At 40.8% G+C, this 138,132-nt stretch overlaps 29 protein-coding genes and 1 non-coding gene across 30 annotated transcripts; 17 read left to right on the plus strand and 13 right to left on the minus strand.

Moving 5' to 3' along the window:
• Window positions 1-7,655: 7,655 nt before the first annotated feature.
• BDB00DRAFT_726501 (uncharacterized protein) lies at window positions 7,656-8,015 on the plus strand (the record flags this gene model as incomplete). The annotated part of the gene is made up of 1 exon (XM_053118252.1): window positions 7,656-8,015. A coding segment is annotated over one exon (360 nt), but the record flags the coding sequence as incomplete, so codon positions are not given.
• A 325-nt stretch (window positions 8,016-8,340) lies between these two features.
• BDB00DRAFT_764533 (uncharacterized protein) lies at window positions 8,341-8,874 on the plus strand (the record flags this gene model as incomplete). The annotated part of the gene is made up of 3 exons (XM_053119461.1): window positions 8,341-8,491; window positions 8,548-8,650; window positions 8,715-8,874. 3 exons carry the CDS (start codon window positions 8,341-8,343, stop codon window positions 8,872-8,874), a joined length of 414 nt encoding a protein of 137 aa, XP_052979238.1.
• An 11,535-nt stretch (window positions 8,875-20,409) lies between these two features.
• Window positions 20,410-20,904, plus strand: BDB00DRAFT_908783 (uncharacterized protein; the record flags this gene model as incomplete). The annotated part of the gene is made up of 1 exon (XM_053128629.1): window positions 20,410-20,904. A coding segment is annotated over one exon (495 nt), but the record flags the coding sequence as incomplete, so codon positions are not given.
• Window positions 20,905-22,118: 1,214 nt separating this feature from the next.
• BDB00DRAFT_908786 (uncharacterized protein) lies at window positions 22,119-22,573 on the minus strand. Its single transcript, XM_053128630.1, has one exon. The coding sequence runs from the start codon at window positions 22,559-22,561 to the stop codon at window positions 22,283-22,285; it is 279 nt and encodes a 92-aa protein (XP_052979240.1). The 5' UTR covers window positions 22,562-22,573; the 3' UTR covers window positions 22,119-22,282.
• A 5,711-nt stretch (window positions 22,574-28,284) lies between these two features.
• Window positions 28,285-28,961, minus strand: BDB00DRAFT_825514 (uncharacterized protein). Its single transcript, XM_053123673.1, has 3 exons — window positions 28,613-28,961; window positions 28,460-28,530; window positions 28,285-28,375 (listed from the first exon to the last, which is right to left on the minus strand). Exons 1-2 carry the CDS (start codon window positions 28,853-28,855, stop codon window positions 28,492-28,494), a joined length of 282 nt encoding a protein of 93 aa, XP_052979241.1. The 5' UTR covers window positions 28,856-28,961; the 3' UTR covers window positions 28,285-28,375; window positions 28,460-28,491.
• Window positions 28,962-29,756: 795 nt separating this feature from the next.
• On the plus strand, window positions 29,757-31,002 carry BDB00DRAFT_872836 (uncharacterized protein; the record flags this gene model as incomplete). The annotated part of the gene is made up of 3 exons (XM_053127009.1): window positions 29,757-30,006; window positions 30,084-30,171; window positions 30,681-31,002. The coding sequence occupies 3 exons, from the start codon at window positions 29,757-29,759 to the stop codon at window positions 31,000-31,002; spliced, it is 660 nt and encodes a 219-aa protein (XP_052979242.1).
• A 183-nt stretch (window positions 31,003-31,185) lies between these two features.
• On the plus strand, window positions 31,186-32,248 carry BDB00DRAFT_872837 (uncharacterized protein; the record flags this gene model as incomplete). The annotated part of the gene is made up of 3 exons (XM_053127010.1): window positions 31,186-31,476; window positions 31,558-31,784; window positions 31,897-32,248. The coding sequence occupies 3 exons, from the start codon at window positions 31,186-31,188 to the stop codon at window positions 32,246-32,248; spliced, it is 870 nt and encodes a 289-aa protein (XP_052979243.1).
• Window positions 32,249-33,028: 780 nt separating this feature from the next.
• BDB00DRAFT_872838 (uncharacterized protein) lies at window positions 33,029-33,778 on the plus strand (the record flags this gene model as incomplete). The annotated part of the gene is made up of 3 exons (XM_053127011.1): window positions 33,029-33,118; window positions 33,159-33,224; window positions 33,332-33,778. The coding sequence occupies 3 exons, from the start codon at window positions 33,029-33,031 to the stop codon at window positions 33,776-33,778; spliced, it is 603 nt and encodes a 200-aa protein (XP_052979244.1).
• Window positions 33,779-39,210: 5,432 nt separating this feature from the next.
• BDB00DRAFT_788329 (uncharacterized protein) lies at window positions 39,211-41,896 on the plus strand (the record flags this gene model as incomplete). Its single annotated transcript, XM_053120791.1, has 5 exons — window positions 39,211-39,749; window positions 40,620-40,736; window positions 40,793-40,819; window positions 41,160-41,341; window positions 41,868-41,896. 5 exons carry the CDS (start codon window positions 39,211-39,213, stop codon window positions 41,894-41,896), a joined length of 894 nt encoding a protein of 297 aa, XP_052979245.1.
• BDB00DRAFT_825517 (Spc98 family-domain-containing protein) lies at window positions 41,849-44,005 on the minus strand. The gene is made up of 2 exons (XM_053123674.1): window positions 42,988-44,005; window positions 41,849-42,883 (listed from the first exon to the last, which is right to left on the minus strand). Exons 1-2 carry the CDS (start codon window positions 43,664-43,666, stop codon window positions 42,069-42,071), a joined length of 1,494 nt encoding a protein of 497 aa, XP_052979246.1. The 5' UTR covers window positions 43,667-44,005; the 3' UTR covers window positions 41,849-42,068.
• A 391-nt stretch (window positions 44,006-44,396) lies between these two features.
• BDB00DRAFT_409852 (uncharacterized protein) lies at window positions 44,397-45,129 on the minus strand. Its single transcript, XM_053117281.1, has one exon. It carries the CDS (start codon window positions 44,984-44,986, stop codon window positions 44,489-44,491), a length of 498 nt encoding a protein of 165 aa, XP_052979247.1. The 5' UTR covers window positions 44,987-45,129; the 3' UTR covers window positions 44,397-44,488.
• Window positions 45,097-46,356, minus strand: BDB00DRAFT_825522 (uncharacterized protein). Its single transcript, XM_053123675.1, has 4 exons — window positions 46,064-46,356; window positions 45,563-45,989; window positions 45,414-45,474; window positions 45,097-45,316 (listed from the first exon to the last, which is right to left on the minus strand). Exons 1-4 carry the CDS (start codon window positions 46,338-46,340, stop codon window positions 45,188-45,190), a joined length of 894 nt encoding a protein of 297 aa, XP_052979248.1. The 5' UTR covers window positions 46,341-46,356; the 3' UTR covers window positions 45,097-45,187.
• Window positions 46,357-46,402: 46 nt separating this feature from the next.
• Window positions 46,403-52,310, minus strand: BDB00DRAFT_976303 (uncharacterized protein). Its single transcript, XM_053129922.1, has 20 exons — window positions 51,950-52,310; window positions 51,718-51,862; window positions 51,543-51,634; window positions 51,351-51,406; window positions 50,878-51,210; window positions 50,419-50,654; window positions 50,045-50,321; window positions 49,689-49,912; window positions 49,402-49,475; window positions 49,272-49,325; window positions 49,142-49,186; window positions 49,024-49,083; window positions 48,902-48,955; window positions 48,467-48,784; window positions 48,184-48,404; window positions 48,024-48,110; window positions 47,861-47,929; window positions 47,680-47,763; window positions 47,482-47,614; window positions 46,403-47,412 (listed from the first exon to the last, which is right to left on the minus strand). The coding sequence occupies exons 1-20, from the start codon at window positions 52,272-52,274 to the stop codon at window positions 46,622-46,624; spliced, it is 3,678 nt and encodes a 1,225-aa protein (XP_052979249.1). The 5' UTR covers window positions 52,275-52,310; the 3' UTR covers window positions 46,403-46,621.
• Window positions 52,311-53,205: 895 nt separating this feature from the next.
• On the plus strand, window positions 53,206-54,619 carry BDB00DRAFT_976304 (uncharacterized protein). Its single transcript, XM_053129923.1, has 6 exons — window positions 53,206-53,550; window positions 53,641-53,766; window positions 53,835-53,917; window positions 53,990-54,090; window positions 54,185-54,257; window positions 54,341-54,619. The coding sequence occupies exons 1-6, from the start codon at window positions 53,314-53,316 to the stop codon at window positions 54,435-54,437; spliced, it is 717 nt and encodes a 238-aa protein (XP_052979250.1). The 5' UTR covers window positions 53,206-53,313; the 3' UTR covers window positions 54,438-54,619.
• A 336-nt stretch (window positions 54,620-54,955) lies between these two features.
• On the minus strand, window positions 54,956-56,762 carry BDB00DRAFT_872847 (integral peroxisomal membrane peroxin-domain-containing protein; the record flags this gene model as incomplete). The annotated part of the gene is made up of 4 exons (XM_053127012.1): window positions 54,956-55,132; window positions 55,205-55,965; window positions 56,056-56,541; window positions 56,654-56,762. 4 exons carry the CDS (start codon window positions 56,760-56,762, stop codon window positions 54,956-54,958), a joined length of 1,533 nt encoding a protein of 510 aa, XP_052979251.1.
• A 504-nt stretch (window positions 56,763-57,266) lies between these two features.
• Window positions 57,267-58,945, plus strand: BDB00DRAFT_410110 (uncharacterized protein). The gene is made up of 4 exons (XM_053117282.1): window positions 57,267-58,151; window positions 58,224-58,442; window positions 58,661-58,699; window positions 58,793-58,945. Exons 1-3 carry the CDS (start codon window positions 57,462-57,464, stop codon window positions 58,676-58,678), a joined length of 927 nt encoding a protein of 308 aa, XP_052979252.1. The 5' UTR covers window positions 57,267-57,461; the 3' UTR covers window positions 58,679-58,699; window positions 58,793-58,945.
• On the plus strand, window positions 58,342-60,393 carry BDB00DRAFT_410117 (uncharacterized protein). The gene is made up of 3 exons (XM_053117283.1): window positions 58,342-58,442; window positions 58,661-58,984; window positions 59,060-60,393. Exons 2-3 carry the CDS (start codon window positions 58,742-58,744, stop codon window positions 60,221-60,223), a joined length of 1,407 nt encoding a protein of 468 aa, XP_052979253.1. The 5' UTR covers window positions 58,342-58,442; window positions 58,661-58,741; the 3' UTR covers window positions 60,224-60,393.
• Window positions 60,394-61,012: 619 nt separating this feature from the next.
• Window positions 61,013-61,274, plus strand: BDB00DRAFT_764558 (uncharacterized protein; the record flags this gene model as incomplete). Its single annotated transcript, XM_053119462.1, is given in 2 exon segments — window positions 61,013-61,105; window positions 61,125-61,274. Coding segments are annotated over 2 exon segments (243 nt in total), but the record flags the coding sequence as incomplete, so codon positions are not given.
• A 5,409-nt stretch (window positions 61,275-66,683) lies between these two features.
• Window positions 66,684-67,319, minus strand: BDB00DRAFT_825547 (uncharacterized protein). Its single transcript, XM_053123676.1, has 2 exons — window positions 66,942-67,319; window positions 66,684-66,843 (listed from the first exon to the last, which is right to left on the minus strand). Exons 1-2 carry the CDS (start codon window positions 67,251-67,253, stop codon window positions 66,754-66,756), a joined length of 402 nt encoding a protein of 133 aa, XP_052979255.1. The 5' UTR covers window positions 67,254-67,319; the 3' UTR covers window positions 66,684-66,753.
• Window positions 67,320-67,352: 33 nt separating this feature from the next.
• BDB00DRAFT_976310 (uncharacterized protein) lies at window positions 67,353-68,854 on the plus strand. Its single transcript, XM_053129924.1, has 5 exons — window positions 67,353-67,437; window positions 67,536-67,644; window positions 67,761-68,215; window positions 68,318-68,400; window positions 68,468-68,854. Exons 1-5 carry the CDS (start codon window positions 67,416-67,418, stop codon window positions 68,750-68,752), a joined length of 954 nt encoding a protein of 317 aa, XP_052979256.1. The 5' UTR covers window positions 67,353-67,415; the 3' UTR covers window positions 68,753-68,854.
• Window positions 68,855-70,590, minus strand: BDB00DRAFT_825552 (PapD-like protein). The gene is made up of 6 exons (XM_053123677.1): window positions 70,434-70,590; window positions 70,176-70,337; window positions 69,973-70,085; window positions 69,673-69,846; window positions 69,468-69,576; window positions 68,855-69,398 (listed from the first exon to the last, which is right to left on the minus strand). The coding sequence occupies exons 1-6, from the start codon at window positions 70,474-70,476 to the stop codon at window positions 69,001-69,003; spliced, it is 999 nt and encodes a 332-aa protein (XP_052979257.1). The 5' UTR covers window positions 70,477-70,590; the 3' UTR covers window positions 68,855-69,000.
• Window positions 70,570-71,795, plus strand: BDB00DRAFT_825556 (Emopamil binding protein-domain-containing protein). Its single transcript, XM_053123678.1, has 4 exons — window positions 70,570-70,697; window positions 70,789-71,236; window positions 71,338-71,550; window positions 71,647-71,795. Exons 2-4 carry the CDS (start codon window positions 70,835-70,837, stop codon window positions 71,737-71,739), a joined length of 708 nt encoding a protein of 235 aa, XP_052979258.1. The 5' UTR covers window positions 70,570-70,697; window positions 70,789-70,834; the 3' UTR covers window positions 71,740-71,795.
• Window positions 71,796-71,965: 170 nt separating this feature from the next.
• Window positions 71,966-72,475, minus strand: BDB00DRAFT_872855 (uncharacterized protein; the record flags this gene model as incomplete). The annotated part of the gene is made up of 1 exon (XM_053127013.1): window positions 71,966-72,475. The coding sequence occupies one exon, from the start codon at window positions 72,473-72,475 to the stop codon at window positions 71,966-71,968; it is 510 nt and encodes a 169-aa protein (XP_052979259.1).
• A 289-nt stretch (window positions 72,476-72,764) lies between these two features.
• Window positions 72,765-74,356, plus strand: BDB00DRAFT_872856 (uncharacterized protein; the record flags this gene model as incomplete). The annotated part of the gene is made up of 2 exons (XM_053127014.1): window positions 72,765-72,828; window positions 73,065-74,356. The coding sequence occupies 2 exons, from the start codon at window positions 72,765-72,767 to the stop codon at window positions 74,354-74,356; spliced, it is 1,356 nt and encodes a 451-aa protein (XP_052979260.1).
• Window positions 74,357-74,496: 140 nt separating this feature from the next.
• BDB00DRAFT_788340 (uncharacterized protein) lies at window positions 74,497-74,856 on the minus strand (the record flags this gene model as incomplete). The annotated part of the gene is made up of 1 exon (XM_053120792.1): window positions 74,497-74,856. The coding sequence occupies one exon, from the start codon at window positions 74,854-74,856 to the stop codon at window positions 74,497-74,499; it is 360 nt and encodes a 119-aa protein (XP_052979261.1).
• A 712-nt stretch (window positions 74,857-75,568) lies between these two features.
• BDB00DRAFT_929328 (mitochondrial carrier domain-containing protein) lies at window positions 75,569-77,995 on the minus strand. The gene is made up of 5 exons (XM_053128962.1): window positions 77,081-77,995; window positions 76,835-77,003; window positions 76,546-76,727; window positions 76,197-76,472; window positions 75,569-76,131 (listed from the first exon to the last, which is right to left on the minus strand). The coding sequence occupies exons 1-5, from the start codon at window positions 77,594-77,596 to the stop codon at window positions 75,802-75,804; spliced, it is 1,473 nt and encodes a 490-aa protein (XP_052979262.1). The 5' UTR covers window positions 77,597-77,995; the 3' UTR covers window positions 75,569-75,801.
• A 22,338-nt stretch (window positions 77,996-100,333) lies between these two features.
• BDB00DRAFT_788342 (uncharacterized protein) lies at window positions 100,334-100,969 on the minus strand (the record flags this gene model as incomplete). The annotated part of the gene is made up of 3 exons (XM_053120793.1): window positions 100,334-100,456; window positions 100,548-100,732; window positions 100,813-100,969. The coding sequence occupies 3 exons, from the start codon at window positions 100,967-100,969 to the stop codon at window positions 100,334-100,336; spliced, it is 465 nt and encodes a 154-aa protein (XP_052979263.1).
• A 6,339-nt stretch (window positions 100,970-107,308) lies between these two features.
• Window positions 107,309-107,964, plus strand: BDB00DRAFT_788343 (uncharacterized protein; the record flags this gene model as incomplete). The annotated part of the gene is made up of 3 exons (XM_053120794.1): window positions 107,309-107,335; window positions 107,502-107,748; window positions 107,828-107,964. 3 exons carry the CDS (start codon window positions 107,309-107,311, stop codon window positions 107,962-107,964), a joined length of 411 nt encoding a protein of 136 aa, XP_052979264.1.
• A 25,981-nt stretch (window positions 107,965-133,945) lies between these two features.
• Window positions 133,946-134,018, plus strand: BDB00DRAFT_t58. Its single transcript has one exon. It is a non-coding gene; the product is annotated as a tRNA-Phe (tRNA).
• A 3,587-nt stretch (window positions 134,019-137,605) lies between these two features.
• Window positions 137,606-138,038, plus strand: BDB00DRAFT_825630 (uncharacterized protein; the record flags this gene model as incomplete). The annotated part of the gene is made up of 1 exon (XM_053123679.1): window positions 137,606-138,038. A coding segment is annotated over exon 1 (274 nt), but the record flags the coding sequence as incomplete, so codon positions are not given.
• Between the last annotated feature and the right edge of the window lie 94 nt (window positions 138,039-138,132).

A 138,132-nucleotide genomic window follows, 5' to 3' on the forward strand; every position in this document is an offset into this window, starting at 1 on the left:
TTGCATTGTATCCGAAGTACCATTGTGAAACCAACTGGATCGAAAGGTACTAGGGCGCGTCGAAACGTATTGCAAGAAAAGAGTGTAATTACTCTTATTCTTCCTTAAAAAATAATCTCGATGGCTATCTTGATCGCACGTCTCCTCCTGATGATCCTCCTTTGGCAATACGTCGATACTACAACCGTTGCTGGCGTTATATCCAAGCATACAAGGATATGAAAGACGATCGTGAAGCTGCCAAGATCGTAGAGAAATTTACTTCTAGAAGTTACAAATCCCACCGCAGAATTGGAGCAAGTGATTAGTTTTTATTTTTACCTCTGTTATTTCTGACTTCCATAAATAAATGATTATAGCTATCGATCATGTAATTTCCTGACCAGTGCAAACATAGAGTATGATATATGAAGAAACATATCGGGTGTTTCGGGTGCAAATTTAGCCGCGGCGTTTCAAAAATTCTCAATTTTCGACAGCTCACGGTTTAAGTCAGTATGCACCATAGTGGAAAATCGCAGCTTTGAAGACTTGTGTAGCCCATACTTGGCCAGCAAAAGGGCTGGATATATTTGCCCTATCAAGCCGAGGAATCTGGATATGTGCGCGGACGGATGTGTTCTTATCACTGGCAGTCAAGACAAGTGCCCAAAGTGCGAGAAGCCTCGTTATTTGGAAAACGGGAAGCCTGCACAGGTCATGAGATATATCCCTATCTCACACCTTTTTGCAAGTTTGTTTGCCACCGCTATGAGTCGCGATACTTTAAGATTTGGCAACAAGAGTGTAGGAGAAGAAGGCGTCACGACTGATATTGTTGATGGGCGTGCCTTCGAAATCTGCCGCCATTTCTTCGATGGAGAGTATGACATTACGCTTGGCTTGTTTGTGGACGGTTTCATGCCATTCCGTCGAGGCCGTAATAATACAATATCAATGACGATTGTCCACCTTGTAGTCTTCACGCTTCCTCAATCCAAAAGGTATTCTAGCAACGTATAAAGGTTTGATTTGGCACTGATATAAACCAGATACTATATAGATACAAACTGAAGAATATGCTCCAAGTCGCCATTATCCCTGGACCATACAAGCCCAAAGACATTCATAGCTTTTTAAAGCCTTTGATGGATGATCTTCAGGTTTTGGGAACAATTGGAATGCGAGTGCGTTGTCCTGGCATTCCTGCGCCGATACCAGTAAAAGCGCATCTCATGCTTACATCTGGAGACACACCTGCTGTCACGGATCTTGCATGTCACTCAGGACACACTTCGTACTACGGCTGCAGAGTATATGTTATCCTTGCTACAAGTTGCGTCAGTCCCAGTGGCAATGGCCGAGCCAGATATTTCGTTGGTGGAGCTCAGCTGGACCAAAGCAGAAGCAACCGCGAGTATCTTAACGGAGATACGGTAAATATCTGAACATATTGACTATGATATAGAGGAATACATGTGTTACTCAACAAAAAAATATACTAGCGACGCGGTTTGTATGGGACACCATTAGCAGCCTTACCGACATTCCATGGTGCTACATTTTTTGGACTTGATGAGATGCATTTAATTGGCCAGAACATTGCACACCAATTGTACAGATGGATCACGGAAGCCTATGCCAATGCATAATTACCATTTGCCCTCAGTGATACCGCTATCAGACAGATGGGTATAGCTATGTCGGAATCTGTGGCGAGTCTTCCTATAGGATTAAATGGTGCATTATCAGGTAACAGACATATGAATGTGTGCGTGTTTCTCTTTTGCATAACATATCGATATATATACTCCTTTTAGATATCTTTACCCGTTCTGTAAGTGCACATGCAGTTGACTAGATTGATTTCCTGTCACTCACTCTGCCATCACTAGTGTTTGAGCAGTTGAACACTGTTGGATGTCAGCACATCGAGCAACTTAATAATCTGGTTATTGCGTGTGCCTTGGCTCTTTCTTGAAATATAACCGACGAGCAGCTTATTGACATAGATAAGTAAGTTACACTCATTTGATTAACTACTTAACTTAACCAACATTTCTTTTTAGCCGCATCAATTCTTGGCATACGTTTCTCTCAGGTCCCTATATGCCCAATAACATGTACACCATCTGCCACCACCTTCTGCGACATGCGCTAGATATCATTTGTATGCTCGGACCTCTCAGATCGATTAGTGCACGTCCCATGGAAAGAGCCGTTGGTAAGTGATGTTTATGTGTAACTGTCTACTTTATTTTTAATGGAAACTTGCAGCTGAAGCCAAAAGACGTATACAATCAAGGAAGCTTCCAGGAGTTAATGCCTAGAATGCAAATGTCAAGACTGCCATTATCAGGCTCTTGGGCAGAGTCCTTGATTTTGAGCAATCGACGACTAGCGACGACAATAAGGCGAATGACGTGTTTTATGTTGGTTGCGATGAAAACGGGGTGAATGACTGCGATGATGAGGATGCGCCAGAATTGAGAGGGCCTCGACTGAAAAGGGACGCCAGGTTGACAGACTATAGTCATCTGAGACTTAAGGCTCATCTTAAACAATATTACAAGAGACTGCAAGCTGGCATGGAGCGGAATGAGGGAGATAGGATGATTATAGATGGCGAAGATGATCTGATGGGGCTCGACGAAGTTGGAAACGCTCTTGAAGAAAGCATAGTTGTCGCACCAAACCTTTTTGTAGACGGCACTGTCTATGAGAGTCTAGGTGCTGGAAAAGTGTGCAGTAGGATGGCACACTATATCCGGCTCGAACTTCCAATGGACAAACACTACCATTTCGCAAACAGGGAGCAAGAGACCATTTGGGGTGATTTCTTCGGCGACCTTCATCTTTCATTCGCGCACACATATCGAGGTTAGGAACTTACACTGAAAGGATATTAATCACTTTTGGAGTGTTATAGGGTAGGCGTTTTTTTTAACCAAGATTGTGGTGTTTTAGGAATAACCCGCATCCTTTGCTTGGTGGAACTGAAGCGCGAAGTGAAGCTTTCTCAATGGGGTTACCCTATAGGCTCATCACGATCAAATACAAAATGATATGTCACAGAAGCCCAAAACATCCAAAGTTTTGCAGATACGATCAAATCATCCATTTCAGAAAACGGTCTACATTATATATATCCTAGATTAGTCTCTGGCTATGTGAACCTCGGAGACATTAGAAAACTCTGAAATCCACAACTGACTACACTTCTACTGTATCTATCCATTCACCCACAAAAGCATAACGAAGGTTTGCTCAATTCCTGTTACTCATATGTGTTACTCTCTTTATTATTACCTTTAACACACCCCTTTCCTTTTTCAACTTTCACGCCTTCCCACCACAGAACGTATTATCTGACTCGTGCCTCTTATATAGTTTAAAATTTTCATTATCAAAGACCTAGCTCGTCGAACAGTTCATCTGTGGTCTGGAGTTTTCGTATTGTTTCCTCAGCAGAGATGCTATGTTTTTCGAAATCGTTAGTACCAGTCGAAGGTATTGTTTCTGGCGCTGAGGAATCGTCGACAGGAGAGTTTGCACCATACAAATATAGGAAGGAGGGTGAGTATACTTGAGTGGAGCCAGATCCATTGCTGCAGGTATTTGATGGCGGTTCTCTATGTATACAGTTACAAAACTTATTTACTACAGTGACAACGAATGACAGTGTGAGATCGCTATTTACTTACCTTTGGTCGCATATAAAATGCGAAAGATCCAAATCAGAATCATAATCACCTCTCTTATATTCTTTGTTTATAGCGTCCAAAACGTCATTGCAGTGTTCTGCCAAGTTTTGGCATGGAACACCACGCGTTGCTTCGAGCAAAGCTTTTATTCTATTTGGATCGTGAAAGTTAAATAAATAAGGGACTATGATAACGTTCTTCTTTGCACATACAATAAGCGCTCCCTGTTGTAATGTTGACGCAAAATCCTATTCACGTCCAAAACTTGTTCACGGCAAACGCAAGATCGGCTGTTCGTTTCCTCAGTAGTTTTGTGCAAAGAGAACATAGCAGCAGTCAAATGAATAATAAATGTACCCAGAGCATTTCAACACAACTACTGGTTATTTAACTTAAGCTCACATCACGATAGTACTGTATAATCACAAAAACATCACAAGAATCCACAAGAATCCACAAGAACCACCAAAGAAAATTGGCGACCCAGAGCAGGCAGTGACAGATGTCACAAATTTACAAGAAATCTACAAGAATCTACAAGAATGAGGCCGGCGGGGTCCAAATTCACAAGAAATCCACAAGAATCTACAAAAACCACAAAAAAATTTGGCAACCTAGAGCAGCGTCACAAATTTACAAGAAATCCATAAGAAATCCACAAGAACCACAAGAATGAGGCCAGCAGGGGTCCAAATTCACAAGAACTTCACAAGAACCATAAGAATTTTCCTACAGTGCTGGAATACTTGAAGCAAGTCATGCTGCTAAACCAACTGTCGAACGATACCCTATTCGAGCACATCTTCTTAGTGTCAGCTCAGCAAAAATCTATCTTAGAAAAACGCTTTGGACCAGCCACAAACTCGACGAAGCAAATTGAGGGTTGGGTCAACAGCTGTAACGTATGGGGTGAACGTACATCAAGAAAGTTAGATGGCAAAAAAGTGGAAGGTCGCTGGGGGGTAATGGGTTTAAAACGAAACAGTTATTTACATATCCTCCTTTAGAAGGAAAGAAAACAAACATACTTCTTTCCTTCTAGATAGGATCTTATTCAGACATACCTTTTCGAGGTGGATTCTATAAGTATCATTATTTAATGAGAAACTAAATGTCTTTATTTTTTAAAAAAATAATATTATTTAATTGATGCTATCTAATTTTATTATAATATTATTTAATTGATGCTATCTAATTTTATTAATTTATTGAAAAAATGTTTAGAAAAATGTCTTCTAAAATTTTAGTAATCGCCCTATTCCCCCTTCGTATCCTACGATTAACTTGAAACTTAGTTTGGGTTATTTCTAGTTATTAGTTTAAAATACTTATTTATAGATGTAATAGATTATTACAAACTTATTATTCTTTATTACAGAATAATATTCTATCTATTATTAAGTTTATTAAACATAAGTATTACTATTCTACAGATAAAAATCATTTTAGATTTGCATCTGTATTTTTAATTCCTAATATTCTAGTTGATTCTATTCATCTTTATTTTATAGGATTTATTCACTTTTTTAATGATAATCTCTCTAACATTTTTACAGGCTCTTTAGGTCTATTATTACTAGGTTTATTAGTTTATATAAGTTCTGCCCCTAATTCATCTAATATAAATCCTTCATTAAAAAATACTTTTAATGTTAATTTTGGAGATAGAGGTGCAGCGTCAAAAAATCATCCATCAAATAGTAATTCTAATAATAATAAACTAATTACTTCTCCTGGAGTTGCTGCGGGAATTATTTCTGGAACAACAATAACTGCTGCAGTTAAAATTGCAAAAACAAATCCTAGAAATGGATTGTTTTTAGGTATTGTTGGTACTATTAGTGGTTTTGCTACTTATGGATTAGGTGAAATGATGAATCATAACTATGAAGAAAGAAAAAAATGAGAGAAATGTGTGAAAGAATGTATTATCACTCTATTAAAAGATCTGGTAGTCCTCCACCAGATGGAAACTTCAAAATTAATTCTCTAAATGAAAATAGTAATAATTTTGTAGAATTAATTTCAAAATTTATTGAAAATCCACAAGATGTATTTAATTTATTAAATGAATATTTTAGAGGTAGTGATGGAAATCCTACTCCTATTTTAACTTTATGTGTTTGTCTATTTACATTTATTGGAATTCTTAGTTGTTTCTTTTTAATTATAGGTATGTTAAGTAGCCTAATTAAAATTGAAGAACGAGAATTTATTAAGAATAGACCTTTATTATATAAATTAGTTTGCCTTATTATTTCATTAAGAGATTGGAATAATTTTGTATTATTAATAATTATGTTATTATGTCATATTGGAATTTTAGTTATTTGCTATTATTTAAACGAGTCATTCTGGGTTGATGATTCATATAAAAGATTGTTATTATTATTTTATAAAAATAATAAATAATCTCCCATGATATCAATATTTATTATTATTATTTTATAAAACTCTCCCCCGGTACCTTGTGGCGGTACTGTAAGTAGAGATAATTAATCTTGAAACTAAATAAATCATTACTAAAAATTAGATGCTATCTAATTACTTACTTTAAAAATATGATGTTTACAAACTTATTCTATATTTTTAGCGATTGCCCTATCTTCCCTTCGAATACCTGCGATTTAAACTCTTTTACAGAGCTTATTTCAAGTTATATCAGGATTAAAACACCTGATGGTTTAATTACTAGTAATATCTGGATTAATACTCCAGTTAATTTACTTTTAGCTTTATTACCTTCAGTGGTATATATAAATAAAAACCCTTTAGAAAATAATATTTTAAATTCAACTTTTAATGATTTAAAAGACTTTTCTCTTACAAATGAAAATCTAGTGGTTATATTACTATTAAAGAAATTTAATCAAACGATACTTTATCTCTTAAAGAAAAACAATTAAATTTAGAAGAAAAATTACATTCTTTATGGTTGAAAAAACTAGAAAAAATGAGTAAGTCTAAGGATTTCTTAAATACAAATCCTAGGTTTAGAATATTTTTAAATAACTATAAGTTGTTAGAAGATGACTTAAAAATGTATTTTGAAAATGAAAAATTTATTAGAAACAAAAAATATCTTTTTATGTTTAAAGAAATAGATAAATCCTTGATGCTGTTCTTGATTTTAAGTTTGTTAATCCCCTTTATTATGAAATATGAAGATAATAAAGAACAATCAGTTGCTACCTTATTTCATAGATTAGGAAACACTTTATATAAAGAATGTTTATATCAAAAATATATTAAAGAAGTTGATGATAAATCTAAGGATATTGTAACTTTTAATTTATATTTGAAGAATTTTATAATGAATGAAGAGAATTTTATTAATATTGGTGGTACTGTTATTAGTTATTTGGATATGAAAAGTGATCTTTTTAATATCTTAGAATGAATGATGTTTAAAGTAAAAAAACTCATACAGAAATTATTCCTAGTTACTAATTGAAAAACTATATTAAATATTTAGGTATGATTGATGGTCATGAATTACCTATAGTATATCCACCTATTTATTGGGAATTAAATGATAACAAAGAATTTAAGACATATAGTAAATATATTACTAATAATATTAAGAATCTTAATCCTTTAATTAGAAGTAGAAGATTTACTGAATCAAATATTAAATTTATAAATAAAATAACAATTAAAATGGTTAATTATATGTCATCTATTGGTTTCAATATTAATCTTAAAGTATTAGATTTTCTAATGAATCTGCTACTTAATAATGATTTAGTTATGAGAACATTACATAAGGAGACAGATGAAATGAGTGAGATTATTAAAAAGAATAATAAAGAAAAAGAATTTGAAATTACATCTCATAAAAGTAAATTCTTATATAATAATTTAATTTTAACTATTGCTAAGCTTTATAGAGATGTTGAACAATTTTATTTTACTTTCTTTTTAGACTAGAGAGGAAGAGTTTATTGCCAAGGGGGTGAATTAAATCTCTAAGGTGGTGAATTAGCAAGATCATTAAAGTTATTCAAAAAAGGTGATGTATTATCTGAAAATGGATTAAATTCATTAAAGGTTTATGGAGCAAATGCTTTTAGATTAAATAAATTATCTATTACCAAAAGATTAGAATGGGTTGATCAACATTTTTCAGAAATCTTAGATTTAAATTCAGGATTATCGAGAAAAGCTGATGAACCTATGTTATTTTTAGCTTTTTGTTTTGAGTTACAAGGTTATAATAAGGATCTATTAAACTTTATTTCTAGATTACCAATTTATTTAGATGTAACATGTAATGGTGTACAACATTTAGCTGCAATGATTTCTGATTTTGATCTAGCTAGTAAAGTTAATTTAGTTGAATCTGATATGAAAGATGATCCTAATGATCTTTATAGTTTAATGTTAAATCCTATTAATGAAGAAATTAAGAAAATAGAGGAATGTGATTTAGAGTATGCTAGATTAAAGGGCTTAAAATTAAATAGAAAGATTGTAAAAAGAAGTTTAATACTAGCTGTGGGTCTTGTTAGACAAGTACTTAGATGTCAACGTTATTGAGGACCTTGCAAAATACGAGCGACACTGCCGTCACTATCCGATGTCAACAATCAGCTATGCCCGAAAATCAAAAGGAGGAAAAGAACGTCTTAGCACTCGATGCAACCTTCTAAGCAACATGGTTCATCGTTTGCGCACAAGAAGCCTGTGCACCAAAGTTTTTGTGTCGCCCTATTGCAACGCAGATGAAAATATGGAATCTTGTGACAGCACCGGAAACCAAAAAAATCACCTGGCTTTGGTTAAGAACTGCAATGGGGATATGACAAGTTATGTGAATGACTTTTCTATTCAATGCACAGATACTCATTCTTTCTTTTTTCAGCTTTAATGCAATTGCTGAAAACAAAGTTCAAGCCCATCTGTTTGGCAGTCATAGATTTTGCCGGGTTAAGCACAGAGCCAAATGACATTCGTGCATTCGTCAGGTAGAGTAGACATATTATGAGGCTATCCGTGGATAAAATCAACTAATATGATACTGAAAAATAGGAAATTTACACAAATTGAAGAGATTGTGGTGGACCGCGGATTGACTTCCGACGTATTTTTGCGACATGACCTGCTGACGAAGGAAGAGATAATCAACCGTTTCGACTGTCGCACTGACTGTGTCAAACGTTCGGCAATTCCTCAACTTGTACAAAAATAAAGAGAAAAGAGAGTAAAGAAGAAGAAAAAAAAGAGCTCCCTTACCAAGCCTACCCCTCACCCCTCGAATTTGCTTTTACATTCGACACTTCCTTACCAAGCCTACCCCTCACCCCTCGAAGTTGCTTTTACATACAACACAACGTACAGACCCTGCAGATAAGGTTGAAATCAATAATTAGCGATAAGTGCAAATTTTATAATAAATACAAATAAGAGTATGTTTTAATGTCCTGCAAAAACAAGTTGTTTTTTCACCCTCCCGTTCGCAACAATAGCGAAGTAAAATTATATTCCAAAAAAAAATTGTAGACCAAATAAGGCGTCGTTCTCTGGACTTCCTATACGATTATGTTATTCAAACATGGTGATATTCACTTTTTCGTGCAGTGCAAGTATAGTTGTAATGCTTTGTCGCCATAATCCATCGTACATTCGCTCTTTTGGAGCTTGAGACGATAAGATAGCATTCATTGCTGTATGATCTGTGTGGACTGTAGGTTGGGCACCATGCGTATAACAATGAAAGTACCATAAAGATTGAATTACGCACATCGCCTCACGTCCAGTCACACTATATTCTTCTTGGCTAGTGCCAACGTTTTGCTAGCATATAGGCAACTGGTCTTGAGTTTTGACAAAACACTTCCAATAGCGACATCCGAAGCGTCACAATAGAGATCGTATGGCAAGTTAGGGCCGGGATAATATGCTAGCGTTGGAAGTTCAATGAGCCGTATTTGATATCTTGAAAGGCTGCTTCTTCTTTGTATGCCACTGCCATTCCTCGCTTTTTTGTAGTAATTTGTATATGATAAATCTTTTCTTGCTAATCTTGACTGTTGGTTGGCAATGATATTCATGACATGCTGCTGCTTCACACGTAAGGCTTCCGGGAACGGTCCTTCGCCTTCCTCGAGCTGATACCACAGGTTAGCATCTCTACAAGTTATCATCATAGTTTTGCTTTACATGTATAGATGATACTTACATATTGAAGTTCTTTATCAGTCAAACGCAGATGTTCCTGAATTTGATCCCACTCCAACTTGTTATTGACAAGTTCTTCGATCCATTTACGTGTTTCAGCAGGGAGTTGTGAGCGAGTAGCATTGGTTATCTCGGTAGGGTCATGGTGTTGATGTTGCCAGTGATATACAAGTTTGATTTTGCCTGAGAATAAGTATTGAATACGGTATCGAGCACGACAATTTACTTTAATAGATGGTTTTGCAAGTCGACGTTTTTTTAAGGGAGCAGGTTCAGTTGAGTCTATAGGCAGAGCAGGGATAGCTAGAGCCGATGTTTCTCTTGAGTGATCACAAAAAAAAGTGATACTACGTTCAACTGTCTGAGGACGGCCGGCATTATTTCGGCGTGCATCTGAAGCCTTGGGTACGGAGATGTACTTGTTGTTGGTGATGAAGTTGGCATGCTGCTTGGGGTTTTCTTTAACCCACTCGTCAAGTTGTTGCTGGTTGTCAAAAGTCTCTGTAACTACTTCGGTCGGGTAGGTGGGAAAGACACAGACAAGGTATCCAAGGCTATCAGATGCAGAGGCCATTGTTGTAGGTGAGCAATTGACAAAACAACAAAGGTACAGTTGTGACGCGTCGCTGTGGGAACTTGAAAAAATTTTACTCAGTGATTGAAAACTTCTCTGATGTAATTTTTCTTGATGAATAATGAAACTGCCCCCAGATGGGTGCACCCCTTTTCGGGTTCCTCAAATAAGGGGATGCAGGGGATGCAGGGGCATCTTTTTCTTTCTTCTTTAAGCTACAGCATCTTTTACTTCTTTAAGCTTGTTCCGTCAATGTTTGGATGCACAGACTTAAGTTTGTCCCAGGCAGCATGCTTAGCCCTTGGATTACAACAAACCAAAGAACAATGGCTTCAAGCAGTTGCCAGAATACAAGAGTTGGATATGGTGCCTGTACATGTTATGGGCGCCAATCTACTGTTTCTGTGCCTGGTGTCAACGAGGGTACAAGAGATGAATCCCTTTGTGTACATTACATATGCAGACGATAGTAAGTGTGTTTGTAGTCTCATTAATAGACCTGTGGCTGACATAAATGTATTCAGGTGACCAAATTGGCGACTCCTCATCTTCTACCCCATGCACTACATCATCGACTGTTGTTACTAAAGAAAGTATCAATGCTTCATCTTCGGCAAGTGATACAATTGCATATCAATACAAAGGTAAAAGCAGCTTTTTTCTGTTATAGGTCTCGTGTTTTGTAACGTTTTGTGTAGTCACTGTTTCTAAACAGGAAGCCCTGCACTGTAGGAAAATTCTTGTGAATTTTAAATTCTTGTAAACACTAAGTAAAGTAACAAGAATTCTTGTGGATTCTTGTGAATTTAAAGTAGCGGTCACACGTTCACAAGAAAATCACAAAACATTTTGTGGAATACCAAAGCGGTCACACGTTCACAAAACATTTTTGTGGAATATTCATTATATAGATTTTAAAAAATAGCTTTATTCAATTACATGATACTAGCTAAGGTTTATTTGTTGATGGAATACTGGTCGACGAGCGTATATAGATGAAAACCACCCCTTTCTCTCTCTATATATATCACATACACTCTCGCTATATATATACGTGTATGTGTGTGTGTGTTTATACAATAATCAACTTTCTGATACTTTAACTTACCTTTTAATTATGTTTATTTTTGTGGGGGGGAGCAGCTCCGAGCCGCTTTGTAGTACGACGTCGTTTGGTAGACTGCGTGGAGGAAGGAGTAGGGGCAGGGGCAGGAAGAAAAGCAGAAGTGGAGACAGGAAGAGAAGCAGGAAGAGAAGCAGAAGAGACAGGAAGAGCAGAAGCGGAAACAGGAAGAGAGGCAGAAGAGACAGGAAGAGCAGAAGAGACAGGAGGAGAAGCAGGAAGAGAGACAGAAGAGACAGGAAGAGCAGAAGCGGAAACAGGAAGAGAAGCAGAAGAGATAGGAAGCAGCAGGAAGAGAAGCAGGAAGAGAAGCAGAAGCCGGTTCTTGTTGTCTACCTGAGAGTTAATATATATACAATTGTGGTTGCTCTAGTGTAGTAGTTATCATACCTCAACTTGCTGGATCTGCCGTAGTTATTCCAGCATTCTTGGACGATGTGGCGAGCTGCCCACTGGTCCTGGCAGACAGCAAAATCAATTCCCTGCTTCTTTGCCAGGTTCGTGAAAAGGCTGATAGCCCAGTTGCTATCCTTGCTTTGCAGCTTAGCAAAGTAGCAGGTCGCGCTGTTGTCAGCACGATCCCGCAATCTCTTCTCCAGAACAACCACAACACGCTCCTGGATGTGCTTGATGTCTGTCTAGGCTTTGATCAAAGCACCACCTTCAAACTGGTGGTAGCCTTGAAGGAGAAGGCGCTCGACATCATCCTTGTTAGCTTTCTTCAATATCTTCCCCTTGGTATGTCTCAGCAAGTTCTGCTTCATCGACAACTGGCACCTCGACTAGGGATTGCGCCGTTAGCAGTTGGTCGAGCTTCTCCAGAATGATTGCTTGATTCGTCTCTACATTGATACGACGATGCTCCATACGAGTGAAGACTTGGAGGAAATTAAGGTTAGCGTTGGAAGGTGTTTGGTTAGTGTTCATTTTTTTAAAAAAAAGTTTTTGGGAAGAAGAGAAGAAAGAAAAAAAAAATTGCAGTAATTTAAAAGTATTTGTCACCTTAATTAACCAAGTGGCTATAACATATCGTTCAATTAAGACTTACCTATCATTTCATACTCATCGTCCACCATCCACCATGCCCATATATTGTTGCAATAACTGCGATGAGACCTTTAGGTCTGCAATAAAGTACAAAAACCACGTCAAAGAACACAAGCGGGAACAGTGCCGTAGCAGCAGCAGTTCGCCTCCACCAGTTACTGCGTTGGTGTTAGCACCCGACCTAACGAATGCCGATCCTGGTACCTTGATGGGAAACGCTAATCTCGAGGTCCCTCCTGAGATCATTGCGGCTGATCGCGAAAGTGACAGCGTAGACCACGAGACCAGTGACAACGAAAGCTGTGGCGAAAATAACGACGAAGGTAGCGACGTCGAAGCTATGCTTCCACTTGAGGACGCGCCAACTCGCATTAATGAAGGGGATATTGAAGAAATCGATGTTTCAAATATCGAGCAGCAAGCCGAAGATAACAGATGGGATCTCGAACTATTGGCGATTGTTCTTAACTACAATCTTCTGAGGGATTGTCATGACAATCTGATTAGCTTTTGCATTCGCTTTGCGAAGCACTCTATCGACAGCTTCAGTAAGTAAATGAGTAGTGATCAATGTATATACATGTTAAACATTTTTCGTAGTGGAAAATCGCAGCTTTGAAGACTTGTGTAGCCCATACTTGGCCAGCAAAAGGGCTGGATATATTTGCCCTATCAAGCCGAGGAATCTGGATATGTGCGCGGACGGATGTGTTCTTATCACTGGCAGTCAAGACAAGTGCCCAAAGTGCGAGAAGCCTCGTTATTTGGAAAACGGGAAGCCTGCACAGGTCATGAGATATATCCCTATCTCACACCTTTTTGCAAGTTTGTTTGCCACCGCTATGAGTCGCGATACTTTAAGATTTGGCAACAAGAGTGTAGGAGAAGAAGGCGTCACGACTGATATTGTTGATGGGCGTGCCTTCGAAATCTGCCGCCATTTCTTCGATGGAGAGTATGACATTACGCTTGGCTTGTTTGTGGACGGTTTCGTGCCATTCCGTCGAGGCCGTAATAATACAATATCAATGACGATTGTCCACCTTGTAGTCTTCACGCTTCCTCAATCCAAAAGGTATTCTAGCAACGTATAAAGGTTTGATTTGGCACTGATATAAACCAGATACTATATAGATACAAACTGAAGAATATGCTCCAAGTCGCCATTATCCCTGGACCATACAAGCCCAAAGACATTCATAGCTTTTTAAAGCCTTTGATGGATGATCTTCAGGTTTTGGGAACAATTGGAATGCGAGTGCGTTGTCCTGGCATTCCTGCGCCGATACCAGTAAAAGCGCATCTCATGCTTGCATCTGGAGACACACCTGCTGTCACGGATCTTGCATGTCACTCAGGACACACTTCGTACTACGGCTGCAGAGTATATGTTATCCTTGCTACAAGTTGCGTCAGTCCCAGTGGCAATGGCCGAGCCAGATATTTCGTTGGTGGAGCTCAGCTGGACCAAAGCAGAAGCAACCGCGAGTATCTTAACGGAGATACGGTAAATATCTGAACATATTGACTATGATATAGAGGAATACATGTGTTACTCAACAAAAAAATATACTAGCGACGCGGTTTGTATGGGACACCATTAGCAGCCTTACCGACATTCCATGGTGCTACATTTTTTGGACTTGATGAGATGCATTTAATTGGCCAGAACATTGCACACCAATTGTACAGATGGATCACGGAAGCCTATGCCAATGCATAATTACCATTTGCCCTCAGTGATACCGCTATCAGACAGATGGGTATAGCTATGTCGGAATCTGTGGCGAGTCTTCCTATAGGATTAAATGGTGCATTATCAGGTAACAGACATATGAATGTGTGCGTGTTTCTCTTTTGCATAACATATCGATATATATACTCCTTTTAGATATCTTTACCCGTTCTGTAAGTGCACATGCAGTTGACTGGATTGATTTCCTGTCACTCACTCTGCCATCACTAGTGTTTGAGCAGTTGAACACTGTTGGATGTCAGCACATCGAGCAACTTAATAATCTGGTTATTGCGTGTGCCTTGGCTCTTTCTTGAAATATAACCGACGAGCAGCTTATTGACATAGATAAGTAAGTTACACTCATTTGATTAACTACTTAACTTAACCAACATTTCTTTTTAGCCGCATCAATTCTTGGCATACGTTTCTCTCAGGTCCCCATATGCCCAATAACATGTACACCATCTGCCACCACCTTCTGCGACATGCGCTAGATATCATTTGTATGCTCGGACCTCTCAGATCGATTAGTGCACGTCCCATGGAAAGAGCCGTTGGTAAGTGATGTTTACGTGTAACTGTCTACTTTATTTTTAATGGAAACTTGCAGCTGAAGCCAAAAGACGTATACAATCAAGGAAGCTTCCAGGAGTTAATGCCTAGAATGCAAATGTCAAGACTGCCATTATCAGGCTCTTGGGCAGAGTCCTTGATTTTGAGCAATCGACGACTAGCGACGACAATAAGGCGAATGACGTGTTTTATGTTGGCTGCGATGAAAACGGGGTGAATGACTGCAATGATGAGGATGCGCCAGAATTGAGAGGGCCTCGACTGAAAAGGGACGCCAGGTTGACAGACTATAGTCATCTGAGACTTAAGGCTCATCTTAAACAATATTACAAGAGACTGCAAGCTGGCATGGAGCGGAATGAGGGATATAGGATGATTATAGATGGCGAAGATGATCTGATGGGGCTCGACGAAGTTGGAAACGCTCTTGAAGAAAGCATAGTTGTCGCACCAAACCTTTTTGTAGACGGCACTGTCTATGAGAGTCTAGGTGCTGGAAAAGTGTGCAGTAGGATGGCACACTATATCCGGCTCGAACTTCCAATGGACAAACACTACCATTTCGCAAACAGGGAGCAAGAGACCATTTGGGGTGATTTCTTTGGCGACCTTCATCTTTCATTCGCGCACACATATCGAGGTTAGGAACTTACACTGAAAGGATATTAATCACTTTTGGAGTGTTATAGGGTAGGCGTTTTTTTTAACCAAGATTGTGGTGTTTTAGGAATAACCCGCATCCTTTGCTTGGTGGAACTGAAGCACGAAGTGAAGCTTTCTCAATGGGGTTACCCTATAGGCTCATCACGATCAAATACAAAATGATATGTCACAGAAGCCCAAAACATCCAAAGTTTTGCAGATACGATCAAATCATCCATTTCAGAAAACGGTCTACATTATATATATCCTGGATTAGTCTCTGGCTATGTGAACCTCGGAGACATTAGAAAACTCTGAAATCCACAACTGACTACACTTCTACTGTATCTATCCATTCACCCACAAAAGCATAACGAAGGTTTGCTCAATTCCTGTTACTCATATGTGTTACTCTCTTTATTATTACCTTTAAACACACCCCTTTCCTTTTTCAACTTTCACGCCTTCCCACCACAGAACGTATTATCTGACTCGTGCCTCTTATATAGTTTAAAATTTTCATTATCAAAGACCTAGCTCGTCGAACAGTTCATCTGTGGTCTGGAGTTTTCGTATTGTTTCCTCAGCAGAGATGCTATGTTTTTCGAAATCGTTAGTACCAGTCGAAGGTATTGTTTCTGGCGCTGAGGAATCGTCGACAGGAGAGTTTGCGCCATACAAATATGGGAAGGAGGGTGAGTATACTTGAGTGGAGCCAGATCCATTGCTGCAGGTATTTGATGGCGGTTCTCTATGTATACAGTTACAAAACTTATTTACTACAGTGACAACGAATGACAGTGTGAGATCGCTATTTACTTACCTTTGGTCGCATATAAAATGCGAAAGATCCAAATCAGAATCATAATCACCTCTCTTATATTCTTTGTTTATAGCGTCCAAAACGTCATTGCAGTGTTCTGCCAAGTTTTGGCACGGAACACCACGCGTTGCTTCAAGCAAAGCTTTTATTCTATTTGGATCGTGAAAGTTAAATAAATAAGGGACTATGATAACGTTCTTCTTTGCACATACAATAAGCACTCCCTGTTGTAATGTTGACGCAAAATCCTATTCACGTCCAAAACTTGTTCACGGCAAACGCAAGATCGGCTGTTCGTTTCCTCAGTAGTTTTGTGCAAAGAGAACATAGCAGCAGTCAAATGAATAATAAATGTACCCAGAGCATTTCAACACAACTACTGGTTATTTAACTTAAGCTCACATCAAGATAGTACTGTATAATCACAAAAACATCACAAGAATCCACAAGAATCCACAAGAACCACCAAAGAAAATTGGCGACCCAGAGCAGGCAGTGACAGATGTCACAAATTTACAAGAAATCTATAAGAATCTACAAGAATGAGGCCGGCGGGGTCCAAATTCACAAGAAATCCACAAGAATCTACAAAAACCACAAAAAAATTTGGCAACCTAGAGCAGCGTCACAAATTTACAAGAAATCCATAAGAAATCCACAAGAACCACAAGAATGAGGCCAGCAGGGGTCCAAATTCACAAGAACTTCACAAGAACCATAAGAATTTTCCTACAGTGCTGGAATACTTGAAGCAAGTCATGCTGCTAAACCAACTGTCGAACGATACCCTATTCGAGCACATCTTCTTAGTGTCAGCTCAGCAAAAATCTATCTTAGAAAAACGCTTTGGACCAGCCACAAACTCGACGAAGCAAATTGAGGGTTGGGTCAACAGCTGTAACGTGTGGGGTGAACGTACATCAAGAAAGTTAGATGGCAAAAAAGTGGAAGGTCGCTGGGGGGTAATGGGTTTAAAACGAAACAGTTATTTATATATCCTCCTTTAGAAGGAAAGAAAACAAACATACTTCTTTCCTTCTAGATAGGATCTTATTCAGACATGCCTTTCCGAGGTAGATTCTATAAGTATCATTATTTAATGAGAAACTAAATGTCTTTATTTTTTAAAAAAATAATATTATTTAATTGATGCTATCTAATTTTATTATAATATTATTTAATTGATGCTATCTAATTTTATTAATTTATTGAAAAAATGTTTAGAAAAATGTCTTCTAAAATTTTAGTGATCGCCCTATTCCCCCTTCGTATCCTACGATTAACTTGAAACTTAGTTTGGGTTATTTCTAGTTATTAGTTTAAAATACTTATTTATAGATGTAATAGATTATTACAAACTTATTATCTTTATTACAGAATAATATTCTATCTGTTATTAAGTTTATTAAACATAAGTATTACTATTCTACAGATAAAAATCATTTTAGATTTGCATCTGTATTTTAGTTGATTCTATTCATCTTTATTTTATAGGATTTATTCACTTTTTTAATGATAATCTCTCTAACATTTTTACAGGCTCTTTAGGTCTATTATTACTAGGTTTATTAATTTATATAAGTTCTGCCCCTAATTCATCTAATATAAATCCTTCATTAAAAAATACTTTTAATGTTAATTTTGGAGATAGAGGTGCAGCGTCAAAAAATCATCCATCAAATAGTAATTCTAATAATAATAAACTAATTACTTCTCCTGGAGTTGCTGCGGGAATTATTTCTGGAACAACAATAACTGCTGCAGTTAAAATTGCAAAAACAAATCCTAGAAATGGATTGTTTTTAGGTATTGTTGGTACTATTGGTGGTTTTGCTACTTATGGATTAGGTGAAATGATGAATCATAACTATGAAGAAAGAAAAAAATGAGAGAAATGTGTGAAAGAATGTATTATCACTCTATTAAAAGATCTGGTAGTCCTCCACCAGATGGAAACTTCAAAATTAATTCTCTAAATGAAAATAGTAATAATTTTGTAGAATTAATTTCAAAATTTATTGAAAATCCACAAGATGTATTTAATTTATTAAATGAATATTTTAGAGGTAGTGATGGAAATCCTACTCCTATTTTAACTTTATGTGTTTGTCTATTTACATTTATTGGAATTCTTGGTTGTTTCTTTTTAATTATAGGTATGTTAAGTAGCCTAATTAAAATTGAAGAACGAGAATTTATTAAGAATAGACCTTTATTATATAAATTAGTTTGCCTTATTATTTCATTAAGAGATTGGAATAATTTTGTATTATTAATAATTATGTTATTATGTCATATTGGAATTTTAGTTATTTGCTATTATTTAAACGAGTCATTCTGGGTTGATGATTCATATAAAAGATTGTTATTATTATTTTATAAAAATAATAAATAATCTCCCATGATATCAATATTTATTATTATTATTTTATAAAACTCTCCCCCGGTACCTTGTGGCGGTACTGTAAGTAGAGATAATTAATCTTGAAACTAAATAAATCATTACTAAAAATTAGATGCTATCTAATTACTTACTTTAAAAATATGATGTTTACAAACTTATTCTATATTTTTAGCGATTGCCCTATCTTCCCTTCGAATACCTGCGATTTAAACTCTTTTACAGAGTTTATTTCAAGTTATATTAGGATTAAAACACCTGATGGTTTAATTACTAGTAATATCTGGATTAATACTCCGGTTAATTTACTTTTAGCTTTATTACCTTCAGTGGTATGTATAAATAAAAACCCTTTAGAAAATAATATTTAAATTCAACTTTTAATGATTTAAAAGACTTTTCTCTTACAAATGAAAATCTAGTGGTTATATTACTATTAAAGAAATTTAATCAAACGATACTTTATCTCTTAAAGAAAAACAATTAAATTTAGAAGAAAAATTACATTCTTTATGGTTGAAAAAACTAGAAAAAATGAGTAAGTCTAAGGATTTCTTAAATACAAATCCTGGGTTTAGAATATTTTTAAATAACTATAAGTTATTAGAAGATGATTAAAAAATGTATTTTGAAAATGAAAAATTTATTAGAAACAAAAAATATCTTTTTATGTTTAAAGAAATAGATAAATCCTTGATGCTGTTCTTGATTTTAAGTTTGTTAATCCCCTTTATTATGAAATATGAAGATAATAAAGAACAATCAGTTGCTACTTTATTTCATAGATTAGGAAAAACTTTATATAAAGAATGTTTATATCAAAAATATATTAAAGAAGTTGATGATAAATCTAAGGATATTGTAACTTTTAATTTATATTTGAAGAATTTTATAATGAATGAAGAGAATTTTATTAATATTGGTGGTACTGTTATTAGTTATTTGGATATGAAAAGTGATCTTTTTAATATCTTAGAATGAATGATGTTTAAAGTAAAAAAACTCATACAGAAATTATTCCTAGTTACTAATTGAAAAACTATATTAAATATTTAGGTATGATTGATGGTCATGAATTACCTATAGTATATCCACCTATTTATTGGGAATTAAATGATAACAAAGAATTTAAGACATATAGTAAATATATTACTAATAATATTAAGAATCTTAATCCTTTAATTAGAAGTAGAAGATTTACTGAATCAAATATTAAATTTATAAATAAAATAACAATTAAAATGGTTAATTATATGTCATCTATTGGTTTCAATATTAATCTTAAAGTATTAGATTTTCTAATGAATCTGCTACTTAATAATGATTTAGTTATGAGAACATTACATAAGGAGACAGATGAAATGAGTGAGATTATTAAAAAGAATAATAAAGAAAAAGAATTTGAAATTACATCTCATAAAAGTAAATTCTTATATAATAATTTAATTTTAACTATTGCTAAACTTTATAGAGATGTTGAACAATTTTATTTTACTTTCTTTTTAGACTAGAGAGGAAGAGTTTATTGCCAAGGGGGTGAATTAAATCTCCAAGGTGGTAAATTAGCAAGATCATTAAAGTTATTCAAAAAAGGTGATGTATTATCTGAAAATGGATTAAATTGATTAAAGGTTTATGGAGCAAATGCTTTTGGATTAAATAAATTATCTATTACCAAAAGATTAGAATGGGTTGATCAACATTTTTCAGAAATGTTAGATTTAAATTCAGGATTATGGAGAAAAGCTGATGAACCTATGTTATTTTTAGCTTTTTGTTTTGAGTTACAAGGTTATAATAAGGATCTATTAAACTTTATTTCTAGATTATTAATTTATTTAGATGCAACATGTAATGGTGTACAACATTTAGCTGCAATGATTTCTGATTTTGATCTAGCTAGTAAAGTTAATTTAGTTGAATCTGATATGAAAGATGATCCTAATGATCTTTATAGTTTAATGTTAAATCCTATTAATGAAGAAATTAAGAAAATAGAGGAATGTGATTTAGAGTATGCCAGATTAAAGGGTTTAGAATTAAATAGAAAGATTGTAAAAAGAAGTTTAATACTGGCTGTGGGTCTTGTTAGACAAGTACTTGGATGTCAACGTTATTGAGGACCTTGCAAAATACGAGCAACAGTGCCGTCACCATCCGATGTCAACAATCAGCTATGCCCGAAAATCAAAAGGAGGAAAAGAACGTCTTAGCACTCGATGCAACCTTCTAAGCAACATAGTTCATCGTTTGCGCACGAGAAGCCTGTGCACCAAAGTTTTTGTGTCGCCCTATTGCAACGCAGATGAAAATATGGAATCTTGTGACAGCACCAGAAACCAAAAAAATCACCTGGCTTTGGTTAAGAACTGCAATAGGGATATGACAAGTTATGTGAATGACTTTTCTATTTAATGCACAGATACTCATTCTTTCTTTTTTCGGCTTTAATGCAATTGCTGAAAACAAAGTTCAAGCCCATCTGTTTGGCAGTCATAGATTTTACCAGGTTAAGCACAGAGGCAAATGACATTCGTGCATTCGTCAGGTAGAGTAGACGTATTATGAGGCTATCCGTGGATAAAATCAACTTATATGATACTAAAAAATAGGAAATTTACACAAATTGAAGAGATTGTGGTGGATCGCGGATTGACTTTCGACGTATTTTCGCGACATGACCTGCTGACGAAGGAAGAGATAATCAACTGTTTCGACTGTCGCACTGGCTGTGTCAAACGTTCGGCAATTCCTCAACTTGTACAATAAAAAAGAGAAAAGAGAGTAAAGAAGAAGAAAAAAAAGAGCTCCCTTACCAAGCCTACCCCTCACCCCTCGAATTTGCTTTTACATTTGACACTTCCTTACCAAGCCTACCCCTCACCCCTCGAAGTTGCTTTTACATACAACACAACGTACAGACCCTGCAGATAAGGTTGAAATCAATAATTAGCGATAAGTGCAAATTTCATAATAAATACAAATAAGAGTATGTTTTAATGTCCTGTAAAAACAAGTTGTTTTTTCACCCTCCCGTTCGCAACAATAGTGAAGTAAAATTATATTCCAAAAAAAATTTGTGGACCAAATAAGGCGTCGTTCTCTGGACTTCCTATACGATTATGTTATTCAAACATGGTGATATTCACTTTTTCGTGCAGTGCAAGTATAGTTGTAATGCTTTGTCGCCATAATCCATCGTACATTCGCTCTTTTGGAGCTTGAGACGATAAGATAGCATTCATTGCTGCATGATCTGTGTGGACTGTAGGTTGGGCACCATGCGTATAACAATGAAAGTACCATAAAGATTGAATTACGCACATCGCCTCACGTCCAGTCACGCTATAATTCTTCTTGGCTGGTGCCAACGTTTTGCTAGCATATAGGCAACTGGTCTTGAGTTTTGACAAAACACTTCCAATGGCGACATCCGAAGCGTCACAATGGAGATCGTATGGCAAGTTAGGGCCGGGATAATATGCTAGCATTGGAAGTTCAATGAGTCGTATTTGATATCTTGAAAGGCTGCTTCTTCTTTGTATGCCACTGCCATTCCTCGCTTTTTTGTAGTAATTTGTATATCATAGAGGTGCCGGCAAGTGGGCTAGATTTGCGAAGAACCGGTGATAAAAATAACTCATTTCTTATAATCGCTGTAGATTTTTTTGTATTGACTGGGCGTGGGTATACCACAATCGCTTCAACATGTTCTGGGTCTGATTGTACACCTCCATTGGTCACGATGAATCCAAGATACTTGATATCTGGTACCATAAATTTGCATTCGTGAATACTGAGCTTAGATTAAATGTTGTGTAGGATCTGGAGCACGTCCTCCACATACTTGAGATGTGTTGCCATATCTAACAAAAATATTAAAATGCCATCAATATAAATCTTCACGTAATAGAGATGCCCTATAATTTGTTGTCCAAAACGTGCTCCACATGCTTGAGATGTGTTGCCATATCTAACAAAAATATTAAAATGCCATCAATATAAATCTTCACGTAATAGAGATGCCCTATAATTTGTTGTCCAAAACGTGCAAAGGTAGACAGTCCATTGATTACTGCATAATGATAATACGACAAAGTCCCAAAGTTTGTGATTTGTTGCAAATGCGGTTTCGGGTATGTCATTTTCGTGCATTGGAATTTCCAGTAGCCATATTTGAGGTCGCAGATGGAGAAAACTTTTGCTGGAAGCAATTTGTCGAGTAAATTCTCGATGCGGCACAGTGGAAACTTGTCTTGTTTTATTACTGCATTCAGTGGTTTATAATTGATTGCAACTTTTTTTGAGCCGTCAGACTTGGCGATCAACAGTGGTACTGAACACCATGGGCTGTTGCTTGGTTTGATTACACGGCGTTTAAGCACTTCCTGAATTTGCAGATCCAAGGCGGCCTTTTCTTTTGGTGATCTTCTTAGCAATCGGCACTGAACAGGTCTGCATCGCCAGTATCATTTTGATGACATACTAATGCATTCAAGGGCGTGTCATCAGACAGATTTGGCATTTCCTGCATAAGCTTTCGCACTTCTATTGGAACATTAGCTTGGAATTTGTGCAGGATTGGAAATTGCGTTGATTTGCGCTTTCAAGTGCAATTTAGACAAAGCCCGCTTATTGTCTACGACTAGCAAGAGAGATTTTTCTAACATCGAATCCATGCCAATCATTACTGCTATATTTTGGTGCTCGACAACTCGAAGAGTCATCGGCCATGTTGTGTGCTCGATCTGAATTGTTGTATTACAAGCTAGAAGGGAGATTTCTTTTATCGAGTTTCCATATTGCAGTCGCATCGGCTCTTCTGGTAGCAGAGAAAATTGCTGCTTGTACCGTTGCTTCATCCAACGATGTTATCTCTGCGCCGCAGGCGATTAGTACTTTGATGCACAAGTCACTGATATTATAGTTGCCCAAACAGCAAATCTTGTTGACCATTCGTCGTCGTAGCTGCTTGCCTGTGATGATTGCTTTACCCGAAGTTGTATCAGTAATTTTGGTGGTTGATGTTTTTTGTAATAAGATTGAGAAAGTTGGCTTCGTAGATGCTGTCTGAATCCGTCGTCGTCAGGGCCTCAGTAATTTTGAAATACTGCAATTGCAGTAAATTTTTGCGGCCATTCGCCCTACCCACGTCTTCCATATGAAGATGGGTCGAAGCTTCCATATACAAATGCTGTGCCACCCCGACTTCAACAAACAACACGCGATTCAGTGTCTGCGCATGCATACTCGCCTCCGCATCAGCCATAACTGCACTACAGACCCAATGTCCACATCTTAAACCAATTGCCCCACTCCCGGCCGCGATAACCTCGACGCATCCAGCACTTACGCGCCACATGGCCTATCATCTGCAAAATACTTGCTGAACTAGATGCGCACCAACACCCTGGCACTGATCTACAGTAGTATCTTGATGCTGACCCTGGCGTCGACCTTCTCAAGTGAAATGATTCTCCACCTCCTGCTCCTGTATAGTATATATAAGTTTAAAAATAAACAAAAGAAACATAGGAAAAAACACAAAAGTGTTAACCTGCTCCTTTTCTATCCACTTTCCATATCTTTATCATAGACTCTCTCCCTCCCTTAGATTTCTTTTCTCTTTCTTCGTCCTTTTCCCTGTTTCCTCAGATCAGGGTTTTTTATTCCTCGCTTTTGAGACCCGGACTAGAGCGGAAATGCTTTCACGAGCGCAGCGTTCATTGAGTCATTAATAAAATCGAATTTTTAACATTCGCTTAATTGACTATCTGACAGTAATCATTGCATAGCGCAGTATCGTTTAACGCTCATGCATTATGTATACTGTACCCGGATCAATGCTTTCGCGCCATTAAATTATTTGCTCTGTATAAGTGGGTCTAACATCTGTTAGCTAAATTTATTTGTTCTGAAATATATTTGCTGCATTCGGTCTGATATACGTGCTCACTTTTTTATTATATTGGATCATGCATTCGTTCCATTCCTCTATTTCTTTTCTATTATTTCTTGCTTCACACTTTATTGCATCTGTTAGTTTCATTCTCTCATTTTGTTATGTGCGGTTCAATTAGCAGCGTTTACCCGCTGTGTATGTTGCGTTTGTAACGTTTGCTCGCCTCATTCATTTCATTTGTTAGATTTGCTTGTCACGTTCGCTTAATTCGTTAGATTTACTCGCCACGTTCACTTCATTTATTGGATTTGCTCGCCGCGTCTTGTTCGTTTCATTTGTTTGATTTGCTCGCTACGTTCGTTTCATTTGTTGAATTTGTTCGCTGTGTTTGTTTTATCTATCAGATTTGCTTGCTCTGTTCTTTTCAATTGCTAAGTTTGCTCGCTACATTTTCTTCATTTACCATACTACGATGCTTAATCCATTGATTGTGCATCTTCAATTAATATAGCTATCGATTGTAACTATTCATTCGTCATGTTTGTTGCGTAGTCCCCTCTTTATGCTCGCTCATTATATAAAGCTATTCTTGCTGCATTTAGCCGCTTCTAGATAAGCCCGATCTGCATTTTTTTGGGCTGCATGGGATTGTGCATACGATCTAGTCCCCAAATTGACTCGTAGCATACATCAGATATTGCTCCATTACACTCGCTGGTGTCTCGTGCAGAGCAAAATCAACTCCTTACTAGATTGATATCAATACAGTAGCTACCGTTTCAGCAGAACGTAGATAAGCAGGAAAAAGCCTTTCTCAATCACTACAGATAGAGTTACCATGCGATGATGTGTTCTCTGCACTAGCTTCTCGGCGTCTTAACTTTTGTCCAGACTAATATAACTTACGAGAGCACAACATTGCTATATACCTGTTTTATTTTATCCATTATACTCTCTACTATCATTTCTCCTTTTGATAACGATTACTAAGGGAATGCAAGCATAAAGCTAAAGCTGACATCGCTACCATACCACTACCGTCATCGCCACCACAGCAACAACAACAAACAATGCTACCTTTTTGGTCATCCTTTTTGCCCGTTCCTTTACCATCACCTTTTCCGTTCGCTGATCGGCCTATTGTGCCAAACCTGGATATGGTCTGCGATGCAATTCCTCGCACTGCTGTGGATTTAGTGCACAATCCGAATCCAGATGGAAATCGTGGTCCCCGCTCGTTGGCTGTTGCTTTACTTGGAGATGAAAAACGATATATTGTTATCAAGGCCGGAATGCGCGAGTTCTTTATCAACAATCGCGGGAAAAGTATCTTTAGGGTTTCGACGCTGAAAGGGTGCTAGGTGTTCTTGATCCAAACGCACATCATTGGTTTTACTACCCAGAGTGTGCTCAGCTTGCCTCGGATGCTTATAACACGCCTATAGCGTTCTTTGGCACCGAATCCTCGTTGTTTTGCCCCTTAATGAGCACTCATCCCAAGCAATACGTACAGCTCCAATCGTTATGTGGCTAATTTATGACCATATCATTTTCATCCAGCTCAGGCTGGGTGCATTGTTTGAATGGCCTGCCTGCTACCCTTATTCTCGAGGTAAAGGCCGCAAAGATGGTGGTGCTAGAATCCGAGGTGGTCAATGGTATCCCTTATTCCCAAAACGCATTTGAAAGCATGATCCAAGTGGAACCACCCCTTTCAGAGAATTTTGACGCTCATTCTCTTTCATTTGGATCTGAAGCAGAACACTCTGACACTGAGCATTTGACCTAACTGGACATTATCCACCTTAGTAGCACAATGTCTCTTCTTGCCCGTTCTTTCTTTTCTCTCTGTTTTCTTCCTTTACTTCCCCCCACTCCCTTTTTTTGATATTCATATAATTAATCCGATATACACATGCTTAAGCCAATATATACACTAACGAGGAATAGGTGAGCCCACGAGACTGCAAAGCAATAGGTCATTCAATTAAATGGATAATCTGATGATACATACCACTTCCTTTATGTAATTTTCGTTGACAATACCTTCTGTAACTTTATAACAGCTTTATTCTGCAAATCCTCTATTATCAGCATGAGCAGTAGCTGCCAATGTGTCTGTATGCAAAAAAACCAGCAAACCCTTGTGCACCTACTCGTACTCTTTAGTTCCTTGAATATGTCGGACCATACAGGTGTCTGTTCAATGTTAGAGTTCAACATCTTGCCATCTAGGTTGTAATAGCCAAGGGAAAAAAGCAGTTACACTCGCATAGTTCGTCAAATTTAACTAGTGTGTAGACAATGTTTCAAGTATAATAACATCTATTAGCAGTTGTAGTCATCATTTTCATCTTTGAATTTTGCTTCGTCGTTTTCAGATGAAAAAAAAATTAGAAACGATCACATGAAAGATGCCACACAACGGCCAATTGCCTTTTAATCACACCACTCTGGTTTTTTTTTCGTCTAGTACATTGTTGATTTGTCCGTAAAGGAGCCGCCGTAATACGGACAAAAGAAGCCAAAGTGCACGAAAAAGTAAACAGGAATCAGGTTACTTTTGTTAACAGAGCTGCTCGAGCGACCAAACTTTTTCCTTGCGTAGACCAAATTTTTACATATAGGAGTTTAAACATCCGTTACACATGTCCCCTCTACTATCTTTACTAGGGGTCGCAATTGGACGGGTCGGGTCGGGTCAAGAAAACACTGACCCGACCTGACCCGTTCAACCCGACGGGTCAAAACTCGGGTTGACGGGTCACTACTGATTTTGATTTGGTGACAAAGGAGGTGTCAATCAACCTGAGCTTGAGCACTGGAAGTGCAAAACTACATGTATACACAGCTCTCTAAGATGATGGCACGCAAATTCCTAGCAGTGCTAGCAATATCTACGTTTTGTGTGATTATTCTTAAAGGTAAAGGGTTTGTGCCATAACAAAAGAAATCGTTTGCGCTCACATGCATTAAAGAAAGCATAATGGTTAAAGTGTGGTTAAAAATCGACTTCCTTTAAATGCCCGTAATCCTTTTTCCTTTTCCCTTTTCTTTTCATTTCTTCCTTCTTCTTTCATTTCTCTTTTCTTAATTCCTTCTACGTCTTTTGTCAAATCTCGTCTCTCACTGCCACTCTCTATTGTCTATTCTCATTGTACTATTGCTACTTCTTTACTTTGCTACTTCTTTACTACTATTACATATATTGCTTATAGCTTACTTATCTTACACTTTTGAATATAAAATATGATCCCACAATGAAAAAGAATATAAGTACGTTTTATGTTACAGTTCTATAGCAGACATATTGACAACTACATCTTTAATATAATGATCCTTTCCAACAAGAAGATTGACTACTTGAATACAAGTACCTCATAGATATCATATGTATACACGGGTCACAACGGGTCAACGGGTCGGGTCAAGGGTTAGACGGGTTGACCCGCGGGTCAGAAAAGCATCAACCCGACCCGTTGACCCGTCCTCAACCCGCGTGTCGGTTTTGACCCGCGGGTCAGATTGCGACCCCTAATTTCTTTACTCCTTCGGCAGACCAAACTTCTCCCCACACCAATTTCAGATTTTTCTTACAATCTGTAATTCCTTGCGTAGACCACAAAAAAGTGGAAGTGTAATTCTTTGTGTAGACCAACTTTTATTATGTTGCCTTGTAGTGACGTTCAGTAAGTGAGATATAATATCCAGTGGTAGCCATTTACCACGCAGGTTTGCATTGTATTCCATTATTCTTTTTCTTTATTTATTAGAAGAATATATAGAAAGAGAAAAAAAGAGAAGATTAAATGAAAGTGTATAGGGATATGTTGGAGAAGATAAAGTATGGTTCTGCTTTTTATTCATCAGAGTATATGATGCTCTTGGTCGCCCTACTCTTCACTGTCTGAGTCATCGTCATCTAGATATTTAAAACAGCCGTAGTCAACGCTACGCTCTATGTGGATAAGCGCCATATTGCTAAGGGGACTGTGTTCTTCTGCTAGGCTAATGGTGCAATCACAATCTTCTTCTGACTCACCGGCCGACTCAAGATCTTCCCTAACTAGACGCATACCGACCTCTGGAACAAAAAAAGAGTCTATATATTCCGTGGTATCTATCGGTTTGATGTGCTCATTCGCAGCACCGATCTCGTGTACCAGCATGTCTTGGAGTGTTTTTGCGATAATTTTCTTGCCTTTAAATCCATAGTATCCAGGCTGTAAAATATAAAGATAATTGTTATTATATCATAGGATCTACTATATATACATTTCGATGTTGCTGTAAAATTTCGTATTGTAAAGAAGTAGCTGGCGCAGCAATGTTTCAAATAAATTCTCGAGTGTTTGTGTTTGCAGCTAACAAGTTGTAATGGAGTGTTTGCTATCACTATTAATTTTTTTTTTTTTTTGATCTACACAAAGAATTACACTTCCACTTTTTTGTGGTCTACGCAAGGAATTACAGATTGTAAGAAAAATCTGAAATTGGTGTGGGGAGAAGTTTGGTCTACCGAAGGAGTGAAGATAGTAGAGGGGACATGTGTAACGGATGTATAAACTCCTATTGTAAAAATTTGGTCTACGCTAGGAAAAATTTGGTCGCTCGAGGAAGCTTTGTTTTTGAAACCCCCTATTGGGACAATTTCTGAACAAACTGAACAATCTGAACACTTCCTGCAACACAAGCTTCCGTATTCGTACTGTGGAGGATAAAACATTTGAGAGAAAAATATTTTTACAACAAAGGTGTATTTAAACTCTTTGCAAGATCTGTAAGACTAATGTCTCCTGGAACCATCGTAGGATGATATAAATAGTATCTATTATCCACCAGCGATGATTTGAGCATTCCAGCAGGATTCAAGATGTTTTCTCCTTCAGGCGTGCTTCAGGCATGGAACTTTCAGGTGTACGATGTACATGTGGAATTCCGTTGTATTGTCGTTTTACTCGTCTTACAACTGGACTTGTGGACCTGACCTCTTACGCGTTTGATTATCTTACTCCTATTTTTTCCCCACTTTGTTTAGTTACTTTTAACTTACTTTACTATTTCTTAGGAATGAATCACTTCCAGCATCCAACGTTTTTACAAAACGATCCGTACCTCACTCTTCTTACAGAGATTCGCGACATTGCGTTGCGTCTGGAAAGTAGCGTGACCAACATTGAAAACGTGTTAAGTCTCAATCCGCAGCAACAACCTCATCCGCAGCGACTACAACCCCAACAACTTCTCTCTAATGAGCAAGATGTACGTGAACGCATTGCGCAGTCGTACCAACCTTCGCATACTGCTCTACTCTTTCCAAGTGAGACGATCAGAAGGCACAGTACGTGTGTAACAGCCGATCAGTCACCAAGCTGCACATAGTGCAATCTTTAAAAGGCTTCGGTAGTCTTGATCAAGAAAAGGCCGTAGCCATGTACCACTCGCTCAGCGAAGAGTCCAAGGCTCATAAAGGACGGTTGCAGAGGTACAAGCTAAAACATATCGCGAAGTGCCCGAACATGTCAAGAGGATAGAATGGAAGACATTCGAAGATAATGTCAAATACATGTACAAGTTGCCTCTTGATCAATGTGAACAGCATAGGGTAGTAGATTATTTTATCCATGTTATATTTAACGCGATTACCAGGTAAATGTAGTGTCATGATATTAGAAACAACACCAATATTTCTGATGCTGGTTTCATCGCTTGGTGCTCGGTCTGCAATGTAAGCAAATGAATAGTCAACAGAATCTTGTGGATTATATTATAATAGAGTCATATGGACCTAACTAGCCGGCGAGGAGCTCTCCATGCACCATTGCAAACTGATGGGTCATTCATGTCAATGTAAGTCATATACGAAATTATGTTAAAGTATGCTTTTATAGGACAAGAAGTGGTCAAACTAAATCCTGCTGTTCTAAGATCTAACGTAAGTAATAACAAACTAGCATATACAATTTATCATTCTCTAATCAAATCATTTTGTAGACCACTCCTTTCAGAATCACCATCCATCCCAATGCCATCACCATCTTTTTCTTCGACTCGTCAACAATCCCAACTGCCCCTTCCACCACAAGAATCCGAACAATCTACCACTGCTTCTTTATCCGTTCCTTTATCATTCATTCCTCCATCAGCTCCTGCTCTACTACAAAAACCTACTTCTTCGTCATCCGCTGTCTTCTCCATTCCTTCCTCCATAGTCCCCTCACCACAACAACCTGCTGCATCACAAACCACTAGATTGCAGCAAGGAAAGCACAAAACTCCCTTATTCCCACCTCCACAACGCGAACGTCAAAACTAATATGAAAAACTACATGAATAGCTATATGAATAGCTAAATGACAATATTCATAAGAAATGAATTATGATCAACCTATATTGATGAATGGTGCCGCTCTTATGTTTGGGTACACAATTTGCCAAATACAGATAGTTCTCTCAGCTGGTTTTGAATACCAAGTTCAGATTGTTCAGCAAACTTCCCATGTTGAACAGAGTGGTATATTATATAAAGAAATACCAACAAGCTTCCAATGCTAAATTCAACAAGGCTAAAACCCAAGCCATATCCTTCAGTGGTTTACCGCAACCTGACTGGAACACAAGGTTACAACAATTTGGCATTCCAACATGCCATGACCGCACCAAGCCAGACGCTATCGTGTACCTAGGATACCCACTTTCCTCATCCAACCCACAACTGCAGACCTTCATAGATCATCTACTCGCAACGATTAAGAACCATTGCAACATACATCTGGGAAGAGGATTATCGGTGCGTGGCAGGGCTATGGTTTTGAACACTCTTATACTGTCTAAACTATGGCATGTACTCCGTGTCATTGACGCGCCCTAGCCAGATTCCACAGAACGCTCAAAAGCATCATTAGCAATTTCGTTATGCATCGCATGTTCCCCCAGTAAAGCGCTGAATCCTAGCTTTCAGGAAGTGAAGTCCAATGACATCAAATCCTTCGATAATAGTTCATTTTGGGAACCAGATGCGATCACAGATGTCGATTTCCGTGCCCTTCGACAGTTCATGAACGTAGAACGCGCTACTGAGGAGCTTTTGTTGTATCGGTAAACCTATTTATGTAGTATAAAGACGTCAGATATGGTTGACGTACTGATTGCAATGTAAAACTGCTTTTTAGGACGAAGAAAACCAGCTTAAATCCTATGTTTTAAATAGATGTAAGCGAATCTATAGAGCATTAGAAGAAGAAAAACGCGGGGAAGCATATCAAAACCTCATTTCCCGCAAGTTACCAGCGGCTGAAAAACTCTACAAGAAGGTGCACGGCCATTCCAGGCAATATTACCAGCAACAACATGAGCAGGAAGAGCCTTTGGTTCTCGAGAGAATCGAAAACGATGCGGAAGAGGATGACGAGGAGGAAGAATGTCCTGAGGACAGATTGATGATATCTTTCGCTGATATCATTATGAGATTGATGCTTGCGCAGAGCGGGCAAGAAAACGTTGAAGACTTGCAGCGCGAGCTCGGCATCCACGAAAATTTTGATACCAATGATGTGCCATAGTAAAGACCTGTATTACTGTATACGCTAATAACTGTACTTTACTTATGCCTCGGTATTATGTTTATACGCCCTTACTTGCTATTATGTTACCTCTCACATTTCAACTATGCAAAGAATCCATTTTCCATAAGCTATTTGTTTGTTTATATTTATAACTCATATGATAAATGGCTCTTCTCACAATTTTTTAATATAACAATGAGCAAATAAAGAACACTTAAATTGTCTGTCTGTTAGAATCAATAGATAGTAAGCTGTAGTATATTAATTCCATTCATGTCTTTCTTATCACATATATACATACAGTCATATGATACCTTTAGGCTGCTGTAGAGCAATTATTTTGAGAGTAAAAAAGTACACATTGTATGTGATGACATACAATAAGCATCATTATATGTGGGCGGAAAAATGGCCCCTAGGCAAAAGGGGATAGTCAGCTAAATTGAAAGTTAGCAAAATTAGTGATTAACTCTGGTTCGAAAACTGCTAACTTTCGCAAATAAAAGGTTTTACCGGGCAATTTTTAGCAGGGAATTTTGTGCGCCAGTGGTGCAATAAATTGTAGACACCCAGTTCGCCATCTCAATGAATTGTAGACACACGGTTCGCCAAGTCAATAAATTGTAGACACACGGTTCGCCATCTCAATAAATTGTAGACACACGGTTCGCCATCTCAATAAACTGTAGACACACGGTTCGCCAAGTCAATAAATTGTAGACACACGGTTCGCCAAGTCATGCACCACCGTGTACCTTTCTATTTCATTTTAACATTATGTCAAAAACGTCCCCTGTTACTTTTTGCGAAGAAAAACTTCACTTCCCCAACGGTAGCTATACTGTTGTTGTAGCCGCTGAATTTGACGTAAATAAACGCGAGTATGCGAAACACAATCTGAACATAGGCTGATGGCAAGACGCGTCGAATCGGCAAGAAGTGCGACTTCAACGGTGGTGCGATCAGACCTGCCGTGAAACCAGCTGCTCTCGAGAACCAGCTTAGAAAAAGCTTGCGATGAATGCGGTCATCGTTTTGAATTAAAGACCTTTCCTGCCAAAGTTCACTTCTATTTCTCAGGGTGACCAGTGTAGAGTGCTCCATGAGGGTTGCCGTTCTTACGGAACATATATCGGGAAGCATCTTTCTCAAGAAAAGAAGGCTGTGCTTCTGGAATTGCCCCGCGATAATCCTGCTTTGAAGCTATCAGAATTGAAGAACGGCACGAACGAGAAAACAGGCAAAGTCACTATGGCTGGCGCCGAGTTTGACCTTCTTTTGGGCTCATTGGATAGATGCGGGTATCATTTAGAAATCGCGAAGGAGACCGCAAAAAAAGCAGATTTCCATGAGCTGGAGGATGCTACGTTGTCAGCTCGAGTGTCTCCAAATTTGGCTCTATCATATCCTATCGAGCATGCGAAATCAGCAACAGCTTCCTCAACGACAACGTCAGCAACAACAATAACGACAACACACTTTCTAGCACCGGAACAGCAACAAAACCTATCCCTGACGAAGAAATAGAGCAGCTACTGATGTCGTTGGTTAACGATGATGAATAGTCAGAAAACGAGGATCGGCACGAGATACAGCATATACCGTCATCGCAAAGTAATAATTTATCGCTGAATCCGAACAAAGAGATGTCCTGTTATATTAATGCAGTCGTGGAGGCATTTTGGCACTTGTTATTAGCGTACATTGCTCGCTTCGATCCTAGTTCTTTTATAGAGCCATCAAACTACGACATTTTTGCACTAACTTTACACGAAACGTTAATAGACTGTCAGTCCGGCGATCGTAAGGTCTGCATCATCCAGGAGAATGCGAAACTTTGTCTGGGGCCTTGAAGTGTCAGAATATGACGACCCGGACATTGGACCCGCGAGGGAAGACAGACCAGAGTTTCGATTTAGAAAACATCTCAAACATATGACCAAAAAATATTTTACAATAAGCGACGCTTCTTATCTTCAAACAAAATACGTTTCTTTTTATATACGTAAATAGTTTAAGTGGGTCTGCTAAACAGTTTAGCATAGGGAGAAAAAAGCTAAACACCTAGATACTTTTGGAGAATCGCTGTCGCTTACTTGTTAAGCTCGTTTAGGCTAAGACCAAGAGCATTGCGCCTTTCTTCACCCATTGCTGCTGCTGTCGTTTCCGAAATCCCATTAGCAGGGGCAAATCGCTCGACCTCCTTAATGATCTTGAATTTGCGACTGAAGAACTTACGATCGCCGTTTCTCCATTTTGCACCCCACGTTTTCACTGCATAGCCCCCAGCAAGCCCAACCGACCACTCTGCCCAAAGGTCAGTGACAGTCTTGATCCCCCGGTTCATCATGTAAAATGGGGCTCACTCGTTGCATCAAGATCCAGTGACTCAAAAGGTGCTGAACTCGGGATGGATGTAACTGTTGCTGTTGTTGGCTGCTGCTCTGGATGGTGCTGCTGCTGCTGCTGATGGCCAATTGATGCTTAGGTATACCGCCGCACGGCTGGATACCAGGTCAGGAAGTTTCTCGGTCATTTTGCCTTCTGCTTCTGCGTTGCATTCAAACGCGAAACCATTTCAGTGTTCATCGTGCTCATGCGTTGCTCAAGGTTGGGTACAGCACGTTGCAAGAGCAGATCTTGAAGGGGTGGCATCTTCTCGGATGGATCGTTGAGGATCTCTAATAGTTAAAATAGTAACAACAATAAGTACCATATTGATGATCATCTGCATTTTTTTTAAATCAACCCTTACGCTTTAAGCTGGATGTATAGCGGCTCTTTGAATATTTGATGGTCAACGGCAGTACGAGGCAAAAAGAAGCATCCCTGTTGAGTAGGAAAGCCGGCCAAGACACGCATGACTTTGCGAGGAGGACTTGTTAAATAAGCACCATTCATCGTGGTGTTGTTCCAACTGCCTAATCTTCTTAATTGCGCCTCATCAGCACCATCCAAATCTGCCATCTTGCATGAGGAGCCACGGGCCGCATGGGTCTTGTTGGAGGAGACAATGTTACATTTGGCGAACGCCTCGTCGATTGCTCGAAGTTGCTCCTGATATGAGATTTCGGTGGTGTTGGTGGCGGAAGGAGAAGTGCCCTTGAGCAAGCGGATATCATACCAATATCGTTTGTGAGTGAAGAAGGGGAATGGTGGTTCGTTTTCGACATGCCAACGCCAGAAAAAATAAAATGAAAGAGCCATGAAGGGGCATATTTCGACGCGGGTGTTCCGGATGCAAGCTACAAGTTCCTAACGACCGTGCTTGTTTGTCTTTCCTTGCTTGGTGATCATCATGAGGGAATGGCATTTGGACGGGCCTTCAAGCTCCAGTCCGACACTGTGCATGTCGGGTATAAAGGTGGCCTTCCGGGCCGACTCGCTATGCAACAAACAGTAGTGAGAAAGCAAAAATGCAAGAGCATTGCGCAAGAGGACCCTTCGTTCTTGGCTATGTAGTAATCGACAACGTCGGCAATTTGATCGGTGGTCGTATATCCATCGATCAATGTTTCAAGTGCGCGTTCGTCGTAATATTCTCGTCGCGGATTTGGACGAGGTCGATAAGTTCCTTGACAGCGCTACGTGGATGAGGATGGCTATTGGCAAACGAACGAACTTGTTGCTGATATAAATCGACAATGGCTGCAACGTAGCTCATGAAAGTGGAAACCTTGATTTTTATGAGCTGCGCCGATCCTTTGCCCTTGCGACGAGCATCACGGCTCGTGACCTCTTACTTGAGATTGTATTAAGTTAAGAAGCAGTAAAGCAAAACCATGAACTTGAAGTCGCACAATTCAAAATTGTCGTACATACCTCTTCCTTTAGAAACAAATGAAGTTTGTCGCCATAAACAATATAACGAGCTTCTGCAGGCAAATTTTGGCATCATTGTAACGCACCATTTACGGTATCCCGCTTTTTATTGACTAAGGTTTTTTTGGTGTTGGCTGGGCGTGCTTCGAGTACTTCACGGTGCATTTCATTAGAGATTCACACATAGCCATTTGCGAGGTCTGATACGTGGAAGAGCTGACAGTGGTGTTGGGAGACATATTTTTTTATGGAGGTTGTTCGGCCTCGAAATAAGTGAATTTATCTGCATGCCCGAGTGTCTATGACAGTGGCTGGCTGTGTGCGAAACTTGTAGTACGGATTGACAATACGATACATGAGCGTGACTATGGCTAAGAACAATAAGGTGCGGTTGAATAAGGAGTTGGAGATTAAAGGGAAAAGGGATAGATTGTATCTATTTTTTTTTTTTGTGTGTGGGTTGTTACAGAGAAGAGATGGTTATAAAGGTGGAGGTCTAAAGCGGGCTAGCAGAGAAGAGACGCGGGTGGTGACCAGGCGTGGTACGAATGGCTCATCATGGAAGATAAAACGCCAAAAGGCCGCCCAGATTGTTTGTAGGATACAGGCAATGATAGTCGGTGTGGTGATTGGGCGTGTAGGTGACTCGTCGGGTAATGTGATTTGATAGAGGAGTGACAGGATCGAGTTTGAGTTAGGATCCGAGTACCGAAGGCGGCCCCAAACTAGTTGCCACACTTGATATTTGCGAGGGCAGTCAAGTAGGAAGTGGGTCGTAGTATCGTTGTTGGAGCGACAAAGATGACAATCTGGTGATGTAGCATGAGAGATATGGAAGCGATGAAGGCGTGATGAAGTTGGTAATGTCCCGTGGATAGCGCGGTACCAGACGTTGCGGGCAGTGTGTGACCAAAAGTTGGACCAATGTTGAGTAGTAATGCCAGTGACACTATGTAGTGGTGGTGAGCAGGTGTGGCGATATCGTTTTGTCTGCCATTTCGGCAAGGTGGTATGCATGCGGCGAGAGAGTGGTGATGCATCAATTGCGCCAAGACGCCCAGAGTGGCTGTTGCCTGAAAATGCTGGGGGGAGACAGAGACGTGCAAAGCCATTGATCATGAAGAGTCGTCCTTGAGCCAGATCTTTGAAAAATCGATTAGTGAGAATCCGCCGTACAATACCATCGCAATTGAGCGACGGTGGAGATAGCCATGTGAGTCGTCGAAGTACAGATATCAGATACTTTCATTGTTTTGAAACCAGGACGATGTAGGCGGGTGTTACCGATTTTGAGGCCCAAATGGCGTTGAGTGGGAGTTGGAGGACTGATGCGGCAGGGAGGTTGGAGAATAGCCAGTCGATTGAAAGTTGATCGATAGCACGATACAGCAGGTAGCCGACGGTGGTAGAGTCCCTTGCATCGAGACCACGTAAACAAGGAAAAACCAGAATGAAGCGGGGTCGACAGGGATGCCAGAAGTGACCACAAGGTGGTGCCAAAGACCGGTGGTAAGATATCTTTGATGAGTTGAGTCTTGGCCGAAAAGCGACTCCATGAGAGACATAATAGACAAAGATGTATTAAGAAAAGTGAATTACTACGCGCACGACAAAACGTGACCTCGCGCACGACAAAACGTGACCTCGCGCACGACAATTTCTGTGGTAGTTTAGTATTCTGCAGCTGTCGTACGCACCGTCTCTTGCACAGTTTGAAAGACACGACATAGATGGTAGATAGATACTGGTAGTATGTACCACAATGAATCCGGAAAAGCTCACATGCGGGCGATGGATTATCAAAGTCAGCTATCAACTATCTCAAACATTCTGGCTACTCAAGTCTGTTATGTGTTGAATGTAGAGGAGGTGTTTATCCGTCGTGTTCTTCCTTTCTTTTTTTTCTTCGCAAAGAATACAATGGGATCCATTACTGAGCTGTGTTTCGACACTTTAGACGATCCAAAAGAAGCAGTAACCGGCTATGCGAGCAGTAACGGGTTTTAAGTCAACAGTAAGGCTACGAATAAACGTGCTTGCTCATTACTTTGCAAACATTGTGGTGCCTATAACCGCATCGAGCAGCGCAAGTGGTTAAGATGGCAGTAAATGATTGTCAGGTATGGTTGTTACACCCAAATAGGCGGTACGCATGTGCAACTGCCAAAAAAAAAATTGCGTGCGTGACGTCAAGTTTAATCGTGCGCGTAGTAGCTCCCATAGACGAAATACATCATAAATGAGATCACTGTTTCAGAAGTATGTAAAGCATACAGTAGATACACGGATTGATGATATCCAACACAGTAAACTAAATATGATACTGTTAAAGAAGCGAAAAAATGAAAGATCGATAGGATATACTACGAGCAATGTATGGGCCATGGAAGCGTATCAACAAGGAATCAGATTTGTAATAACTTATTGTAAAACACTCCACTAGAATAGACGATCGAGGTTGACAAGCCATACAATTGGCACCTTAACGAGCGGCATAATTTTCCTCTAAACATCTCCATGAATGATCCCAGAGCCAAGAAGATACTTGGCGATCAAACAGCCAAACAGACGACCGCGATGAAGGCTTTGAGAGAGAAATACGATATGCAGACCTTGCTGAATGCTGTGCGCGCAAACTCAGGCCAGGCACTCACAAAGCGTAATGCCATCACAGAAAGAGCCCATGCATATACACATAGAAAATGGGCCGGTGTGTACTTGTCCTTGCATGCCCATGATGACATCTCGTCCGAACAAGAGCTTGCTTTGGTGGAAGAGGCTTGGAAAATAGAATCGTTCACTCCTGGTTCCTTCCTTGCCTCTTAATTTTTCTTGAAAGAAAAAAAAGAAAGCAAACTCACAATGACGACTGTTGTAGAAACCATATCTGATTATTTGACCTTAGGTGCGTCACGACTCGGAGGTCGTGTCCATGAATATGGCATACTACAACAAAGCACTTTGCGAGACGAAATGAAGCGTATCCTGCATGAGGTGAGTTTTGAAGTAGCACTCTTACAATAAGTCAAAAAAATATACTGATGAATGACATTTGTCTGCTTTAAAAGAAGGCGAAGCGAAGAAATCCAGGCTGGACAGTTCCGGACAGTCTTTACATTGCTACTCTTGCGACCTTGATGTTCTTGCGCGAGCAAGAACTTATCGACAACAGTGGCCGAGCACGAGCTGTGGCGAAGTCTGCCGAAGTGCATATGGCCTTGAATCATATTATACACCATGGCACCACATGTGTGTTGGATCAACTACAAAACGCGGCCGCCCTGCTCAACGGCTTCCTCACCGGGATGCGACCAAGCAGCATTGTCCCGCCCTTGATTAAAGACCATGAACACAACGTTCTACGTTGGAAGCAAGTCATCATAAGAAGAACAAGACGAGATAACAATGGCGATGTTTTTGCTGTACGCCTCGAGTTTACCCATATGAAAAAGCGTAGCAATGATGCAACTGCTCGTCACCGCAACGAGACAAGAACAATCCAATCTCCAAGTAGCTCCTTAGACCTTGATTTTGGCTTGACACTTATTGCTCTTGTCGTCAAGCGTGGTATTGCTGATACAGAAGTCCATGAATGGTACAACTCCGGTCAGAGTGTCTTTCCAAACAAAAATGCCCATGCGAATGACCCTGTATTTCTACAGATGAGCAGAAACCGGTGAGTAAAAAGAAGGTTATTATTACTGCAATTGAACATATAACGGGGTATATTAACACAAAAGTTTATCAAAACTATTTTAGTCGATCATTATTGCAAGGCAAAGCCGCAACAAGTGAGCACATAGCGAACACTTTTTTAGAAAGTGCGAAGGCCGTCGGACCGCCGCTTAAGAAAGTTTCTTTAGCCTTGCAATCATCTGTACATGAAAGGTTTTGTTTGTTAACATTCAATGTCGGCTTTATCACCTATCTTTTCTGCAGCTCATATACAATGGTATTCCTTGCTCGCGGGATTATAGATCGCACAATCTTCCGACTTTGATGACCATGGCGTACGTCGACTCGCTGGCCATGCGGATACCAGCATCACTTTCTGGCGGTCGTACCAAGATCGAATGGAAACCTTTGACATGATGTCCTTGCAACTAGAAGGAAGAGTCAATCGCTTGATTGACCCAGATATCTAGACTCCTGCCGAATTCCGCATTTCCGAACTTAAGGCTTTGGCTTTGACAAAAAGAAGAAAAATACAAAGCCAACGAAACAGAGCCCGTGAAAGAAGCGGTTGCAACATTGAAGACCTTGGAGATGTCAACTGAAGCTACACCACAAGACATCGCCAGCCAAAAGGCAATCGTACACAGTCGGAATAATACGGCATACAGGATAGCCAAACGAAACAAAAGAACAGCTACATTTGTCAAGCTGCAACAAGATATAACCCTTGACAGCAAGGGAGTGTTGCGTTTTCCGACATGGGCAGTGGTTAGTGAAATGATGATGATCAAAGGTACTTGACAGTGTATACAATGGTACAGGTTTTTTACTCTTTTTATTGATGTACCCTGAAATATATCGACATATTTAGTCCGCAACAAGATGCCGTCGAATCTGCCCATGAAGAATCTGACCATGAAGAATCTGACCAAGGACCCGCGCAGATACCGCCAAGAAATCTTAACGATCCAAGGGTGGAGCGTTTAGAGTAAGTAAATATTCGTTTACATCAGATCGTGTAAACGGCATGCTGGTATATAATAGCAATAAACTTATCTACAATGTATATATGTAAGTTTTCTATTGAATATACCCCAGAAAATCCACGGGCCCTTGAGATGCTATATTTGCTCTGACGATGGCAAAAAACCATATTCAGGAGAAGCAGCCGTAGTGAAGCACCTTTGGAAATCATACCAATCCTCACAATGGCAAATAGCAAACGCGTATGGTGCTATGGATGGAGTGCATACACGGCTTAAGGCCTTCATGACCGACAATGTGACGCTAAACAGGAATAGTTACAACGTTTGTAACTAGTAAGAAAATGTTTCTTTTATTGTATACCAAGTATCAGCTTTGGATTGTTGTACGGGGTAAATGCTAATTATATATGCTTCTATGCATATAGTGGAACGAAAAACAAGAAAGATATGATTCTTCATTTCACGAATGAAGACGACCTTGAAAATCCACCTGAGGATATAACCATGGAGGAAGTCAAGGAACATATCTTTAACTATTTCCGCCAGTATCACAACTATGACCTTGAACCAAGCACCCTGGAGAATGTGATACAACAACATAGAGGAGGTTAGTAAGGGTGACTTGCGGTCAACCTCTTGTTGAATAAGGAGTAATAGGCATAAATATTCTAGATAGAAGTATGATGTAGATCAATATTTAGACGGTAGCTAGCCCCATATTACTCTACGTATATATAAGACAGGATCCTGAGTTATATGGATCCCTACCGTTTTATCCTTTCATATATTTGAGTCTCACCTTATTATATTGATTCATACTGTCTACCCATTCACGCTCCCAATAGTAAGTATCTGAAGTCGGCAGAGAGATACTACAATCTTTCTTTGTCGAGACACTTACCAAAACATTTGACAGTATGTGGAACAAAACCTTTGAAATCATTTAAATATAAGCTATCGCGTGCTTCACTGATCCTAGTCATTAATGTTCCTTTTTCCAATATCATAGCTTATTTCGCTTCACCTTACTCTTAACAACAGACCAGAACTGCTCAATTGGATTAAGTTCAGGAGAATACAGGGCACATGAACGCGTCTTTATTTTTGGATCAGTTGACATTGTTGTCGGACAGACAACTTTTTGGTACGACATCAAACTTAAAATCAGCGAGTTTACTTTCTGAAATGACTGTATGCGCACATGCGCAGTATGGTTTTATAGTGGGGAAATTAGTATATAGATAAAGTGCGGTGCACCGCAAATTCCAATCTTTTTTGAATCGATACACTAAGTTTTTTGAAGCAAATGGATGTCTATACTATATTATGAGGGATCATGATTGTAAATAGTTTTGATTTATATCTAATCGAGTTAAAAGTTCCTGAGCAAATGCACCTTGTCCACTCTTGGCATCCAACTTGTCATGAAAATCACCAAACACACCAAAGCTGCCCTCTAAATTCCGCGAGTTCATCACGTTGCCCAGACGTCCGATCCCGCGGTCGTGCAGCTTGCTTAGAACCTTAATAAACTGATGTGCATGCTCCATGAATTGCTTCAACAGTTGCTCTTGTTGTCTCATTTGATTACCGTCAGGATGTGTCGTCCGTTGCCGTAACTGTTGTTCATCCAGTACCATAGCAAAGGCTAATACATCCTCGAAAACTTGATTCAACATGTGCTTGATCGGCTGCTGACTTTTTTTCAAGAAGCATTGATAGAGCATTCGATCCAAAACGTGCTCGTGGTATTCGCCAAACATGATTGGATCCATCGTCTGAAACAAGTTATTGCTACTGTCTTGTTGCTGCTGCTGCTGCTTCTGTTGAATGCGTTTGATCATTGAAAGCCAGGTACTGTGGATCGCTGTATCATATACATATCCGCTCAGCGTATTCACAAACTGTCCGACTTGAAACCGCATTCGATGCTGTAATAGTTGAAGCGGCGATGATGTTGAGGAAGAGGAAGAATGGTGTTGTGTGCGTAGTTTTTGGTAAATGTATTTGACTGTAGCATTGATCCGATGTAGTTGTAACAGGAATGTAAACATGCGATTGTACTTGTCCAGCGTGCGGTTGTTGATTATAATGTCCAGCGGATAAGGAACTCGGTATTGCAAACACAAGAAATCCAACGCATCAATCTCTATTATGGTAATAACATAGTACAGTGTCCATATTAGAAACATTCTTTCCCGCTGCCCCCACAACACCCCCAACCCCAACCCCAACCCCAACAAAGAAACTTACTGCGTGCATCACACCACCGTTTGCTGTTGCCATGGTCTCCTTGTTCTTCTCGTACGCCAAACGTTAAAACGTCATCGATATCTACAGTGGCCTGATCCAACGACTGCTGCTGCTGCTGCTGCTGCTGATGTGGCTTGCAGATATCCCCCTGAATATCAGCTGGCATCTGTGCCAGACTTTCCAGCAACACGGCTCTCAAGGACATGTTCAAATCCGATGTACGTGGAGGCCATTGTTTTGTCCTCCCATGTAACTTAATTCCCACCACCACTGCTGCTGTTCTTGATCCACTGTCACCAGGTTCTTCTTCATTATCCGCGCCAGTACTGAATAACGCATCCACCATAGCACTAGTGAATCGATCGTCGCCGAACAAAAAGAACCGGCGAATCAACTCGAAATGAGCTTGAATGTGGAACTTTTCAATAAACAGTTTCATGGCTGATTCGTTCACGAGTGGACACCATATTGCCAGAGGCTGATGCACGCTCTGATCTGTGATGGTGTGTAACACCGGGATATACTGCAAATTCTTGTCGGTCCTGTGGGAGTCATCGATTGGGTGACACAACAAGATCGTGTCAAGCGTTTTGTAAAAGTCCGTGACGAGTTTGATCTCTTGATCCAGAGGTTTGAGCGTGGGGATTAGATTATTCGTTTCTTGTTCGGGCTCTTGCATTTCAGCATCGTCATCGTCAACGCTGCTGTTGCTGTTGAATGGTTTTGCAAGATCCTAAAAAAGAAAGAAACTCAGTTCACCATTATATTTACACCCACACGTGCCCTCCATCCATCCTTTACTAAACCATAGAAATCCCCTCATTTTTTAAAGCGTTCACTGTAACATACTGAAAATGATATAGATGCAGGATCCTCATTGTATTGGCGAACAAGGCGAGCAAATGCATGCAGCTTGTTGATATATCTAAATAAAGGGCAATGAATAAAATTTACAGTGGCAAGTAAAAAAAGTACACTCTATGTAGAACACTTACTCGTGACTTTGTGCTTCTAGGGGCATCCAGCGTAGCATCAGCTCTGAGCTATTTTGATCTTGGCCTCCTCCTGTGATGCAGCACAGCGGATGTTCTGGTTTGAAACGGCGTAACAGCTGCAGGGCGTTGCCCGTGCGTAGAATGACGCCAGCCTGCATCGAGTTGAAAAAGTGGGGCAATTCATCCTCTTTTCTTGGCTACAGTAGAAGAAGAAAAAAATTCTCTATATCAGTCCGTATATATATTACAGAGCAAAGAGAATGGACTACTACAGCCCTAGAGAGTTTATACCTGAAAACGGTCCACCAAGGATTCTCTTGAAGGATGCTCATCAAGAAGAAAGAATTCATGGTATGGATCACGTACGGGCGAGGCATCCAGAATATCCTTCCAAACGGTCTCCACTGCTGCTGAGCTTGATGATGTGGTACTTGAAAAATGGTCGTCGTTGGAGGTGGTACTCAAAAAGGTTTTACTGCTTAGTCCAAGCCATTCACTAAGCATTGTCAGGTATGGAATACTGGAATGACATAGCATGGCGAGACACAGGTCCCGATAAAACGCCGTGTTTCCTCCAGACACGGCGTAATCAAGGGGCGTGATTTCTTCGCACAGTCTCTCCAGTAACTTGCTGCCCGTGGGAATGTAGAAACCAACTTGACACATATCTCGAATCGCTTCAGGAGATGCTGCATTCTAGTTATATATATAATGAAAAAGTTAGTTTTATAAAATAAAGCGGATACTATATAAATCTGTCTCACCTCGACTGGTGCAGCTACACCATCCAAATGAACAAGGTGAGCAAGTCGATTGACCACATTCGCTAGTGTTGAAACGTGGTGATATACTTTCAATACTGTCCAATCGTTTTCTACAGCAAAGACGGTACCTAACGAGTGCTGAATCTGTAAATGCAAGTCTGCTAAGCAGCACGCGAACGCAGTGCCTGTTAAGCCATAGCGCCTATTATGTTTGCATTTTGTGTTACTAGTGTTCTCCATCCGTTACACGCACACATGATGATCATTTTTCTTTTTCTTTTTCGCTTTTCACCTTGGGTTTGTTTTGCATATCCGTATAACACGTTCCAGCTTTTTCATTTGTGTTCCAAATTGAAGCAACTCCTCAACAACTCTAGATGATGATGATTATTAACTTTGCTATTCTCAAAGGAGGTTTTTATTATTTCGGGGGTCTAAATCTTACGTTTGCATAGCAATCATGCTCACACCGAGCATTCGTACAAGCGGTATACTGGATTCAAATGCACGTGAAGTGTCGTTCCATTGGAAACAAACGGATGGATATCCTTGGAGTGTTTGCATTAGACTCTACGTAAAAGGTCATACAATACGATTTGTTACGTATACCCAATCAAAAACAAGTATACATTATAGATGTGTACGGACACACAGAAAGTAGACTTACCTGCACGAGTTGTTGTTCTTTGACAACGGGTATATTGGTTTGACCCTCTTGTGCTGTTTCTCTGGGATTTTTTTTATATAATAAACACAGTGTCTAATTTAATCCATGGGAGCTATGGTACGAGGTCTCTGTTGATTGCAAATTGTTACCTCGTTTGAAATATTGCCTCAGAGACGTATAAAGGGAGTTCTGTCAGAAACGGTTTTGTTGTTTCTACACGATCATCCCAGGTCAACAATGATTTCGCGTTTGTTTCGCCTTGCTGTTGCTGTTGCTGCTGCTGCTGCGGCTGTAAAGGTTGCTCCCATATCGATTCCATATCATCATCATCATCATCATCATCACGAGTATCTTGTTCTTGTTGTTGTTGTTGTTGTTGTGGAACATTATAAGGCGAAATAGGCGTTTCTCGCAGTAGCAGTAGTGTTGTTGGTTGCGATTCGACTGCGCGTGTTGTTGTTGTAGTTACAGTAGATCGTTGCTGCTGCGCTTGTTCTTTAGCAATGACGCGATCAATTAAACTGACACCGGTTTGAGAAAGACCGTCAAACGTTTGTGCCCAAGAGGTCGGTAGATCTGTATATATGTCTATACATGTGAGACTTTGATACGATCACCAAGTTTCAGTCATTATAGAGAAGAAAGTTAACCTAAATCCAACGTTGGGAACGTCGTGTTGTTATTGTCGTCGTCGTTGCTGTGATTTTCAACATGTTCATTCCACGTAGAAAAGTCCAGATGCGGTGGCTCAATGAAAGGACGGGTTCGGAACATGGCAGGCACTGAAGCTGCTCGTGCATTGGTCTTTTTGGTTTTATTATGCTGGCTTGATAGTTTTAACAAAAAAATTGGAGGAAAAGAAGAGAAGCGGAAACGAGCATTCTTGCAAAAACCGAGGTCAGTGGTTGGGTTTTGATGTGAAGCCATACTCTTCGGTAGCTGGCCTCACACCAAAAGATTAACAATTTCATCTTTTTTGCCTTTATATAGATTGTTTATGTGCGAGAATGTCTTGGAAAAGAGCATCTTCTAAAATGCAAGAAAAAAAGAGAGAGAGAGTGTGTGTGTGTGTGTGTGAAGGGTTGGGGAAGGGGGATAGACATGATATATGTACGCGAAGATTGGGTGGCTAATAGATACAACAAAATGAAGGAGGATAATATAGAGATATAGATGAATGTATGTATGCGAGGTAGGTAATATATAAACTACAGTGTACTGGTAGTAGTAGTAGTAGTAGTAGTAACGGGTGGTGGTGGGGTCATTGATTCAGCTTGAAGGTGCTTCAACAGATCCTCGGCTGATATCTCAGTCATCATTGGCTCCTGTTGTTCTTCATCGTCGTCTTCGGGCAATGGTGATGTAGGCGACTGTTGTTGTTGCTGTTGTTGCAACATGCGTCGTTGCTGTCGTCGTCGGCGCTCACGTCGTTGTCGATTCCCTGATTCACCTGTGCGCAACTTTTCAAGCAAATTATCCATCATGCGACGATCATCTTCTTTGAGCGTACCACCAGGACTTGTCGGTGGTTCATCGTCATCGTCACCAAAAGCAGCTTCATCGTCAGCTTCCTTGAGAGCTTTCAATCTTGCTTGCCGTGCCTCTTCAGCGCGCTTTCGCTTCGCCTCACGTTCAAGTCGTTGCACTTGCTTGTCTTCAGCAATGCTTGCCTCTTTCCAACTCGCAAGAAACTTTGTAAATATACTAAAGAAGTCATCCGGTCGCATCGCCTTGGGGTTTTCGCCGTAGAACGTCATGACATCTTTCCATTTGGCATCCATATTGATATACAGAATTTCGAGTTCCTCGAACCGTTCAGATGCTGCATTTCGATGCTTTTCCATGACTTGAAGGAATCGGTCGTCTTTGTCAAGCTCGATGTCACTGTTGTCCTCGTTCTTCTTCTTCTTCCATTTGGTGTCTAGTTCTACATCGAGCTTTTTCAGGTTCTGGCGCATGTCCGTGTATTGTTCTACCATGTCATTGACAGTCGCCATGACTTTATAGAGTATTGTTAGTTTTCACAGCTTTCTTTTCTTCTACCTTTCTTTTTAATATTAGTTATTACTTCGAGCAGCATGTTGAACATTCCGCAGGTCATGCTGGAATCGCTGGATATGTGGGAATTGGCGACGTGTAATACCGACCAATACATTCAGAAGCGTCATCGAAGAGTTGCTTGATGCTTTGGTGTCCGACAGCTTTAAAAGTGATGAGTAAGTTGGTAGGCCAACTTCTTGGGGTTTTACGCTTATTCTGAATTTACCTTGTTGATACTTGTTACACGCATACCGAACGCACCACCTTGTAGACTTGATGCGTTCATGTAGTTACCGAGCATCAGAATCAACTAGTAGAGACAGTATAACACTATCAGCCAAAACGATTTTTTTTCCTGTTGATATATTTACACCAGCATCACTTGCTTAGAAAAAAGATATACTTACGCAAAGCAGCTCCTTTAGGCTCGATGAATTGCGTAATGAATCGCATACTTCAACTACCATTGTCATGTTCTTTTTTTTGTTGTCACTAAGCATCAGTAAACTGCAAAAGCCTCTACTGTTATCTGCAGCAGCAACCACAAAAAAACAGAAAACAATGGATTACCTTTGTCAACTGATCATAGCGTTCCCAGAACTGAATTCGGAAAAGCATAAACTGCAGGCGTGCTTCATATCTGTATATTTTCATCATCTAGTAGACAGGATGGAGTTCCTATGTGAGCATTTGCTGATCATAAAACACAAAACTGTCATGTTTATTTCACCTCGATAGTAAACTGTTCGGGAGTATCCAAGACTTTGCGTTCTTCTTCGGTCGCCTTGATATACTTTTCCATGCTCTTGAGATCATCATCCTTGCTTGGCGCATAAGCAATCAAATTGCCCAACAAAGTTTCGGTACAGAGTTGATCGTCTACTGCAAGAATATGCTGACGGACTTGAACGAACGAATCGAAATGCTTCAAGCGTGGAAGCACCGCAATATCTTAAAAACAAAAAAAATTAATCTTTCTTGTAGAAAAGAGGAAATCAGAGAGACACACATACTCAGGTTGCGAGACTTTTCCTTGCTCAAAAACTTGACAGCATCCCGACGTTCTTCCATCTTTGCCTTGAGTTTACGTTCAAACAACGTATTGACCTTGGCAGCAAATTGACCTTGGATTTTCTCCAGTTCTCCCGTGCGATGCAATACGTCTTCAAACTCGCTTTCGTCTACACCTTCCATCGTCCAAATGGTCTTGTCGACATTGTGCACTTCCAGTTTTTGCCATTGAAGGTTTTTGAGTTTGATTTCTGGATAGTGGTGTAGTTCTTTACGTTTTGGTCCGCTAGGAACAGGTGGGATGTTGTTGTTGTTTTCAGCTACAAAGGTGTAAAAAAAATTGGGGGGTATGATGTGTTTAGTATATTTTTTTCGGTCTTGTCAAGAGATGAAAAGAGAGAACAAACCTTCTTTTTTAGTAATGGTCTGCGAAGAACCAGGTGGAGGAGGAGGAGGAGGTGGTGGTGGTGGTGGTGCCCCACTAGCCGGTGCTATTGTCACAGAAATGTCAGTATCGACGTACCCGGATCACACTGCTTTATGTGTATACGAAACTTACGTGGTGGCGGTGGTGGTGGTGGTGGTGGAGGAGGAGGAGGAGGAGGAGGAGGAGGAGCACCTGAGGCTAGAATGATGTGTTAGTAGAGAGACGTTAGACATATGTTCTTTGTATTTACCAGGAGTAGGTGGAGGTGGTGGTGGTGGTGGAGGCGGTGGAGATGCTACAGATATTGGTATGGTTAGACCTGGATATGCGTTAAAAAATGATAAAACATAGAAAAAGGGCTTTTCGACTACCTGGCGTACTGGCTGGTGGAGGTGGAGGAGGTGGTGGTGGCGGCACTGGAGCAGAGGGTCGTGCTAAATATTAGCCAAAGTTATAATACATCATGTAAATTCGACATATACTGTTGAGAAGTATTACCTGGTACAGGACTAGGTGGACTTCCTGAGCCTGGTTGGAACAATGGACTGTCGCTAGCATGGTTCATGTTATGTCCCGCAGAAGAGCTCGTCGTGGTAGAGGTGGATGATTGGGACCCTTTTCGATAAACATATCTTCCAGTCGAATCTTTGCGTAATGGTGCTGCTGAGCGTAGACTCGTTGGAAGATTCATTCCAGCTGGACCCACCTTTGTTGGCTTCAAATTGCTAGTTTTGACAACTTCTGCTTGACCCTAATCATAGAAATGTTTTTATTTTGCAATTAGCAATTTCGTCCACCTCTTTGTTTTCTCTCGGGGTAGAGTATTGGATACCTCTTGGCGTGGGTTCAAGGTAATAAACTTCTTTCGGGCCATCTTCCATTCTTCGCCTAGTACCAGGCCCGGTACGGATGGATCCTCTTCCCTTTCGCTAATGGCATCCATTTCACGTAACCGTTCTTGCAGCATGGCAATCGTTGATCTGGATGTCTTTAAAAGATCTCTCAAAGAGGCATTTTCTGTCTTGATGGCTTGTATTTCTACAGTGTATGGGTGGTGAGAGAGGAAAACAGGTGTGTCTGTGTGTGATGAGGAGGATTGCAGTGTTATGTGCTTACGATTTGAATCATCCTGGTTTCCAGGCATAGCTCGTACTGACACAGCATCGGATCGAAGATGCATCCTCATGTCTTGTAATTCAACCTCCAATTCTCGTTTTTCCGTCGTCAGCTTCATCACTTGCTCTCTATTATATGCCGCTTCATCCTCAAGCTGCTGGAGCCGATCTTGGTTGCTGAATTTTTGGATCAATGTATTGACGGACCCGCCGTATATTGAGCTAGTGTCGTTATCGCCTCCTCCGGAAGCATTGGTACGAAGGTTTAGCACGAGTTGCCCGATAAAGGCACTTACAATTTGGTAATAGTGTTCTCTATGACACAAGCAATTATAAAAAAAAAAAAGTTGAGTGTGGGGCACACTGCATGGACCAGAACAAAAAAAAAGTATCCCATCTTTCTTATACTTACTTTGAGCCTATCTCGCCCTTGATCAATAACAAGTTGCGTAATATGGCCAATAACGAATCACTTGCATTTTGAGATTCGGAAACGTTCTCGACAATTAAATCAAATAGTTCGGATGGTTGTGAGATATCGGAATAGAGCGAAAACTCGTCGCCAAAAGCTTCGTCAAAATCATTCTCGGATGCAATCCTGTATGTATCAATTTGGATATTGAGCAAGTGGTAGTCAAAGCTTTCTAGCTTGGGTAGAATACGCGATTGCATTCCACCGGTATTGAGTTGGTTTCGCAGGTATATACGGTCATGGATTTCTTGTGGTGTTTTCGTCAAGGTATTGGCGAGAATCATATTCGATAGCTATCAAACGAAACATGTATAAATACGCAGATATCAGTTAGACATTTTCATCTTTCTCCATCTCCATCAATATCCAGTATGTCCATTTTTTTTTTTGAATCCATACCGAGTATTCCATGAGATGACTATCTGCGCCATTATACGTGCCAAACCGCTTGAATTCTTCATTGGCACCCACAAATGTACCCATCCGTCCACGTCCGTCCAGAGTGCGTTCAAAGTCCTTTAGCCAAGCATCAAACATTCCCGGATCCTGCCGAAGTTGTTGCAATAGCTCAAACCCTTTCAGCACGTGATTGTATCCCCTTTTCCGGTGATAGTAGCATAGAAACACAAGCAATTCGCACACCAGTTTGCGCGTTATCCAGTGGGGCGAGACCAATGAAAAGACGACGGTATGAATATACTCTGGATTGGCCATGATTTCGTGGCCTCCTCGCTAATTTTAGAGTTTCAGTATAGATTAATAATAAAACAAGGTTTTAGTTGATTGATTATTATTATTAGGGTTCTATAAGAAATTAATTCTTTTCCTATAGAGACTGCCAGTAGTGATAAAAGCCTTTGCGTTTTACATACCCGAGTATTGATCAATGCCTTGATTGCTTTAATGATCTCTATCTCTATTTCCAAAGCTTTGGCTTTCCTAGTAGACGTTCGAACGAAAACCATTATAAATTTCTATCTGTTACAGTCCGCATAGACTGCCTCTCTCTCTCTTCCCTTTTTTCCCCTCCTCTCCCCCCGAAATTGTTTAATAGAAAACGGAACTGGATCCTAACCTGTCTGGCATTCGATTCAAAAAAGCAAGATTTTGTGCCAATACGTGCAAACCCTTGAGTTCGATAAATCGAGCAACCCAGCTAAAAAGGAAGATCTTTGAGTGGATGTCCTCTTACTATCATATCGCAAGAGAAGAGGAGAAAGGGAGGGGTTACACACTTACTCGATGGGACGAGTTCGAAGACTGACTTCTAGATGCGCAGCTATCGCTGGCGAGACCGCCCTTAGATTTGTTTCCATGAATTTTCGAATGAAATATTCCGGCGAATTCTTGTCACCAACAGGTATAGAGTCGAGCAAGACTGTTGCTTGTTGTGCTGCTTGCAATGAAGGTGGGGGCATCGTGCTTCCATTCGAAGAACGTGGACTCGTGCTGCTCCCACTGCTAGTAGTACTACTATTGGTTGTTGTACTGCTCCGACTTGCTCGCAATGTGCCTGCACTACGTGATGGTTCTGGAAACGGCTGATAACCTCGGCGAGAATGATGCATGGTATCCGGTGATCGCACCATGGTCGGCGTATTTGACCACATCATCTTTTTATTGTCTCCAGACTTTTCTGTCCGTATTGGCGGCGGTTGTGGATGAGCGGTACTAGTAGTGATTGGATCGGCCACTTGGAAGGTCGTCGCAGTAGTAGTATCTGAACTGGCAAGCATTTCGGCTTGTCGATCCTGGTTCACCATGAGCCATTTCTTGTTAACATCCCAAGCACGCATGGTTCGTCGTATCTGTTCGTCATGAATCCCTCGTCGATCCTAGAGAGCGCGCGAGAGAGAAAAAGAAAAAGATGAAGTTTCCCGGTGTTTATATACGTTTTTTGTTGTTGCGTAGAGGACATCGTACAAAAATGTTATATAAATTTGATATTTATTTAGCGTTAATATTTGATTATTATAATTATTACGTTATTCCCTCTTTATTTTGTTTGCCCTACGTTGGGCGAAAAAAAAAAGACTTACGAGCATTTGGTTGAACATTAAATCTAGCTTCTTTTCGGCAGGAATCGTAGAACGTGGTGGAATGCCATTATTGTTCGTACCACCGGAATCGTGGTTCACTGCTCCGGTAGTGGACCGACCCGTCGATCGCCATGACGGTGACACATTGATTGTTCCTCCTCTCGATTCTAATATTATGCAAAAGATATTAGAGATATGTGTGTGCTCAGGTCAAAAGAAGGGGAGGGGGTGGGGGAAGAAACGCACGGTCCTTTGTAGTGGGTTTTCATTGTTTGTCGTCTATGTGTGTGTGAAAAAAGAAAAAAAATATAGAGAGCGAGAGAGAGACTTACGGCCGTTAGGCTCGGTGGCCGTGCGAGAAGGTTTTGACTTTTTTCTACCAAGGCGATCGAAAAAGTCGGCCATACAGTGTCTATTTGGTGCTGGTGATAAGAAAAAAAAAGAGTAAAGAAGTGAAAAGAGTCGTAATGAAAAAGGATGGGCGAAGAGAGAGAGAGAGAGGAAGGGGGTTGTGTGTGTGCGTACCTTTGGTGGGGGGGTTGGGCAATTTGTTTCACTCAATGCCCTTTTTACTGCTGCTTTTTTTAGCACAGCCCATTTGCTGGTAACATGTGGAACATGGCAAATGGCACACGCGAAATAGGGTTCCTGTATACATGGAGCCCTCAATTTCATCCGCTACGCGAAAGCGCGTCGCGAAAATTCGTGTTCCTGACTTTATTTTTGTTCTAAAAACGTTGTTTTTGTTAGAGAGAGAGAGAACTTTACGTCTTCCAACTCAACTTTTTTAAAAAAAATGTTGGGTGACGACGAGAACTCTGCATCACTACCTTCCAGTTTCAATGAATTCAGCAGCACACAGGCTGCCCTATTTGAAGGAGCTTCTTCACTCGGCGATGCTGTTGGATTGTTAGAAAGTGGAGACACCATTAAGCAATTGACCGAAGCATGGATGAATGAACGGAATGCACCCGAATTACTTACCTATAAAGGATACCTCGTGAATGAACTTGTCGAAGCACTTGATTTCCAAGTAAATTTTTTATTTTAAAACGTTCTGTTAACCACGCACACATGTACACACAAGAATTTAATTGCTTCTTCTTCTTCTTTTGCTACACAGGTAAATCGTATTTTAGAAACGCCAATGACAACCCATCAAGACAAACTAAATTCCATGTTATACCAAAACGAAATTGAACGGATCAAATTCATTATTAAAAGTTATTTAAGAACAAGACTTCACAAGGTAATTTTACAAATATATCGGTTTGTAATTTTTTGCTGCTGTATTCTGTTGACTAAATATTTGGATAGATTGAAAAATGTACATTGGATCTATTACGGCATCAGGAGAGTGAACAGTTGATGTCTGACAAGGAACTTATTTATGCTCGAAAGTAGGTACAGAGCGAAGAAACATGAGCGCTATGTAACTTATTAACAAAAAAACGGGGGACATTTTGTATTAGATACCAACAACTTGTCGAACAACATCATTACGATTCCTTCCTGAACACGCTACCAGAAAAACAACATAAGCAGGATGAAAAAACGGGTGAATTAGATATGGGTAATGTGATTTCTTTTTATATATACTCTTTGACCGGGACAAAGTTGTAAGCTGATATGTTACTTTTCTTTTTTTACATATCAAATTTTGACAGTGGTAAAATCCAATCTTGAAGCACCTGTATTTATCAAAGTACTGGATTGGTCTGGCAATGTAGAATTAGCAAAGTAAGAAGATTGCTGTGTGAAGGGGGGGGGCGGTTCGGGCTCAAAACATAGAAGCATATGTTGTACTGATTGTTCTTTATTAGGGATGAAATGGTGTTGTTTGAAAAGGATGATATTTTCATCCTGCGTTATGGTGATGTTCGCTCCTTATTATTGGATGGCAATATTCGACTATTATAGATCAGATCCCCAGTACATCAAACCACCTACTACTCCAATACAACAACAACACCAACACACATTGACCCGCGAATCGATTTTTCACTACCCGCTCTTTTCCTTGTTACATAACACATGCGTCGCGCAAAGAAACAGGCATTGTACATAAATAAAGAAACAACAACAATTAAAGAAACCAGCGTTTATTTCTTGCTAGTATTTAGAACGGATGTGTCAAGAATTCTTCTTGATCCTAACCACCCTCTACTGCTACTACTGATAGTTCTTGACAATCTCTGATCCAGCGCCGACGGCGGGTTTTTGATTTCTCAGTGGGTTCTTGATGCGGGTTACACCAATTGTCATCCATGTAGATCCATCCTTCTTTGTGCTTTTGCGGCTTTACAGCAACCTAAAAACGGTGTCATTTCTCTCTCGAAATCAGTATATAAACATCTAGCTCTTGCCCGTCTTTTACGTACTTCTAAAGAAAAGAGTGTGTGAGCGAGGGTTAGTATTTGGTAATGATTTTGGATTCTTTAAAAAGAAATTTTCATTGCAATACCGATTTGGAGTAACTCGTCTATCCATGGTCCGGTCTTGTCTACAGCCCAGTGATCAGATTGCTTCCAGCGATATCCTTCCGGTGGGTCCACTTGTTCCGGAACAGACAATTGGGTAGTCCCATAGAGGTTTGACCAAGGTACTAATGGATCCTAGTGGTGTGTGTTATTATTAGCTATGTACACTATGCAACCCGTGTCGCGCTTGAAAGCATGGTTTGATACCTCTACAAAAACAGGTGTGTCATCACGCTCTGCTTCTTTCCTTCTTGTCTGGTTTTCATAGACAGACACTGTCCGATAGTCACTGCAAGGCTGACGACTCGTTTGTCTTTTATACCATTTTTGAACTGGCATCGTCTTTTCCGCCGCAACTGCAATAACGTCTTTTGTGGCTGAATGATCATGGCGAACACGACGTAAACATACTTTGACAAACGGAAGATTGATTACAAAAGCGAACCATCCGCAAGCCAAAAAGATATAATTGAGCGAGATAAACCGTACAGTAGCCATTGTCATTGCCATGGAGACGACCAACAGCTGTATGGTAATGTTGGCGTTGTCCGTTCTAACGTATCTGTTCCTGTAGACAATGATTTGGTCATGGATGAAAACGTATTCACCCATCATGTTTTGGATGTTTTGCAGATTGTTCCTGTATTCGGGCGTGCCATCTTGGCTTGTCAATAAAGAGACGAGGGTGGCTGTAAGACTGCCGCCTGGGGTACTTGCAATGTTTTTTGGAGATCCCATTCTTGTCTTGTCACTGCTGTTAGCAGGGCTTTCGGATCGGCTCTTGTTGTTGTTCCTGTTGATATTTTCTGTGGAAGGAGAGGACTGGCTGCTTACAGTAAAAGTAGTCGTGTTAACGTGATTGATGTTGTTGCTATTGCTGGCAGTGGTAGCACCAGCAGCAGATTCGGAGAGTACAAAGTATAACAGGACGCACTGAGGAACAATCAACAGTACTTTTGGATAGCAGCCTATTGAAAGGAACAACAAGTAGGAACAGTCAATAGCAGCTTCTTCTTTTTCTAACTGCTATAGAAAGGACAAGAATTTTTGTAATTTACACAAGATCGAATATACCAAGACGGCAATCCAGGTATTGACAGGATCATCCCAACATAACAAGAGAACGACAGCGTTGCGGATGTCAAACACAATAGAGCATCGGGTAACAAATTTTGTAAAGTTCTTTGCTGTGGTATGTGGTTGTAATGGTGGTTGATTGCTTAGATACTCGCTGACTGATGGTTGATTATAATTGTCTGATGCTTCGAGTGCAGCTGATACAACGAGGTCTTGCAAAGAACGCATGATGTGATTGACCGGTCTCTTCTCCTCTCGCTGTTGTCGCTGTTTATGCCTAGCACCATCTGATGATGCTATGGGCGCAAACGATGAAGATGGCTGCTGTATAGTTTCGCTACCTTTGAGTTTTTGCTGGATATGCAATAAGGAGTTTTCGGCCGGTGTTCTTTTCTCTTTCTGTTGTGTCGCATGACATTCTGCGGGTGCGTTATCCTGGCAATGGTAATGTGCCACGTAGTCGCACTCTATTTTGTTTCATCATGCGTACACAGCAAGGAAGGAAAGGTTAAATGGTATATGATAGTGATAAATGGGATCGAGCCAACACCTTATTGTGGATGATGATAAGCAACGAACCTGAGCATTGTACTCCCTGTTGTGCTACTCCCCAAAGAAACTTGGAGCAGTATTGGCAATAGGTAGGACGTAAGAATGTAGCTCGTTTGAAGGAATGGGATATAGGCATATGGTATAGTTGCGAGAGAAAAACAATGCCAACCAAAGAAGAACAGCCTTTTGTGTAAAAAGTCTGCTGTGGAAAATTTCATGTTTTTATTTTTCCTTCAATTTGAAACGAGTGTCTCGCATCTGCTGTATTCAGGTCGGCAGCCTGTTTCTATCATCTTCTCACCAGAAAGAAGGATGCCGTTTACGGGAGCGGGTTGTGATTCTTTACTACGCAGTAGCTAGTATTACAGTAGCGGGGTATGGTGTATCACTCAAAGCGACAATCACGTGCACCCTTATTGACAGCTGACGTGGCAGGATGATCAATGAACGATCCTCTTTATATCTTCCAGTGTTTGTAGATGAGCGAACAGCGACGCCAGCAGACAGGGTCTGGAATTCGCACTGGCGTATCTTTACTGACTCAAGGAGTTGTTGATAGTCTTCCTGGCCGTTCGCTAATAAGCGCGGGTCATAAGGGGATCGACAAAATAAGTTAATGCAATTCATGTCTCTTTGCCTGATTTGCTATCAAGTGCATTGTGACACATTTCGAACCCAAAGTCTATTTTAAAAAAAACACCCACACACATTTTTTTTTCTTTTTCTTTAATCTCGACCCGTCAAAGAATCGTTGCAGTAGCGTTCTCTCTTCCTTCCTTCCTTTCTTTCTTTTTGGACCTTTTTTTGAGAAAACAAAAGAGAAAGTGTTTGCTTGATGGCGTCGAATCCGAATAGAGCAAGCAACAACAGTGCTGCTGCTGCTACAAAACGGCGATCGACCTTGGCCGAGCTTGGCATCAAGCCGTTGGGCGCGACAGTCGCGCCTGCTTCTTCACCCAAGAAACCTACACCTGCACCAGCTCCTGAACCCACTACTGCTGCTACTGGTGGTACTACCGTTAGACGAGCAGCAAGTACGACACGAGCTTCCAAAACACCAGGGACTCGAGCTTCTAAAACGCCTGGAACAACAACACGGCCACGACCATTATCCATGGCAGGTACAGCGACATTATCCTCGGGATTATCCTCATCAGGAAGTGTTGGTCATCGCACTGCCCCATCGTCTCCGACAGTTCAACGATCGTCGAGCAAACAAGCACCTGTACGCAAAACACCTGCTGCTATCAACACTGCCAAAGCAGCAGCAGCTTCTCCTCCTATTGGTGGTGCTCCCAGAACACCTACACCAACATCAGCAGCAAGGCGTCGGTCCATGATATCGACATCGGCATCTTCTTCTTCAACATCCTCCTCCCAACAACCAGCAACAGGACAACCTTCACCCTTGTTACGTCGTGGATCGACAGCGAAACGCATGTCCTCACCTGCTGGACCATCGCCTACTGCATCCTCGTCGACGTCTAAACGAACCATGGAACAACTCAAAGAACTCCAGAAAAAGGTGAACTTTTTTACACGACGGTCTCTCTGCGTAGAAGTCTCTGTGTCGACTCACAAAAATTGTTCATATTAGCTGGCGGATAAAGAAAAGACTTTGGAAGAAAAAGAACAATTCATTCAGGAGCTGCAAATGAAATTGACAGATATGTCAGTTTCCGACAAATCGTCTGATCCTGCGACGCCCTTGTTGTCTTCATCATCCATGTTGATCCCATGCGATTCCTCTGTAGAGTCTGAGCGTGCAGTAGACAAGGCTACTCTGCATGAAGATGTAGATAAGATTAAGCATGAGGTAACTTTTATCATCACAGCAGCAGAAAGGAGAAAGGAGAGAGAGAGAGAGAGAGAAAAAGGCATGTTGATGGGACTCTTTTGCCTGTAGTATCAGCATGAAATCGAGTCGATCCGTAAGCAGTTGAAACAGGCTAAAGAAGAAAAGGAAGCCGTTACAGTGGAAGCAGTAAGTAAAGTCTAATCGTTATGTTTCTGATTTATTTCGGACTGACACAGGTTGTATTTGTTGTATAGAAGGATCAAGAAACATTAAAGGTACGTACAGGTAGCAGTAAGATTAATGAGCTAGGTATTATTATGGCACCAAATGACTGGAATTTATTTGTTTTGTTTTTTTTTTTCAATAAGGCTGAAATTCGCCGTCAGGTGGATGAAGAGGTCAGCGCTGCACACAAGAGCGCCATGGATCTTCTTATTGAAGAGCAGGAGCGCAAGTGGCAAGCAGAGATACAAGGTATCCGTAGCGACCATGAGAAGGCACTGACGCAACTCGAAGCCAATCATGCCAAGCAACTGGCTGATGCTGAGCATGCTTTTCAAGTACATGCTTTTCTCTTTCTGTGCTCTCTATTGCAGTGTGGAATGTCTCCTACTAACACCCTGTAATTTTCATAGCAAAAACTTCAGACTGCAGGTGAAGAGAAAGAACATGCAGTGCAAGAACTGCAGACGCGCATGGCCGATATGGAGAAAATACTCGACGACTCTCGAACTGTTAGTAACTTGCGTCGTCTCGAACGACAGCTCAGCGAGAATCGAGCAGCCTTTGACGAATACAAACGCCAAGCAGCCCAGGCGACCGAGATTCTTGAACGTCGTTTCCGAGATGAAATGCAGCAATTACAAAGCGGCAGCGACGATACTGCGGAGGTTTGGTTGGGCAAGAACCGAGCTGCACAACAAGAAATTGATCGTTTGCAAGCTGCATCCATTGAACTGGAGCAGACGCACGCAGCCAAATTACAAGACACCAAAGACGATTACGAAGAACAAGTGAATGATTGGAAGACCAAGTGTGAATCACAAGAGAGCGAGTTGGATAGCCAGGCGCATCAAATTGAATCCTTGTTGACACAGATTGATGACTTGCAAAATTCACTTGAAGCAGCGACGAAGCGATTGGAGCGCAATACTACCAAGAAACAACAACAGCAACAGCAATTGATGGAGCCGTCTGTATCAGACGAGATGACAGTGCATCGATTGTGTGAAGAAAAGTTGCAAGCTCAAAAGCAAGAGGTGGAGGAACTGCATCGCAGAGTTTCGGATTTGAAGCAGTCGCATGAGACCCAGCTGAATCGTTTGGGCCATGAAAAGGCACGCGAGCTCCAGGAGTTGCGCAAGGAAATGCAAGCTGTGCAGGATCTGTTGGAGACGACAAAGACAGCTAGTGACGAGCGACTTTCGGCGATTGCGCAGCAGCATAAAAAGGAGATCCACGTTATGCATGAACAATATCAGAAGTTGGTGGAGTTCAAGGACCGAGAGCTCGAAGATTACTCGTATCGCGTCAAGGCGCTAGCGGCTGCCAAACAAAAGGAGATGGACCGAGTTCGAGAGGAAACCAATGAAAAGATTGGCGAGATAGAAGGCCAGATAGAAGGCTATGAGGTGAGTTTTCTTCTTTCTACATCTATTTCTCAACTACTACCTTTTCTTTTTGGGGAGAGCTGGAAAGAGACCCAAGGGAGTGAGCCCGGTTTTTTCATTTGTATCTCATTTTCTGCTTCCTTTCCCATTTCTTCTTTTGTGCTTGACTTACTGGGGGGGTTTCTCTAGTACTATACAATGATGATCTGATCTCATATTACTGTTATTTTCTTTATCTATAATCCAATATACCCCCCCCTCCAATGCATCATCCATCATCTTTTGCATCCTACACCATCATCATCATCATGCACTACCACTACCATTCAATAGACACGTATCCATCAATTTGAGCGACAAACAGACGAACTTCAGCAGAAATGTGCAGCCCACCGTGATGAAAATGCCCAGCTTGCCCGTTTGATCCACCAGCTTCAAGGCGAGCTTCATCGAGGAGGCGCTTAGCAACTTCCTGCCAAATACTATATTCTTACTGCTACTGCTAATACCGCTTATTAACATCCCAAAATGTTGCTAATGGATACCACATTATATACTGTACCTTGTATCCCCCATCCCCTTTTCTATCTTGTGCGCGATACCCTTATAACCCGCCCACTACCCAATATCCATTTTTTGCTGTTGTATAATGTAAGCTTCTTATCCCATCATCAACGAGAATTTCTCGGCGCCTTCTCTTTTTTGTTCAAGATGGTCATGAAAATCACTATTACGCAGAAGGGAACTATGCTATGGATGAGGATGATGCTGATGAACTAGAGAGCCTGGTAACTTTGTCACGCTACGAACAGCGCAAGCCAGGTACATTTGATCCAGCCAAACGTTTGAAGAAGAATGAAGGGCAAAGCGGCAGTGACCAAAGAAATTGAAAAGTAGGCCAATGCAACAAAGCGCCCAAGCAATTCATACACGGACAAGCAAAGACATCTTTTTATTTTGGTTACCTAAGACACATTGTTAAGCGCCGCAGCAGCAGCTCGTGAAGTCGGCGTTAGCACACGTACTGGGCAATCATGGGCCAAGGCATACAGAGATGGTCCTGAGAAGAAAGTCCCTATGCCAAAACTAGATAAAAAAACGCGGCCCCAAACCTACCTTCCTAGCAACAGAGCAGCAAAGCCACCTCATCGACTACATCGACGAAAATGCAACAGCGACCGTCAGCGACGTTGTGGACAGTCTAACGAATGTATTCATGGACACGAAGCTCACAAAATGAAGAGAACAAAAGGGCAGATCTATTTGCACCCTGGCCGGCCCGGATTGATAGTTTGCACACCACCTCCCTCGTCCCACCGAACCATTTCGTGCACACCACTTCATCCACATTCCTCAATCATGGATCGAATTGAAGCAATATTCATCACAAGATCAAAGAAAAAAGCATTAGCATCGGACCAAGTAACATAAAATGAGAAGCTATAAACTAAGTGTATACATTTGCCTTTTCTCAGATAAATTGTCAGAACGAGACACACATACGCACAATGAAGTATAGCACTGGCAACTGCCAAGTACTTACATGTGTGGAGAAGGGTGTTTAAGATGCATGTACAGGATTTGCGTGTAATATGCTGGTGATGACACTGAAAAACGATATAGAACAGAAAGGGAGGCCAAGAGGATTATTAAAACAAACAAAAGAAAATAAAGTTTTGATTTGACACGTCTTACATAATGCATATGAAACCGAGGCCGCATTAATATAAAATATAATTATATTTATTACGTACATAGTCCGTATATACATAGTCCATATACACATTAACCTTTACGTTATTGTGGTCGCTCGCATCATGTCTGGTACTACATGGTACTCAGGAAGTAAAGATGAAAATTGGAGCGTATCTTAACAATTGCTTCTTTTACTTCCCATAAACAAACAAGCATATTTCTCTGAATCTCTCAACTCAATTCCATCACAATGTCAAAAACTACAAGTGCAGTACCTGAAGAGTTTCGAGTCACTTATGACGACTTTGGCTCTGCCAAGCAAGCTTGCGTCGACTGGGGTAAAAAGAATTAGGTTTCCCTCCGTACCTTGAAAAGTACGCGTACAGGAGAAAACAGAGTCCTCTGTCTTGTTTGCAAGCACGTTGGACAACCTACCAATCAAGAGGTGTATGACGATGGCAAAATTACGACAGTGGAAACCATCTTGGCGAACGACAATGGTGATGTCATTTCTGTCCAACAACAAGGACAGCAAGAAACGGCGCGCCAAAGACTCCCAGCGAATTGGTGAGTTCGAGATCAAGCTGCAGCCATTGAGCAAGGCTAGCCAGTAATGGCACGTTGTCTCTTTTACGACGGTGAACACAATCATGAGATTGCAAAGGCTCGTCGTGGTATCCAATGCTTCGTCAGCTCGACGGGAAGCAGCACGACATTGTTCTTAGCATGATCAATGGGCACACCAGTAATACTGTAATTGTGTCGTGCCTTGCTGCTAACAAAACGGTTGTCAACCCCAAGGACATCACGAATATGCGACATATGGTATTCAACAACGATCCCGATCATATCAAGTTCAAGCTTATCAGCAAGCTACAGGACAAGGATTACGTCGTTGAACGGGAATCGAAGCAAGATGGGGAAAAACGGTTCCTGCATTCTCTCTTTTGTGCTCATCATTCAGCAACTTCACTTGCTCGCCAATTCCCTGAAACCATCATCATGGCTGCCACGTACAAAGCAAACAGACATCCGCTCCCTTTTGTGAATGTCGTCGGTACTGGCAATGCTGGTTATCTAGCCTTAAAAGCGTTCTGTATTGCTGGTGGATGGGTGTCTGAAGAAATGGATGACAGCTACGACTGGTTTGTCAAAAAGCTTGAGCAAGTTGTTTGGCCAGCTGAGCAGCCAGTCTCCCCGAAAGGCTTTGTAATTGACAGCTAATCCGCGTTGATGAAAGCCTTGGATCACGTATTCCCCAACTCGAAGAAATTGCTCTGCACCAACCACATCAGACGCAATTCTCAAGTCAAGCTGCAGAAACTTTTTGAAGTTAAAGAGGACTTTGAGGCGCTCCTGAAAGCCATCAACTACTTGATGGCTGATGAATATGATGATAAGTTTCAGAACAAGCGGCTGGTTCCAGATGAGGATTTCGAGCAAAAGGTGATCGGCATGTACAATGAGGCTGCAATGAAAGCCAAAAAGCCGGAAAAAGTGAAAGCATACCTCGAGAGGTAACTATATATTGGATTCTTATCAGAGATCGTTTGCTTGGACACTGTGCTTATGTGTATACTTTCGCTTGCAGTAAGCTTTCCAATAAAGAAAAGTGGGTCGGCCGATACCTCGCAGATGTCAAACATCTTGGGAATAGTACCACCAACAGAGTCGAAGGAACGCACGCCAATATGAAAAAGGCCATACAGTCCGCCAGTGGTAATCTATACCTTGCTTTTGAGCAAATCGATGAATTCTACAGATTAAAGGTACATATATTCATATACATACATATATGTTGGTTGATATTTACCTACAATCCTATTCTACGCACTTTAACTGCTAATTGTGCTCACTGTGTGTTGCTTTTGCCTGTGCAGGATCTAAACTGGGATCGTCAATTGGATAGCGAACACTTTGGTGTGAATTACCATATCCCGCCAAGTCAAAAAGAAAGGCTGGTAGATTTACAGCGCCACATATTAAAGTTCGCTTTCAATGCAATTCGCAAGGAGCTTGTATATCCAAATCCGCTAAGAACCGACAACTGTCGATGTGCAATCAAAGCTCATTACGGGATTCCTTGTTGCCACCTGATACCATCCAAAGGAAAATTTCCTTTGAGGATTATCCCTAGACGCTGGCATCTCAATCCTGGAAAAACAGCTCCAGAAGGTATAGATAGCTTGATACCATTCTTACTCGCTACTTTAAACTGTGGTAACTTTATGTAGAGGAGAAAACAGTCCACCGTAGCAACAACACTTTAGCGATTTCAGAATTATTTTTTGCTGCTACCATGGAGAGTCAAATCGAAGCTGAGCTCACGCGTATCACCACTATGTTTCATCGATTTCCTGACCAAAAGTAACGTTCAACTCTTCTACGTCATTTGCAAGCCATCAGCGATGATCTTTTTATGGACATCAAGCAACTGGAGCGGCCGAAATCTCTACCGACAAAAGGTAAACCTTAGCGCAGCTCTAAGCGCGATCTTATTGCTCTTGAACACCAACAGAACGAAAGCAACAAGAAAGCCAAAACACACGTAGGTCGCGAAGCAGCTGATATTTGGTAATTAATAGTATAATCATTGCTGTAATTGATCTTCTTTTGCTATTACACATACAGTACTGACTAGGCTTACTCAGGGAGGGCAAGCATAAAGCCAAAGCTGAGATCACTACCATACTACTACCGTCACCGCCACCACAGCAACATCAACTTACAATGCCACCTTTTCGGTCATCCTTTTTGCCCGCTTCTTTACCATCACCTTTTCCGTCTGCTGATCCACCTATTGTGCCAAACCTGGACATGGTCTGCGATGCCATTCCTCGCACTGCTGTGGGTTTAGTGCACAATCCGAATCCAGACGGAAATTGTGGTTTCCGCTCGTTGGCTGTTGCTTTACTTGGAGATGAAACACGATATATTGATACCAAGGCCGAAATGCGCGAGTTCTTTATAAAAATCGCGGAAAAAGTATCTATGAGAGTTTCGACGCTGAAAGAATGCTAAGTGTTCTTTATCCAAATGCCCATCAAGCCATCATTGGCTGTACTATCCAGAGTGTGCTCAGCTTGCCTCGGATGCGTTCAATACGGCTATAGCATTCTTTGGCACCGAATCCTCGTTATTTTTCCCCTTACTAAGCACCCCATCCCAAGCAATACGTACAACTCCAATCGTCGCGCAGCTCATATCTAATCATACCATTTTTATCCAGCCCAGGCCGGGTGCATTGATTGAATGACCTGCCTGCTACCCTTATGCTCGAGGTAAAGGCCGCAAAGATGGTGGTGCCAGAATCCGAGGTGATCAATAGTATCCCTTATTCCAAGACGCATTTGAAAGCATGATCCATGTGGATATTCCCTTCCGGGAAATTGTATTTCTTTCATCTAGTTCTGAAGCAGAACACTCTGATTTTGAGCCAGTTGATCTAAATGGACCTTAACAACCTTAGTAGCGTAATGTCTCTTCTTGCCCGCTCTTTTTTTCCTCTCTCTTTTTCTGATATTCATATAATTAATCTGATATACAGATGTCTAAACTAATGGATATATTAACCAGGAATAAGTGAGCCTATAAGGCTGCAAAAGTACCAGGTCATTTAATTACATGGTTAGTCTGATGATACCACTTCCTTTATTTTTTATTTTTTTTTTGTTAAAAATCCCTTTTTATCTGCATGAACAGTCAGCTGCCAATGTGTGTATGCAAAAGAAGGAGCAACCCCTTTAGCACCTACTTGGACCCTTTAATGCCATGAATATGTCGGACCACCTGTATGGTATCTGTTTAATGTTGGAGTTCATCCGCCGTCTAGGTAATAGCCCAGGGGAAAAAACAGATACACTCGCATAGTTCGTCAAATGTAGTTAGTATGTACATAATGTTTCACGTGTGATATAATTCAATAGCAGTTGCAATCATTATTTCATCATCAATATTTGCTTCGTCATATTCAGATGACTATTGAAAGAAGAAAAAAGATCAGAAACGACGATCATATAAAGATGTTCCTCTTCCTGAGACATAGTTCGTTACTGCACCAACGAACTTATAAAGCCCAGCCGCACAACGGCCAATCGCCTTAGAATTACACCATTTTATTATTATCTTTCGTCTAGCATAATGTTGATTAGTTGGTAAGGGTGCCGCCGTACTACTGACAAAGAAGCCAAAGCGCTTGAGAAGATTGAAAGGAAACAAGTAAGCATATTGGATTGCTAATTTACTACATAGTAGTTTCCAATTGTCCCTTTGGCATCCACGATGAAAGCATTGAAGGCTTGCATAAGTGTTCGAGTCTTGTTAACTAGAAACATAAAAAGCAAAAGAAAGCAACTTTGTTCATTCTATTTGAGATCGTTGCTAAGACTATTAATCTTGTAGCATAAACTTTATCTACCCGTTTTCTCTTTGTCCACACACGGCTACTTCCGACTCATTTTTCTAACAGGAATTACTGGATGAGTGCCATGAATGTTCTTGTCATTGTGTAGAATGTTTAAAAGAATGTGGTTAATGAACGAAAAGAGCTCGTCAAAGAGCGACTCCTTCTCTGCATAATGAAGGTGTTTCGGTGGAAGGGGAGGGGACTAACCACTACAACTAACGAGGAACCATTCACTATAACTAGTCTACAGTCCATTCAACAATTAGTTTCGCATTAGTAAAGTCTTACAGGACTTTGCTATCGTTTTGCACATTGTTGAAAAGGCTCGCATATAAAATTTGACAAATGCCCTAGTTCTCTAATGTTGACGAGTCTATTAATCTCTAGTACATGCAAAGCAAATAACCTGTGCAGATTTGGACAATGTCACTTCTTCACCAATAATGCTATCTCTTGGTTGACATCATTCTCTCTCTCCCTTCTTTTCATTTCTTCTTGTTGGATGAAGAAAACGGCAATCCAAATAGAAAACAATAAACCAAGCAAACATTATATTACATTTTCCGCTAACCTGTCCCTTATCCCATCATCAACCCTCCCAAAAGAACAGTTTATTGTTTTAATCTTGAGGGCTTGATTTTTCTACAAATGCTTGCAACTTTGTGGAGTCTGCACAATCTACTTCGACCAATCTTTCACCTGGTCCACTCTACATAAATAGCAGCAAAAGACATTGGAGCAAAGCAGACGTTATAATCAACAGCTAACAACATGTTTCACACGTGGGGGTTTTTCTTTTTGTTTTACCTTTGTCCAATGAATTAAAGTTGGAATAGCAGTCAAAGAAAACCTTGAGCGGTAATGGTTGGTATCACTTCTCCATGCGTCGCGAAGACCCACGGGGACTTCCAATAAAGCAGACGACTTGGAAGAAGCATCATGGTCCAGGACGGCTTTACGAACGCGAGGATCGGCAATCACGCAATCGGGACACCAGGATTCAGAGGTCTCGGGTAATTCGTTACCAAAGAACAAAACAAAGACGGGGGAATGTTCTTGGAGTGTCTTTTGTAGCGTCTGGTCAAAGGTTGCGGCAGTGTTGATGCGAATAGCTTTCATGTTCTTGATCGTTTGCTCAAGGAAAAAAGCGCGGGAAAGTTACTAATACTGCTACTACTATAAACGGGAATGAGTTCGAAACCATTTTTTAAGCTTTAACTGAAAAGTCGGAGAGAACCCTTTCGTTTGCCCCCCCCCCAACTCCTTGTCATTTTCTCCAACATGTTTGACACCATCTATTCCAGTAAGTTCATGTCATTCGTCAAGGAAATCAGCAGCTTCCCGGACGAAATCTATCTGTAGAGCACACACACAATTCATAAGCTGACATGCAAAGCACAGTCTTTTTCTGGATAGGCTTTTTGGCCGTGGTTCCCTACGTTATACTGGTTATTTATGGCGCGTATGGTTGTAAGGAACAGGACTTGAAGAAAAAGTACAATGCCAAGTGGTGAGTTTACTCTCTTCTCTTCATTCCATCTGTTCAAAACCAGCAACGGCATATGCAAACGAAAACAAGTGGGTCGAGAGGGAGAAGCCAACATAACTTTACATTTTATGAAACAGGGCACTTGTCACTGGCGGTTCATCGGGTATCGGTGCCGCCCTTGTACGCAAACTGGCCGGACAACAACTCAACGTGGTGATTGTTGCGTTGGACGATCAACTGTTCAAAGACTTCAAGGCCAAAATCGTTCAAGAATTTCCTAGCCTGGAGTTCCGATTCGTTGCATGCGACCTTTCGACAGCATCAGGCGATGCGTACCTTGACGCTATCAAAGCAGCGACCAATGATATTGACATTCAGATCTTGTGCAACAATGCTGGTTTTATTACGACCGGATGTTTTGCAGATACGGCTGAAAAGCGCAACATGGCCAACTACCATACTAATGTCACCGCCTGCTTGACCTTATCGCATCATTTCTTGAACCGCATGTTGGATAAGGGACTCAAGGGACTGGTCACCTATACTTCGAGCAGTGCTGGCTTCATTCCCAATCCTATGGGTGCATTGTATGGTAAAGAATAATAAGCTTCTGTCTGGTGTGAGGCTCGTGGACGTTTATCAGTCTTATCTATCTGCATATATACAAGTATACTGATCATTTCTCCGTCTACAGCTTCGACAAAGGACTTTTTGACTACGTTTGCTGCCTCTATTGCTGCCGAACATGTTGAAGATGGCATTGATGTGCTTGTGATTGTAAGTAGAATGGACGCCTTGCAGATAAGTAATAAGGAGAAGAAATTGACAACATTTCTTGTTGTAGCACCCATCGCCGATCAATTCCAACTTTTACAGCAACGCTGGCAAAATGTCTGCTCTCCTGTCTGCCCAAAAAATCTCATCGCCTCCATCCGTGGTCGCCGACACTGTCTGTCGCAATGCTGGTAAAGTGGTCGTTGCCGACCAAGGTATCATCACAGTCCTCATGAAGATTGGCTTGACCAAGGTGTTGGACTGGAATGTTTTCACTGAAATAATGAAGTTGGCCATTCCATTCAATGGTGACTACAAGGCCATGAAGGTCAGACGTGAAATCAAGCGTGATTGAAGAAAAGATCTCTCTCTCTCTCGGGTAATAAATGATTATAATTTAATATTAATGGTAGTAGCATAACCTATTAAAGGTGCATCGAGTGAAAGCGATTCTTATTATGTACATGTTTTTATCTGTGTGCAGTATATAAAGCTTTGTTGTTGTTATTGATTAGATGAAGGAAAGGGCGAGGGGGCTGCATACAGTATATGTATACATTCCATCGTTTTGTACATGTTTTGTCTTTCTTTATTTTTTGGGAGCTATGAAGTGATATGGATCACCAGGTAGGCAAGTGCGAATGCAAGAAGCGCAACGATGACCACAGCTGATGCTGGATATTGTGCAGTTGTCATTGGTTGAGTTCTCGTTGTTGTTGTTGTTGGTCGTAATGCTGCTGCATACTGAGCACGCGGTTTCCACTGCGTCCGACGGTACCGCAAGTGGGCAAGCTCATCTTTATACGCGCTCATTTGATGATTCATACTGTTAACCATCTGCTTTAATTCATCCATTTCGTGCATATCGATTGGAGATAGCTGTCGGTGATGATCAGAAGATGATTGCATGATTCTAGCGGATATATGTTGTTGTTCTTGTGGTGGTGGTGGTGGTGAATGAATAGGTTGTTCCGCTTGATGTTCAATGAATGCTGCTGGACCTGATGATAATTTCATACTTGTTAGCAACTGAAAATATACGTGCGCATATATTATCTATTGATGCTGACCTTGATCGTGGAGAAATATCGGTGAACGCGCCTGTTGAACTTGCGATAGTGATACTGGAGCTTGCGCTGGTTCGGCTAGCATGGTTGTGGGTTGTTGTTCAAGTATCTCCTGATACACGAATAAGAAGATTACATGAGTTTTAAACAGACGTCCTCATACTCACAACAAACAAGGCATAATAAAACATGGATTATCTTTCGTTACCGCTTCAGGTTCAAATTCAGGTCCTGATTGTAATGCATGATCGACATCATCGTCTGTCAGATACATAGGGGCTTGATGCTGGGCTTCGGTGGCATCCTGTCCGGGCTCAAGGAATTCACACCGAAGCCGTTTTCGAGATATGCGTGCTTTATCGTTTGCTTCAACGTGTGTCCACTGGAGGGAGGGAGAAACAATTTATAAAGTTTAGACTCAATTGTCAACGCTATTATTAGAGCTTATCCATAGGTGCTGTTCATGATAAAAGTAACAAAAAAAAACAGACGAAATTTAATCTCTTACCAAGCCATGCAGTTCCATAATATTTTGATGAGCTGGATAATCGATACTCATGCTCAAGACAAGAAATTTGTCATCGCGTTGACGTCGTTCATATTGATCAGCATGGAAATGGACTGATTGAAAGAAGAACAAGGGTTGTCAATTTCGAATTTGCTTCTTTTTTCTTATATACTTTTGAACGCGTCAAAAAACGACCAATTTACTTTGAACAACTCGAGATTGCAAGGGATCAAGAAATCCAATATTGGGTCGTACGCTGTAAGTTCTCGGTGCAGTCGTTTTGATTTTGAATGTGACCACTTGATTACCCGGATTTTGCAGTGTGATGGTAACGGACTTCTTTTCGTGCAAATTAGTGGTGGGATCTATTTAACGAGTTTTTCAAAAAATGAGTATAGAGAGTACCATTCCACTATTAGAAAAGAAAGTGTGAGGCGTTGAAACGGGCATGATTAACTTACGTGGAAAGAACAAAGTCTTTTTCGGTTGGACTACAAGAGACATTGCTGAGGTTCTTGTAGGTCTCGGTGTTCTTTTTTTTGGTCTAAATGGACAGCAGTACAAGTATAAAGAAGGTGCCGAGAGAAGAGCCCCGCTGCTGCATATTCCCTTTTATATACACTGCAGCGAAACCATAAATTTCCAACGTTGAGTAAGGAATAAGGTCCAGCCTTTATGAAGAGCTGATAGCAAATATCTAAAGGCTCGATTGATAAGTACTTGCTGTAATGCACTAAGAGTATCCTCGAAGTCGGGACCAGAGAAGAAGAAGATCGAATAGAGAGACAGGTCTCGCGTTTGACACTGAATTTTTAGGCTTTCGAGGAAAAAGAAAAAATTGTATCCTTTTATACATACAACTATGGAATTCCGCAATGCACAAGAAGGGCAACAACAACATCATCCCTACTACCCTCAGACACTCAGAATTAATCACTATATACCGAATCGTATACCCATGGAGTCGCTTTTGCTCACTGTCGGTTCCGTCATGGCGCTCCTCATTATAACCTCATTTGTACTTGCAGCAGCACGGAAGAGCAGTAAGACGAACAAGAATAAGAAAGGCGAAGCCTTGCGGTTCACGTGGTTCGTTCTGTGTATTTTCTTGCACTGTGGATTTGAAGCCTATTGGGTCTACCATCACAAGACTATTGCAGGACAATCTGATCTGTTGGCCGAACTATGGAAAGAATATGCTCATGGAGACTCTCGCTACCTTTCCAGCGACCCTGTCTTGCTTGCACTTGAAACGATCACTGTTGTATGTCGACTTCTTACCCCGGCTTTCTTTATAGCAAGATGCGCCGTGTGTCCCAAAAATGATACATATTGATCGAAGTTTGTTTTGTCGTGTATTTGTAGTTTGTGTGGGGTCCACTGTGTTGCTTAGCAGCCAGGGCTATATGGATGGATGATTCAAAGCAGTATCTCTGGCAACTACTAGCTTCCATGGCTCATTTGTTCAGCACCACTTTATACTTTGTCATGGACTTACCCACAGGGTTCGCCAGTTGCAATCCGCACCCACTATACTTCTGGGTCTATTTCGTATCCTTTAATTCGCCTTGGTTTATTGTAGGGCTTTTTTTTCTTTGGAGGGTTTCAAGAAACGATACGAAAGGACTTGAATTAGTCGAAGGCTAATAACAAGGATGTAATTCTTTTAACCAGGTTCCTGCCATTCTTCTTGTACAAAGCTTCAAGACCATTTCATCCTCCCTGTCAGTTGCAGCGCACGATATGGATGTTAAAAAATGCTCCTAAAAAGCATCGACCACCAGCAGCAGCATATAGCGGATAATAATAAATAAAAAAGTTTACTTGGTTACATACAAGGATAATATACTACAAGGTGGGGCAGCGTACCCAGTTTAAATAGGCTGCTTTAACATACAGCATCAAAATTTGAATCGAGTGATGGGGCTTAAAGAATGCTACATATACAAAAGATTGATAAATCTTTTTAAATACTTGATAATACCAATAAACTCTATCTCAACAAAGCAAGAGTAACATCACCGTGTACTCTTGCCTTGAGCTCGATCTCGACATCGAGATTCAAATCCAAACGTAGTTTCAATGGATTATCGTCGCCGCCACCACTTGCAGCCTTGTTCACGGCTCCTGTCGCTGCGTTGCCGACCTGATTTGCAGTATTTCCAACCGTGTCTCCAACGGTATCCACTGTGTCACCAACCGTATCACCAACATTGTCGAGCGTTCCTCCAGGTTCATCCAATTGTGGGACTGCACCACCGCCGCCGCCAGATCGTCGCTGGGCTTGTGCTCTTCTTCGCTGATTACGTCGACTTCGTCTTGCGCGGCTGCTAGTTTGCGAAGGCGTTTCAGAAACTTGTGATTCTGCGTCATTGTCGTTGTCCATATCGGATGGATAATAACGCTGCTGGACACTTTCTGCGTCGTCCGATCCAATGTCACCAGCTCTTTGACCTTGGTTTCTATTGTTACGTCGTTGCTGTGAAGGGCTTCTGGCTAACATGGTTTTTTCCTTCTTAAAAAAAACAGGTTTTTTTTTCTTGTTGTTTGTCTTGGTGAATCTAAGAAGAAGAGAAAAAGCGAATTCTGGGAGTGGAATTCGAGTCACTTGGCGCTATTTATTACCGTCTATTCTAAAATGTATATATATATCGTCTTTGTTCGTATGACGAAACGCATGTGTGAACAGACTAACAGTGTTCGAGACATTTTAGTTAGCAATGAGAAATTGACGTAATTGAGAAGCACAGTGAGAGTGAGAGAGAGAGAGAGATTTGCGGATGTTACACAGCATGGATCTGTTACCATGCAACGAACAACAAGCAAATATGTCATCTGAGCGATCAAAAAAACCAGGTGAAACTGAAAGTGATAGGGCTCTAATGATCGGAGCTTCTCTGTTGTAGTTGGCGGTGATGATTTAGTAGCTTTAGTGCGACCTGACGACATTTTTTCTTTTGATCTTAACCAACCATGGCAACATGCATCCATGCATTTCTTAGACGACTAAATCTGTTCACCTGGGTAACAAACTGCACTTCTTTCCGCAAAAATTCTACTTATACTCCTTTTACTGTACGTGCGGTCCAAAGTACCCAAAGAGCCGCAAGAACAACAACAAGGACCTGCTGCCGTTCCTACATCACCGATTGAACAACAACAACAACAACAACAGAACGTCGACACTGATCAACAAGACCGATCACCGGAACATAAACCAGTTGACCAAGAAGATCGTCATCAAGAGCAAACCCAACAGAAAAAAACATCTCCACGACCGCATTTACAGCCAGAGAAACGACCAGTAGAGCAACAACGACAACAACAACCAAAAGAAATACCTGCGTCCCGAAAAACAAGTCGAGCGAAACGAAATCGTGCTAAAAACCAGAAACAACCGAAAAAGAACATGTCTAGCACTGCACGATCGCCATCTGATACAATGACATCTCCTGATGACAGTAAACAGCAATACAAAAAGAGCCATCCGCGCAGGCCAGCAGATCGAAGAAAAAGAAGAACCGTTCCACGCGGTGAAAGTGTTAAAGAGCCAACAATAGTATCGCCATCACCTCCACCATCACCATCCCTGAAGCAGCAACAACAACAACAACAACAACAACAAGCGTTGATGTCGCGAAGACGTGGAGACAAGGCTTCTCTCTGTGATGATAACGCCGAGGATCCTTATCAGCTTCCATCGGTGAACGAGGGCGCCATCGTGGATCCTTATTTAGGCGATGACTACAACGATAGCAATTATGTACACAAAGAAGACTGGAAAGAAGAAGGTCAACAAAGTCCAATGGTGGAGGAGCCATGCAGTCAAGATGAGCCGTTGAACGCCCCATGTAGTCAATACGATCCAAGGAGTTATGTTAAGCAGCAGCCACAACAAGAAGATGATATGAGATTGTCGCAACAGCACTCGACAACAGCTGGAAGCCATCACCATCTGCAGACACATCAACTGTCTGCAGAAGAACTTGGACGCTTACTACAGAATAACCTTCAGTTCGACCCTCCACGGGAGGAGGTGAATTTAACAGGAGAACGTCTGGATGCCTCTGGGAACGTACTAGACAGTGAAGGCAACATTATTGGTACCGTAGTTAAGGATGACTGGTCTCATGTAGCAGGGAAGAAGGTGAACGAACACGGCGAGATTGTTGATCTAGCGGGCAATGTCTACGGCAAGGTTCGACCGAGCACTTCTACGAGCAGACAACCGTCAAAGGATAACAATAGTAGTGGTACTGATAGTAAAAAACGTTCTGGCATTAGCTTCAGCAATAGCAATGGAAGTAGTGATGATCTTGTTGTCAATGTGGATGCAACTAAAGGTGGCATTTCATTTTCTATTCATATTCCTCGGCCGCAATAAATAATTTTGAGCAAATTTATAATAACGATGTCTTCCATGAGTGCGTATAATATAAGATTATCTTTGTACTTGAAAGAGCTTGCGATCAGCAACAACAACAAAGTGTTTTGTATACATGGATATTATAAAGTCTGGTTTGTTTAAAATATAGCCAGCGTAAGATCACCGTGAACCCGGGCATTGACTTGCACCTCGACGTCCAGATTCAAATCCAATTTAAGTCCACCTGTTGATTTTCCTTCTGGCGCTGGATTTCGACTTTGAAAAGGTTCTTTCAAGCTGACAGGATGAGGAGGAAGAGGAGGAGCAGCAGCTACAGACTTTGATGATGACACCATCTGCTGCTGTTGCTGGTTTTTCGAATGACTATCCTGTCGCTGCTGTAATGGAGCAGAAGACGTTGATGTGTGCTGTTGTTTTCGTCGTCGCGGCAATTGTTGGTTTCTTAATCGCGTTGGCGATGGTGACAATTTTTTGGACGTCGAAGCACGAGTGGGCATTTCTGTCAGAAGTATAGGGCTTACTCGTATATAAGGCACAAAATAAATAGTTGGATGGAAAAGGTAGCGAGCAGGGAAGACGGTCGAATAAAGAAAGAAAGCGCAAGATCGAAAGAATAAGAAAAATTGGGGATACTTAATAGCAGTATTGCCACTAGCTATCATTACCACCATCATCATTGAAAGCACTCTAGCGCCATCCTCTTTCATTGGTAAGTGAGTTTGCTGCTTTCATCAGTCGTTTCTAACTTGATTTGGGCTCAAACTCAAAGTTCTGCGCTATTTGTTTTTTTTCCATGAACGTCGATTGTCGATCAAAATGAGTCATCTGGCCGCACAACTGATACTCTGTAATCGTTATTTGTCTGTTTATGCAGCTTTTGTTGGCATCTGATGAATCATCACCAGCTCAATCAGCCCTGATCATTGTAGTTCGAATAAGGAAAAGTCAGATGATTGCACAGTTGTCCTATATTTATTCTCACATCATTCATTGCATCTTCTGGTCCAAATAAGTATATTGAATGCTCGCCATCATCGTCACAAAGGATAATATATAGACTGCTATTTGCTATGTGCTGTTTCTGCTATCTCCATGTGGGATATCAAGTCCATGCATCTTGCAATGTCGTTAAGCGCGGGAAATTGTTGGCATGGAAAGTCGAGAACTCCGATAGTTACAATGACGTATTTATGCAATCACTGTTCTGTTGTTTTCTGATGGATCTAGGCCATTAGCCCTTCATATTACTTGGTTTTTATTTACTAGAAGACTGAAACAGATGTGGCGAGGAACAAAGAGAAAAGATTATAATTAAGCGAAGCAAATCGTCGAGAAAGCAAAATGTATATTCTACATGACAGAGACTGGGGAGGGGTATATGTACAAGGGGAAAAGCAAAGTAAATTTACACACACATATTATGGTTTCGGAGACGTTGTTTTCTAAGGATGTGATGGATCGAGTGTTTCATATTCCTCTTCAAAGGCTGCTATACTGCGAAAGTCGACCTCCCGCTTGACGAGTTCAAACACTAGAAATCCAATGCTAGTTGCAGGAACCACCTTGATCACGGTACTGCCAAACTCCTGGTACATGAATTTCCTCCAGCTTCCGCCATGCATTCGTACTTGCAGCTTGCATTGCTCCCATGTTTTCCGATAAAGCACCCGCACAGACTCACGCTTATCTTTGTGGGTAAATTCTGATTGTCCTTCTTCAATATAGAATATGCTATGTATCTTTGACAATGGGTGCTCAATGATTTGGTATGCCTATTACCATAAATTATATTGTTAGTCACTACAAAACATGATTTCAGGGGTAAGGGGTGTCTTACTACTGCTGCCGCTGCACCCGCCAAAATGACAAAGATCGGCTCGAGCATCAATGGCGGTCGTTCCTTGGTAGCAATATTTGATGGATTCGCGCTTTTCTCGGTGGATATAGAATGGCTAATATCTTTTTCGCCATGATGCCGATGCATTCCTTCCAGTTGATGCAGTGTTTTCCGAGAATCCACTTGTAGACCATACATCTCGTCAAGAAAGTAATAATACCCCTGTTGCTTGACCCATTCGAACGTGGCAAAAAACAATCCACACGACAGCGAGTCCTAGAATTAAAAATCAGTTACCTACTAGGTCTCTCAGAAAAAAAAGCAGATGAAGGAAAAGATTGCAGCTTACACGCACTAGCGTCAGAGAAAACCCACGGTATGCGCTTGCGATGCCCAGCTCTTTAAGGGTTGATTTTGCAAACTGATACATTGACCGATGTTTTCCTTCCATTAGATCGCTCACTTCAAACCGGATTTTGACAGAGTCCAAGGGAGCAGCAACAATGGATTGCATTGCGCCGGCAAGGCAGCCTGATTCATATCAGACCAGAGAGCAGGCACGAGAACGGAAGAGTATGGTTGAGGTTACAGTCCCTTCACAACACGTACAAGCAAATGATGATCGAAGCACTACTTACCGGCCATAAATACGGATGAGAAAGGAGGCGGAGGAAATGGTCGGTGTAGCTGGAACGAAGAAGCAGGATGAAACATGGGTAGCGAGGCAATGTATGTTGTGTACAGTACTGTGCCTATCATTGTATTTGCAAGCAGTGGTGGCAGGATATGACGAGGTATAAAATTCCACTACATAAATTTCTGTTTAGCTAAACTGTGTATTCTTACTCTGTTTGAAGTCTGTTTTTTTTTTCTTTGCTTTTTACCCCTTGCTTTTTTACTGCGTGTGAAATCATGCCAATCGACGTGTATCGAAACGAGAATCTTTTTGTAGAAGCTTCATCGACCGGTGGTAACAATGCCCTGGCCATCATTAGATAATCGATTCGTAGCGGTCTAAACAGCTTTTTTGTGTACAAATCGTAAATCAGCTGGTTTCCGACGGGTAGAGACAGTTGTAAATATAAAATATACAGAAAGCGACATACCTTCACAGGCGTCCTGTAAAACAAGTACAGTCCCTGCATCATGAGGGAACGAGCAATGGCTGTACTACCGCCAACTGAAGTTACTTCCTTTGCTTTTTTGCGCTTGTTTTGAACTGTTGTTGCCATGCTGCCATAAGGTTGTTGTGCGTATTTGATTGCTGCAGATTGCACTGATCTACTGCTAGCTGGAAGGGCAGCGGACCAAGACGAAGAGAAGTCGGTCGGAGGATATACTGCAGTAACGTCGTTGGTTCGTCGCAGAGATTCGGCAGCAATTGTCGTTGGCGGTGTCATTCAGTTGCACATTGAGCAAGGTACGACAACAAACAACCCACTATTACCACCACGACCTGTTGTGTTTGAAAGTTTCTCGGAAAAACCAAATTGCCAGCTCCACAACCACAGACACGAAACTTAGCTTGTCCTGACGTTACTTACAAGAACGTCGTGCATATGTGGTTAGAAGCACACAAATACTATATACACGCATCAATCTTTATGGGCATCCATGTACATATATAGTCCTACATATGATCACCATTTTTTGGTTGTTGTGCTGCGACTATATAAGAATACGTCGAGACAACACTGGTCCTGTTTTCATTATTATTTCCGTGCTTCGATCCTTGCTCCTAATATCTACACCAGCCAATCTGCGAAATGCCTTTACTCTACGGCCTGGCATATTCAGGCTGTGCATCGTACCTTCTTACTTTAATATATTGCAACAAGCATTCCTTTATGAAGAAACTGGACCTTACCAGTTAACGATCGACACCCATAGTACCGCCACAACCGTACACACTGCAGTTGCATGGTAAAAAGCAAGCAAGTTTGAGATCCTGATACTCATTTTCTTCCTTCTTTTCGTTTCTATTAATCCTGCCCATATTTTTTGTCATCTCGTGAGAACTGCCAAAGATAGAGAATGTGCGTTATGCCATTTGCTGCTTTGTCGCTTCTGTTGGGTCATTAAAAGAGTGCAGCAATAAAGACACACCTTGTGACAGATGCTTCTGTACTTTTCACCACTTTCTTCGCTCCCAATGTTGGACTCGCCCTTTGCTACCAACAGGTCATCGCAACATTTTGCAAGTCGTTATCCACAATTTTAGAAGTCGAAAAGCATTGCAAGTTGATTTTGAGCTGGGATACGTAAGGTACTGATGATTATTTAAAGTTTCACGAAAGTGGCTATACTCATACTCTAAAAATATCTCTACTCGGCGTTTACTTACCTCTTTTTCATTTCAGTTGTTTTGGAAGTCTATTAAATGCACTCTGTCTACGACGACGTCTCGTCAGTAGCAGGATACTCGTAATTGTTCTAGCTGAGAAGCTGTACGGAGGGAGCTAGGAAGAGAGCGATGATAGTGTACGTGAGAAGTATCCTTCAGTGCTCGGTAATGGCTACTTTTTTAAAGGCTTGAAGCTCAGGGCTACTACTACTATGTAGTCATTATCTCTTCCATTAAATGTGCTATGGGCGTGTGATGCCTCACTTGGCTATCTCTGCCCTCAATCAGCTGCGGATGGTATTATACGGAGGATCCTCACTAATCGATTTTTCAACGCTCTGGCTCAAGGACGGGTCTTCATGATCAATGGCTATGCACATCTCTGTCTCCCCCAGCATTTCAGGCAACTGCCACTCCGGACGTCTTAGTGCAATTGATACAACACCTCTCTCTCACCGCTTCATACCACCTTGCTGAAATGGCAGACAAAACGATATCGCCGCAACGCTCACCACCAATACATAGCGTCACCGGCATAACTGCTCAACAATGGTCCAAATTTTGGTCATGGCCCATAGAACACACTGCCCGCAATGTCTGGTTTCGCGCTATACGGTACATGGGACACTGCCAACTTCATCACGACTTCATCGCTTCAATATCTCTCATGCTTCATCACTTGACCGTCGTCTTTGTCGCTCCAACATCGATACTACAATCCACTTCCTATTCGAATGCCCCCGCAAATATTAAGTGTGGCAACTAGTGTTACGGTGAATTTGGGGTATTCCAGGTAGTTACGTAACGGTTTAAGTGTATGTTTTGTAATGAGCACTAGTAATAATATCGTTTATTACAGACGGGTTGTGAAATGATATGAGAGTAAAGTAAAGTAAAAATGTGTATGGTTTATGTCCAAGGGTGGAAATGGTAGTGAGCTGTTGTCTTGATTAAGCTCAGTGAGTAGAAATGAGGATCAGGGATGTTACGTCTGTCCAAAATGAATGAGGAATAAGGATCAGGAATGTTACGTCTGTCCAAGTAAATGAGAAATAAGAGCAGGAATGTTACGTCTGGTCTTAATATAAGAGTTTATTTAGCTTCAGTTACGAGCAATAAACAATATGTAAGATAAAACAAGCCGTGTTTTAGGTCTTGAGTGATTGAAAACAACACTTGAAAAGTTAAGTCAAAAGTGGGAGGTAAAAATTCAATGTCTTTATTCAAATAAAAATGATGGGGTATTTATATCTTTCTGGTTATTTAATAATGTCTAAGATAACTCATGCTGCGGTTGCTGCGGTTGCTGCGCAACGCCAATGCTGCGGTAACTTGCTGTTACTGCGGATGCTGCGGTAGTTGTTGTTACTGCGGATGCTGCGGTAATGCTCTTATTCAACAAGCTGTTCTTCGAATCTTTACAAAGTAAAGGGTTCGTTCTATTTATAGTTGTTCCTTTTGATAATTTTGGGGTGCAAGAGAGTTGTAGAGTTGCTGCGGTTGCTGCGGTAGTTACGTATTGTATTCTGATTGCCGCTTGGTGTGTGGTTCTTTTGTATGTTTGGTTTATTTGTTATGGGTGGTTCTCGGGGTAACACTAGTTTGGGGTCACCTTCGGTACTCGGATCCTAGTGCACATTCGATCCTTCTGCTCCTCTGTCAAGTCACTTTACCCGACGAGCCACCTACACGCCTAGGAATCTGTATCAAAACCGTAGAACCAAACCGGAACTGAACCACCAGTTCTTTATATGTAGAACCGAAGAACTGAGAGGCAGAAGATCACATTCAGCGATCTTAGTAATTATTATAAAGTAGGCTATAATGAAAGTTACAAGCACAATGTTATTCCGAAGAGACCAGGGAGTAATGTATTTGCAAGTCATACTTTATTTAAAAACTTAACAGAACCTATAAAAGCAAAAGGGAAGGAAAAAATAGTAAACAAGAGTACAGAAAAGAATACAAGGAAGAAATAAAAGCAGGGAAAGATCAAAGAGCTAGGGAAAAGAGGCATGGAAAAAAGGTGCGGAAAGGAGGTACAGATACGAAGAAGCGGAAACGTTCCGAAGGAGCACCACGAATTTAAAAGCATTAGCATTTCGATAGTATGCGGTTGGAGGCGGTATCACGTGTGCGGCAGGAGAAGTTGAGTTTGGGAAAAGCAATGTTCGGATGGTGTCGAAGTGACTGGGACCGCCAAACAGCTTGCAGCCATTGCAGCCATGTTTGGCCACTGGGGCTAGCATTTTCAGTATGGAGGGACCAGTTGTTCTTGTCCTTTCTGGTTTGGTACCGCTCTTCTTAATCGCTCGTCCAAGTAATCCTCTAGTCCGTCACCAGCCGTGGACGTCATATATAGGCTGTACAAGCTCTGCATCTCGTCATTCACTTCGGGCCTCATAGCAGCGCCTTTCGGGATTGCTGCCCAGGCCTCGTGCACCATCCGCTGGCTCATAACTTGGTATCCGTCTTCCGAACTTGCTTGGCGCCACCAAGAAAACTTCACCTGCGGATCCAAGGCCGTCGCAGCTGTATATACATCCGTATCGTCTACCTTGCAATAGTACATCTGCAACTTGTCGAGGCCACGTCTCGCCGCCTATTTTAATTCTGGTGGATAATCATTGCTGACAACGTATTCTAGAGAATCAATCAACTTGCTGTAGTAGACAATCGCCGTGCTGATGGTGGAGTGGCTCGTACTGGCGGACAAGGCTTCGGTCGACTTATAGAAGGGCGCTAAGACTTTCTTTAATTGGTCGATGCGCTTCCATTCTGTTGTCAGCGTGAATGGTAATAGCTCATCATTGGTGCTATTCGAGCACAGCACGTTATATGGTACACGTAAGGCTGCACGGTCAACCACGTCATACGTCGAATTCCAGCAGGTGGCCACGTCGAGATGGAGGGTGGGCTGCGTGAAGCAACCTGAGTTTGTTGTCGCACGGATGGCTCCATGCGCTGAGGCGAAGAACTATGTGTAATCAAACGTATAATAAGTAAATGGTGCCAATGATACCATCGAATAGGGAAATAATTGCTTGTTGATAGTAATCACTCACGGAATATTTTTGATTCCTTTTCGTAGCTTGACCAGCACATTCATTGCTTCGATCTCTTGCTCCTCCAAAGCGCGTTCTGCGTTTACCTCGAAGGTTGCATTGACATCGACTTCGTCACTTTCGTCCTCGGCATCACTATCACCAGTATTGTCGCGCAACATTGGACCTAGGCCCCAACGTAGGATGTCTTGGACCGCCAAGTTCAGCACATGGCCAAGGCATGGGATATGGTGCTGGCCTGCACGGAATGACCTAATACAGATGATATTGTATAAGCTCATGAACCGATATTGCCAAATATTTCAAATTCGCATTTATACTCTTGACACTTACCATCCATTGTAAACAGCGTGGTGCTCAACGATCCGAACCATTTTCTTCATATTTGAAGCGTTATCTTTCGTGATAGTACAGTACCCGCGCGTTAAACCGATATTTCGTAAAACCAATCACTTCCCCAAAATACCAGCTTGGTAAGCAGTATGTATGTCATATAATGGACCCTCAATCTTTAAACTGGTCATTCGTTAAACCGATCACTTTCTCGAAAAACAGAGGTGATCGGTTTAACGAGCGGGTACTGTAAATAGTTTGGGTCCTAGGCCGACTCATTCAAAACACGGATAAAGGCATTGGCAAGATTTTCCGCTGAATTGAGCCCCTGCAGTGGTACAAATCCGGGGATGATTTCATGCATGGTCCAAGTTGATGGCGAAATCCAGTGACCAGTAACAGAAAGGAAGGAATCGTTATAGAGGCTTGTCCAACCATCAAGTGTGCATGAAATTGCAGGAATCTTGTCCAACGTGGCGCGCAACGTAATTTGCACAGGCCGTACTCCTCTTCGGACTAAAGGTAAAATATGGGGCATAAGAATTAGGCTTTTGATACGGACACCCCTTCTATTTTTAATCTCATCGGGCTCCACACATCCTATACAATTACACTTGTGGGGGTGTCCGCAAGGTTGTGTACTACCGAAGTGGTTTGTTCTTTGTTTCCTATACCATATAATGAGATAGCCATAAAACAAAGTAAAAATATAATGTTCCTTTAAGGTATAGAGTAATTCTGATCAACATCGCTATTTAACTCATACTAAAATATATAAATACTGAATATTTGGTTTTTCGCACAGTGTGCTGTTGCTGCTGAGCAAGCTGAGAACGTAAATCACGTACAGCCGACACAAGCTCTTGCAGGATTTCTGTTTGATTCGGTGGATCCGTCATGTGTGAGTTGGGAGTGACGAAAAAGGGAGAAAAAGAGACGCGTCCTTTTTTTCCTGAAAAAATTAAAATCCCTACTACTGTCAAATTTTTTTTCGCGTTTGACATTTTCGCGTTTTCTTAACTGTTTGACACAAGAATGACAGCCAGATGACGAACGTAACAATAGACTTTATGTTGCCGAAGCCGATAACATTGATTGTCGAGTTGGAACTTTACAGTCGATCAAATCGCCTCAGCACAACGTCTTTTACGTGTATCCTGGGATTCGGCCATATAGCTCAAAGCTTGGTGATACATCAAGAATTTGAAAGCATCATTATAGGTAGTAACCACCCATTTTTACTAAAATAAACCTGATTTCACATATTTTCACCCTGGTGTTCACTATTTTTCGCAATAAAAAATTTGGTTGTTTGGTTTGCAACCTTTGTTTACTATGTTTTACACAAATTCACCTCTTTAACCAGTTTCAACGTTGATTCACCAGTATTAACTAAAGCATATTCAACCAAAATTTACAGAGAAGTGCTTAGTGATTTCTGGTCGCAACCGATCGTCCCTCTTATTAACCAGTTATGACAGAGTTTAACAGGACATCACCTATATTGACCAGTATTAACCTAAAAATTTCCCGTGGTGATAGTATACCTCAAATTGCCACATAGCTTTTTTTTTCTTTCAAGCAGTGTTATCATTACATTGAGCGCAGTGGCTTTATATTTGATTTAGCCTCTCAACTTTGATGCATCACTATAACCCTTCGTCTGGTCCTTTATCCTCGTTACTTGGAGCATAACACTCCCAGTAATTTTGGCTTGCATGCTACAGCGCACAACGTGATGTACTTGCCCAGTACCCATCTTCATTATATAAGTATCTTATGTCTCTAACGATCGTTTTTACTACGAAATATGTCACATCTAATCTTAAAGTGATCATTCTATATCCATTTATTTACAATTTTACTATATGTTGAATTTATCCATATATTATAATGTTAGTCTACGTCTCAAAAACTACTTCTAAGGATGGTCTAATATGTGTGGACTGTTCTTACATTTAACAACTATAGAGGAGAAGACTAGTACAAAAAGAAATTAAAGCTTTTCATGGAAAGTAACTTTCCAACTTAGGTAGGGGAGGCATTGTAAGTGAACCCGTTCTCATGGTACTGATCCTTCTTTTGCATGTAATATGTGTTTCTCGATTTACAAAACAATCTTTTTACTTTTATGATAAGTAACAACTTTATTCACTTATGTATGCCTATATCTATATACTCCTCGGTTCTACGACGCTTTATCTCTTTTCCCAACTTGTCTATGCTGATACCAAGATCACGACGTTCTTCTTCCAACTGGCTTGCAGCAGCGGTGGTCGATATATGGTTTTCTTGTGCCTTCCGCTCGACTTCTTTATATATCAACCTTCTTCAGCAGAAAAATCTCGACTCCGTGGGATCTTTCCTCCATAACGTGCGGTACGTTTCTTCCAGAAACTGGACTGAAGGCTGTCCAGCAAATCCAATGGTGTACTCGCGCCAGACATCAGTGACAGTTCTAAGCTTTCTGTTGAGCTTATAGCTTAGTGGAGGTGGTGACGGCTATGCCAAAGGTGAAGTTTCCATTGGTGCGGCAGTTTGATGATTGACTTCATTGCTTGCGATGCCAACTTCTGATGTCGGAGCCATAGTCGGCAGATCGCGAGAGAGGTACAATGGATTGGAAAATATGGAGTCAACAGCTTCTAAGGTACTGGTAAAACCTTGTAGCTGTGACGATCCAAGAGCCTCAATGTCGCTTCTAATCCCACTGATGTCGCTGTTGAGGCTGCCTAATGAAAATCGTAGCAGTTCCATCAAATGTGGCATGGCCCTTTCGATCTGTGTGCCTAATGGTTCCTCTTCTTCGCGGGTTCTTGCAAGATAGCACAACATGTCCAATTCGTACTGTTTGTACAACGGATCGTCGAATATGGCGTGAGCCCACAAGAAATGGGTTGGATGAAGCTTTTTCAAAACCACAGAGTCCTAAAAAATGGTATATCATAAATACTTTAGGGACCTCGCCTCGAAGTTGTGCTTTATAATATAATAAATAGTAGCTATATACCTGAATGAAAACGATCCTCAATTACTTCAAGAATTCCAGAAAGTTTGGACCTGCGAGATCGTTTTGGACAGTCCTCGTCTCGAACTTGCTTTCCCAGTATTCAATCTGGGAAGACTTCTTGTAGTAAGCTCTGTGGCGGATCGATTTTGGCCCGCGGTAACCAAAAAGCACCTGCTTTTTGGGCATAGAAGCCAGCTAAAGCACGAATTGTCGGGTTCGGAAGGCTTGTCAAGTAACATCTGATCATCTTGTCCGAACCCCAACGTCCAATTCTGCGTTGGTCACTGTCAGAAACATCCTGTTCAGCAATCGACCTCAGAGCACTACTGTGGTTGATGTGCGTAATTTTGCTGGATCAAATACTGACAGCTCGGAGCGCTTCCTGATATCCATCTCTTTGTGTATTGTACATGATAGCTTACATATGGTTGGCACCCTTCAAAACGTGAATGTCATAACAATGTCGATGTGATACAAAATCGGGGAATTCTTTGTTTTCAATTTGCCAACGGTAAAAAAGGTAGAATGCCAAAGCTCCAATCGCACAAACTTCTGCACAGCGGTGTCTGATGGCAGCTCCGTACTCGACTCTTATATGATGTTTGGTCTTGCCCTTATTCATAGTGATAACCAGAGCAATATACTTGTTCGGGCCTTCGTCCTTGAACTCGGTGCCGAACAAATCTGGCAGCTGCATAATACACTTGATCTCGCCTCGATCTAGTATCGCATGGCCGAGCATAAAATCCAGTCAGTTGCGCAGATGATGAGGTGTGTTACGTCCGAATTGATAGCGTGAAACGAGCTTCAGTTCGTCGAACGTATATCCATCGTTAAGTGTGTTGATGCCACGGTCCTCGTATTCTTTTCTTTTGCGCACTGCATTTTCGCGGTCCTAGTCGCTCAAGAAGTTTTTGACAATCGTTCCTCGGGCTGGTGGGTGCATATTTTCAAGGACACTGGCTTGCACAGCTTGTAATGCTATTACTGCTTCGGCATATGCCTGTAGTGCTTCTTTATCCAAGCGCTTGGATTTGCCGTCCGGGAGCTTATCTTTCTTGTTCTTGATATTACCATTGGCTACTATTTCTTTCAAGAAAGCAACGAGTTTGGCTTCAGTGACGGTGTCGCCATCTTGAAACTCTAATTTGTTGCACTACGACTTAAAGGAATAAACAAACAACAACAAACAAAAAACTAGTGTTACTGTACTGGTCTTGCTTTCTTTAAAAGTCGCAAGCGCCCTAACTACTAATCAACACACCTTCCAATGCGCCTGCCTCAAAAGATACATGTTTCTGGTGTTTTCTGCCAAGTTCTCGAGATGTCTTGTCATCGCCGATTGGACTTGCTCCTCGATAAATGCTTTGTTGTGGTCATTGACAATGACCTGAGTGTTATTAACAGTCTCAGGTGAATTCAGAGTAGGAGTGCTTGACATGTTGCAAATGATTTTGTAGCGATGGGCAGGAGATGGTTTTATTTGAGAGATGAATGGCTTTATTTATGAAGGCGATGGCGATCTCTATTTATTATTATCAGAAAAATCTGAGTTGCTGATATCAGACCCGCTTTGAAAAATACCATATGTATTTTCAAGGGCTATTATATCTCTTCTATTAAATAGAGCATGGTCCTTACGATTTCAATCCCAGCATAAAATCCAGATTTGGAAATTTCACTTTGTAACGACCATGCTTTTTTAACGTTGCACGTTCCTGGGAGACTTGGGTAAACTTCAACTTTGTGCCGTCTTCCTAGACTATTACCACATTGCATCTCTCAATATGAGTTTCGAAGAGGTGTGCTACTTGATTTCATCTGCCATCAACGACATTTGAGGTCTTTCTGTAAATATCGTTGAGCATTTTCCACTGTTAGCCGGGATTCTGATAGACTGCTCTAGATGAGCTACAAATTTACTAACTAATTTTTTTCTGCACATTTCTCGACAAAGCAGTCGACCGATCATGCCTGTCACTGTGGCTCGGAACGCAATGAGCCATGTCCAGTGCATTCTCGCAGTGTTTCAGTAGGATAGGCAACGCATATTTTAACCATGTGTATTTGAATATTACTACTGCAGCTGTTTGCTTACAAAGCTACAGATAGTTCGTTTTTGTAAAAACTTTTGCGCCTACGTTTTGTATCTGTGGCTCGAGCACCCATCGTAGGCAGTAGGCGTAATCATAGAGAATGCCCACTTAACCCTATCAACTGCGGTACTGTGTACTTACTAATTTTTTGGCGATAATGCAATTTTGCTGAAAAGATTACAAACAAACCTCCTCCAATACTCGCTATAGCTACTACCTTGCCACGATCACCTTTGCCTATGATCAATAGTTCGCCTCCACCAACTTCTCCTGCTGTCGCTGCCCCACCTTTTAGAGCTTCGGGTTTAGAGTGGGGCAGCGCCCTAATGGGAGGGTCAGCGGGAGGGAACGTCCTGCAAATATAATTATCAATGTCATATTAGCAAAAGCATCTAGATCGTAACAAATAATAGAATCTCGGATCTTTGCTTTGGTAAGTAAGTAGGGCGAGCAAAGCGAGCTTTGTTTAGGGTGTACGGTCACATCTTTAGTACGTAGAGCGAACAAAGCGTGCTTATTTTAGGGTGTAACAATCACATTTTTAGTAAGTATGATAGAGCGAACACAACGGCCTAGGTTTAGGGTGCAACAATCACACCTTTCATGATGTCCCAGAATTTCCACCTCAACAATTGTCCAATACCCACCTCTAGGATTCTGACCTGTAAATTTTATGAAGAAACTGAACACGATCTGTTCAGTTGCGAGGATTGCCCGGGTATTGGACATGAATCGTCTGAGAGTTCGGAGTGCATTAACTCGAGTAACTGATACAGTAATAATCTGAAAGAGGTATTGCCTTTAGGCATTTTTAGTGCAGTGACGACAATGACTTCAAGACCAAAATTATAAAAAACACCATTCTCACTCCTGTCAAGCAGAACAAATTTTCAGCATTGTTTGAAGGTAAAAGGGGGGTGGTAGGGGGCATTGCCCCCACCCGGGGTCTGGGGCAGAGCCCCAGTAAACTGGTCCCTGGAGGACAGATGCTGACACGCAGCGAAGCGGAGGGGCTCACATCGTCCGGAAGCGAAGCGGAGGGACCAGTTTATCTACTCTGAAAGAGAGAGAGGCCGTTACGATTCAATCCCAGCACTATCCTTTTTTAGATACCTCAATTTGCAACACCCATGCTATTTTTCCTTACATGTTCCTGAGAGACTTGGGTAAACTTCAACTTTGTGTCGTCTTTTTAGAGTATTACTATATTGCATTTCTCAATATGAGTTCCCAAGAGGTGTGTTACTTGATTTCATCTGCCATCAATGACATTTGAGGAGTTTTTGTGAAAATCGTTGAGCATCTTTCCCCATTTGCCAGGATTCTGACAAAAGTTTACTAACTAATTTTTTTCTGCACATTTCTCGACAAAGCAATCAACCGATCATGTCTGTTACTGTGGCTCAGATCGCAATGTGCCATGTCTAGTGCATTCTCGCAATGTTCGCCGTAGAATAGGCAACGTATGTTATAACCATGTATATTTAAATATTACTGCAGCAGCAGTTTGCTTACTTTGAAAGCTACGGATAGTTTGTTTCTGTAGACCCTACTGCGCCTACCTTTTGTGTCTGTGGCTCGAGCACCCATCGTCGGCGTAATCATAGAGAATGCCCACTTAACCCTATTAACCGCGGTACTGTCTACTTACTTATTTTAGGTGATAATGCAATTTTCGCTGAAGATTACTGACAATCCTCCTCCTACACTTCCTATAGCTACTACCTCGCCACCATCACCTGCACCTATCATCAACAGTTCGTCTCCACCAACTTCTCCTGTTGTCGCTGCCTCGCTACCACCACTACCCCCCTTTGTTGCTGCCTCGCCTTCATCGCCTGCTCCCACTGTTGCCAATCCTCCCTCAACAACTACGCCTACTCTTAACACCACTGCACGAGTTATGCGTTGCACCAGTTGTTGGGCACCAACGCACACGCGCCGCACCTACCGCCTCTGCCCTTTTAACCCAAGCAATGACCAGCATGAGCATGGGGCACAATACCGAATTGCGTGTGGAGCCACTTTTGATGCAGAAAATGTTTTTGGGCCAAACATATGCTATGCTGTGGGAGATTCCTTCCATCATCATGTGTTGCCGCGGATGAATTCCCGTTGTCCATTTTGTGGTGCGCTGATGTGGTTGGATGAAAAGCTCAAGGCATCGTCCATACGCAATCCTCGCTTTAGTCTCTGCTGTCTTTCCAGGAAAATTCAATTGCTACTTCCTCGCGCTCCTCCTGCTCTACTTTGCGACCTCCTAACGAATCGTGATCGCAATAATTTCGTTAGTGTCAACTTCCACACCAACATTAGGGCATATAACAGTATATTTGCATTTGCATCCATTCTTGGTGGTAACGTCGATCCAGTCCTAGCAAGTGGCGCTGGCGGCGTGCCCACTTACTGTATCAATGGTACAATGTACCATGCTGTTGGTGCACTGAGACCTGACAACTAGGCGCAAGCAAATTATTCGCAGATCTATTTCGCGGATACATAGGAGCAACTGGCAAGGCGTACGAGTTTGTTTTCCGGGCTTCTTCGTGAGACGATCCAATTGCTGTAAGGTGTCATGGAAACACACAATCCTTTGGCACGCACCTTCGTTTCTGCTATTGAAGCTCTTGGCGACCAACCACTTGGAACCCTTCAAGCTGTCATCCGGCAAAGCGATTTGGGCTGTCGCTATGACCAGCAGGGTTACCCTGAAGTAGCAGCAATGGTGGTAGAACGTACTGTGGATGGCACTGCACGGAGCATGACTTCGTCATTCACGATCGTGCAGAAGGTCTTCGTCGTATCAGCTCCTTGCATGCATCGTATATGCCGCTCCATTACGTCCTGATGTTCCCATTTGGCGATAATGGATGGTTCCAAGGTTTGACTTGCGAGTCGGTGTCGCACGACACGATCCAAGTAACGCTGCGTGAGTACTGCACGTACTTGCTCATGATCCGTAATAGCGACCGCGAATCGTTCCTGCACTACTATGGGCGTCTCTTCCAGCAGATGGTGGTTGACAACTATGCACGTGTCGAATTTTCCCGCCTTAACTTCATCCTCACCCACCAACGAACGATACATGCTGAGTTGTATAGTGGTGTTGGTGATAACGTCGATCCCAGGCAAATTGGTCGTGCAGTCATTTTGCCAACGTCGTTTACAGGTGGCCCTCGCTACATGAAGCAGATGCTACAGGATGGGTTAGCAATCGTTCGCCAGCGGGGTAACCCAACGCTTTTCGTTACGTTTACTTGCAATCTAAGATGGCCTGAAATCGTTGCCGAGCTTCTTCCTAGCCAGCAAGCATACAACCGACCAGATATTGCAACTCGGGTGTTTCACCTCAAACTCACCCAGTTGCTCAAGGATATCAAGGAGTCGAAATGCTTTGGTCAAGTCGCTGGATACTTGGCAACTGTCGAGTTCTAGAAGCGTGGTTTGCCGCACGTCTATATCCTGGTCATTTTGGAGCAAGAAGACCGTCCACGCAACCCCACTGACTACGACTAATTTGTATCTGCTGAGTTGCGAATCCCGTCACACAACTACAGTTGTATCGCACAGTGACAGCGTGCATGATACACGGCCCATGTGGTCCAGGCACAACCGCTGTATGTATGAAGGATAATCGTTGCTTGCAAGGCTATCCAAAACCATACAACAACGAAACACGCGTCAATCGAGATGGTTATCTAATCTATCGACGCCGTGAAAACCAACGTAACTATCACCACTTCCCCGCATCCAACTTTCTCGCCGACAACCGACATATTGTGCTGTATAGCCCCTATCTTAGTCAAAAATACGATGCACACATCAACGTTGAGATTTGCATATCTAACCGCGCCATAAAATATTTGTGCAAATACATCACGAAGGGCACCGACCGAGTGCAAATAGAAACAACACACGTCGCTGCCACCACCACCACTGATAATGCTGCTGCCGAGCCGGTCAATGAAGTAGAGCAATTCCAAAACGCTCGATACATTGGTCCGTGCGAGGCTATCCATCATACGTTCGAGTTTGATGTGCATATGCACTATCCAACAGTCGTACGTTTGGACCTTTACTTACCTGGCGAACAGATTGTCAATCTACGTGACGATATGACACCACAAGAAGTTCGAGCAGCGCGTGATGTGGCAGAATCCGGCACGAAGCTTCTTGCCTTTTTCCGCCTTTACGACGAAAATCGTGCAACAGAAGAGTATCTTTACTCAGATATCCCTCGGCACTACACCTGGGACAACAGAAATCGCCGTTGGAGCCCTCGCACCAACCCTCCTTTCCAAAATGTTGTCACACGTATATTCCATGCTTCCCTCTCGAACATGGAATTATATTGCCTTCGCCTCCTTCTGCTGTCTGTCCGTGCTCCCACTGGATTTGTTTCTCTGAGGCAGTATGAGGGAACAACATATGCGACGTTCTAGGAAGCTACTGTTGCCCGTGGTTTGTTAGAGTCCGACGAGGAATGGGATCGCTGTATGGCTGAGGTTGTCCAGGTTGCCCCATCAGCTGCAGCAATTAGACAGCTTTTTGTCTATATTCTGACAAATTGCTCTCCCTCTGACCCAGCATTACTGTGGACCACATATTGCGAGCGAATGGCAGACGACTACTTCTTTGAGATGCGCAGGACGCTCTCTCTGCCCAATGAAGTTGAGTTATCTGAGCAGCAGCTCGAGCAGATTTACCAGCGTGCACTTGGCGACATCGAAACCTGGCTGCAGGTCACCAGCCATCATCTTCCGAGTTTCCGTCGTTGCCGCAGACCTTCGTCACTGAGCTGGATCTCCTACCACGACTTCAAGGTCTGGCAATCCTTGAAGGCCGTGAATTTGATGTCAATGAGCAGTCTCGCGTCATTGAGACGCTATTGTCAACACTCAACGAAGAGCAACGAGCTGCATATGAAGCCATCACCGATGCAATGGACGTCCTCGCCCCCCATTATTACTCCCGTGTCTTCTTTGTCAACGGAGCTGGAGGTACCGGCAAATCCCAGTTGTTTAAGACACTGCTGAGTCGTGTCCGCTCGCGTGGTGAAATTGTACTACCTATTGCTACGTCTGGTATTGCTGCAATCTTGCTTCCTAGTGGCCGTACCGCGCACAATCGTTTTAAGATCCCTTTGAACGCTGATGCCGATACTACATGCAATCTTCGCCTTGGTGGTCCCCACGCATATCTTATACAGCAAGCCTCTCTCATTATTTGGGATGAGGCTGTCATGTGCAGCAAGCACAACTTTGAAGCTGTTGACCGGTCACTGCGTGACATCATAGGTGCTATTGATCCAGTATATGGACAAATCCCTTTTGGTGGCAAGGTCGTGGTATTTGGTGGTGACTTCCGACAAGTGCTTCCTGTGGTAAAGAGGGGTACTCGGTCAGAGATAGTAGGCAACACTATCTGCGCAACGTCGTTCTGGCAGCATCACGTTCAAGTCTTGCATCTTACCACCAATATGCGCATGCGTCAGGCTGGCCCTAATGCCGCCGCATTTGCTGATACCCTTTTAGCAATTGGTAATGGGCAACTGCCTTACACTGAAGCTGTCCAAATTCCTGAACGACGGCGCATGGATGCAAATGACATTATGCTACTCATTGATGTCGTATATCCAGCGATCCGCTCTTTCAACCCCCAACCAGAGCATTATCATGGTCGCGCTATTTTGGCAGCAAAGAATGTTGACGTCGACGATATCAACGAGGCTGGATACACACTTTTCCCTGGTGAAGGCCGAGAGTACACCTCTTCCGACCGCATTATTGATGCTGATGATCCAGACTACGCCCGAGCAAACTATCCCGTCGAATTCCTGAATAGTTTGAGTGCCAGTGGTATCCCATCCCATTCTTTGCAGCTCAAGGTGGGTATGCCATTGGTGCTTTTGCGCAACATCAACCCGGATGCAGGTCTGTGCAATGGCACAAAACTTTTTGTTACCTGCCTTCTCGACCATTGCATTGCTGTTAAGTGGATCGACTAAGGGCATGCAGGGCAGGTGCATTATCTCCCTCGCATTAATATGTGTATGTCTGAGGGTGATTATCCTTTTATCCTTTGCCGCCGTCAATTTCCTGTCCACCCAGCCTTCGCAATAATCATTCACAAGGCGCAAGGCCAAACACTCGAGCATGTTGGCATTCGCCTTCTGGAGCCTGTCTTTGCGCATGGTCAACTGTATGTTGCACTTTCCCGTGCCACCAATCCCAACAATATCTGCATTGCCATCGACCTCCAAAATTCTACCGACCTTAACACAGCTTCCACCACCAACATCGTCTACCATGAGGTGCTCCTAAATCCTCCTCCTCCTCAACAACCGCAACTACAACAAACACAACCATCACAGCACACACAACACACTAGCACCGACGAGTAAAGCTTTACGCTGCTCTACCCATCCTCACTACTACCACCATAATCACAATATAGATTTCGTTTTTCTTCTGTTATTTCTATTATTATCATTATTCATCTATTTCTGTCTATTCCACTGTCAAGCATCATCTGTCGCCCTGTTTTTTGATTCTAAAATACAATATAATTAGGTAGGGGTTCGGGCTTAGAGGGGGTATTGGGGGGACGCAAATATGATCATCAATGTCATATTATCAAAAGCATCTCCAGATTGTAACAAAGAATAGGGTTTTGGTCTTTGCTTAAGTAGAGCGAGCTTGGTTGAACGTGTAACCATCGCATCTTTCATGAAGTCCGAAGTTTTCTATCTCAACAAAATGTCCAAGACCCATTTCAAGAGCAAGAGATTTCTACCTTTGAAGATTCTAACCTGTTGCGAGGTGTACATCGAATTGCACGACCACCTCATTATTTGCGAGGATTGCCGATGTGTTGGGCATGAATCATCAGAGAGTACGGACTGCATCAACTCAGGTAATTAGCGTTGACACGGTAAAATGATACAAATATTCTTACTGTGTATGAAGTATTAACTTTGGGCATATTTTAAAGCAGTGACAGCATCGTTTTTTAACCAAACAATAAATTTCCACAACTGTTTTCGACAACACTTTTAAGCAGAATACTTTGATTCATATTTTCAGCATTGTTTGAAGAACACTTGGGGGTGGTAGGGGGGCATTGCCCCCCACCTGGGTCTGGGGCAGAGCCCCAGTAAACTTGCTCCTGAAGGACAGATGTTAAACGCAGCGAAGCGAAGGGGCTCACATCATCCAGAAGCGAAGCGGAGGGGCGAGTTTATCGCAGTTGAGAAATACATAGAGTATTATGCAGCTACCAGCCAAAAATTTTCAAGACTCGGTCTGAGATTTTTCAGACCCACACCCTAAATACAGCACTATAAGCATCATTTGAGAAATCGACTAATACCAGCTGATGGGCTGTACCACTTGTTTTTCAAATAAACGAAAAATTGTCAAAAATGAGAGACGGGAGTGTTAAATGAGGCGATTTCGGCGAAAAGCCAAAGGCGCGTAACCTATTCTATTTGCTTCAAAACGGCTTGTTTCGATAAGAAATTATCTCTGGTCATTTTGATGTTTTTACCCAAGGTTATAGAGAACGACGTGGCAAACACAATGATACCAATTACATTGCTTTGAACGATCGTCATTGTCTGCACAAAGGATTTTTTTTGCATCGTTTTCGTAAGCCGCTCATTTTGTCAAACAGTCCTTCCTAAAACAGGTATCGCGGTATAGCTGTTTACATCTGATGAAGCATCTTCTATACTTTTTATATAGCTTCTGCTGTACTACTGAGCTGGCACAATTCGTATATGCTGTTATGGGTTTTAGCTTAATTAAAAATTTGCTTATAACATAGTAGGATGTTTTTTGGCGTGTATGCATTAGAAAGCGCCTATCATCGAACTGACGGTGGGGCATCTTCACGTTGCGCTATGTCTTAAGACATTTGTCAGAACAGATAATACCTACTTATAATTGCTCCGGTGCACATTAGTACCACGCGAAAAGTCCAATATTAAGGGCTTTTGAAAGACCTTGATATTTGTATATAAAGAGGCAAGGTGGGCCTCCACAGAAGTTGGGGGGGTTTTGGAGATTGGATGCGGTAGTTATGCATGAAGTATCCTGTTTGTGTATGTAAATTTACTATATTGGTACAAAAAGCTCCCAGTATATGCAATAGCTACAAGAACAGAACTTCATATTGGTTATGCAACTACTTCATTGGCTGAAGCACACCGAGTGTATGCTTTGGCTACAAAGAGAAGTCTTTTATGAGTTTTCTTTCACATACACCAGCATGCACCATTCGATGTACCTATAAAATGACAGGTCTCACACTACCACTGTTCTGCATCATCTTCATAATCCCCCTACAGACCCTTGCATCAAAAGATCATATGTACTTTCTATAGTGCTGTCTTACAAACATATACAGAGTAGCCAAAAATGCCGCTCTTGTATACATAATTGATATCATGCCGAAACCAATTGGATCTTAAAAGGACGCTATGATGCATTTTATATATACAAACATTCTCATCGCGTATTACAAGGCAGCACATATTTTACGATGCTTATTGAATGTGTTTATTTTTCATACTGTTTTAAATGACGATTGCGATCAAGATGAGGTTCATAAAAGTAAAGGTATGGTAATAAAGTTGCACAATATAAAATGCGCTAGGGGAGTAATCAACGGTCTCAGTTGATCGTCTTCTCTGTATATATACTTAGACTGCTTCCATGCATTATTTCTTACACTTCCTTTTTTTCTGCACGACCTGTTACTTTTCACTACAGTCATGGCTTTTGCACAGGCCACTACTTTCTACAACGCTCTAGTATTCAGTGCTAAGGGAACGCCAAGTGGATACAACTTCGTCATGCCTTCATAACCTCAGGTGTAAGGTGGTAGGTAAAGTTGGTGTAGAGAAAGATGGATGAAGTATCGGTCGGTGATGACTTGCTAGTTGCATAATCTGTTACAAATGTTTGTATCGGATTTTGTGAGTATGCATATATTGAGTACTTTTTAAAGGTTCTTTTCTTTGGTTCACTGAAATCCCTTTCTCTTCCTCCTCCTTCTTTGATTTTTATTTATGGTCTTGTTGGAAGGTGATCCTCTTGGCTCTTATCCTTTCCTTACATTTCCTACGACCTATATTGCTAATACTAGTGCACGCCTTCACTATACCATTTCATACAACAAATTTCGTACTTTATGCCTTTTGAAGCTGCCGTCGCTGCCAAATGTTATATACTAGCTAGAAGAGTGTAAGTTTATCTTTTTTTTATTATAATTATATATACCATTTATCCATAACCCTGACTAACTACAATGTACCATTCCTCTCACCATGCCGTATGTACACTACGAACTTCTTCATGCCTTGCTAATGTTTCCTAACGTGATGAAATGGAGTGCTACTATTATGGCTGACTCATATGGATGATAAGGATCAAGGCCACATATGTATGTATATCTTTATTAGTACTTTTTTCTTATGACATATAACGAGCTTCGTTATCTCCGCACCATTGGTAGATATCAAACTGCTCCTTTCGCGGCCGGTCTTAACTCCTTCATCCTGTGAATAATGCATTCTGGATTCTTCACTAACAATCTTCAATGTATCTTTTAGGTATGTCATCTCCAAAATCGTCTATGAACATCTCCTTCTGCGCTGTTTTTGTTTTCACTTATAAATTGACTCAACATGCATCTTTCCATAGTAGGATTGCTGTCCTTTGCACTAGCTCTTCTCAACTACAGCCTTCCTTTTAAAATGATCACATACTGTAGACTTACATTTGATGACGTTCTTTTAATGTTCTATCAAGCATAATCTTGTACTCGATTTTTGATACGAAATATAATAATAAAGACGGTTGTGAACACCTATAATAATATATATATTACACCATGAATATAAAAATCAATAGCATGCTTTGTCCTTTTACTATATGTGTAAGGGGATTAATTCTTAATCGTAAATCTTTAAAAGGTTTTATTAATTAAAGAAATATCATTGTTTAAAGATATATATGGAAAAATTAAAAATTATATTATAATTTTTTTATTTTCGAAACTTTTAACTTTTTTTTTAACTTTTTTTTTAATTCTTTAAAAGGTTTATATTTTGTATAAATCTTTTTAAACCTTTTAAAATATAATATCTTTTATTGTTTAACTTGAAACTTATAGTGGTAGAACGGTAGTGAGCATCCCCTCCTCTAAGCAAGGAATACATGGACGCAGCTTAGCTTAACTGTGAAAGGAATAACTAAAATTAATTTACTGTTTACAGTAAAATTAATTATTATGGATTGAGCCTCTAATATAAGGAACAAAAATATGCAATGTGTAATACTTCTTTTTACGAACCTACTATAGAAGGCACCCAGTCCATATGCAAGGTATGGTAAGACCGTTATAGATGTCTACATGCATGATGTAATCAATCGTAAGCTTGGGGGACTATATGTACATAAAAATATTAAGGTGTAAAAAGACCTTAATATTTACTCGAAAAGCTAAATATCAAGATGTTTGAAAACATCTTGATATCTTATAATAAAGCTGTATATCAAGATAATATCAAGCTTTTTTCTACCCCTTGATATTCCCCTGCAAGCCCAGTGTAGTATTAGCGATTCTCTCACTAATAAAAGCCCTAGTGCAAATATGTGCAGACAATGTTCTTCCTATTATTTATTGCGGGAACAAAATAGCATAAATTACTGAAACTAGGCTAATTTTTATATGAGAGAGAGGTAGATATTGAGTACCTATAGTAGGGGTATTCAATTACAAAAATGAAAATTTCATATGAAATGAAAAATCTTGCTATTACCAAATACAGTTTTCATTTCAAACCCAATAATTGGGGTACTCAATTACTCAATTTTTTTTTCATTTTCATTCAACTTCCCCTCTTTCAATTCTTCCATCAAAACATTCACCTTTGTTCCCAAGTATGCCCAGATACAGTGAAAAACAGCAAAATGAACGTGTCCTGGAAGTTTTGGCATGCTTACAGCAAATCGAGAGTACGATGGCCATGATTGACGATGATGAAGATATGTCAGGCGACTCTAATAGCGATAAAGATGATGTCTTGCTAATGCATAATCTACTGTTGTCTATTCCTTGGACGGAAGTGTATAACATAAGTTGCAGTCGCCGATACCTTAATAGAGCACAAAAAGTCGCTTGTGCTCCTAGTAGGATCCACTGGCTTTTTAACGAGTTGGACGAACAACGATTTATCCAAGAAGTTAGGATGTCTAAAGATGCATTCTTCTTAATTCTCGATTTGATTAAAGAGAATGCAATCTTTGTTTCAAGTGGCCAGAAACCACAAAAACCTGTATTTGTGCAACTGCTTGTTGCTTTGCGCCGTCTTGGTTTCTACGGAAATGGTGCAAGCATTGGGAATGTTGCCAGATACTTTGGGATTGGAGGTACTACGCATAATAAACTTAGTTGTATACATATGTCTTTACACGTGAGACTTATGTAAGGTAATACGTTTTAGAGGGCTCTGTGATCAACTACACAATTAGGTGTATTGAGGCTATCTTCGCTCTTGAAAGTACCTATATCCAATGGCCTAACGATGCAGAAAAGTCCTTGTCCAAAAGTGATCTATAAGTCGTGGATCCGCTTTTGAAGATTGCATCGGTATCATTGACGGCACTCTTTTTCCCTTTGCAAGCGAGCCTTGCATTCAGCCGCAAAGCTACTTCTCATATAAAAAGAAGTATGGTATTTCTGGCATTTTGGTATGCAATAGCCAGAAAAAAATCATCTATTCATATGTCGGCTGGCCAGGCTCTACCCACGACAGCCGCATCTTCAGCAACAGCGCTCTCCGCCATCACCCTGGGCAATACTTTAAGCCTGAAGAGTACCTTCTAGGTGACTCAGGTTTTGAGTGTTTGCCAAACGTTATTGTTCCATTTAAAAAGCCACGCAACGGCAGCTTGACAGATGAACAAGAAATGTTCAATTACAAACTTAGCTCGGTAAGAAAGTATACAGTATGGTGTGCTGTAAGGATATAATTGTATTCACTTAACATTGCGTAACATCAAAGGTACGAATTCGGATCGAACATATGATTGGAATGCTGAAGATGCGCTTCCAAAGCCTTCGGGAACTGCCGCTGCGCTTGATAGATGAAGAAGATGCGAAGCCAATAATCCATTGGATTAAGGCTTGTTCTGTTCTACACAACATCATAACTAAGCACAATCTTGAAGACATGTACGACGACGAAGAACTTCAGGCTGTCGTTGATGATCAGCAAGAACAACAACCTGAAAACAACGCGAGTTAGACAACCCCGAATAGTGATAGAATGACACCAGGAAAGGCCAGAAGGGAAGAGCTCTTCCATCATATTATTCACAATCACAATTAGATCATTCTATCTGTCATTATGTATTGTATATTTGCTCTATCATTATTACTATCATTATTCTCTTTATCGTATCAACATCAATCTTCTACTACTACTACTTCTTCCATCACCTCCTCGTCGCTGTCATTCTCGCTGTCATCATTGCCGCCCTGATCCTTATCTACAATCTCCTGTAGCTCGCTTGCCAATGACTCGTCATCATCATCGTCAAATACGGCTTTTTGTATCGCATTGTTGGTGAAACCAGCTTCTAACATTATCTTCATCATTGCTATTTGGTATCACGATCCTAGATCCGTAACTTCTTCGCCTCTAATTGCTGCCATTGACGATCCATTCGCTCTTGTTGTACTTGTTGATGAATATCTAGCTTGCGTTGATACTCAAAAACATCCATCTTGTGCTTTGCGAGTTCTCGCTTGAGCTTCAAACTTTCTTCCATGAACCGCTTGCTGTCAATATTTATATCCCAGAGTGTTGCTGCTAAGGGGTTTTTTCTTATTTTTCGGATTTCTTGGATTGGGCACGAGTCGGTTGTGACGATGAGGCTTGTTGGTGCTGGTGCTGCTGTGGGTTGCCCTCATCAATGTCTTCGCCGTCATCGTCGCCGTATATGTTGTCAAGGTCATTGTTGAAGCTTGGACGGTGTTGAGTTGGTAAAGAGGGTAATGGTGAAGATGTTGTTATGGCTTCACCTGAGCGGTTTGTTGGCAGGTGCAGAGTTTCTGAAAGATAGAGGGGGCGACCAGCGTGGTTATCGCTCATTATCTGTTCCAGCTCGTAATAGTAATTGAAGGCGGCTTTAACGTTTTTGTCTATATATTTTGCATATAATGTGTTAGCTTCAAACAAGTATACATTGGTCGTTAGTTTGTTCTAATCATTTTGATTACTGCATACCTGTCTTGTCTTCATCAGCTCCATTCTCGTCATTGTCAATAGCCCCATCACCATGAGGTCCGCCGCCACCGGTCTCTCCAATCAAGTCATTGGCTTTGTTAAAGTTAGTGATCTATTCGTTTAACTTGCACGAAACATGGTGTGCTGTTCGATGGGTTAAACCATGACTGTGCAGCTCTCGGACGATTTCGGTTAAGTATCACCTTTCTAGTGTCCTTCAAATTGCCCTTGCTTCCTTGCGTCTTCGAATTTTTGGCCATATTGCTGCCAGTACCTCGGTAGCGTTGGTAGTTACCAGGTTCAAGCAACCATTCCAACAGTATTGTCTCAGATGACTTGCTGTTAGGGGTAACGTTATCTTTACTCCATGATTTAGTCTTCTTCTTCTCTGTTATATTAAATGCAATGTTTGTAAATATTAGAACTATACACAGCATGACAGCAATATGACAGAAAAAATCATGTTACCTGAAGACTCGTCCGCATTAGATGGACTTCCCTTGCGCCGCTTATTCTTGTTTCCATCGTTCGATATTGAACTGCTGTTACTGTTAGATGTAAATAATTGTGATTCCGGGATGACAGTCGCCAAGGATGGTTCAGTGATGGAGTTTTCGCGTTGCATGATGTTGATGTATAAGGCCAGAAAAATCAGAAGAGTATGTTTTTGCAAGATATTAAAAAGATATCGTTTACTTACGCGACAAACAAAGTATTTATATGTTTGCTAACCCTGCTGCGGATCCGATGATTAATGCAAAATGTTAAAGAAAAGATGCAATATTTTGCTAAGGTATGATGTAATTGTCGACTGCGCATACTTTGCTAAGCTATGATGTAATGGTCGACTGCGCAACACAAAAGAAAATGGCTGCGGTAAAGGTATCACGAAATACCAGAAAAGGGAATGGGTTCATTTTCATTTTCATTTTTTGATTTCCTATACGTCCTTATCCAAATGAAAACTGAAAATGAAAATGAAAATTTTCGAGTACCATTTTTAGAAACTGTTCGGATTTTCATTTCATACGAAATTTTCATTTTTGTAATTGAATACCCCTAGTGTATAAGAAAACATGTAGCTGTAGCGGAGAGAATAATAAAACATCTTGGTATGAGCTGTCTTTTTTTCTTTTATACTTCAGCATCTTTTATACAAAGAAAAATAAAACATTGTAACAAAGTAATAGTGGTATTTGTAAATATTAACATTTGGCGACGATATATGAAGAGGTGGCAGCTATTTATTAGTAATTATCAGAAAAATACACTGTACTGATAGGCCATTGCAGATCATATCATGTAAAGGTTGCATTGAATGCTAACCTTACAATATATATATATATCGAGGCATAATACAAACATTGCTGGGTCCTTTTAATAACTGCCAGCTAGCAAAACAAGTCTCTACAATAATTTGTACAACAGAGCGATTAATAGGAAGAACATCATCTGCACATATTTGCACTGGTGCAATTTATAGGAAGAACATCATCTGCACATATTTGAACTATCTTGTAGCTATACATTTAAATCTCATAATTGAGCACTTTTTCTTAAATATTAATTTAAATCCTTCACAATGGAACTACTGCAGTACAAAAACATATATATTTTGCTTGATTTGCAGTATCTCATTACTACGAAGTTGTGATGTCTCAGTAAAGAATGTATAGTAGATGTACTTTATTAGTAGTATATTAAAGAATAGTAGAAAAGAAATGATAGTGTATTGCACTGCTGCTTCCTCACATCATTCTAGCTGACATCTTCTATTTCTATATACTTTGAATTGTTATAGGTGTATACCACTTTATAATTTGCCGATTAACACCTACTTTTATGATGGAATCGCCTTTTAGTGTGAATGTACACAGCGTAGATAAGCTCTTGTGTGATGTCCAATCTACTACAGCTATTTATTTATCAGTAAGTAGTATCTGTCATATGAATATAAATTATATGATAAAAAGAGCTTCTTTCTTTTTCGGTCAATGTCACGGCCAAACAGGTCCATCTTTCCTATTAGCTTTACTACTTTCTACTTTGAAGGCAAAGATATTACACAGCAATACCATATCCATTTCAGTACTTATTTGTGCATATGGTAAAGTATCTTCATATTAATCATCGCAATCGGTTTTTGGAGATGCTAAAAACAAAATTCAATGTATTCGACAAGATATTTACTTGACTGTATCATGACTCATATAATATTCGCTCACATTAATTTTATATCAGTAGATGCCGTTAGAATAAATATCACAGACCCTTTAGATGCAATCGTATTATAGAAACTTCTATACTTGCCATTTTTGCATAAACAAGATCGAGTATTGTTTTTTTATTATTTTTATCTGCAACTAATAGCTGTTGTAGTCAGCATTGCTGCTGTCGCTCTCGCTCTTCAGCTCTGAGTTGTTCGTGCCACTTTTTTCCTCGTCTTCCTTTTCATCATCATCTGTTAGTGCTTCAGAGCACAACGACACAGCATCTTCACTGTGGGAAATGGGTCGGTTACCAGGTGTTAAAAAAGAGGTGAAGTTTTTCACCGCCCAAAATGGGTAGTTTTGAAATTTATGCTGCTATTACACCCTTTGAATCCACCTCTACTAACCATTTTACAACCACTCTTCAACCACTTTCAAACTTCTTTTTCCCCGATATTTCCTTCAATTTACCTAACCTTTCTCTCCTTTTAACCATATTTTTCAGTTTTACCAGATGAGATTTAACTGTAATCTACTTTGACTAACTTCTTTTACCCTCCTTTTTGGATACCATAATTATGCATAGTCCTTCCTGCAAGGCTACTACTCAATCTTTACTATCTTTTAATCCCTTCGTGAAAATATCCAATGCAATAATGTATGATGGTAACGGCGAGTGATATAGCAACTCGCGACATAGTGATGGAAGTAGAAACGGCAGGTGATAACTTGTAATGACTACTAGATAGAGCAAATTTCATTAGCATATGAGTTATACTCAACCTGACACTTCCATTCCTCTGATATACTTGCCTTATTGACGTGATCGTTTCTTGGATTTATTTTTCTTGCTGCGCTTCTATAAGCATAAAGTGCATGTGAGCATACAACTTACTGAGAGCACGGTTCAAATTTGTAAATAGCATACCTTGCGCTTTCCTTCATTACTCTTTTCTTGATTGTCCTTGTCAGATTGGCTATTGTAATTGTAATAGCGGATGAGTATATGAGACTCATATAAGAGGTAGCCAATACAGTAAAGCACACCACATTTACTTATTTGCTGGTGTATTGGGATCGTCCTGAGCAGCCTCCTATAATGCACTATTGTAATATTTTGCTTTGTTACGCCAGCATTGAGAAACCAGATGATGTATGAACCAATCTTCAGTGCAGCACCGCACAGGCAAACCCAACTTGACTGCCTCCTCGCTCACAGCTTCGCAAATAAGCTTCTTGTTTTTTTACGACAACTTTCTCTAAGATGACAGCTTTTCGCTACCTTGATCGAACATTTCTTTTGCCACGTCTGTGCATGACCATCGCATATACTTCCCAACATCATTGAGTTTCTGCTTGGCTGCTGCTTCATCCTCAAGTTGGCAGTGTTCTAGGATAGATTGTTTCAGGTACTTTTTCTAGATCTTGATTTTCTAGCCACCTGAATAATGAGGTGGTGGAATAATATCTTTTGTCGTATTGCTTGACTGCTGCGTGCTCGTGACACTGCCTGTAGTAATAAGAGACTGAATACTTTGTTACACTGCACTTAGCCTCAACTCCAATAGGTTGAGTGACAACTGGCTGCTGGCGAGCTTGTCCACAATCTGATTCAGTCTTTCTTGAAAGGTGGCAGCGAAACAATCCAGTTTCCCTAAGATCGAATTAGTTGATGCTGCTACTGTCTGTGCTGCAGTTGGCATTTTTTTGAAAAATTGATCGTTTGCAAGTTAATCTTTTTGTTGCATGGATAAAAAAGAGAAGGAAAAAAAGGACGCGCGTTTTTTCTGTCAAATTTAGAGGGCGCGTCGCATGCAGAAAACGTGTGAGTCGGGTTCTTTTTTCTGCTGTTCGTTGATCCTTTGACACATGTATGCATTATGCCCCTGTGCACAGACTGCAACCAGATAATCAGTAAAACTCGTTGGCGTACCCATCGACGCAATTGTTTTCTAAAGAAATTGAAACGTTGTAGATTATTGATGGAGCAACAACTACAGCAACAACGTCGACAAACAGCGAATATTATACAGAACTGGTTTGACAGCTTAAGTTGTGATGACAATGGTATGCTTCCTCTTATACTCTGCTCTTTTTTTACCCTCAATTGTTGAACACATTAGGTCTTAACATTGAAAGTTATCTCACTGAAGGAGATGGTACCCAAGGAAATTTGAAGGTGACGAAAGCTATGATTATGGTCAAGAAGACGATGCTTCTACGGCGAGCAATAATAGTACTTTCACTTCCCCAGAATCAAACGATACAACCACCACAACCAGCAGGAATAATAGCAGCAGCAGCAGTAGCAGTGACGGCGATAACAGCGACGGCGACGACGACAACAGCAGCGCATCGAACTTTGGGCCGATTAAAGTCGTCGTTCCAACACCTGAACAAGTAGATATTACAACGTAAAATAGCATCGAATTCTATGCAGTTGTGAAAGAACTTGGAATTGGAAGGAATGCCATCGACTCTCTCATTGAATGGATAAATAACTATACACTGGATCAATGCTTTGGTAAGTAATTCAATGTATATTAGGGATCTGCACAGTTCGGTTCGGTTCGGTTCTTGAAGGGAACCGAAACAAACCGTCTAAAGTAAGAACCAAACTGACTAGAACCGACGAGAACTGTAGAACCGAAGAATCGAACCGAAGAACCAAACCTATCATATATATAAAAAAGGCAAGATTCGGTATCTTTAATGAAAGCTGATGTGCGTGTTCAAATGTCGCAGTATACTTGAATACTGCAGTAAAAAAGAATAGTTTATTATTGTACATTGAACAGCGATCTCAAAATGAATAAGAGAAACAGAATGTAAACGTTCTTATACGATGTGGGTCATTGCATGGTTAAAAGATTGAAGCACAGTTTTTACAAAAAAAAGTGGAGCTTATAGTACTTACTTAGAGCGACTTAGTATTACTAGTACAATATGTTATCGTAACATTGGAGGAATTGAACCACAACCGGCAGTACATACAGCTGCTGTGTCTCTACGTGTGTATAGTGTATAATGTCTCATAGAGGCTCAATCCATAACAATTAATTTTATTGTAAACAGTAAATTAATTTTTATTATTCCTTTCACAGTCAAGCTAAGCTGCGTCCAGGTGTTCCTTGCTTAGAGGAGGGATTTGCTCACTACCGTTGCGCCACTTAGAGTGATTTAGACTTAATGATTGAGAATAATCATCTTGGCTAAGAATTATTTAGGGTTTGAGAAATTATTTTTTTAACAAAAAATTAATTTCATAATTTATTATAATTATTTAAAAATTATATTACTTATAATTTTTTAGCTAATAATCATTTTGCTAAAATCATAATGCTAAGACTTACCCCCCATAGAAGGCAAAGGGTGAATGGGTAAGATAATTCTGTTATGAGCCCCAGAATGTGCAATCTCAAACGGAATGCACAAACTTGATAAAACTGATCGAGAAGCCATGATAAATCTAGTAAAGTAGTATGTCATGGAGAAAAATGCATTGTGGGTAGCAAAGTAGAGGAATAAGTAATGATGTGCGTCATGGGCGGAGAAAGCAAGCTACTATCAGAAGAAGTGTTTTTTTATTTTTTTCTCTTCTCTTCTTAACTATTTTTCACTCCCTTCTGCTTTTGCAGGTTTTGTTAAGTTTTTAAATAAAGTATAGCTTGCAAATATACTACTTTGTGGTCTTTTCGGAGTAACATTGTTCTTAACTTCCATTATAGCCTACTTTATACTAATTACCAAAATCGCTGATTGCAATCTTCTGCCTCTCAGTTCTTCGGTTATAAGTATACAGAACTGGTTCGGTTCCAGTTCAGTTCTTGATAGGAACCGAACCATATTTTCTCGGTTTCGGTTCGGTTCGGTTCGGTTCTGGTTCTACAGTTCTGATATGGATCCCTAATGTATATGGTGCCATCTGAGAGTACAAAGGGGAAGTGAGAGTAGGAAGGAAGTATAATTAGTTATCTAGTTTTCGAGTCTTCTCTTATGAACAGTAAAAAAGCCTCTACTGTCACAAAGTTGCTCGAAAAATTTGTTACGGGAGAGAAGTTTAGTTAAAGCTGACAAGTATCATGTTTGTATCAATGGATGTTATCTTTTCACCGATGACGAGACAACTGTTTGTCCAAGTTACCAGGCATCTCGGTTTACAGAGGGCAGCTTGATCCCAGCGGCAACAATGCAACAGCTTCGTCTTTCAGAACAACTTGGATCATACTTTCAGTCCGCTTCTCTCAGAGAATTGCTACAGTACCGCTGGTCAAGAGCTGATGGCAGAGAAGTCCTGAAATATATTTTCGATGGGTCAATTTACAAAACACTGCGAGCTCAACTCTTCATGCATTGTGATGACATTGCAATAGCACTGTTTACAGATGGTTTCAATGTGTTCAAAAGACGCTCATATACAATTACTTTACTCATGGTGATGCTCCCTCCAGAAGAACGGTATGTGAAATACTAATTTGCACCTACTGAGTTCTTTTTATAGTTGAAAACGGTAACATATATTGTTTCTAAATGTAGGTTTAAAAAAGATAACCCACTACTCCTTGCAGCAATTCCGAGTCCTACAAAGCCAAAACATATATACAGCTTTCTTCAGCCGTTATTGCAAGAGTTATCCATACTTGAAGATCATGGGATAGTGGTTCTTACAGATCATGGAGGGTTTAGGGCTCGAGTGCATCTGATGTTTAGTGGTAGAGATATTCCAGCACTTGGAGACTTGATTGGCAGCCATCATGCGAGCTACTATGGGTGTAGGATGTGTAAGGTGAAGGGTGTCCTAGGTGCTAATGGCGGTATTTTTTTCCTAAGTAATAAGGCATTAGCTCGACCAAGGAAACGATCGTTGTTCAAGAGAGGAAGCCTGGTAAGAAACCTAAACAACATATTTCGAGAACAGTATGTCATTGGCTGCTAACTCTAATACAGAGACATGGACTGAAGAAGGCTACGCCATACGCAAAGCTCAAATCGTTCTATGCTCCTCATTTTTTCAGTATTGATAAACTTCACCTATTTGGACACAATCTTGGACATCAAGTCTGGAAAATGCTGTATGGAAAGTTGGGTAAAGGCTCACCCCTGACATTGAAGCGGAAGTACTACACAGCAGTCAGCGAAGCATTAGCAAAGGCAAGAAAGCATGTGCCAGAAACGTTTGAAGGCACGTTTATATGTAAGTGTGAATTCTACATTATTTTGCTTTTTTTATCAATGGATAGTGTCAACTACTCAGCGGTATCTTGCGGCAATAGACTTACAGTCTCAATCTGGATATGCGAGATCAGTTGATTGGATTACCTTTATGCGATATATTGTCCCTACTTTAGTCATTGAACAAATTGACCAGCAGCAACAGCATGCAAGAGCAGATAAGAAGGCCGATTCTTAAGTGGTAATGCAAGCTAAGGAGGCTCTTGTGTCCCTTGCAAAGGTGTATGGGCTTTGTTTGCAATACGAGATAACAATCCAAGAAATAGATGAAATTGAAATGTACGAGTATCAATATATATCTATTTATTGCATTTTCTGTTTTCACTCACACTTTGTTCTTTCTCACAGATGCATCAACAATTGGTGTGGATTCCTAGAAGCATACATGCCTACTGAAGCATTTACGATCAACCACCATTATCTCACTCATTTACCTGATGCTATTCGCCAGCTTGGCCCTCCTCACTTTTTGAGAAAGAGGTGCGGAAAGGAGATACAGGAACGAAGAGACGGAAACGTTTTAATCGTGAAAGTCGAAGGAGCACCATGAATCCAAAAGCATTCGCATTTCGATGGTGTGCGGTTGGAGGCGGTTTCGTGTGTATAGCAGGAGAAGTCGAGTTTGGGAAAAGCAACGTTCTGATGGTGTGGAAGTGACTGGGACCGCCAAATATTTTGCAGCCATTGCAGCCATGTTTGGCCACTGGGGCTGGGATTTCCAGTATGAAAGGACCAGTGGTTCTTGTCCTTTCTGGTTTGGTACCGGTCTTCTTAATCGCTCGTCCAAGTAATCCTCTGATTCGTCACCAGCCATGGACGTCATATATAGGCTGTACAAGCTTTGCATCTCGTCATTCACTTCGGGCCTCATAGCAGCGCCTTTCGGGAATGCTGCCCAGGCCTCGTGCACCATCTGCTGGCTTGAAACTTGGTATTCGTCTTCCCACCCTGCTTGGCGCCACTAAGAAAACTTCATCTGCAGATCCAATGCCGTCGCAACTGCGTATACATCCGTATCGTCTACCTTGCAATAGTACCTTTGCAACTTGTCGAGGCCACGTCTGGCCACACGTTTTAATTCTGGTGGATAACCATCGCTGACAACGTCCTCTAAAGTATCCATCAACTTGTTATAATGGACAATCGCGGTGTTGATAGTAGGGTGGCTCGTACTAGTGGACAAGGCGTTGGTCGACTTATAGAAGGGCGTCAAGATTTCCTTCAGCTGGTCGATACGCTTCCATTCTTCCGTTGTGAGCTTGAACGGCAATAACTCATCGTTGGTGCTATTCGAGCAAAGTACGTTATATAGTACACGTAGTAAGGCTGCACGGTCAAGCATGTCATATGTCGAATTCCAGCGGGTGGCCACGTCGAGATGGAGGGTGAGCTGAGTGGAGCAATCCGAGTTTTGTTGGCGCATGAACTACTCTATGCGCTGAGGCAAAAAACTATGTGTAATCAAACGTATAATAAGTAAATGGTGCCAATGATACCATCGAATAGGGAAATAATTGCTTGTTGATAGTAATCACTCATGAAATATTTTTGATTCCTTTTCGTAGCTTGACTAGCACATTCATTGCTTCGATCTCTTACTCCTCCAAAGCGCGTTCTGCGTTTACCTCGAAGGTTGCATTGACATCGACTTCGTCACTTTCGTCCTCGGCATCACTATCACCAGTATTGTTGCCCAACATTGGACCTAGGCCCCAACGTAGGATGTCTTGGACCGCCAAGTTCAGCACATGGCCAAGGCATGGGATATGGTGCTGGCCTGCACGGAATGACCTAATACAGATGGTATTGTATACGCTCATGAACCGATATTGCCAAATATTTCAAATTCGCATTTATACTCTCGATACTTACCATCCATTGTCAACAGCGTGCTGCTCAACGATCCGAGCCATCTTCTTCATATTTGAAGCATTATCCGTCGTGATAGTAAATAGTTTGGGCCCTAGGCCGAACTCATTCAAGACACAGATAAAAGCATTGGCAAGATTTTCTGCTGAATGGGGCCCCTCCAGTGGTACAAATCCGAGGATGATTTCATGCATGGTCCAAGTCGATGGGGAAATCCAGTGGCCAGTAACAGAAAGGAAAGCATCGTTGTAGGGGCTGGTCCAACCATCAAGTGTGCATGAAATTGCAGGAATCTTATCCAACATGGCGCGCAACTTAGTTTTGTACAGACCGTACTCCTCTTTGGTCTAAAGGTAATAAATGCAGCATTAAAATTATAATTTTTTGTCTGTATTGTGCATGGAAAAAATGTATCTAATATTTACCTTATTCGCAATTGTATCAGTACTTGGGAGCTGCACCATTCTCGTGGCAGATGCAGATTGTGCAATCTCCAAAAGTTCCTGCAAATCGTTGTTCTCAGCCAAGGTAAATGGCAGTTTGCTTTTTATGATGAACCTGACGAAGGCCTTCAGAAATTACGCGGGTGGGAATACACGGGCATGCTTCGTCTGGACAAATGAATCAAGGGGACCACCAGAACGCTTGCTTCTGGTGTGGGGGCTGCACTCCCTAGTGATACTATGGACCTTGTTCAAGTGCTTGATTAATCCAGACGTATTGCTTTGCTCGGCAGCGAAAGTTTTGGTGCAATTTCCCACCAGGCAACAGATGCGTGGCTTACCGTCCTTGTCATCATAGCGCTTACCGAAGCTATACTTGAATACCCAACTGGATCCCTTGCCTTGCGATTGCTTAACAGATACGGAAATAGACTCGGAATCAGTGTTGGCACCGCCGGCATCAATGTCTTCATCAGTAAGTGATATAGTATTGACTGATATAGCGGAAGGCACACGAGAAAAGGTTGGGGTTTGGATAGGAGTTTCTTGTGCCTTAATGGAAAAATATTATGGAGATCAATACACGTTAGAAATTTGCAATAGAGTTCACCACAACACGACATAACACGACACAACACAAACCAATCGCATAGTGATATTTACCCCATCATGAAGAGCAGCACAGACATCGCGGGAAGAAGAACCAATTTGATAAACCATGATTGAAATGTAGGAAGGCAACAGAGTTTTGAGGTAGAGTAGTATGTTAAGTGTACGGTAGATACAAGGATCGATGCTTCAAAAATAAACGCCTTTATATATTTTTCAAATGATGCCGCTGATGTCATTTATTGGACTTCTGATGGACGGATCCTTACAGATGATATCATCAACTTGCAGTTTACTCAACTCAATTCTTCCGACAAAGCAAAACGATGATGATATCATATAAGCTCATCCTGAAAAAGGTTTACATTATTGCTGGCTGTCAATGCTTCTATGAATGACGCATTTTGGGGTTCCTGGACGTGTAGTAATGAGGATCGGCAATAAAAAAGGAAAATGATATCATCGTTTTCTTATATTTAAGCTCACATCTTCCGATGACCTCATTTGTAACCACTTATTCCGACATCAGATGCGCTAATAATAGAAGCAGTTCTGCTTCGGCTAGTGGAATATGTGATGACAACCATTATCATTCATTTTATCCATAAGGCAACTGTTTATCATGTGTGCGAACATGTAAATGAATGATCGGGATGTACTTCGTTTGTAAATTCCTTACTATTGATTCAATCACTTAATTTGACGTAATTGGAAAAGAAATGATCGGAAAAGAGAAAATACACTCATTTCCTTTGTTACTTCTACTGACGGCAGCTTGCTTTCTCCGCTAATGACACGAGTCATTACTTGTTCATCTACTTTACTACCCACAATGCATTTTTCTCTATGACGTACTACTTTACTAGATTTAGCATGGCTTCTCGATCAGTTGTATCAACTTTGTACATTCTGTCTGAGATTGTGCATCCTGGGGCCTGTTACAGAATTATCTTACCGTTCACCCTTTGCCTTTTATGAGACACTATATACACGTAGAGTCTCAGTAGCTGTGTGTACTGCCGGTTGCAGTTTAATTCCTCCATATTACGATAACATATTGTATGATACTAGTAATACTACGTCGCTCTAACTACTATAAGCACCCACTTTTTTTTGTAAAAACTGTGCTTTAATCTTCTAACGATGCAATAACCCACATCGTGTAAAAAATGTTTATATTCTGTTTCTCTTATTCATTTTGAAATCGCTGTTCAATGTATAATAATAAACTATTCTTTTTTACTGCAGTATTCAAGTATACCATGATATTTGAAGACACACATGAGCTTTCATTTAAAAGATACCGAATTTTGCCTTTTTTATATACATAATGGGTTCGGTTCTTCGGTTCGATTCTCGGTTCTACGGTTCTTGTCAGTTCTACGGTTCTTGTCGGTTCTAGTCAGTTCGGTTCTTGCTTTGGATGGTTCGGTTCGGTTCTTGCTTTGGATGGTTCGGTTCGGTTCCCTTCAAGAACCGAATCGAACCGAACCGTACGGAACCCTAAGTAGTGCTGCTGATAAGAGCTGTATTCTTGAGAAGTGGAGGGGTCAACTAGAGGCTTATAGTTGATAGTAGTGGGGTAATATCTCAGTAAGCTGATACCCTAATACTCCTTCATTACTATCTATAAGGCACAAGGTATACTCAATCCATATATGCAGATATACCAAAATACAAATCAGGATGAAAAAGCAACTAATGTTAATTCTTAGGAGCAGTAATGTCTGTATATTATCAAGACACAAATAAATATTACAGTGCATGCTTCTATAAAGGCTGGATAGTGTAAGATAATGGTTCACTACTAGATAATACAAAGTTAAAAAGAGAGGGGTGATATATATATTCTATAATTCTATGATTTGTTATGGTATGAAATAGGGCAGTGATGTTACTGTTATGATGACTTATTTGGCTGGGTCCTATATTGGCTCGGTGGCCATATCCGTAGTGAGGAATTTTCGTCTACCGGTCACAACAAATATTGTAAAGAAAGGAAAAAATAGGTAGAAGCAAGTGCAAAGTGTATATTTATGATATGTTTGTTTACGCGAGAAAAGTATTGAAAACTATTACAAATATATGGGGAAAAATAAAGTTGTGGTTGAGTAACTAGTTCAATTTCTTTCTTTTTCGTGTATTATCATTATTTGCACTACATGATGGGTGAGATCTGTTTTGACTGCCAGGGCAATTTTGTGGATCAGTGCAGCCTTCATTTTGACAAGTCCGGGAATATTTTTGCTGTTTCTTTGGTGGTAGGCTTTTGAGGAAATCAGCACGGCTTATGCTTGATGGTGATGATGATGGAGCTCTAGGTTGCATTTGCCGTATATAATGCTGTTGGTGTTGCGGCTGGATTGCTTGTTGCTGAGGTGTAGGACTATAGTGCATATGCTGCTGCACTTGGAATGATGGATATAATTGCGGCGGAGGCAGTTGCGGTTGTAGTGTAAATGTAGTAGGCGGTGGCGGTAATGCTGACATGGGTGGACGTGCAAAGGAATACAAATCAGATTGGCTGTAAACTTGTTGTTGCTGTTGCATTGGCCGTGGAGCAAGCGGTTGGTAGACAGAAGATCTAGATTGCAGTCGTCTGGATGTACTACGTTGTATTGAGGATGGCAGTGTCGGTGCTGGCGGATTCGATCGAGGCTCCAAGACTTCAGCAGTACGGTCAGAGTTATCACGTATTTGGGATCGTGGGCGAGCTGTACCTTCCAAGCTATTCCTTATCACCGCGTTCTGACTCCATTTGTTGAAATGTGTGCGCAGATACTGTGGGTACTTATAAAAAATATTGCGCCCGTCAGTATGTGTCGAGTTCCATGACTTGGCAAAAACGGTCCACCTCGTTGAGTTCGGTTGCTGACTGTTGTAGAATTGAGATATCTGTCGGTTGAACAAAGCTACCTCTTCTTTTGTATGTACAGGTAGTATTGGATACCGGGTGCCTTGACGAGATGCTAAATATGCTGCTCTCACAGCTGCATTATCTCGTTTGTTGGCCTGTTCAATTGATGGTCTGTAACGCTGCATGCCATATGTATCCAAGCTTTCGTCGCTCGTCTTGCAAATGTCAAACTTTTCTTCAGTCGAGGCCAACAGATCCGTGTTCTGCCAATCAAGCCAATGTTTTGGTAGCTGCAATTCGCGTCGCAAGTATGCAAGCTGGATTTTGTTATTCATCCATATATCGTAATGTCCCTTGTATTGTTTGCCTGTGCGATTCAGCGTACCAACCTGCCACATAAGAAAATGTTCGAGTTGTTCAGTAAATTGGTCACTTTTTTCAGGCTATGAGATACACTTACATGTAAATTATGTTGTGTTCGATATTCGACAAGCAAATTAACCGCAAATCTCGGACTCGCATTGAAAGCTCCAAAATGCCTCTTTAAATTCTGGTGCACACCGCCCTCAAGAGAGTTTGTTCCCCTTAGACATTGATATACTGCCAAACCATTTTCATCCCGTCGTCGAAACAAGTACAATGATGTCCCAGGTGGATCGCTCAAATATCCTTTGCCAATAAGCTGTAGCAAATTTCGTGCGTCTTTCCAGGCCTGTTTGTCAAATAAGGGTCGACCACTTGAGGCGCATTTCAGAGGTCCAAACGTCATGAATAAATCGTACACATCTTGTACAATTTTTGATGGTGGTGGGACAACGCGGCGTATTCGCTCGTTAATCCAAGATTTGCGACGCCAACGAACTAAAATAACATGGTTTTGATATTTCAAATTAAGCTTGTTGTCGCCCACAATGAAAGAGAATCATATAGATATATACCCAATTCAAATCTCTCTCCTTTTTCATGCAGAACCCGGGTGACAGCTGCAACATCTCCAGAATCCATCCACAAAATTGCGTCGGTTAATTTACGTTGGAATTCTATGCGTAACCCATGTTTCTTTGGTATTGAGATTCTCTTGAGCGCATGCCAAGCATCTTGGACGATTCTGGTGTGGATGGCGTTATCTTGTTCCAAGCGTTGTGGTCGATACTTTTGTAAAATAGGATCGAGGAGGTGACTGCCATAAATCTTGGAGCTCTCGTCGATAGCTAAAGTGTTTGGCGTTGGTACCGGCATATCATCGTCACTGTCGTCTTCCGAGTCGGTTTCATTAATATCCCATGCTTGCACGTCATTGTCGCTGCTATGATCAGTTTGACCAGCTTGCGATTCCGGATGATCCACGCTCTGCGATATGTTTAGTGTTTCCTCGTTGTGCACGGTGGCGACAGGCTTAATAAGTTGATAACAAGGACGGAGTGACAACAAACGCACTAATATACAAAACGGAGCAGCACCAAATGACGAAAGTGGCTGCCTATCACATAATTGCAACTTTGCCGCAGGGACCAAGACAGTAGTAACTTCAACCAGTGCACGATTTTCCGTTATCGTCCGCTTATTAAAGATTCTGGAAAAAAGTCAGGGTTAGCTTAATATTAGTAATATGATTTGACTTATTGTGTTATTCCTACTATGAATTGGTGCAAGCAAGGAGTAAGTAAGGGAGAGAATATGTACATACCCACTTTGTCTAGCATCGCTGATTTTCCCGCGCGCCACCTCCACAGTACCATCGTCGCTTAGTACTGTTACATGTACACCAGCTCGTCGATTTATGATGTCGTTTCTAGGCGATGTCACTTGGAGATAAATTTGCCGACTACTCCAGGCATCCAAAGCTGCATAGTGTACTTGCTCGTCAGTAAGTCGACCTTCCCAATTGCCTTGTTGTAAATCCTTGGATAGACGATGTTGTAGAATTGTTGCGCACATATCTGCCAGACTTGTTCCAGTAATTGGTTTGCATTTGTACTCGTTGCATATTGTCAACAGGTCCACGACATTGGATGCTTGAAGGTTATTGAATTGTTGAGGAAAAGATTGTGAAAGCCGAGTGATATCATTTGCGATGTTACGCCCAACCTTGATGATATCTTTGCGATTAAGCAGCGTCCAGATAGCATGTGGCAATGATGATAACTTCTCCAGCTTTAATATTGATACTCGGTCGTCATATGCAACTTGTATTATTGATACTGGATGCCACGTTGGATCATTTTCATGAAATGTCCACTCTGCGTCAAGACCAACGACGATCGGTTGCTGTTCAGTGCCATTTTGTTCGAGTAGTGGTGTCAAAGCAGCTTCGATTTGCAAAGGTGAGCTGTGAATTGTTACTGAAATTGTTGGTGGTAGCTGTAGCTGCGGCAGATGATAATATGGATCAGCGACTATACGTGGATGAACTTCAGTACGAAGAGATTCGATTTGTGTTTCAAAAAACTGTTTATCGGCCTCGACTTTGTCAGTAAAAAGGATTTCTGGGTGACGATGACCATGGGCAGTAAGACTTTGTAGCATGGCTAATCGCAAAAATTAGTTTCGGTTACTGTAATGCAATCAGAGGAAATTGTAAGAAAGAAAGTATAGTATACCTTGTATTCCTTGTTCTATGTGATCCATGGATGTAGTAGGCACAAAAGCTTGATACCGAATCTCTCCGTATTCGTTTGTCATTGATACCAACCCTTCAAAAATTTTGCACGAATCCATTTTGCAAAGATGCTTTGTCACCTATTATCAAAAACAAACAAAGCACTTGTCAGAATATATACACAAAAGCAAATAAATTAAACTCACCTTATGGCTGTGGTCAATGTTGATTATGGTGGCTGGTAGAGAACTCATGTGGTTGTAGTGGTCGTTTATATGCATTTCAACAAATTCATTGTACATTTTTGTGAGATACTTAGGACCAGGTGTCGAACCACCATATCCATCTCGATCATCGAATGATGGGAAATTCTTGAACTGCCTTGATGCCGAGTGCACTGGTTTATAAAACGAATTGATTGCCGACTGTCTAGTGGGTGATGGATTTTGCTGTTCGTTAGAATGTTCTTGCTGCTGTGGTCTTCCTTCCGCATACTGCCATTCAATTTTGTCGTGTCGCAGGTGGTGTCTAGTGCTCAATGCTTTTGCAAATGGACCGGGCCCCATTCCGTTACCAAAGCACAGCCGCATATTTGTCATCAACTCCTTGGATACACCACTTTTATGTGAAAGTGTGGCCGGGTATTCGAGCGCAAGTTGTATGGGTAGCGATTTTTCTATCAAGTTCTCGTCTGTGCCCATAATTGTGTTGACGTCGCATCCGTCGTTTTTGCATTGATATCGATAGGATAGGATGTAAAAAAAGTCGTCGTCGTCTGCGATGCGTCTGGCAAGTGGGTTTGATGGAAATCCAAGCTCTGTGAGTTTTTGCTTGCACTTGGGACACTTGAGCTCTTCTACCAAAAGGTGGACAAGCCAAACGAACACACGTGGCAAATATAAGTCGGTTGGTTCAAAGTATTTCTTCTTGTACATAGCGAAAAAGGGCGCTGGTGGCAAAACCCAAAAGGTCTTGTTTTCGTAGCAAGCTGGCATTCCTTTGCTTCTTCTTTCTCTGTCAATTTTGTTGCGGACACTTGTCAGGTACGGCTCAAATACTTTAGGCGTTGCCAAGGTTTCCTCATCGCGTCCCACCATCGGTGTCATTAAATCGTTAAACTGATGAAAAATAAATGAGCAAAATTGAGAGAATGTCCCTCAATAAGTGAGAGTCGAGCAGTGGAAACATACTTCACTGTGTGTAGATATGTCAAACGTAAAAAAGTACTTTTTGACAGTGTCGTGTCAAAGTGGTTGTAGCAGCAGTAACCCGAGTATTCACCCTGCACTAGGGTTCCCAGCAGCTATATATATACTGCGGAACGCACTCAAGCTTTTGTGTAACGCTGGCTGTTATTCTTTATTCCTGATTGGACAGACTTTATTCCACCTTTGTTATTGGCGTAAATAACAATGCCGCACTTTATTTTTTACAAGCAATTGGTCAGTTTTTCTATACCGCACTTTATTCTGTAAATTTAACTGGCTAGGTCACTACGGGTACCGCCCGACTGCCCCTATATTGGGTTGGTCTGGCTTTCAAGTCACACTAAACTCATCGCAGTAGTGAACACTCTGCACAATTTCTGACTCAGTGCAATATGAATACAAGTGAATGTGCCTTGTTTTAGTGCAATTGTGCCTCGAGTTTAGCGCATCGATGTCTGTGCGCATACATTACTACTCACCGCCAACTAGTTATTGAACGGTTTGTATTCTGACACAAGAGCGTTTATTTTTGCACCGGAAAACTGACAATTGTAAAAAACATTTATGCTTTTAAATGTGCTTCACTTATGTAATGACTAAAAATGTTAAAATTTGAATTATTTTTGCCCCCGTTAATTTCACTTTCAAACCGCAAACAATTACACTGCTCAAAATTCTGTTAGAGTGTTATCTCTAGTTATTTTTAACTACAAATCAGAATTATTTCTAATGTTTTTTTAAAATAATGTAAAAGTAACAAAAAAACAATTATTTTTGCAACTGTTACAGTTTAGAACGCAATTTTAATCACAAAGATAAACTTTATAAGTTTAAAATTTACGTTTAGCAACCCAAGTAAAGCCGCCTACATTTCGTATGACCGACGTCTGCGCGCCCATTTAAAAAATTTCCTGCGCGCGCGTTTACTTGTTAAGCGACGTCCTACCGCTCACTCTTAAACTTTCCATGCATTGACGGCTACTTAAAAGCGACGTCCCACCGCTCACTCTTAAACTTTCCATGCATTGACGGCTACCTAAAAGCGACGTCCCACCGCTCACTCTTAAGCTTTCCATGCATTGACGGCTACCTAAAAGCGACGTCCCACCGCTCACTCTTAAGCTTTCCATGCATTGACGGCTACTTAAAAGCGACGTCCATCAGCCTAGGCTATAACTTTCCATGCAATGACGCCTACTTAAAATCTCAACCAATCTCCCTGAGCTACTATAGTAATGAGAATCGAAATAGGCTGGAGTTGACTGCTAAGTTTGCCAATATGTAAAACCTGAATATGTACTATTTACAATTATTTAAAACCATACATATCAAGAGGGGAAATCTATACATAAACATTTTGTTCAAATGATTAAATTTAAAAAAACCTTCCTACTTTCCTCTTAATTTATTTGCATTTTCTATAAGTTATAGTCATCATATATATGTGCTTTAAACCTTTATCAGTAAGAATATCACCAAAAAAATAAAAAAATAAAAAAATAAAAAAATAAAATAATAATAAAGAATGGTGCCAGATACAAAGAGACTAATATGAATTGTAATCTAAATAATAACTACTATATATAATTCTATGATCTATCAGTATTTTGTAGAGCCTATCCTAGGTCCTATAGATCCTCAGTTCATATATATATGAGATGTTCCCAGCCTTATTAACTAGAGCAAATATAACCTAAACAAGAAGGGGAAGAAAGAGAACTATCTTTATTATTTTTGGATGAACATATAATATTTATCATATGGTAAGAGGAGTTTTCTTAAGTAAAATCAGTGGCTATAAATCAATTATCACTGTGAGGTTTTCCTTTTAAGGAGGATTTATCACCTTAGGTTCTCCTTTTTTGGAATAAGCAAGATTTGCTGCAACTTTAATTCAATCTAATATCCAAATTGATGTTGGCATTCATACTTTGGTTTGACAATGCAGCAACAGTACCAGAGACAGCTTCACCAATGCACTTACCATTTATGTTGGTGGCATCAATTCTAATTACTGTTCCATTTATTATGCTCGATACTAGACTTTGCTGTGTCATAGTTTGAGTTCGAGTTTGAATTTGACCTGTGCTGTATCAGCCATCGCAAAGGCATAGGCATCCGAAATGTTGCCCTACATTTCTTCTTCGTCTGTTTATGAATTACTGAAATTGAGTTGCCGTGCACTTATAAAATCAGGTTGTTTATTTATTGCGAAAGTAGACTGACTATAAGATTCTTGGGTGTTCATAGTAAACACGCGTATGATAAAACAATCATCCCACTTACTCCATGCATGTGGCATTTATCATGCTGGGGGCACTCATGACATACGTCACTTGTGCGGTGTGATAAATGCTACTGTATATCACAGCGGAGCTGTGCTATAACTATCATTTATAGGACATCTAATCCATGAAGGAGTACATGTAAACTATCCCCTTTTCTAGTACAACTATGTCATACTTTTCAACACTACAACAATTGGCATTGGTGGGTTGCGACAGTCCCTATATGAGCCACCACCTAGTAGTGATAGAGGGCAAAAGGATACTAAGGAAGACAAAAACAGAAGAGAGAGAGAGTAGGGGTTTAAAGTGTGGGATAGGGGTAACGAACGAGAACTAATCGGATATCTTATGATAATAAGATTTCTAATGAAATTAAGAAATCTATTAATCATTAAGATATTAAAATATAAAAAAATAAATCTTTTTTTTTATTCTATTCGATTTGTTGAAATCGAATCGATAGTCTGATTCCTAATGCTGGGGGGGTCTGATAAAAAATCTTTGATTTTTTTGAAGAGGTCTTGACTTTGATGAAATCAATCCTAAACAACCGGTAGGTTGTTATTTAGACTTAAATGAGAATCTGGAAGATTCTATTAAGTCTCCAACACAACTGATAAGAAACGATTAAAGATGAATAGCTATAAGGATATATTGAAGTAAGAGAGAATGAGAAGCATAGAAGTGGCCTTAGATCCTAGGTGCAATGTGCCTAGGCCCCCTAGCTAAAGCTTCATACGGCTAGTATAGTATATACCTAGTAACACTAAGGCCACATCTTATAGTTGGTAAGTATTCTTTCTGAGCTGCTATTAATTTGTAAAAGGCCTAATCTATTGTGGTACCAACTCTGATATCCTAGGTGAGATAGTGAAGCTGTGGACCAAAATATGGTTACTGATATGAAATATTCTTGGCTTACTGCCCTTTTAATTGTACTTTTCTTTCATCATTTTCTTATAAGCCATCATCTGTAGCCCTGCTCTTAGGATCGCTTCTTCATATAACTTGCTAATATCATTCAACCTCTTCGACAACCACATCTATTTGTTGTCGTCCGTATTCTCATCATTGAGACTATACTTATCAATTTCAGGCCCTTCACTGTGAGAGGGATATTGTGATGCTAAGAAGAACAGTGTATATTTGTGGTCTCATCTGGCTGATATGCAAATGACAAAAAGCATTACCTTCAACTACATCTCCTACATTCCCAAATTAATGTGCCCGAGCCGTCATAATATCATTGCACCGTTTGTACTATCCTTTCTACTTATCCTTGTCAGTATAGATGATAGGCTGACCCCGCCTTTATGATGATGCTATACTGTGTGCATATATACAGTAGTTTTGTAACTCGGTTTTAGTAAAATGTGAGGTGTTATTGCTCCATACTTTGATAAGCATCAGAAGCAATAGGTCCACTCATATATAAACAAGGTGGTTGTATCTGTGCTCTTAGTTGCAGTTGGCATTGCCTCTACCTAACCACTGAATGAGTCCACCCCTAGTAGGACCGCATTATGTCCTTGTATAGATGTCAGCATTGAGAAGAAGTTAACAAAGAGTCGGCTAAACAGCCTATTCTCAGTAGGCAGTATTAGATGTAGGGGCTAATGAGCAATATAGGTCAAGTAAGTGTCCCAATGATTAGGACACTTGGATACTTTCTTATTTTCCTATTGATAAACTCGCCCCTCCGCTTCGCTTCTGCATGATGTGAGCCCCTTCGCTTCGCTGCGTGTCACATCTGTCCTTCAGGAGCGAGTTTACTGGGGCTCTGCCCCAGACCCCGGTAGGGGGCAATGCCCCCTACTGCCCCCCAAGTGTTCTTCAAACAATGCTGAAAATATGTTGTAAAAGTATTCTGCTTAAAAGTGATGTCGAAAACAGTTGTAGAAATTTATTGTTTGGTTAAAAAAACAATGGCGTCACTGCTTTAAACTATGCCCAAAGTTAATACTTCATACACAGTAAGAATATTGGTATCATTTTACCGTGTCAACGCTAATTACCTGAGTTGATGCATTCCGTACTCTCTGATGATTCATGCCCAACACATCGGCAATCCTCGCAAATAATGAGGTGTTCGTGCAATTCGATGTATACCTCGCAACAGGTTAGAATCTTCAAAGGTGGAATTCTCTTGCTCATGAAATGGGTCTTGGACATTTTGTTGAGATAGAAAACTTTGGACTTCATAGAAGATGCGATGGTTACACGTTCAACCAAGCTCGCTCTACTTACTTAAGCAAAGACCGGAACCCTATTCATTGTTATAGTCTAGAGATGCTTTTGCTAATATGACATTGATGATCATATTTGCATCCCCCCAATACCCCCTCTAAACCTGAACCCCAACCTTATTATATTGTATTTTAGAATCAAAAAACAGGGCGACAGATGGGAACTAATCATTAAATATAGATTTATATTACTAGTATTAATTTTGAAATTATTTATTAATTAAATATAATTGATAAAACATTTAATTTAATATTTAAAATCTGATATTAATTTTTATAAAATATTTTATAATCAAATCTTTTTCATTAAAGTCTTTTTCATTAACCCAGGGATTTTGAGATTCATCATAATCCTTTCACTTTACTAAAAATATGTAATCATTATCATTTAATTTATGTTCTAATATGTTTTCTATTTGATAAAAGTTGTTATTTTTATTTATATCTCTAATTAAATTTATATTTATTTTTCTAGCACGTTTTCCTTTTTTCTCTTTTTCTTATTTATATTTTTATATTCGGGAAAATCACTTTCTTCTATTTCATTATTATAATTATTACTATTAATTATATTTTCAGAATTTTCATTATCTATTATCATTTCATTATTATTTATATCTAAATCATCAAATTTTTTTTGTATTTCTGACATATATTTTATTTTATCTAAATGTTTTATTTCATTATTTAATACTATATCAATTAATTTATTATCTGTAGGAAACTCAAAATTGTTTTCTATCTATAACTTATGATAATCTTGTGTTATAATATTAAATGTTTCCGTAAATATTTTTATATTTTTTAAAAGAAATGCTACTTTCATTTGTAAATTAACATATTTATAATCATCTGTTTTTAAAGTAGAATTATTATTTGAAAATCTTTTAAATGTATTTCCTAATTCATATAGAAAAAGTTAATAAGAATTATTTTTAGTATGAAAATAGTAGTAGTAATATATGCTCATATATACATAAAAGAGGAAAAAGAGAAGGAGATATATGTCACAAAAAAATAACAGAAAATAGTGATAAAAAGAAATTTGTATGCACAAAACATAATCCTAATCATATCCCAAGAAGAAGAGAAAAAAAACAAAAATACAATAAAAATAATAGAAAGGAATAAAAATGATATCAAAAGAATTAAAATAAGAAAAATAAAAAAACTTTTGATTTGTAATGCAGGTGAAATAGATCTTTGGAAAATAGTTACTAAACTTACAAATTAAATAAATCAGTTATCCAAAATAATAAACGGGGCTATTATCTATATAATTAATATTTCAATTATAATATGCCCTGAGTATGTCATTTTTTCTTCTTGACCAGACGGAAAAAGAAAAAAAAGAATTTTTTTTTCTAAATTAAATAAAATTAATAATAAAATGACAAAATAGAAATAATTACTTTTATATCATTTTACTAAATAAATATAAAAACTATTTTTTATTTCTTTTTCCATTATGATCTTTTAATAGAATTAATATAAATATTTAAATCTAGGAGTTTTTGCAAACTTCCTCATTGATATTTACTATTATTTTATAATAATGGTTACTTTTTTAAATTATAGTTTTTTCATTATTTTTAGATGATAAAATTATTATAATTATATTAACTCAACTGAGTACTATCTTTAACAACTAGTTGCCTCATACAACTGACGTTATCCTCCTCAATATTTTCGCTCTTTCAGTATTGGTGGGATCCTGCCTCATGCTCTTAAAGTATTAAAGTGGGAATGTCATTATTGCTTAAGAAAATTTTCAATATTGATGAAAAGTCTTTTCAATGGGAGCAAAGCTTTCATCACAGCTCTTTCGTATCATTGCATTATTGTCAAAAGGATCGATTGAGGCTATGACAATGAGGAACACTATCTTCCTCGAAGCAATATGTGTATCACAGAGGGTGAATATCGATTCATCCTTTGCCAACGACGATTGCCTATTCACTCTGCAATAGCTATGACCATCCATGAAGCATAAGGACAGACATTAATCTATGTTGGCACCCGTTTGTAAGAACATGTGTTTACTCATGGTCCATTATATGCTGCTCATTCACGAGCAACTGACCCAATTAATTTGCGTATTTTTGGCGATATGTCAAAATTATCTACTACAAATGTCCCTACTACAACAACCATCGTTTACCATGAAGTGCTCTTGCACTACTGCAGCAATTACGATCTCAAATCCAAGCACACACAGACAACGATGTTACTGCTACTACTATATCTTAGACCTCACCTTTTCTCCCCACTCTTTCTTTTTTCTTTTGCACAGTGCCATTAGTAAAACATAGTCAGCTATCTTTAACTTCTGCGTTTAGTGTAGTAGCAGTGAGCGAAGCGAACGAGTTTTGGGTTCAAGTAGGCATAGCATTAAGTAGGCTCGCGAAGCGAGCTTTAGTCAGGGTTTAGAAGGGGGTATGGGGGGAAACCCCAGGAAAAATCCAATCCATTGAATGACCCGTAGTGCAGCGAAGGGGCTCATTCAGCCGAGCGAAGTGAGGCAGGTGGATGTTGATTACTGATTGAAGAGAAGCTGCCATTATGGTATCATTATTCTTAATGCGTCATGAAAAGTATAAAAGCAACACATATATTTTTGAGCAAAATAACTCAATTATTTACTCACATACAGCTTGAACCATTCTACTCTATATCAATACCTTTTTATATCACATCCAACGCAATGACCTACCCAAACTACTCAGTTGGCTCGAGCTCTGACGACGCCTGTGGTGCTCTTTCTGATTGCGTAAGATTAACCTAGGATACTCTATTGTACGCGATATCACCTGCAACCAGCTGATGATAGTACCATTTTATAGAGAGAGTCCAGCTATAATTCGTCCTTATCTAATGCAAGTCGTTCGTTATCAAGTTTTGTTCCTCCTTCCCTAGCTCGTGATCAATCCAACGTCTCTATAGCGTCCTTCGGTCTGCATGTAAAGGACACTGATGAAGAGTGCTTCCATGATTCTGCTTCTATGATCAACCACCAAGAAATCACACAGCTTGCCAGCAACGACGCGAACATTGACACCAGTGGTAAAGAAAAGCTGACAGTAAGCAGCTGGTTTCTCACTCATAAATACGACAAGCATGTCTCTATTAACAGTCAACTGAAAATCAAGTGCCAGCGGCCTGGTTGCAACAAGGTGTACGACGCAAAGCAAGGTAGTATGTCTGGGCTTATGAAGTACCTGAAGAATGTCCATGGAATCACGCAAACAACTGGTCACACGTTCAGGGGAACAAGCGCCAAGCCGGCCCAATGGACCAGTATGTCGAATTTAAGCGAAAGCGTACGTTTGAAAAGGGCGCCTTCCAACGACAATTCGTCAAATTCTTGGTTAAGAATAAGCTCCCATTTACTTTGGTCGAAAGCGAAGAATTGTAGGAGCTACTCTACATGGCGTAATCAGTACCTACGCAAGAATTCGTCAAGCTTTTGAATGCTGACAGTATGTTGAGAAAGGTAAACTTCGTTTCGTGTTTTGCTAAATAAGGATTCAGACATAATACATGTACTTAACTTTCACTGAAATAGCTGGACGAAGAATACGTCAAAGCCAAAGAAGAAACTGCTGCCTTGCTCAAGAGCATTCCAAAAAGTTCTTGCGCCGTCGACAACTGGACCAGCCCATTCTGGCAAAAATTTCCTGGGTGTGACCATACACTGGATGTACAGATCCACGTGGACTCTGTAAGAAGTTCGCCTAGGGTTCTAGCCTTTGGAAGGTTCACATACTGGAGAGAACCTTACTGACGCCTTCCTATAAGTCTTGGATAAGTTCGATCTTTGTTCCAGACTTTCCACAATGGGAATTAAACTATAACAATTAAATATAAGAGATAATTATTAATTATGCTTATATTATTATTTATAGTTAATTCCTTATAGTATAAGAATATAAAAATATTATAATAGTTTAAAAAAATCAAGAATTTTAATTCTTAGATTTTTTTAATTCTTAAGAATTTATAAAGTTTTGTAAAAACTTTTTTGATTCGTGAGCGGTGCAACGGTAGTGTACATTTCCCTCCTCTAGCTGAGGAACACCTGGACGAAGGCTAGCTTGACTGTAAAATCCTTAACTAAAATCAATTTACTGTTTACAGTAAAATTAATTGTTATGGATTGAGCCTCAATCACAAGTGACAACACATCGAATATAAATAAGATGATGACCATCATCGAACGACGCGCGAAAGAGAAAGATTGGTATGTTACTGAGGTTATGCTGCTTTGCTAAGATACTTATTAAAAACTATGTGCTCACCAACAACTTATAAAACCAAGGCCATTCCGCAAAGACATCCATCATATCCCTTGCGTTGGATATGTCCTTAACTTAGCAGTTCAGGATATTCTGCAAGTAGGTCTTTCAGCACAGGCACCAGAAGAAGAAATTGTTGATGACGACGAAGAACAAGTGCCAACTAACTCCAATGTGTTGGTCAAACTATGAAGCGGCGTTACTAAGATAAGGTAGTGATCAGTTAAATATGCATTGAACTATTTTTCAAGTGATTGATTAGTTTTGAACTATTACCTGAGATCGTCACCGCAACGCTTACAAAAGTTCGCGCATACCTTAAATAATGAAGGCTGTCCCAAACTCAGGCTCATTCCTAATATCCATACTCATTGGAGTTCGACGTTTGAAATGATCATGCGAGCTATCGCGGTTGAGGCTGGCTACAACGCAATGTGCACTGAGGCGCTGGTACATTATAGGTTGACTGCACAAGAATGGGAGCGCCTAAAGCAAATCCGTGCACTTAAACCGTTCGAATAAGTGACCAAGAGGTTGTCTGCCAGTAAGTCTCATGCCACCATCAACCTCACGATCCTTTGCTACAACCATCTGATGGACAGGCTTGAGGACTATAAGACCAGCCCGTCCACACCTATCGACCTGTGCGAAGCAGCGGAAGTCGTCTCATTAAGCTACGAAAGTACTACGGCAAGACTGACATGTCTAACGTTTATGCGTGCGTGACTGCGATAGATCCTAGCCTAAAGTTTGTTTGGTGGGCTAAAAGCAGCTGGGAAAGAGAATAGCAGGAGTATAGCAAGCAAATTGTCTGGGATACCTGGTCGACGTTCAAGGATCGCGCAGATGTCGATATCGAGGTGAGCGAGCAGCTGTAGGAGATATATGCGCTGTACCGGATTGACTGAATTAGAGGAATGCATTAGCGAACAACCGATGATGCCAATGGTGGAAGCGGGAAAGCACACAGAGCTTATCTTCTGGGAGTCCCAGTCACAGAAATGGCCAAGCTTAAGCAACATGGCTGTGCAGTACTTGGCGGTGCCAGCAACATCGACTCCTTCTGAGTGTTCTTTCTTGGTAGCTCGACATTTGCTACCGTACACCTGCAATCGTTTCTCAGAGGAAACCATAAAAAAGTTGATGCTTTTGAACTCTTGGTACCCTTAAAATTTCTTAGCTTTCTCTCTTTTCTACTTTGTTCTTGCCAACTCCGTCCCTTTTCTTTTGTCTTTACACTTCCATTTCCACCCATTTCGAACCTTTCTTTTTTTTATATACATGTGAGTTATAAAATATATCGATTACTTTAGAAGAAATAAATAAATCTACAGTCAAAAAAACAACTTTACTCGTTTCTCTATTCACGATTATTCTTGCACAGGCATTCAATTGCAATGACACTACGAATCTATACTCGGTTCCTTGGTTCCAAGCAAAGAGAACCGAGTTGGTTCCGGTTCGGTTCTTCCATGGAACCGGCCCAGCCAGAACCGACCCGACCTGACTTTTGGATCGGTTCTCTGGTTCCCATGAGGATCCTTACATGGGGCCATTCGAATCTTCCATTACAACTAAAGTATAAATAGATGGGCCGTTTTCTAGCATAGTAGCCATTATAGCATTATTATACCTTCACTACTTCTTCTACTACCATGTTTCCAGTAGGTCAATTCCACCAACAAAGCTTTTCTCCCATCAATAATAATGAAATCTAGTCACTACACCAGCAAGTAAGACAGCTGGAACAGAAAGTTGCGGCATATGTCCAGAGCCATAATACAAGCAGTGCTAGAAGTGATACCAGAAACAATAGCAGTAGTAGTATGATGGTACGTATTTATAGAAGCTTTACAAATCGACAGTTATCTCATATGGCTATTATAAACATTTCATCACTTATGATACATAGGGCCTTCTGCAAGAAGCCTATTCCTCTGTATCCAAGCACCAAGGTCTCGCCTAGGGCTATAGCCTACACATAAACGATGAGCCAAACCCTACAATCATGAGTCAAGTTCTTAGGACAGTGACGGAGAGTCGTGATTACTAGCTTTTCAACTGGAGCACCCAGGCTATGAAGAGGGCACTCAAGGTTTCTTTTTACAACAAGAAAAATTGGGAAACACAGCTGGACCACATAAAAGAAGCTCGCCGACAAAAAAGCAAGAAACGAGCTGAGCATGCAAGTGTAAGTTTATTTTCAATTTCTCTTTACAGCGTGGATTCGCAGTAACCTATGATATGTATTCGGCTGACAGTTGGCGAACAAGCATAAGAAAGCGCACAACGCAAATAAGACCCATCTGCTACTGTCATTGTATCAAGACCCCGGAGCCATCTTTGTTGCAGCATGTATGTCCAATATTCAGGATAGTGAAGTGATCTCTCGACCAGCGACCAGCTTGGAGATCTGATAGCGTAAGGACTAGCATGAGATCACTTGTACTCTATTCATCTTGATATATGCAGCATAGTCTAACACCAGCTTTATAGGCAACACGCTTTCTACATGAGATAGACAGAATCCGCGAACCTGGCCACACATCCTCCCATGAACGACCTACAATAGAACTTAACGATCGAACATTAGATGAAAAGGCTCGTCATAGCCTTGCGCTCTAGACATATAAGAATTGAATAAAGCAGTTTTTTTATATGAAAGATGTATTTCTTTGAAAGCTTCTTCTGTGTGTATCTTTTTTTTATGACTCTTCTGGGTGTATCTTCTTGCCCCTCTTTTAATTATTTAGTATTCCGCTCTACTCAATTCAATTTCGTCACCTTTTTCTCTTCTACACACTTTTTTTTTTAAGTTTGCTGTGCATTCTAACTTGTACTTTGAGCTTTTTTACTTGAACGGCCTCATCAGATTGTCACATCTTCGTGCTGAATGTGTCTTCCGTGAAATCCTTCATACTAACACCGTTGCCTGAGCACTGCCCCTTGAGCAACTTCACTTTATTTCACTTCTGCCATTGAGATTGAGTTCACTTCACCAGCTATTCCTTCAACCTCTTTCATGTTACTAACCAGCTCGCTATAACCTCATCTATCTCATCCCTCCTTAGGTACAGTGGTCCATGAAAACGATACAAGATGATGTACTATAGGGTAAGTTTAAGGATGGGGGCTATAACAGCATAGAGCAATATAGTATAGCACTGCGCAGGAGTGGGTAAACAACACAGTAGATAAGTGGTTATTTTCGAAAATATCTGGTTGTGGGAAAGCATACAGCCTGCACCCTTAGGATTTTGAGTGGAAAGCAGTTGGAAATGGCACTGTATCATTTGAGTAGAAGGAAAAGGGGGTGGAGTGCTCTGTAAGCTACTGCAAGGATATGCTGGAAAAATTTGGTAGGAGCAGCACTAAACTAGTGGTAATGAGAAAGAAAATGGAAAAGAGGCTGACTTCCTGTAAGTGTCTGTAAGAGCATGCTGCAATTGTTCATCATACATATTTTATTTGTGTCAGTGAAGCTCCATGGTATCAATATTAAAAAACGGGGCTCTGGTATAATTATCAGAGACAGAATGTAGCAGAAGAGGGAAAATAAAAAGACAATTGCGAGCTTGATGCCATTGTGCGATGAATTTGGTTGTAGATGTTAGAATCAGATGGCGCTCGGTATGTAATAAAGATACAGGAGCAATTTTATAATAAGGAGAAGGGACTAGTGGTACTTGGGGGGGGGTTTATATTTCAATGTGAGCATACATGTGATTTAAGAGTAAAAAATGGTACCTGCTACTGAAAGAGGAATTATTTTTGTAGGCATGTACGTAGCACTTGCATAAAAAAAGCGGTCATCAAATGGTTTAGGTGCACGTGTTGTACTTTCAGATAAGCAAAGAGTGGTGGCACACGTTTTATGCAAGTACGGCACTTTGTATTTAAATATACATGGCCAAGATAATATGATGCAACTACAGCACTTCATATCAAAAAGTACATGGCCAATATTAATATGAAGATGTGTGCTCGATGTGTTGTTTGTTGGTTTTGCGAGTAAGAGAAGTATATAAGAAGGATGGTGGTGAGAAAGAAAAAAAGGGCATTTATACTTTCCGCCTTACATCTTATTAAGCTTTTCAATTGATCTCACCATCACGACCATCACAACAACAATGGAAGAACCTGCCGTGCTTTGTTTTTGCCAGCTATGTTCCGGTTGTAATCCAGATCAAGGTTTCGGACACGTTACTATGCGAATGTATAATGAGCACCGTCAGGCCACTATCCGTATCGCCGCTATTGCTACTGCACACAGAGCTGATGGTATGGTTCAATAAAATGTAGTACCTTCATGGTGTGATGAATTGTGTGGGCATTTGGCGTGAAGAGACTAATATGCATTAATCTTGCTAACCGGATCCTGCTGTTAATGGAGTAAGTAACGACGTCGAGATGGATATCGATTTGTACGATCCTATGGTAGAAGAAAATATATTGCAATCTCCAATATTCCCAGGTAAATTTGCTATAATACTGTTCATTGTTATTTCATGATACTCATCGCTGTTTTGCTTGTCCAGACGATCTACTAAGCGAGCATTTTGACAATGACGATTCTGACATCGCAACTGACATAATAAGCTCTGACAGAATAAACGAAGCTGTCGACATAGAATTTGGCGGTGTGGCTGACAACGACGAAGGTTTGCGCTAAAACAGCTGTTTCTAAAGTATCAGTCATAATGAGAGTTGTTGCTAATATTAATGGCCTTGTGATAGATCAACCAACAAATGTACCCCGTCCAAATGCCTTAGGCTAACTTCCTCCAACCTTACTGTTTGCTTTCGTATTCCTGGTGTACTTCCAGCTATTCCATATTTTTGAGCGCATAGGCATCGTCCTCATCAGTTCTGTTACCACGTTGATCACCACCATGTCTTCTTCCGACGTGTTGCCCTTTCATTTCCCAGAGACCATGCATGACCTTCGACGATGGATCGACTGTGACAGCCTTATCAAGGGCCTCTGTATGTATAGTGCCTGTTCCTCGTGCCATGCCATACATCTGCATCTAAGGGGACCACAGACGTGTCAGAAACCAAGTCAGCGAATAGACAGTACACTTTGTGGCAACCAACTATTGAAGCCAGGTTTACATGAACGCAACCGGCCTCCCATCAAGGAATACGCCTACAGCCCACTGCAACAAAGCTTACAACGACTTTTTAAGCGCCCTGATCTTGAGGCTAAGATTGCGCAATGAAGAAGTTGTATACGTCGACCTGGTTTGCCTGGCAAAGTTTACGATGGCATGTGCTGGCGCTCTCTCTGTAATCCCAACAACAACCCAATACGTCGAGATCGGACGTTCCCTTTATGGATCGCATATTCAAGCTCTGTTTCTGCAGCTTAACGGTGTTGTTGCTTGGACGGGCTAAGTGCAGTGCTATTTCATCCATCGTCTAGGCGTCAACAACATCCCCTAATACGTACGTTGGTATCAGACAGCACCGTCGATTCAACGATTCGAGGTTGAAGGTCTCGAGGAGTGGCAAAACAGTTTCGTAGCTGACGATCGACTCTATATACTGTCGGTCCACCGAATCTTGTCACAGGTCGCCATTGTTGCATATTGGTCCCAACAAAACGCAGAAACGTCAAAGATTGTTGTGATTCCATTGGCACGTAGAGTAGCTGTGTAAGAAAAAATAAGAAATGTACGAAAATAAGAAAAGAAGATGGGGAGCTAAAGTCTGCAGAATGGTGATAAAAAGGAGAAGGAAAAGGTGAAATTTATTTGGCCCAGTTGGGCAACGTATTCATCGTTTTGCTGCTGACGACAACCAATTCGTCGACAGCTCGTCGGCATGGCACCAAATCACTCTAGCTTTTCTCTTCTTCGACAACGCAATAAGCCTATCCAGCTCACCTAAGTGCTCGACGACCTTTGGGTGGATTGGAGGGTAAGAAGCATAAAAAGTAGGACTGAGTCGACGTTATATATTATATATATCCCAGTGTGCATGTTTGATTAGATTGTAATAAGCACGGATGGCAGGTATATAAAGTAGACTCTATGGTTGTTCCTCTTTTTCCCTCTTTCTTTCTGTTTCTCTTCTGCAGTCAAGAATTATATGGTCTCTTCTAAAGTAAGTATTTCTTTTTCTTTTTCCCCTCCTAACTGCTGCTTTTTGATCACTTTTCCATCTTCATCACGTAACTGTTTCTTTCTTTCCTTTATGCTTTGGTCAAGAGTAGTGGTATGTTACAAGTCCTGAAGGTGAAAAAGTAGGCTTCTACTTTCTAATTCAATTTGTTTTCTCTTTTTCTTTATTTCCTCTTCAACCTACTCATGTCCACTTGTTCCTTTTCTCTGCTAGCCTTTATACCGCATATTATAGTGTGCTGCAATATAGGTTAGCAGTACTACTAGAGAGTGTTGGACTGTGTAAATACTTTATAGGATTATTGTCATACTTACTTTTCATTGCTCTTGCAGGCCCCTTTACCACCGTGCTTAGCTTGCAGGTATACTTCGTACCCTTTTACCATTCCACATCTGCTTCAAATCTACATCTTTCATTCTGGCCCAGGCCATTTACATCCACCAGCTTCCTCCTCTTATTGGATCCGTCCCTGCTGCTACTAGTCCCCTCCATACCATAGCATTAGCCTTAGATTTATTATTAGCTACTATTATTGCTATTGTCATTATCAAAGATACATATAACATAAATAAAATCCTTTATTGCCATAGTGAAATTTATTTTTGCTATTCATTGCTGCTATTCTAAAACCAAAAACCAAATCGCTTTCTATTTGTTGCTTTCACCATCATCCTTTTTTTTCGTTACTATAAATCGATGCACATTGTCACTGGTCAAATAGATATAGGGAGTACCTAGACCGTTCTACAATGTAATGTATAGTACTATCGTCCATATATAAAGAATTGGGGCATGGGGGGTGTTACGTTGCTTCTACTTGCATTACACGAATAAACTAGTGTATTCCCCGGAATCACACTTTTAGATGTCGAATAACCCACTGGGTTATTTACTGCATTATTTTTGAAAATAGTATAGCTAATAACCCACTTTTCAGCTGTGTTATTTGCCTACTCCTACACAGTATAGGACGTATTCTAAATGATCATACTTTTTCTCTTTTTTTCTATTAAAAATCTCTATGTACATCACTGTAGCAAGAATCCCTTAGTACTGCTGCTTTTTGAATACCATCAGCATGTGTAGTTTATTGAATAGTTTCTATATGGCTTTTCTTTTGTATTTTTTTCCCCTACTATTTTTTGTATACTATTTTTCCATCCTTTTTTTTACTACCTATGCTGATGCGTCACCATCAGTGCCGTGTGGTCTAATAAAGCACTATCATTGGCTATATGCACGTATGAGCAATATATATATATATGCATGAGCAATTGTGAGCAAATGAAAAGGCGTGTATGAGTGGTATTTGAGCGAATGGAATCGGATAAAGGGAATGGAAGTTTGTTTCACCCAACAAATCATTAGTAAGCCTTAATACACAGGAAGCTACGAACTTGCCAATAACACTGTACTGCTTAAACATCTCCCCAGCTAGTAAGAAGCTACAAATGACATACAGGAGACGTGCATAACCTGTAAACAAAACGGTCATTCAGTGTACTCTGAAAGTACTCTGAAAGGAATCATGAAAGCACTCTGAAATCGCTTACTAACTCCAGTGGATAAAGCAGAAACCCGTGTGGATCTTACCGCGCGCAACGCTCGACAGATATCTCGCTTGAGTAGCTCAGTTGGGAGAGCGTTAGACTGAAGATCTAAAGGTCATGTGTTCAATCCACATCTCGAGCAGTTTCATAATGTATTTTAAATACAGTGTTGAATCCTTTTGGTGTGTCGTCGTTTTGTAAAATGATATCAGAGAATACACACCTAGGCAAGAACTTTTCAGAATTGGACTTTTTGTTGACTTGCCTATTTACGTGCTTGAGACTGATGGCGTCATCAAGTGTTTTTAGATGGTATTTGGCTACTTCCTTTGTGACATCGACATTGGCATAATTCGAGAAAAAAAATGCAGCCTTAAGAATTCCGCCATGTCCGGTTGTACTCTATTTAGCACTGTTTTCAAACACGCACCAAACTTCGCCATAGGCATAGTGCCTTGATGCAAAGTTAACAGTTTATCCATTGCTGCTTCGCCTGTACCCATGCCTCTGCCATGATAGTGTATGAATGCCTGCTTGATCATTGCGAAACTGGTTTTCTTTATCTCAACTAATGCCTCCCACCAAAACGCTGCGTCATCCACCATTGACAAGCGTCCCGATATTACTCTGACATGCTTGCCTATCATCAACGACCCTCGTACCATTTTTGTCCGTGTCGAACATTGCTGACACGACTTTCCACCATTTTATTTTTTGACACTCTATGCTCCAGCTCAAGCTGCAACAACTCGCCACAGTACAACAATCAGCTATTTTCGACCCCGATCAACCATATCTCGACCGACTCATCATCACCAGTGATTTCAACTACAGCTACCAACGCATCTACTGAATGGAACTATATGCTGCAACAAAAATTTGTCAATTGCATCAACCCAGACCCTGTGGCTACACCTCTTCTAACCTTTCATCGGGGTACTCACACTATGTCTACCATCAATTACATCTTTGCTTCACTACTTTTCCAGAATGCAGTGAAGGCTAGTGAAGTGTCTTATTCAGCTCCAACCTGGACCGATCATGCACAACTATCCACTATATTGGATCTTGGTCCTCTAGCCAACACTGGCAAAGGATACTAGCGTGGCAATCCACTGATTCTCAACTACAAGGATTTCCGTTGCCAACTTGCTCAAAGCCTAATAAGTTTCTTTGCATCCCTCGACCCTGCCCGCAGCAACCAAGAACACTGGAAACAGCTTAAGGTGGTGATCGAAAAGCAAATGCAACACTTCAGTCGTCAACGTGTGAACAGTACCACGAAACACCTGGCCTCACTGCAAGTGAAATGCAACACATTCTTATGAAGCAACCCACCAGCCAGCATCTGGGCCTGGCGTTTACCCATCATCGAACAACATATAGCCACGGTGCAATAAGAGCTTTGTGACACTCTGGCATTGTGAGCCAACACCTACTGGCGTGAACTTGGTGAAACATCCACTGGTTACTTGAAAAAAAACGGTGGATCAGTGAGCCTAACAGCTCAACATCCCACCTCTGATCCATCCACAAACTGGCGCAGTATGTGAAACGATCACTGACATGTAAGCTGCCACATACTCCTTCTACAACGACCTAATATACCAGATGATGTCGACGAAACAGCCATTCAATGTCTACTCGATCACATTCTGACAGAGGCACACATTTCTGACACTCACACAGAAACGATGACTATGCCATTCACCCTGGAAGCCCTCCAGCTAGGCGTGCTCCACGGCGGAGTAGCCCTAGTCTAGACGGGTTGCCACATGGAATTTGGTCACTAGTGTTCAAACATCTAGCAGCTGAGCCACTCATTCTCAGTATATATGATGATGCACTGACACGAGGCATCTATCCAACGTCCTGGACTGACACTTGCATCCACTTGCTCCTGAAGAAAGGTGCTCTTAGCTCCCTCAAAAATTGGCGCCCACTCTTTATGAGTAACTGCGACTCGACGATATTTACCCACTTGTTGAATAAACGACTTGTCACTGCCGCCGACTCGGTTATCAACTGCCAACAAACTGGTTTTCTCCTAAATTGTTTCATTGCCGAAAACGGTTTGGTTGCTCAACTCATCATGGAACACGCTGCCCACACGTCATCATCAGCAGCTCTTGGTCTCCTCCTAGATCAGGAAAAAGCTTATGATCGGGTTCACCCACAGTATCTCATCAAAGCACTCGAACGATTTGAATTCCCTACTACTGTCATCCACTGCATTTAAGCTCTTTTCTTCAACACACACATCCAGATCAATGTCAACAGTCATCTGACACAACCTTTCTAGCAATGACGCGGTCTATGGCAGGGCGATTCGCTCTCCCTGATACTCTTCAATTTGGCGCTCGAACCACTTCTTCGGGCGATCTAAGAGGACAACTATATTCAGGGATACAGGTTTGATCCTATTGCACCAGGACAAGTATCAATCCCTACTTCTCCATCTATTAAAGTTCTTGCATATGCGGATAACATTCTCGTTTTCGCCCACGATACAAATGATTTCGAGTGTACACTCCATCATCTGGCACTATACCAAGAAGCATCCAATGCAAAGCTCAACAGACACAAGACGCAATCCATATCATTAGAAGGTTCACCTCAACTGGATTAGAATGCGGTTCTCGAAACCACGGGCTCATGCCAACATGAAATTGGCAATCATGTCCTCAAGTGGCAATCTCCTAACTGCCTTTACGCAAATTGACGAGTTTTATCGATTAAAGGTTTATCTCTTATAGTAATTATATTGATCTGTTAGTGACGAGGCTCTTACATGCTTTCTTCCTTATATTAGAACTTGAATTGGAAGCGCCAGGTCGACAAGGAAAGTTTTGGCGGAAACTCGTACATCCCACCATAGCAAAAGCAGCGTTTGGCAGCTATAGAACGTAAAATTTCCGAGTTTGCTTTCTACGCTATCCGCAACGAGCTAACAGTCAATAATCTGTTAAAGACTGATGACTGCCGATGTGCAATCAAGTATCATTATGATATTCCATGCTGCCATGTGCTTCCATCACAGGGTGAAATCCCCTTAAGTTTAATTCCTAGACGCTGGCACCTTTATCCTGAGAAAACGGCATCTCAAGGTAGCCATGGCTGTTATGTAAGAACTGTTATATTTGTAACGTACAGTATCTGATTTTTGCTGTTATTAGGAGAATTAAACACAACAAGCAATAGCAATAGCAACATTTTGAGGTTGACTGGTTCATTTAAAGCCCCAAGCCTGGAATCGCAAATCGAAGGAGAATTCACACACCTCAACAATCTTGTACACCGCTTTCCAGATAATCAACAACGTGCAACTCTCCTCGCGCACCTACAATCTATCAATGATGATATGTTCATCGACGTTGAGCAGCTTCAGCAGCCAAAATCAATCCCCAAAAGCACCCAAAAACCACAAAACAGCAGCAACAAGCGTGAGCTGATCACTTTAGAGCATCAAGACTCTCAAAGCCGAAAGAAAGCAAACACCGGCATTGGTCGTGATGCTGCAGCAATATGGTAAAGTTCTATGCATTAAGATGTATAGCCAATTCTTTATTTAAATCTTTACTATCTGTAGGAACGGAAAGATGGAGCCGACAATAGCAAATGAAGCAAACAACATGGCACTCACCATCCCTCCTCCTCCAAAAATTCGCTTTGTACCCAACCTCAACCTTGTTTGCAAATGGATTCCTCCACCAGCTGTAGAATTGGTGCATAATCCCATGCCAGACGGTAACTGTGGCTTTCGGGCCTTAGCTGTTGAGCTGTATAACACAGAGGAGCGGTACGTCGATGTCAAGACCAAGATGATCGATCAGTACCTCTCCAACGCCAATACGCTTTACCAATACTATAAAAAGGGTCGTTTGCTCAAAGTACTCAATCCATATTCAAGTGAATGGTTCGTCTCGCCTGAATGCAGTCAAATTGCTGCTGATACGTTCGAAACGCCAATTGTTATAGATGGCGCACAACCGCACATTTTCTTCCCTTTAACAACCAACCCAGTATACGCCAAGCGCACCCACCCAATCGTCATACGGCTTACTGGAAACCACTTCATACTCATTATGACCAAAAACAACGCAGCTATCCAGTGGCCTGAAATATTCCCTGAGGGTCGTGGACCACACAAAAGCATTTGCGATGATCTTTGGTATCCCCTTTTTGAAGATTCTTTTGAACGGTCTATACGACCGTTTCCCGATTTCACGATTCCCAATGACGAAGAAATGCATCCC

The sequence above is a fragment of the Zychaea mexicana genome, assembly GCF_025766255.1.
Source record: "Zychaea mexicana strain RSA 1403 chromosome Unknown BDB00scaffold_41, whole genome shotgun sequence".
Taxonomy (NCBI): Eukaryota; Fungi; Mucoromycota; class Mucoromycetes; order Mucorales; family Lichtheimiaceae; genus Zychaea; species Zychaea mexicana.

Excerpts from the sequence above, each read along its gene's own strand:
- BDB00DRAFT_908786 (XM_053128630.1), bottom strand. The coding sequence starts at position 22,561 with ATGGTACCAGATATCAAGTATCTTGGATTCATCGTGACCAATGGAGGT.
- BDB00DRAFT_825514 (XM_053123673.1), bottom strand. The coding sequence starts at position 28,855 with ATGCTGGTACACGAGATCGGTGCTGCGAATGAGCACATCAAACCGATA. Across the intron at positions 28,531-28,612 it reads ACTACGGCTGTTTTAAATAT|TTTATCTTCTCCAACATATC; the intron begins CTAGATGACGAT and ends GCAGAACCATAC.
- BDB00DRAFT_825517 (XM_053123674.1), bottom strand. The coding sequence starts at position 43,666 with ATGCAAGAGCCCGAACAAGAAACGAATAATCTAATCCCCACGCTCAAA. Across the intron at positions 42,884-42,987 it reads ACGGTGGTGTGATGCACGCA|AGATTGATGCGTTGGATTTC; the intron begins GTAAGTTTCTTT and ends TTACCATAATAG.
- BDB00DRAFT_409852 (XM_053117281.1), bottom strand. The coding sequence starts at position 44,986 with ATGGAGAACACTAGTAACACAAAATGCAAACATAATAGGCGCTATGGC.
- BDB00DRAFT_825522 (XM_053123675.1), bottom strand. The coding sequence starts at position 46,340 with ATGGCTTCACATCAAAACCCAACCACTGACCTCGGTTTTTGCAAGAAT. Across the intron at positions 45,475-45,562 it reads GAGGCAATATTTCAAACGAG|AGAAACAGCACAAGAGGGTC; the intron begins GTAACAATTTGC and ends AAAAAATCCCAG. Across the intron at positions 45,317-45,413 it reads AAGAACAACAACTCGTGCAG|AGTCTAATGCAAACACTCCA; the intron begins GTAAGTCTACTT and ends CCTTTTACGTAG.
- BDB00DRAFT_976303 (XM_053129922.1), bottom strand. The coding sequence starts at position 52,274 with ATGCGTGCTTGGGATGTTAACAAGAAATGGCTCATGGTGAACCAGGAT. Across the intron at positions 49,326-49,401 it reads AGGCTCAGGAAGTCCACCTA|CACGACCCTCTGCTCCAGTG; the intron begins GTCCTGTACCAG and ends GCTAATATTTAG. Across the intron at positions 49,187-49,271 it reads TCCTCCACCTCCACCAGCCA|CATCTCCACCGCCTCCACCA; the intron begins GTACGCCAGGTA and ends CAATATCTGTAG.
- BDB00DRAFT_976304 (XM_053129923.1), top strand. The coding sequence starts at position 53,314 with ATGTTGGGTGACGACGAGAACTCTGCATCACTACCTTCCAGTTTCAAT. Across the intron at positions 53,767-53,834 it reads TAAGAACAAGACTTCACAAG|ATTGAAAAATGTACATTGGA; the intron begins GTAATTTTACAA and ends ATATTTGGATAG. Across the intron at positions 53,918-53,989 it reads GAACTTATTTATGCTCGAAA|ATACCAACAACTTGTCGAAC; the intron begins GTAGGTACAGAG and ends ATTTTGTATTAG.
- BDB00DRAFT_410110 (XM_053117282.1), top strand. The coding sequence starts at position 57,462 with ATGGCGTCGAATCCGAATAGAGCAAGCAACAACAGTGCTGCTGCTGCT. Across the intron at positions 58,152-58,223 it reads TCAAAGAACTCCAGAAAAAG|CTGGCGGATAAAGAAAAGAC; the intron begins GTGAACTTTTTT and ends TGTTCATATTAG.
- BDB00DRAFT_410117 (XM_053117283.1), top strand. The coding sequence starts at position 58,742 with ATGGCACCAAATGACTGGAATTTATTTGTTTTGTTTTTTTTTTTCAAT. Across the intron at positions 58,985-59,059 it reads ATGCTGAGCATGCTTTTCAA|CAAAAACTTCAGACTGCAGG; the intron begins GTACATGCTTTT and ends TAATTTTCATAG.
- BDB00DRAFT_825547 (XM_053123676.1), bottom strand. The coding sequence starts at position 67,253 with ATGAAAGCTATTCGCATCAACACTGCCGCAACCTTTGACCAGACGCTA. Across the intron at positions 66,844-66,941 it reads CTTTAATTCATTGGACAAAG|AGTGGACCAGGTGAAAGATT; the intron begins GTAAAACAAAAA and ends CTATTTATGTAG.
- BDB00DRAFT_976310 (XM_053129924.1), top strand. The coding sequence starts at position 67,416 with ATGTTTGACACCATCTATTCCA. Across the intron at positions 68,216-68,317 it reads TCCTATGGGTGCATTGTATG|CTTCGACAAAGGACTTTTTG; the intron begins GTAAAGAATAAT and ends CTCCGTCTACAG. Across the intron at positions 68,401-68,467 it reads GCATTGATGTGCTTGTGATT|CACCCATCGCCGATCAATTC; the intron begins GTAAGTAGAATG and ends TTCTTGTTGTAG.
- BDB00DRAFT_825552 (XM_053123677.1), bottom strand. The coding sequence starts at position 70,476 with ATGTCTCTTGTAGTCCAACCGAAAAAGACTTTGTTCTTTCCAC. Across the intron at positions 70,338-70,433 it reads AAAGACTTTGTTCTTTCCAC|ATCCCACCACTAATTTGCAC; the intron begins GTAAGTTAATCA and ends CTCGTTAAATAG. Across the intron at positions 69,399-69,467 it reads GATATTTCTCCACGATCAAG|GTCCAGCAGCATTCATTGAA; the intron begins GTCAGCATCAAT and ends AATTATCATCAG.
- BDB00DRAFT_825556 (XM_053123678.1), top strand. The coding sequence starts at position 70,835 with ATGGAATTCCGCAATGCACAAGAAGGGCAACAACAACATCATCCCTAC. Across the intron at positions 71,237-71,337 it reads CACTTGAAACGATCACTGTT|TTTGTGTGGGGTCCACTGTG; the intron begins GTATGTCGACTT and ends GTGTATTTGTAG. Across the intron at positions 71,551-71,646 it reads TTAATTCGCCTTGGTTTATT|GTTCCTGCCATTCTTCTTGT; the intron begins GTAGGGCTTTTT and ends TCTTTTAACCAG.
- BDB00DRAFT_929328 (XM_053128962.1), bottom strand. The coding sequence starts at position 77,596 with ATGACACCGCCAACGACAATTGCTGCCGAATCTCTGCGACGAACCAAC. Across the intron at positions 77,004-77,080 it reads ACGCAGTAAAAAAGCAAGGG|TGGAATTTTATACCTCGTCA; the intron begins GTAAAAAGCAAA and ends AAATTTATGTAG. Across the intron at positions 76,473-76,545 it reads TTTCTCTGACGCTAGTGCGT|GACTCGCTGTCGTGTGGATT; the intron begins GTAAGCTGCAAT and ends TTTTAATTCTAG.